General features: G+C 42.7%; 1 protein-coding gene across 1 annotated transcript; it reads right to left on the bottom strand.

The window, feature by feature from the left end:
- Positions 1-81398: 81398 nt before the first annotated feature.
- Positions 81399-133777, bottom strand: LOC308512420 (centriole and centriolar satellite protein OFD1-like; the record flags this gene model as incomplete). Its single annotated transcript, XM_081082178.1, is given in 17 exon segments — positions 81399-81556; positions 89048-89161; positions 90158-90270; positions 91734-91858; positions 96770-96865; positions 97393-97523; positions 98949-99138; positions 100039-100133; positions 101710-101783; positions 103784-103848; positions 103850-103879; positions 107379-107477; positions 122653-122743; positions 122745-122815; positions 123441-123577; positions 124818-124925; positions 133774-133777. Coding segments are annotated over 17 exon segments (1701 nt in total).
- Between the last annotated feature and the right edge of the window lie 10402 nt (positions 133778-144179).

Genomic DNA, 144179 nt, shown 5'->3' with positions numbered 1-144179 from the left:
CTAAGTGTGCCACTTTGTTAATCAGGAGGGAGATTGCCTCTGCAGAGGCCACCTGAAGGAGCAAGAGGTCCCAGCCCCATATCAGACACCCAGCCCAGGGTTCCAGAGCTGGGGAAAGAGGTCCCTACAGGAAGTAAGAAATATGGGCTGTAAAAACCAGTGTGGATTGGGGCTGAGTAACATACAGGTTGCTGGAGACATAGCTGCTCCTCTTAAAAGGCTGACACCACAAACTGAATTTATAAGCTCTGAGCTCCTCTGCTGGATGAGGCTCTCGGGGTCCCAGACATATACAGAGAGAAATGGGACTGTTTAGCAGCAGGGCAGGAACTTGGAGGTGGCTTTCTTCCAGATGGAGGAGCTCTCAGTGGTCATTGTTCCCAAGCTGAGACCTCCCTGGTGCAGAGCTGACCGGCAGCCATTTCTCTTTGCTCCACCAAGGTGCATACCTAAGACCCCACCCCACCCAATTTATAACACCACCCAAGCTCTCTGCAGCAGCTTTTGCATATGAATGGCCTGTTCTTTCTCAGGCTAAAACCTGTCAAACAAGCTGCAGCTGGGTCAGGGAGTCCGAAATTTATAAATAAAAGGCATCAAAACTGGCATCAGAACCAGCCTGCCTTGCTTCACAGCTGGGCCTCCTCTGGACACTTCCAAACCTGATTCAAAGAGGAGGAATCTGCAGATGTCTCTGTAGCTCCTGCTGGATGGCTCCAGGCAGAGGCTGTCTTTGCACCGCCCTGGAGACCCAAGAACCAGTGTACCCAGTAGTCAGTGTGAGACCATACCAGATTACAACGTTGCACATCCATAAGAGATACACTCAAGGGGCAGAGTCAGTGAGCACCAAAGTCCCACTAAAGCAAGTCCTGCTCCATAAGGGTGTCTCCTGCACACCAGCTCTCCCACTCTAGTCACAGCTGGTCCCTACAGCCAATTGGCCTGGAGGTCAATTCCTCTAAATAACACCAACAGCAATTAAGGCTTAACTGCAACAAAACTGTGCACACAGCCTACAAAGGGTGTCCATATCAGGTGATTGGGGAGGCTGAGCCACTGGGCCCTATAGGACACCTACTACACAAGGCCCACTCTACTAACTCAAGGAGACTTAGCAGCAACCTAATACATAGAAACAAACACAGGAAAGCAGCCAAAATGCGGAGACAAGGAAACATGTCACACATGAAAGAAATGGAAGAAAACAAACTACTAGATATAGAGTTCAAAACCACAGTTACAAGATGACTCAAGAATCTTCTAGAAACCTCTGAGGAACTTTGCCAGAAGCCGGTCCATCCTTGCTGCTTCACACAGTCGCTGCAGGATAGAAACATCTGCACAGCATATGTTTCAAGGGACCTGGCGTACATAGCATCCTGTTCTTAATATGTTTGCTCCCCTTAGCGCTGTGTGTTTTAACCAAGGTCACCTCTCCGAGAAAGGTTGTTTCCCCAGGTAGGGATTTTTCCCTGAAGTTAGGGAGGGGATGAAAATCCTTAACTAAGTGCCAGGCGGGTAGTTAATCACTTTAACTACAAACAATCATGCTTAAGCTACATAATCTTTACTCCCTGGAATGGAGATAAGAAACACCCTATCCTTTGTAATAGAAATTGACAGGATTAAAATCAACTGGGATAAATACGGATGTAACAAGACAATAAACAGCAGAACCTCTCTGGAGATCCAGACCAGAAGTTGGCTGGAGATCCTGGCTGGAGATCCTGGCTGGAGATCATGGCTAGGCTGCTGATCAACTGAACACCGTCGCTGTGTCCTTCCGTCTTCGCCGACTCCGTCTTCGCCGACTCCGTCTATGCCTTAGGGAACCCCTGGACCTGCTGGGGTTGGACCGCGGCATCCTGCGCCCCCGAACAGGAACCCTTAGGTAATTCCCCCTGTACTTGGGACGGATAGGACTGCACCTTAGGGTGCTGCAGACCCCCCTTGCCCCCCAGAGGATAAGTAGGGTAAGTGGGTAGTTAGTACAGAACTTAGATTGACAGGATGGGTCATACTGAGTCTAAAGAAAAAAGACTCTGTATTAATCTTATAACGCATATGCTTGCTAGCAGAGGAGTTAAGGTTACTCCCAGTCAGACAGAAAGTTTTATAGAAGACCTATGTCAATGGCTTCCTGAGGATGGAACTGTTAATTTAGAAACTTGGACTAAAGTAGGAAAGCAATTAAAGAACTATTACAGCTACCATGGATCTGAGAAAGTCCTGCCAAATGTCTTTTCCCTCTGGAATTCAATCTGTGACACCTTGGCACCAGAGGCAAAAACGGTTGAACTTTCTCAAATTTTAAATAGTCCCTCGGCTCCACCCAGAGAGGATACATCATTATTGTCTTCAGCTCAATCTAAAAGCAATTTAGCTATGCCTACTGATCGGGAGGAGAATAAACATCATAAACATGACCATTGGTCCTTTCCAGTCAGTAGAGAGGAGAGAGGCCCTCCCATTCAAAACAGGCTCCCCAAATTAGAAAGGAAGACTGTGGCTCCTAGGAGCTCCATGTCTAAATTTCAAAGGGCGATAAGAGAAGCTGAAGCTAATGGAGATCTTGAATTCTCACTCTGCTTCCCAGTTGCATATGAGAATGAGTCTGGTGGGAACGGAAACCCCACCTGGGAGCCTATACCTTACAAAGTACTTAAAGAATTAAAATTGGCCTGCTCTGAATATGGACCTCTAGCTCCTTACACACAAACCTTGGTAGAAACCCTAGCCAGTAAATGGATGACTCCTTATGATTGGTCACAGGTTTGTAAAGCCTGTCTCTCAGGAGGTGAATACTTATTATGGAAAACTGAATATGATGACCTTTCTAAGAAAGCTGTAGCCACTAGGAAAAAAAAACCAGAAAAAGAATAACCCTAGACATGATATTAGGAGAAGGTGATTTTAACATGGCTCAGGAGCGAATGAATATGCCCACAGGGGCACTTACCAAAGTAACCAGTTGTGCAGGAAATGCCTGGAAATCCCTACCTTATACAGTAGGAAAAACAACCACCCTTACAGAGGTTAAACAGAAGGTCGAGGAACCATATCAGGATTTCCTTTCTCACCTCATACAGGCAGTTAAGAGAGTAATCAATAACAAAGAGGCAGCCGATATCCTAATCAAACAACTGGCTTTTGAAAATGCTAATAATACCTGTCAGGCTTTATTAAGGCCGATTCGCAGAACAGGAACTATAAATGATTTTATAAAACAGTGTGCTGATGTAAGTCCAGCATTTATACAGGGTGTAGCTATAGCTGCAGCTCTCAAAGGGGAGACATACCCTCAATATGTACAGGGTATAGGACAAGCCAGCAATACTACAGGTAATAAAAGAAATATGAACTGCTACTCTTGTGGCTTATCTGGGCACTTTAGCAGAGAATGCCCAAATAAAAATAATAATACTCAGGCCAGATGGCAAGCTCCTCGACAGCCTGGAAATACATTAGGGAATAATATTAACCCTCCAAAAACCGTTTGTCCCCGATGTCAGAAAGGATTCCATTGGGCAAAGGAATGTAGATCAAAATACCATAAAAATGGTCGGCCAGCAGAAACCGGTTTGGCTCAGTGGATAGAGCGTCGGCCTGCGGACTGAAAGGTCCCAGGTTCGATTCCGGTCAAGGGCATGTACCTGGGTTGCGAGCACATCCCCAGTGGGAGATGTGCAGGAGGCAGCTGATCGATGTTTCTCTCTCATCGATGTTTCTAACTCTTTATCTCTTTCCCTTCCTCTCTGTAAAAAAATCAATAAAATATATTTTTTTGAAAAAAATGGTCGGCCTTTAAACTCTACAAATAGCTCCCAAGGAGGTTATATCCCATCACCTCAATTGGGAAACTTGAGAAGGGGCCAGCCCCAGGCCCCTGCAATAAAAGGGGGATCAACCTTCAACCCCTCTGCAAATTTCGATCAGTCAGTGACCTCTTCAGGGCAACCCCACGCAGTGCAGGATTGGACCTCCACTCAACCACCCATGCAATACTAACCCCAGACTCACCAGTAGCAGCCATTCCTACAGGAGTGTCTGGGCCACTGCCTGAGGGAACTGTAGGTTTAATATTAGGACGGAGCTCCACCTCGTTATAGGGGAATCTTAGTCATCCCAGGAGTTGTTGATGCAGACTACACAGGAGAAATACAGATTTTACTTTCCCCACCCACCACAGCTATACAGATTCAGCCCAACCAGAGAATTGCCCAATTACTCCTGTTACCAATACATAAAATAGGGACAGCTGTTACCCAGAAAGCTAGAGGGGCCAGAGGCTTTGGATCTAGTGATGCAGCATTTTGGATACAAGAAATCCATGCTACTAGACCTACAAAAATTTTACAAATTCAGGGAAAACCAATTGAAGGTCTACTGGATACAGGAGAAGATGTTTCCTGCATAGCAGGGAAGGATTGGCCCTCTTCATGGCCCACGCACACCACCTCCACTTCCCTAGTAGGCCTAGGCAAGGCATCTAATGTAAAAAAGAGTTCTCAGATTTTAACTTGGGCTGATGAAGATCAACATTCAGGAACATTCTCTCCCTATGTAATTACGACTATCCCGTTTACATTATGGGGAAGAGATATCTTATCTCAAATGGGAGTTCTATTATATAGCCCCAGCGGTGTTTGATTTACTCCTGTTACAAAATATTACAAGAAAATGAGTTTAAATATTCCTCTCCTCATCATGTTCTACAACATACTCTATTTGTAATTAATATACTAAATGTAGATTCTGAGGGAAATTCCCCGATGTACAGGCATTGGAACCCTGATTTAACTAAACCTAAAGCCCTCGTCAAATGGAGAGACTTGCTTACAGGAACCTGGAAGGGACCTGATGTACTTTTAACCTGGGGGAGAGGATATGCTTATATATTTCCACAGGATGCAGACTCACCTGTGTGGATTCCAGACCGTCTAGTCCAACCTTATGTCTCACCGCCCTCCATCTCTACCTCACCATAGCACACCTGACCAGTGCCCGTCTGCAGCAGATGTGCAGCCCTGAGCTGGAACAATCTGTCCGTTGGGAGGATCACATGTGCCTCCTTTTTGTCTTTCCACATGTCCCAGCTTTGCCCCACATCTCCTTTCCTTTTTTCCTTTTTTTAAAATCTAACTACTTGTTTGCTGCTTCTTTGGCCTTTCTCCTTCTTTCCTGAACACAGCCTTTTCTAGAATCTCCCTACCCTACTGTTCCAGGAAGGGCACCTCTCTTTTACGCCGTGACGAGGGGTGTTTGGTATATGTCCCATACATGGAGTTGTCTTGTGCCAAGAGCCTGACATCCTGGGCTGAGAAAGCCCTGTTCCGGGACTCTCCTTTGTCCTGTATTGGCCTCTCTTACCCTTGTGCCAAGAGGGACCCTCTTCTTACAATCCAATTGCCCATAGCTATTGCCTGAGCTCTCTGTTCATGCTGAGGTTGAAGCCTCATGGTGGCTGGTACCGTGGATCTGTCTCTCACCCAATAGCGTGAGCTGGGCCCTCCCTGGAGAAGAAACCCGGGTTCCCCAAGATATGTGATCAATGTCGGGGCCCCGCCAGCAGGCAAGGGGATCCCAAGGCAGTTGCTGGGCATGGAGGCCAGAGGGACATAGGCTACCAAGGAGACAGAACTGAACCTCACATCACCCTACTTGGCCCAGAGATGGCTGGTAGTCAAAGACGGGTAAGACCCCAAGGGGTGGGGCAACCTAAGACAGGCACAGTTCGGAGGGCCAGTAGGAGAGAACTTGGGGTTCAACAGAGGTGGGGCACAGATCCTCACCCCCCCCCCCCAATGGTTCAGGGGCTTGAACACTCGCCCCTTCTGAGGAAGGTCTCCTGTCGCCATGGCTGCTTCCTGCTTCCCACACCCAGCTCAGATCGGGACCCAGGTAAAGACAGAGACTGGCTGACAGCAGCTGCCCTCTCACTGCAACAGGACTTGTTTCCCATTTCTACCTTGGACCACGGGGAAAGGGTCAGCTGAAGGTAAGGGCTGTGTCAGGATGCTGCCTTCTTCCCTGTCTTCTCCCTCTTTTTTCTAAACACTTCCATGCCTTGTAGTTCTTTTGCTTTCTCTTCTTTTTCTCTCTATTGCCCTCCATCTTCCATATCAGCTGACCCAGAGGGCACAGCTTACTCCTCCTCGGACACCGACACCACCATCAACCACGGCCCTGATGGACGCTTTGATGCAGCCCTTCAACTCGCTGATGCTTCGGGAAGCCCGTCGCCAGTGACGCCGCCCGCTAGCCAGACCAACAAAGACAATCAAAACAACAACTTGAAGACAGCTGAAATCCCTTGACTGAAGAGGCCAGCAACCTTCTACAGGAATGGGGCTCCTTGTGCACTCCATCCACTATGTTTATAGTTATGCTCACTGTCATTGCTTGCCAGTCTTCTTCCGAGTTTTAAACGGCCCAATCTGAGAGGTGGACACTGATTTGCATGTGCTGTCATTTAAAAAATAAAAAAAATGGGGGAATTTGCCAGAAGCTGGTCCATCCTTGCTGCTTCACACAGTCGCTGCAGGATAGAAACATCTGCACAGCATATGTTTCAAGGGACCTGGCGTACATAGCATCCTGTTCTTAATATGTTTGCTCCCCTTAGCGCTGTGTGTTTTAACCAAGGTCACCTCTCCGAGAAAGGTTGTTTCCCCAGGTAGGGATTTTTCCCTGAAGTTAGGGAGGGGATGAAAATCCTTAACTAAGTGCCAGGCGGGTAGTTAATCACTTTAACTACAAACAATCATGCTTAAGCTACATAATCTTTACTCCCTGGAATGGAGATAAGAAACACCCTAACCTTTGTAATAGAAATTGACAGGATTAAAATCAACTGGGATAAATACGGATGTAACAAGACAATAAACAGCAGAACCTCTCTGGAGATCCAGACCAGAAGTTGGCTGGAGATCCTGGCTGGAGATCATGGCTAGGCTGCTGATCAACTGAACACTGTCTCTGTGTCCTTCCTTCTTCGCCGACTTCGTCTATGCCTTTGAGAACCCCTGGACCTGCTCGGGTTGGATCCCAGCAGAACTTAGTGAAACTTACAGGGATCTTAGGGAGAATGCCAAGAAAATTGAAAAGGACCATACACTGAAATAAAAAATAATATACAGGAATTCAACAGTAGACTAGTAAATCCTAAGAATCAAATCAATGATTTGAAACATGAGGAAACAAAAAACACCCAACCAGAAGAGCAAAAAAAAAAAAAAAAAAAAAAAAGAATTATTTATTTATTTATTTATTTATTTATTAAATCTTTATTGTTCAGATTATTACATTTGTTCCTCTTTTTTCCCCCCATAACCCACCTCCTCCCAGTTCCCGCCCCACCCTCTTCCCTCACTCCCCACCCACTGTCCTCATCCATAGGTGCACGATTTTTGTCCAGTCTCTTCCCGCATCTCCCACACCCCTTTCCCCCCCAAGAATGGTCAGTCCATTCCCTTTCTATGTCCCTGATTCTATTATAATCACCAGTTCATTCTGTTCATCAGATTATTTATTCACTTGATTCTTAGATTCACTTGTTGATAGATGCATATTTGTTGTTCATAATTTGTATCTTTACCTTTTTCTTCCTCTTCCTCTTCTTAAAGGATACCTTTCAGCATTTCATGTAATCCTGGTTTGGTGGTGATGAACTCCTTTAGCTTTTCCTTATCTGTGAAGCTCTTTATCTGACCTTCAGTTCTGAATGATAGCTTTGCTGGATAAAGTATCTTGGTTGTAGGTTCTTGGTATTCATCACTTTGAATATTTCTTGCCACTCCCTTCTGGCCTGCAAAGTTTCTGTTGAGAAATGAGCTGACAGTCGTATGGGTATTCCCTTGTAGGTAACTGAGTTTCTTTCTCTTGCTGCTTTTAAGATTCTCTCTTTGTCTTTTGCTCTTGGCATTTTAATTATGATGTGTCTTGGTGTGGTCCTGTTTGGATTCCTTTTGTTTGGGGTTGTCCGCGCTTCTTGGACCTGTAAGTCCATTTCTTTCACCAGGTGGGGGTGTTTTCTGTCATTATTTCTTCAAATAGGTTTTCAATATCTTGGTCTTTCTGATCTTCTGGCACCCCTATAATTCTGATATTGGTACGCTTGAAGCTGTCCCAGTGGCTCCTTACACTATCCTCGCATTTTTGGATTCTTTTTTCATTCCGCCCCTCCGGTTGGGTGTTTTTTGCTTCCTCGCGTTTCAAATCATTGACGTGATTCTTGCGCTCCTCTGGTCTGCTGTCGGGAGTCTGTATAATATTCGTTATTTCAGTCCGTGTATGCTTAATTTCTAGTTGGTTCCCCATCATAACATCGAGGGTCTCATTAGTCTTCTTGTAGATCTCATTGTTTATCGGCGGCATCTAAACAGTTCTTGAGAGACCTTAAAAGTGTGGTTCTGAACTCTATATCTTCCATTGACAATTTTGTCCTGTTTCTTTGTCTCCGCATTTTGTTATGCTTTCTTGGTGCACCCCCTAGTGGTCTTTGTGCGCAGTCTTGTAGTTAAGCCTTGATTGTTGTAGCTAATACCAGGGAGGGTTTGACCTCCAGGCCAAGTGGCTGTAGAAAAAAGAATTAAAAAATATGAAGATAGAGTAAGGAGCCTCTGGGACAACTTTAAGTGCACCAATATCCAAATTATGGGCGTGCCAGAAGATGAAAGAGAGAGCAAGATATTGAAAACTTATTTGAAGAAATGATGGCAGAAAACTTCCACTACCTGGTGAAAGAAGCAGACTTTCAAGTCCAGGAAGCTCAGAGAACCCAAAAGAAGAGGAATCCAAAGAAGACCACATCAAGATACATGATAATTAAAATGCCAAGGCTATAGATAAAGAGATAATCTTAAAAGCAGCAAGTTAGTTACCTACAAGGGGTGCCCATATGACTCAGCTGATTTCTCAACAGAAGCTATGCAGGCCAGAGGGAGAAGCAAGAAATATTTAAAGTGATGAATAGCAAGAACCTATGACCAAGTTTACCCAGCAAAGTTATCATTTCGAATTGAAGGTCAGATAAAGAGCTTCAGTCAAGAATAAGCTAAAAGAGTTTATCACCACCAAACTAGTATTATATGAATTGCTGAAGGGTATTCTTTAAGAAGAGGAAGAAGAAGGAAAGGGTAAAGATAAAAAATATGAGCATCAAAGTGACAACAAAGATATATCTATCAACAATTAAATCTAAAAATCAAATGAATAAAAAATATGCTGAACAAATTAAACTGGTGAATGGCATAGAATTAGAGGCATGGAAATGGGACAGACTGACAATTCTTATAGGCAAGGGGATTTGGAGGGATGGTGGGAAGAGATTAGACAAAGATCTTATATGCATTACCTATGGACACAGACAATAGGATGGCAAGGGCCTGGAGTAGGGTGGGAACTGGGTGGAGGGAAACTATGGGGGGAAAAAAGATGGGCATCTGTAATAATCTCAACAATAAGTATTAATAAATGAAATAAATAAAAAATAAATCCTCAGCAAAATATTAGCATATCAGATCCAGCAATATTTTGAAAAGGCTAGAGACCCAAGCACAAAATTTGTGCAAGGGGCTTGGCCCTTGCAGCTGCCTTGGCTTGCCTAGGCCTCACAGTCCTGGCTTCGTCCACAAGGCCATCTAGAAGGATGCGAGGAAGGTTGTTCAGCTGTCCAGTCCAATTAGCACATTATGCTTTTATTATTAGAGATCATATACCATGATAAAGTGGGATTTATTCCAAGGTTATAAGGCTGGTACAATATTTGCAAATCAATAAGTGTGATACATCACATAAATAAATTGAAAAATAAATACCACATGATCATATCAATAGATGCAGAAAAAGGATTTGATAAAATCAATTGATAAAAACTCTCAAAAGAGTGGAAATAGAGAGATCCTATCTCAACATAATATAGGCCATATATAACAAAACAACATAATACTGAATGGACAAAAACTAAAAGTGTTTCCCTTAACAAGAGGAATAAGAAAAGGATGTCCACTTTCACCACGCTTACTCAACACTGCATGAATCCATGCATGGTTGGGGTCCCTCTGCCTGTCCAATGATTGGGGCTGATCAGGGCTATCTCACCCACTTCTGATTGGGGCCAGTAGCTGGAGAGAGACCAAGGGAGGGCTCCAGGGCCTGTCTGGCCTAATCTCGCCCAGTCCTAATTGGCGGGACTCAAGCTGCAAATTAACCTAGTGGTCCAAGCATCTGCCCCCTGGTGGTCAGCACATGTCATAGTGACTAGTCGGTCAACTGCACAGTCCGACACACAGCATATTAGGCTTTATATATATACTAGAGGCCCTGTGCACAAAAATTTGTGCTCTTGGGGGGAGGGGGGTCCCTCAGCCCGGCCTGTGCCCTCTCGCAATCTGGGACCCCTTGGGAGATAACAACCTGCTGGCTTAGGCCTGCTCCCAGGTGGCAGAGGGCAGGCCCAATCCCTAGGTGCAGCCCCTGGTCAGGCTCAGAGCAGGGCTGATTAGGGAGTTGGGTTGCTGTCCCCTGTCATGCACAGAGCAGGGCGAATCAGGAGATTGCAATGCCACCCTCAGTCACGCTCAGGGTAGGTATGATTGGGGGGTTGGGGCACCGCCCCCTGTCACACTCAAGGCAGGGTCAATGGGGAGGTTGCGGCGCCACCCCCAGTCATGCACAGAGCAGGCCCATCAGGGGGTTGGGGCTCTGTAACCTGTCACGCACAGAGCAGGGTCGATCAGGGGTTTGGAGAGCTCTCTTCTGTCACACACAGAGTAGGGCTGATAGGGGAGTTGGGGCGCCACACTCTGTTACACTCAGGGCAGGACCGATCAGGGGGTTGGGGCGCCACACCCTGTCACACACAGAGCAGGGCGGATCAGAGGGTTGGGGTGCCGCACCCTGTCACACACAGAGCTGCAGGGCGATCAGGGGTTTGGGGAGCTCCCCCAATCAGGCACAGAGCAGGGTTGATCAGGGGGTTGGGGCGCCTTCCCCTGTCACAAACAGAGCAGGGCGGATAGGGAGGTTGTGGTCCTGCCTCCTGTCACACACAGAGCCACACAGCAATCAGGGGGTTTGGGCGCTGCCCCCTGTCACGCTGATCCAGGTGCCAGGAGGCCTCGCGGCTCCGCTGATCCCAGTGCTGGGAGGCATATTACCCTTTTACTATATAGGATAGAGGCCTGGTACATGGGTGGGGGCCAGCTGGTTTGTCCTGAAGGGTGTCCTGGATCAGGGTGAGGGTCCTGCTTGGGTGCCTGGTCAGCCTGGATGAGCAGATGATGGCTGTTTTCAGCTGGTCACACCCTGTTCAGGGTGGGGGTCCCCAATGGGGTGCCTGGCCAGTCTGGGTGAGGGGCTGAGGGCCATTTTCAGACTGGCAGGTGACTGAAGCTCCAAACCTCTCCTTTTTTTCTTTTTTTTTATTAATTCTGGGATTTATTTACCTGCTATGGCTGTCACTGGAGCTGAGAGCCGGCTTTAGCTCGGAGGCTTGGCTCCAGCTCTGAGACCTTGGCTGCTGAAAGCATTTATCTGGGTTTGTTTGGGTTCTATAATTGTAACACTTTTGCGGTCCTGCTCGCTCCAGCTCTGACACCTGAAATCAGGTTTCTGGGGATTTTTTAGCTTCTATAATTGCAACATTGTTTCTTAGAGTGCAAGCTCAGAGGCTGGCAGCAGCAGGCGGGGAACGTTGGCTTCCTCCTTCACTGAAGCAAGCCTCCTGTTTGCTTCAGCTGTCCGGCTGCCGGCTGCCATATTGGTTGGCAGTTAATTTGCATATCTTGCTGATTAGCCAATGGGAAGGGTAGCGAAGTTACTGTTAATTACCATGTTTCTCTATTATTAGATAAGACTAGAATCCCAGTGCACAAAATTCATGCAAGGGAGGGGGGTCCCCTCAGCCCAGCCTGCACCCTCTCCAATCTGGGATCCCTTTCACAATCTTGGACCTCTGGCTCCTAATCGCTCATATGCCTGGTTGCCCCTAAGTGCCTCCTACTGCCGGCCTGGCCGCCCCCAACTGCCCCCATGCTGGCCTGGTTGCCCCCAACTGTGCCCCCTGCCAGCCTGGTCACCACTGATGCCTCCTCCCCCACTGGCCTTGTCGCCCAACGCAGCCTGCTGTTTATTTATTTGGTCATCCCTCACTAACCCCCCTGCCGACCTGGTCACACCATGCGACTGCTTGTTCAGTTGTTTGGTTGTCCCTCACTATCCCCCCTGCTGGCCTGGTCTTGTGAGGGTGTGAGGGTTAATTTGCATATTACATCTTCATTATATAGGAATAGATAGTAACTCATGGTGCGGAATGCCCCGCATGCACTTTCTCCTGCCCCTGGTCTTGGAGACCGCATGTCTTTCCAAGGCTCTGCTCACCATCATCAGCTGCCACATGAAGTAAATTGAATTGTGTGTGTGTAAACCCTTTGCAGGCTCCATGAATGTGTCTTAACTTAGCTGCAGTTCCAATTACTCCAACATAAGGAGAGACACCCTCATTATCAGGTAACACCATCATGGTAAGACTCCTCCTCAGCCTACTTCAGTGGTTTTAAATAGGCCATGAGTTGCCCTAGATGGTTTGCCTCAGCGAATAGAACCACATCCTGTGGACTGAAGGGTCCTGGGTTTGATTCCAGTCAAGGGCACATTCCTGGGTTGCAGGCTTAATCCCCAGGAGGTGGTGTGTGGGAGGCAGATCGATTCTCTCTCATCATTGATGTTTCTATCTCTCTCTCTCTCTCTCTCTCTCTCTCTCTCTCTCTCTCTCTCTCTCTGCCTTCCTCTCTGAAATCAAAAAAATATATTAACAAAAATAATAAATAGGCCATTAATCAAATGTTGCTGCTCTCCATCCAGTCCCCTCAAACCCTCTTTTGTCTTTGACCCTCCCCACACACACACTCTGCTAGGGTCTGTAAAATGGGGTCAGGATTTCTACTTCAACCAAGGGCAAAGCTTCCACATGGCCCTCCTTCCCCGCCTGTCTCTGCCCCCAGTCCTGTGGGGTTTCTCTCCTTCCCCTCCATCTAACTTGGTGGGCCCTGCTCTGACCCCTCCTCATGTGACCTCCTGTCTACAGCCTCCCACTTTCTCCTCTGGGAGTGGAGCTCTCCAAAGGCTGTGTGGGAATTGAGGGGGGTTGTGTAGAGTGGGGTGGGGCAGGCAAAGCAGTGTGGGGTGTGCAGTGGTGGAGAGCTGTGTGGGCAAGCCCAAGCTTTGGAGAAGAGCTGGGGTGACAAGTCACCGGGAGGAGGAGGGAGAGATGTGGTGCTTGTCCCATGAGAGAGGCATTGAGCTCCTCAGCTGCCCCCACCCATTAGCTTTTCTAGACCCCTGCACAACTATCACCCTCCACCCCTTGATGCCTCCACTTCAAGTTTTGGACTCAGTTTCTCTGACAGCCCCACCCCTCTCTCTGTTGCATTCCAGGGGCCCGAAGCTGCACCTTGGCTTTGGGCAGGTATGCCTGGCCTGCCCCCTGTAATGGTGCTACCCACTCTCCTGGAGTAGTTAGTGAAACTTAACAAATAAAAATAAGCATCTCTGAATATTATAAATCGTGCACTGAGAATGCCACAGGCTGCAGAGGGCTCTTGAATCAAGTGTAGCAGCCTCCCCTCCCACTCCATCCCTCCTGGCTCCCACTGCCATCCTCATCCATCCAGCGGCCAAACCCTGGGAGCTTCCTGACAGCTCTCTCCTCACACCTCACTTTCCAGTCCAACCCACCAGCGCCTGCAGCAAGCTAAGTTACTGGTCCGAGCGTCTGCCCATTGGTGGTCAGTGCATGTCATAGAGACTGGTTAAGCTGTCAAACTCCCAGCCAAACTCTAGTCGAGGAAACAATTTGTATATTAGGCTTATATTATATAGGACCAGAGGCCTAGTGCACAAAAATTCATGTATTTGGGTGGGAGGGTTACCTCAGCCCGGCAAATCCTGACCTTTACTTGTGGTAAATAAATAATAAAAAACATAAAGCACATATGTACATACATCGAAATGACGAAACATTTTTTTATAAATAAATGGGAGATGAAGACTAACCACAAAACGGTAAGTCGAGACCTACATAACCCAAGGATTGACTGTATTTAGGTCCGTTCCCCATTTTTTGATTGGATTGTTTATCTTCCTTTTGTTAAGTTGTATGACTTCCTGTAAACTTTGGAGATTAAACCCTTATCTGAAATAACATTGGCAACTATATTCTCCCATGCAGTGGGCATTTTTATTGTTTTGTTGATGGTTTCATTTGATGTGCAGAAGGTTTTTATATTGATGTAGTCCCATTTGTTTATTCCCTTATTAGTTTCCATTGCCCTAGGATCTGTATTGGTGAAGACACTGCTTTGATTATGTTGAGCTATGATTCCTCTATTCCCACTTTGCTGATGGTTTTTATCAAAAATCACGGCATATGTCTGAGATCTTGCTGCCTGTAGATTCCTCTAAGATTTTTATGGTTTCCCATCTTACATTTCAGTCCTTTATCCATTTTCAGTTTATTTTTGGGTACGGTGTACGTTGGTGGTCTAGTTTCATTTTTTTACATGTATCAGTTCAATTTTCCCAACACCATTTATTGAAGAGACTGTATTGATTCCATTGTATGCTCTTGCATCTTTTGTCAAATATTAATTGAGCATACTGGCTTGGGTAGAATTCTGGGTTCTCTATTCTATTCCATTGTTCTATATGTCTGTTCTTGTGCCAGTACTGGGCAGCTCTGAGAACAGTGGCTTTGTAATGTAGCTTGATATCTGGTATTGAGATCCCACCCACTTTGCTCTTCTTTCTCAGGATTGCTGTGGCTATTTGGAGTTTTCTTAATTCTATATGAATTGTTGTTTTCTCTAGGTTGCAAAATATGCTGTTGGTATTTTAATGGGGATTGCATTGAATCTATAGATTGCTTTGAATAGTATGGACATTTTAATGGTGTTGATTCTACCAATCCATGAACAAAGTGTGTTCTTCTATCTATTTATGTCTTTATCTATTTTTTCAATGTTCTATAGTTTTCTGAGTACAGGTCAATTTCCTCCTTAGTTATCAGCCTGTTGAGATTTTTTGATTCTTCTTGGTTGAGTTTTGGAAGGTCTTATTTTTCTAGAAATATGTCCATTTCCTCTAGGTTGTCTAGTTTTTCATAGTATTTTTTTTTAACAATCCTTTGTATTTCTGTGGGGTCTGTTGTTATTTTGCCTCTTTCATTTCTGATTTTGTTTATCTAGGTCCTATGTCTTTGTTCCTTGGTGAGCCGCCTAGATTTTCATCAATTTTGTTTATTCTTTCAAAGAACCAGCTCTTGGTTTCATTGACCATATATATTTGGTCTCTAAGTCATTTATTTTTGTTTTGGTCTTTATTATCTGCTTCCTTCTGTTCACTCTGGGCTTTCCTTGCTACTCTCTAATTCTTTATGTTGTAGAGTTAGATAATTTATTAACATTTTTCCTTGTTTATTTTGAGGTAGGCCTGTAGAGCTATAAACTTCCCTCTCAGAACTGCTTTCACTGTGTCCCATAGATTTTGGATTGTTGTGTTTTCACAACAATGGATTGTCATTTGTTTCAAGGATGTTTTTAACTTCTCTTTGATCTCTTTGGCAACCCAATCATTATTTAATAGCATGCTATTCAGCTTCCAAGTGTTTGAATTTTTTTGATTGTTTTTATTGTAGTTGATTTCTTTTTTTAAAAAATTCTTTATTACTTAAGGTATTACAAATGTGTCTTCGTCCCCCCCATTAAACCCCTTTTCTCCTCCCCCTCCCCCCACTCATGCTCTCATCCCCCTGTTGTCCGTGTCCATTGGTCTGGCTTATATGCATGCATACAAGTCTTGCCCCCTCCCTTGCCTACTTTCCCTCTGGGGATTAATAGCCTGATCGCTGTTTCTCAGTCTTTGGATCTGTCCCTGTTCATCAGTCTCTGTTGTTCTCTATATTCCACAAATGAGTGAAATCATGAGGTATTTATCTTTCTCTGACCGGCTTATTTCACTTAGCATACTGCTCTCCAGTTCCATCCATTCTGTTACAAAAGGCAAGAGTTCCTTCTTTTTTGCCGCAGCATAGTATTCCATTCTGTAAATCGACCACAGTTTTTTGATCCACTCATCTGTTGATGGGCACTTACACTGTTTCCAAATCTTAGCTATAGTAAAATGTGCTGCTATGAAGATAGGAGTGCATATATCCTTTCTGATTGGTGTTTCTGGCTTCTTGGGATATATTCCTAGAAGTGGGATCACGGGGTCAAATGGGAGTTTCATTTTAATTTTTTGGGGAAGCTCCATACTGCTCTCCACAGTGGCTCACCAATCTGCATTCCCACCAGCAGTGCACGAGAGTTCCTTTTTCTCCACATCCTCTCCAGCACTTGTTGTTTGTTGATTTGTTGATGATAGCCATTCTGACAGGTGTGAGATGGTACCACATTGTCGTTTTGATTTGCATCTCTCATATAATTAGCGACTTTGAGCATGTTTTCATATGTCTTTGGCCTTTTGTATGTCCTCTTTCGAAAAGTGTCTCTTTAGGTCTGTTGTCCATTTTTTGATTGGATTGTTTATCTTCCTATTGTTAAGTTTCATGAGTTCTCTGTAAATGTTGGAGATTAAACACTTATCCGTGATATCATTGCCAAATATCTTCTCCCATGCAGTGGGTCTTGTTGTTTCTTTTATTTCTCTGCTTTTCTTTTTTTATTTTTTTAAGTTGTTTTATCGCTTAAAGTATTACAAAGAGTATTACATATGTCTCCTTTTTTCCTGCCCTTAACAATCCCCTGGCCTCCTGTACCCCCCACTGTCTTATGTCCATTGGTTATACTTATATTCAAGTCCTTCGGTTGATCTCTTACTCCAACCCCTTCTGCCCCACAACCCTCCCCGGTCTTCCCACTGTAGTTTGACAATCTGTTCGAGGCTGCTCTGCCTCCATATCTATTTTTGTTCATAAGTTTATAATGGTCTTAATTATCCATAAATGAGTGAGATCATGTGGTATTTTTCCTTCATTGACCGGCTTATTTCACTTAGCATAATATTCTCCAGTTCCATCCATGCTGTTGCAAATGGTAAGAGTTCCTTCTTTTTTACACCAGCATAGTATTCCATCGTGTAGATGTACCACAGTTTTCTAATCCATTTTTCTACTTATGGGCACTTAGGCTGTTTCCAGATCTTAGCTATGGTGAATTGCACTGCTAAGAACATATGGGTGCATATATCCTTTCTGATTGTTGTTTCTGTTTTCTTGGGATATATGCCTAGAAGTGGCATCATGGGGTCAAACGGGAGTTCCACTTTTAGTTTTTTGAGGAAACTCCATACTGTCTTCCATAGTGGCTGCACCAGTCTGCATTCTCACCAGTAGTGCACGAGAGTTCCTTCTTCTCCACATCCTCTACAGCACTTGTCATTTTTTGATTTGTTGATGATAGCCATTCTGACAGGTGTGAGATGGTACATCATTACTGTTTTGATTTGCATTTTTCTAATGATTAGTGACTTAAATAACTTCACAGCTACCTCTTTATCCGAGAATAAAGGCCAATATGTATATAATGGTCTATAAAATATTTGACCCACTTACTTTTAAAATCTCATCTTCTATAAGTATTCCTGTGCTTTTTGTCCACACTAATTCAGTGTTATTCTTGGAACACCCAGTTATCTTCCTCTCACAGGGACCATGCTTTTTATGTTCTTACTAGAGGCCTAGTTCATGGATTGATACACCACTGGGGTCCCTCAGCCTGTCTCTCAGGTATCAGAGGACTTCCATGCTTCTACTGCCTGGTCTTATCTGCCAGCTCATCAGGCCCTAGCCTGCTGTCTGCATCAATCCTGCAAAACATGAAGTAGTGTGTGAAGCAGCAGGTGGCTGGGGAGGAGCCCAAGCCCAGGCTGGGTGCCATGCTATTCCTGCTCATCCCAGCCCCACTTCACCGGCCACCGCCAATTGGGCGCACATGGGGAGTGTCGGCAGGAGAGGCTTGCACTGCTGCAGATGTGCTCATCAGCTGTGAGCTTGGCATCTGGCTGAGCAGTGCTACCCATCTGGAGTGCACTGACGACCAAGGGGAAGCTCCTGTGTTTAGCATCTGACCCTGGTGGTCAGTGCATGTCATAGTGACCAGATGACCAATCATTCAGTCGTTTGGTCACTTAGGCTTCTACACTAAGAATAGACAAATATGTAAATTGACCATACCTTCATGATGTCCCACAATCAAGCAGGTGTTAGTCTGTAAACCCAACAAAGATGGTGGGCCTGTGAGCAGCACTCACATGTGTAGGCACCAATTGGCCAGGGGGTGGGGCAGGACCCACCTGTTCAAAAAGCACATGCGTCATCACCATGGCATTCTGCACCATCTCAGCTGCTCCGGGCCTCTGGGCAGTGTGGGAAGGTAGAAAGGTGGCTCTGGGCTGGAGCAAAGATGGAAAGGTGGTTCCAGGCTGAAGCGAAGGCAGAAAGGTGGTTCGGCTGGAGCGAAGACGGTGCCGGCATCCAGGGGAAGGAAGTCCCATTCTTGTACGAATGTTCATGCATTGGGCTTATAGTTTATGTGCATACTAGAGGCCCAGTGCACAAAAGTCTGTGCTCTTTGGGGGGTCCCTCAGCCCTGCCTGTGCCCTTTCACAGTCTGGGAATCCTTGGGGGATGACTACCTGCTGGCTTAGGCCCACTGCCTGGGGGATTGGGCCTAAACTGGCAGTCAGACATCCCTCTGGCAGGCTGGGCGCCCTCAGGGGATGTCCACTTGCCAGCAGGGAGCAGGCCTAAGCTGCAATCAGACATCCTTAGTGCCACTGAGGAGGCAAGAGAGGCTCCCTCCACCACCGCTGTACTGGTAGCCATCAGACTGGCTTGTGGCTGAGCAGAGCTCCTCCTGTGGGAGCGCACTGACCACCCGGGGGCAGCTCCTGCATTGAGCATCTGCCCCCCTGGTGGTCAGTGTGTGTCATAGTGACCAGTCATTTCCAGTCATTCTGCTGCTAGGGTCAATTTGCATATTACCCTTTTATTATATAGGAGTGCCTGGCCAGCCTGTGTGAGGGGCTGATGGCTGTTTTCAAACTGGCCACAGCCCATTCAGTGTGGGGGTCCCCACTGGGGTGCCTGGCCAGCCTGAGTAAGGGGCTGAGGGCCATTTTCAAGTTGGTCACACCTCCTTCAGGGTGGGGGGGTCCTGCTGGGGTGCCTGGCCAGTCTGGGTGAGGGGCTTATGGCTGTTTGCAGGATGGCCACTACCCCCAGCTACCCAAACTACCAGTGGAGGCTGGCTGGAAGCAGGTGTCTGGGATTTATTTGTCTTCTATAATTGAAGCTTTGTTGCCATGAGCGGAGGCCGCAACCAGCTCAGGGCCTGTGGGAAGCTTGACTTCCTCCATCACCCGGGCAACCAAGCCTCCTGCTTGCTACAGCTCCATGGCTTCCAGCCACCATCTTGGTTGGGTTAATTTGCATATAGTTGCTCTGATTGGCTGGTGGGCATAGCTTAGGGCATAGCGAAGGTACAGTTAATTAGCATCTTTGTCTTTTATTAGTGTAGATAGATTTTTTTAAGTCAATATTGAGGCAATAGCAATGGTCTCCTAATTAGTGTCTCACTCTTACAATTCTGTTACAGATCTCTTGATTCACCTATGCCAGTGTTATGGTAGATAGTTCTGAGAGTGCACATGAAGTTGTACAGGAAGAATACAATTTTACACATATTCAAGGAGCTTCTTACTTTTTCACAGTGTTCTTATAAAAAGATAGCTCATAAGGTGAAAGTTTACAATTACAAGAACAAGTTTCAACCAATAGGGACAAAGGCCTGTGAAAAAAGCTTTAGCTATCCTTTCTAAGGGCCAATTCTAAAATGCATTATTTCACTGTGCAAGAACCTGAGTAATTTGAACCCGCATTGACTTTGACAATGACTATGATAATGTACTCTTTTTAAAATTTATTTTCATGTTTACACTATGTCCTCATTTCCTCCCCTTCACCCCCTTTACACAGCCCCACCTCCCTTTCCTTTGGCTTTCACCATACTGTTTGTTGTATGTGTCTATGGGTATGCATGTATGTTCTTTGTCTAATCCCTTCTTCTTTCATGTGGTATCTTCTCCCCAAAATCCTTCCTCTTTGACAGCTGTCAGTTGTTCTATGTTTTTATGCCTCTGTGTTGTGAGAGTGAACCAGTGATCTTTTCTGTCAAAGAAAGGAGCTTACTGCCATATTAGATCCCACTATTTTGATCTGTCCTTCAGGCTATCAGAGTGCCACCATCTTAGCTCCGCCTTACCCCTCCTCTTCCTCTGAATTAGCCGATCATGAAATAATGTGAACCTGAGCTCTGAGCCCTGACCAATCAGGTCAGAGTTCAGAGTGAGGCACAGGGCAGACCCACATCAAGAAACAAAAGCCAAATGGACTTCACATTCATTGTTTTCTGCCCCTGATTTCCAGCTGGCAAAATCACCCTTTGGCACAGGAGGGTGCAATGAAGTTTTGAGTGTCTGTCTCATTCCAGTGATATTGTTGAGTGCATTTCTAACAGTGTCCATTTTATTAATCAGTTCATTTTGATCATTAGATTAACACATACAACTGAGATTATATGGCATTGACTCGGCATAATAATCTCCTCTGATATTGGCTTTTCCCCTTCCCTGTCTTATTTTCTAAGCTCTCTCACTTCTGTTTCCTTAAATTATGTCACAAATAAACTTTCCAGTTTTTTTTTCTTTAATTAGTTCCATGTAAACTAATGGCACTCAAATTCTTATTTTCATATTTTATCTAGAGAACGAGAGGCCTGGTGCATGAATTCATGCATGTGTGAGGTCCAGCTGGCTCGGGGGGAGGGACTGGGACAGCAGGGGCAGAGGGACCAAGAGAGTTAGAAGTGGGTGCTGATCGGGCCCCAATCAGGCTGGTTGGCTGTTGCAGTGTACATCATAGGGACTAGTCATAGTGGTTGTTCCGTCATTCCAGTCACTTGGCTATATATGTGTAGATAATCCATGGCAACAGAAGCTAAAATACATATTTATAGATATTCACATTGAAGTCAAGGATATATTTCTAAAATAGATATCTCCAGTCATTCCCTAACCAAATAATTTTTTTAATTCTCTCTCACCTAGCCTAAAATCTACCATATTAAGGACGTCTATAAGACTCGAATAAGAGGCTTGTGTAGCCTGCACCCATCCAAGGAAGAGCAGCCTCGTGATCAGCACACCCTAAGTCTGAGAAACAGCAGCTGTGTGTGAAGCCTCCCCCCACCAGCCAGAGGAGCCACCACAACTGTGAACAGCACACACCAGAGGAGCTGCTGCCAACTGAGGAGCAGCTGCTACCACAACTGCCAGAGGAGCAACCTCAGTCTGAGGAGCCACTGCCACCCAAGGAGCAGCCACTGAATGACTCAACATCTAGATATGTCCGTGAGATCAAACATGGGTAGACAAAGAAACCCCCAAAGGAAAGAGAAGGAGGACTCTCCAGAAAAGCAGCTAAGTGAAAAAGGCATTCAGCATGACAGAAAAAGAATTCAGATTAAGGGTCCTAGAATGCATAAACCAGATGGAGAAAAAACTCAACAACTTATGCAAGAAGCAAGAGGAAATGGATGAAAGAATAAACAAATTATGTAAGAACTAAGAAGAAATGAAGACTGATATAGCTGCAATAAAAAACACCATTGAAAGTTTCAACAGTAGACTAGGAGAAGCGGAGGACCGAACTAGCGAATTAGAAGACAGGGAAGCAAAACACACCCAAATTGAACTGAAATTGGAGAAAAAAATTAAAAGACAAGAGGAGAGACTAAGGGAGCTATGGGACAACATGAAACAATACAACATATGAACAATAGGGGTGCCAAAACAATAGAAAGAGGCACAAGGGTTAGAAAACCTATTTGAAGAAATAATATAAAACTTCGCTGAGGTGGGGAAGAAAAAAATCACACAAGCACAGAGAGTTCCAAACAAGGTGAATCGGAGAAGATTCACACCAAATCACATCATAATTACCATGGCAAATGCTCAGGACAAAGAGAGAATCTTAATGGCCACAAGAGAGAGACAGAAAGTTATATTCAAGGGATCTCCCATAAGATTTTCAAATGATTTCTCATCAGAAACACATCAGGCCAGAAAAGAATGAACAGAAATTTACAAAGTGATGCAAAGCAAAGGACTGAATCCAAGAATACTCTATCCAGTAAGCCTATCAATCAAAATTGAAGGAGAAATAAGAAGCTTCATACACAAAAATAGGCTAAGGGAGTTTATAACCACCAGGCCAGCAATGCAAGAAATGCTAAAGGGACCAGTGTAAAATGAAGAAATAAAAAGCTCAGAAAGAAAACAGACCCCCCCAAAAAGAAATGGCTACAAACAAGTACCTTTCAAGAATAACTTTAAAGGTAAACGGACTAAATGCTCCAATCAAAAGACATCGAGTTGCTGAATGGATAAAAAAACATCATCCATACGGTTGCTGTCTACAAGAAACCCATCTCAGAAGAAGGGACTCACACAGACTGAAAGTGAAGGGATGGAAAAATATCTTTCAGGCATATGGAAATGAAAAGAAACACACACACACACAAAAAAAAACAAAACAAAACAAAAACAAACAAACAACAACAAAAAAACTATGGGTAGCAATACTTATATGGGAAAAAATAGACCTCAAAGTGAAGGCCATAACAAGAGATAAGGAAGGCCACTTCATAATACTAAAGGGATCAATACAACAAGAGGAAATAACCCTGATAAACATATATGCACCCAATACAGGAGCACCCAAGTACATAAAAAAACTCCTAGAAGACATCAAAGGGGAGATTGACAACAATACAATCATAGTAGGGGACTTTAATACACCACTGTCATCACTGGATAAATCCTCTAGACAAACAATCAGCTAAGAAACAGCAATCCAAGATGACTAACTAGATCAGATGGACTTCATTGACATCTTTAGAACACTTCACCCCAAAGCCACGGAATATACATTCTTCTCAAGGGCTCATGGGACATATTCAAAAATAGACCACATATAGGGTCACAAACAAAATCTCCCCAATTTCAAGAAGATTGAAATCATACCAAGCCTCTTAAAACAGGATGGCATAATATTAGAAAAAACTACCAAATACTCAAACATTTGGAGGCTGAATAGCATGTTATAACATATTGATTGGGTTACCAATGAGATCAAAGAAGAAATAAAAACATCCTAGAAACTAATGACAAAGAAAACACAACAATCCATAACCTATGGGACGCAATGAAAGCAGTCCTGAGAGGGAAGTTTATAACACTACAGGCCTATTTCAAAAAACAAGAAAAAATGATAGTAAATCATCTAACTCTACAACTCAAATAATTAGAAAGAGAGCAACAAGAAAAGCCCAGAGAGAGCACAAGGAAGGAGATAATAAAGATTAGAGCAGAAATAAATGACATAGAGAGCAAAAAAACAATACAGAAAATCAATGAAACCAAGAGCTGGTTCTTTGAAAGGATAAACAAGATTGATACACCTCCTGCCAGGCTCACCCGGAAGCAAAGAGAGAGGACCCAAATAAACAAAAGCAGAAATGATAGAGGCAAAATAACAAGAGACCCCACAGAAATACAAATGATTGTTAAAAAATACTATACTATCCTCCTCAGATTATTCCAAAAAAATTCAAGAGGAAGGAACACTTCCAAGCTCATTCTATGAAGCCAGCATCACGCTAATACCAAAACCAGATAAAGACAACACAATGAAAGATAATCATAAGCCAATATCCCTCATGAACATTGATGCCACAATACTCAACAAAATTCTAGCAAATTGAATCCAGCAATACATCAGAATGACCGTACACCATGACCAAGTAGGATTTATCCTGACGATTTAAGGGTGGTACAATATTTGCAAATCAATAAATGTGATACATCACATAAAGAAATTAAGAGATAAAAATCATATAGTCATATCAATTAACTCAGAAAAAGCATTTGACAAAATCCTACACGCTTTCTTGATAAAAGCTCTAAGCAAGTTAGGAATAAAAGTATCATAACTCAAGATAATAAAAGCCATATATGAGAAACCCACAGCTAACATCATACTCAATGGTCAAAAACTAAAACCATTTCCTCTAAGAACAGGCACAAGACAGGGATGCCCACTCTCACCACTCCTGTTCGACATAGTACTGTGAGTACTAGCCATTGCAATCAGACAAGAAGAAGATATAAAAGACATCCATATTGGAAAAGAAGAAGTAAAAGTGTCCTTATTTGCAGATGACGTGATACTGTACATGAAAAACCCTAAAGACTCCATCAATAAAATTATTAGACGTAATAAATGAATTCGGTAATGTAGCAGGATACAAAATTAATGCCAAGAAATCTTTGGCATTCCTTTACACCAATAGTGAACTTACAGAAAGAGAAACTAAAAAAGCAATACCATTTACCATCATGCCAAAAATATTAAAATACCTAGGAATAAACTTAACTAAGGAAGTAAAAGGTCCATATGCTAAAAACTACAGAACACTGAAAAAAGTGAAAGAGGAAGACATAAAGAGATGGAAGAACATATCGTGTTCATGGATTTGTAGAATCAACATCATTAAAATGTCCATACTACTCAAAGCAATCTGTAGATTCAATGCAATCCCCATTAAATACCAATGGCATATTTCACATATCTAGAACGAATGTTCCAAAAATTCATCTGGAATAAAAAAACCTTGAATAGCTACAGCAATCCTGAGAAAGAACAAAGTAGGTGGGATCTCAATACCAGATATCAACCTGTATTACAAAGCCACTGTTCTTAAAATATCTTCGTACTGGCACAAGAACAGACATATAGATCAATGGAATAGGATAGAAAACCCAGAAATCGACCCAAATCAATATGCCCAATATTTGAAAAAGGAGGCAAGAGCATAAAATGGAGTCAAGACAGTCTCTTCAATAAATGGTGTTGGGATAATTGGATTGATACATGCAAAAAGATGAAATTAGACCACCAACTTACACCATACACAGAAAAAGAACTCAAGAGAAACCAAGATGGTGGCATAGGTAAACACCAGCAATTGATGCCTTGCACAACCACTTCAAAAATACAACTAAAAGACAAAACGGACATCATCCAGAACCACAGGAAGGCTGGCTGAGTGGAAATTCTACAACTAGATGGAAAGAGAAAAGCACACTGAGACTCAGAGGAGGTGCAGAAGTAAAGTGCAGAGGTACAGAGGCACCCACTGAAAGGGCTGGCAACTGAGGACGCAGCACTGGTGGAAAGGGCTCGCAGCTGAGGATGCAGCACATGTGGAAACGGCGCAGCTGAGGACGCAGTTGTCTTTTTCAATTGGGAGGGAGTCTCAAGTTCCCGACTGCTCTGAACTCCAGTTCCAGGTGAGTCTTTGGGGACCCAGACTCATAGGGGGAGATACTGAACTGCCTGGCATCAGGCAGAATTCGAGGGCGACTTTTTTTCAGAGGAGCTTTCAGTGATTACCACGAAACACTGAGACCTAGGGCCTCTTGGGGTACGACTGGGGACCAGCCATAGCTGCTTGCTCTTCCCTGTTGATCCCTTGAGACCCTGCCCCACCCAAGCTGTGCTCAGAGGCTTTTGCATATGAAAGGCCTAGCCCTTTGCAATTTAAAAATTACCTAACAAATTGCAGCTGGGTCAGAGAGACCCAGAACTTCCAAAAGGCCCAAGGCCCCACTGCAGCTTGCATTGATTCACAGCTGGGCCTCATTTGAACACATCCAAACCCCAAACAAAGAAGAGGAATCTCTCCATAGCTCCTTCTGTGTAGCCTCAGGCAGAGGCTAAATTCTCACCTCCTTAGAGATCCAAGAGCCAGTGTACCCAGTGGTCAGAGTGGAACCATCCAGATTACAACTCCTCAGATCCATAAGGGACACACTCAGGGGGCAGACTCAGTTGCCAGAAGCCGGTCCATCCTTGCTGCTTGACACAGTCGCTGCAGGAAAGAAACATCTGCACAGCATATGTTTCAAGGGACCTGGCGTATATAGCATACTGTTCTTAATATTTTTGCTCCCTTTAGCGCTATGTGTTTTTCCCAAGGTCACCTCTCCGAGAAAGGTTGTTTCCCCAGCTAGGGATTTTTCCCTGAAGTTAGGGAGGGGATAAGACCCCTTAACTACGTGCCAAGTGGGTAGTTAATCACTTTAACTACAAATAATCACACTTAAGCCACATAATCTTTACTCCCTGGAATGGAGATAAGAAACGCCCTAACCTTTGCAATAGAAATTGACAGGATTAAAATCAACTGGTATAAATACAGAGGTAACAAGACAATAAACACCAGAACTTGGCTGGAGATCCTAACCAGAACTTGGCTAGAGATTCTGGCTAGGCTCCTGATCAACTGAATGCTGTCTCCATGTCATTCCTTCTTTGCTGACTCTTTTCACACTTTCGGGGACCCCTGGACCTGCTGGGGTTGTACCCCAGCACTCAGTGAGCACCAAAGCCCCACTGAAGCAAGTCTTGCACCATAAGGGTGTCTCCGACACAGAAGTTCTCCTACTGCAGACACAGCTGATTCTCACAACCAATTGGTCTGGAGATCAATTCCTCCCAGTGATACCTACAACAATCAAGGCTTAACTACAAAACTGTGCACAAAGCCCACAAAGGGGTGCACCACGAGTGTCCACCTCAGGTAATTGGGGAAGCTCAGCCACTGGGCCCTGTTGGACACCTAGCACAGAAAGCCACTCTATCAACACAGGGAAGCATAAAAAATGTGGAGACAAAGAAACAGGTCATAAACAACAGAAATGGAGAAAAGCAAACTACTGGATATAGAGTTCAAAACCAAACTTTTAAGGTTTTTCAAGAATTTTCTAGAAACTGCCAATAAATTTAGTGAGACCCTCAAGAAATCTAGTGAGTCCCTCAAGGTTATGAAAATGGACCAACTAGAAATTAAACATACACTGACTGAAATAAAGGATATTATACTGAGTTCCAACAGCAGACTAGAGGATCCCAAGAATCAAGACAAAGATTTGAAATACAAAGAAGCAAAAAACAACCAACTGGAAAAACAAAAAGAAAAAAGAATCCAAAAATACAAAGATAGCGTAAGGAGCCTCTGGGACAGCTTCAAACGTACCAACATCCAAATTATGGGGGTGCCAGAAGAAGAGAGAGAGCAAGATTTTGGAAACCTATTCGAAAAATGACAGAAAACTTCCCCTACCTGGTGAAAGAAATAGACTTACAAGTCCAGGAAGCGCAGAGAACCCCAAACAAAAGGAATCCAAAGAGGACCACACCAAGACACATCATAATTAAAATGCCAAGAGCAAAAGACAAAGAGAGAATCTTAAAAGCAGCAAGAGAAAAACAGTCAGTTACTTACAAGGGAGTACCCACAAGATTGTCAGCTGATTTCTCAACAGAAACTATGCAGGTGAGAAGGGAGTGGCAAGAAATATTCAAAATGATGAATAGCAAGAACGTACAATCAAGATTACTTTACCCAGCAAAGCTATCATTCAGAATTGAAGGTCAGATAATGAGCTTCACAGATAAGAAAAAGCTAAAGGAGTTCATTACCAACAAACCAGTATTATCTGAGAGGCTGAAAGGTATCCTTTGAGTAGAGGAAGAAGAAGAAAAAGGTAAAGATACAATTATGAACAACAAATACACATCTATCAACAGTGAATCTAAAAATCAAGTGAATTAATAACCTGATGAACAGAATAAACTGGTGAATATAATAGAATCAAGGGCATACAAAGGTAGTGGACTGACTATTCTTGGGGAGAAAGGAGTATGGGAGCTGCGGGAAGAGACTGGACAAATTGTACACCTATGGATGAGGACATTGGGGGTGGAAGGGCAGAGGGTGGGGTGGGAACCAAGTGGAGGGGAGCTATGGGGGGAAAAAAGAGGAACAACTATAATAATCTGAACAATAAAGATTTAATTTAAAAAAAAAGAACTCAAAATTGATAAAGGACTTAAACATAAGATGGGAAACCATAAAAATACTAGGCGAATCCACAGCCAACGAAATTGCAGACATATGCTGAAGTAATTTCTTCATTGATACTGCTCCTAGGGCAATGAAAACTAAAGAGAAAATAAACAAATGGGACTACATCAAAATAAAAAACTTCTGCACAGCAAAGGGAAACCATCAACAAAACAACAAAGAAAGCCCACTGTATGGGAGAACATATTGGCTAATATTATCACTGATAAGGGTTTAATCTCCAGCATTTACAGGGAACTCATATAACTTAACAAAAGGAAGATAAACAATCCAATCAAAAAATGGGCAATGGACCTAAATAGACACTTCTCGAAAGAGGACATACAGAAGGCCAAACGACATATGAAAAAATACTCAAAGTCACTAATTATATGAGAGATGCAAATCAAAACGACAATACAGTATCATTTCACACCTGTCAGAATGGCTATCATCAACAAATCAACAGACAAGTGTTGGAGAGGATGTGGAGAAAAATGAACCCTTTTGCACTGCTGGTGGAAATAAAAACTGGTACAGCCACTGTGGAGGACAGTATGGGGTTTCCTCAAAAAACTAAAAATGGAACTCCCATTTGACCCAGTGATATCACTTCTAGATATATACCAAGAAGCTAGAAACACCAATCAGAAAGGATTTATGCATCCCTATGATCATAGCAGCACAATTCACCATAGCTAAGATTTGGAAACAGCCTAAGTGCCCATCATCAGATGAGTGGATTAAAAAATTGTGGTACATATATACCAATGGAATATTACACTTCAGTAAAAAAGAAGGAGCCCTTACCATTTGCAACAGCATGGATGGAATTGGAGAGCATTATGCTAAGTGAAATAAGCCAATCAGAGAAAGATAAATATCACATGATCTCACTTAGTTGTGGAATATAGTGAACAACATAGGCTGATGAACAGGGTCAGATCCAGAGAGAGAGAAGCAGCGATCAGACTGTCAAACCTCAGAGGGAAAGTAGGGGAGAGTGGGGGTGAGGGGGGAGATCAACCAAAGGACTTGTATGCATGCATGTAAGCCCATCTAATGGATACAGACAACAGGGGGGTGAGGGCATGAGTGTGTGTGTGTGTGTGTGGGGGGGTGTTATGGGGCAATGAAGTTACATATGTAATACCTTAATCAATGAAGAAATTAAAGATTGAAAAAAATTAGAATAAAAAAATATATTGAAAATGTTTAAAAAGTCATATAATCATATCAATTAGGCAGAAATGGCATTTGACAAAATCCAGTACCATTTTGTGATGAAAGCTCTCAGGAAAGTGAAAGTAGAGGGATGATACCTCAACATAATAAAAGCCTTGTGTGACAAACCTGCAGTACATCATACTTAATGGTAAAAACTAAAACCATTCCCCCTAAGAACAGGAGCAAGACAGGGATGCCCACTTTCACCACTTCTGTTTTACATAGTACTGGAAGTGCTCGCCATTTCAATCAGACAAGAAAAAGAAATAAGGGCATCCCAATTGTAAAAGAAGAAGTAAAATTGTCATTATTTGCAGACGACATGATATTGTACATAGAAAACACTAAAGACTCCATCAAAAATAACTACTAGAACTAATGAATTTGGCAGTGTAGTAGTATACAAAATTAACACCCAGAAATCTATTGCTTTTTTATACACCAACAATGAACTCACAGAAAGAGAAACTAATAAAAACAATTCCATTTACCATTGCAACCAACACATTATGATACCTAGGAATTTGACCAATGAGATAAAGCACCTGTGCTCAGAAAATTACAGGACGCTGGAAAAAAAAAAAGAGAGAGAGAGAGAGAGATACAGGGAGACATAAACAAATGGAAGAATACACCATGTTCATAGGTTGGTAGAATCAACATCATTAAAATGTCCATACTACCCAGAGTAATCTATAGATTCAATGCAATCCCCTCTAAAATGCCAACGACATACTTCAAATACCTAGAACAAACTCTCCAAAATTTCATCTGGAATAAAAAAAAAAAGACCCCAAATAGCTGCAGCAATTATGAGAACAAACAATGTTGGAGGGATCACAATACCAAAAATACTACAAAGCACGAGAACAGACATATAGACCAATGAACATAACAGAGAACTCAGAGATTGATCCAAGACATTATGCTCAATTAATATTTGACAAAGGAGGCAAGAGCATACAATGGAGTGAAAAACGTCTCTTCAATAAATGGTGTTGAGAAAATTATACAGATTAGAAGCAAAAAAATGAAACTAGACCACTAACTTAGACTATACACAAAAATAAACTCAAAATGGGTAAAGGACTTAAAAGTACAACCAGAAACCATAAAAATACTAGAGGACTCTAAAGGCAACAAAATCTCAGACATAACTCATAGCAATATGTTTACTGATAAAACTCCTAGGACAAGGAAAACTAAGGAGAAAATAAACAAATGAGACTACATCAAAATGAAAAGTTTCTGCACAGCAAAAGAAACCATCAACAAAACAACGAGAAAGACCACTGCATGGGAGAACCTACGTATTTGCCAATGTTACCTCTGATAAGGGTTTAATCTCCAACATTTACAGGGAATTTATACAATTTATCAAAGGAAAGATAAATAATCCAATTTAAAAAATGGGCAAAGAGCCGAAACTGGTTTGGCTCAGTGGATGGAGCGTTGGCCTGCGGACTGAAAGGTCCCAGGTTCGATTCCGGTCAAGGGCATGTACCTGGGTTGCGGGCACGTCCCCAGTGGGGGATGTGCAGGAGGCAGCTGGTCGATGTTTCTCTCTCATCGATATTTCTAACTCTCTATCTCTCTCCCTTCCTCTCTGTGGAAAATCAATAAAATATATTAAAAAAAAATGGGCAAAGGACCAAAATAGACACTTTTCAAAAGAAGACGTACAGAAGGCCAAGAGACATATGAAAACATGCTCAAAGTTACTAATCATCTGAGAGATACAAATCAAAACAATACTGAGGTACAACCTCACACAAGTCAGAATGGCTATCATCAACAAATCAATAAGTGACAAGTGCTGGAGAGGATACGGAGAAAAAGGAACCCACTTGCACTGCTGCTGGGAATGCAGATTGATGCAACCAGTCGAAACCAGTATGGCATTTTCTCAAAAAATTAAAAATGGAACTCCCATTTGACCCAGTAATCCCACTTCTAGGAACATATCCCAATAAATCTGAAACACCAATTAGAAAGGATATATACACCCCTGTGTTCATAGCCACACAATTTACAATAGCTAAGTTTTGGAAACAGACTAAGTGCCCAGATGAGTGTATTAGAAAACTGTAGTACATCTACACAATGGAATACTACACTGCTGTAAAAAAAAAAAAAAAAAAAGGAATTCTTACCATTTGCAACAGCATGAATGGAACTAGAGAGCATTATGCTAAATGAAATAAGCCAGTCAGAGAAAGATAAATATCACATGACCTCACTCATGTGTGGAATATAATGAACAACATATACTAATGAACAAAAATAGAGCCAGAGTCATAGAAGCATCGAACAGACTGTCCAACCTATAAGGGAATGCAGAAGGTGAGGAGGTAAGAGATCAACCAAAGGACTTGTATACATGTATATGAACATAACCAATGGACACAGACGGGGTGGCGTTGAGGGCAGCTAAGGAGAGGTCAATGGGGGAAAAGGGAGACTTATGTAATAGTTTAAACAATAAAGAATTTAAATGAAAAAAAGAAGAGTTATTGCTGGACATGGACTGGCCCAGAGCAGGTTTGCATCAGACCAGCCATGCAGGAAAGATTTCACAAAATAAGTTCAGGTGATTTTGAGATTACATTTATTAAAGCTGTAAATATTGAAATGAAGGAAGGACTCTGGGTAAAAGAAGCAACAGGAGAGAGCCCAGGCAATTCTTTTCTTAGCTCTCTAGAAATGTTATAGGAAAGAAGTGAGCCAAGGCGGGGCTGCTTTTATCCCACTGAGAAGTCAGAAAAGAAGGGGCCTTGGAGACACGATCAGTGGCTAAGCCAAGGATGAGCTGCCACTGCCCACTGATCTCTCCATTGCAGGTCTCATGAGGACACTTAGAGTTTAGGAGGAAGGAAAAAGTTTTTGGCAGACAACAGCATGGGCTTTTTCTAGTCTAGAGCGAACCCACACATATCATTGGATTGATTGTTTAATTTTCCTTTGGGGGTGAGAATCTTAGGGGGGATTTCATCAAAATATTCATTAGCTTTTCAGGTGCTTTACAAATATGCTAGTGCATTAAAATGACCCTATATGGATTATTCTTTCGTCTGCTTTACTATTTTACTTTTATCTTGGGTCTACCTGGATCTAATTGGGATTTTGTTATTGTCCCCATGACTTTATTTGTCCTTAAGTTTAGATAGAACAAAGTCATTAATTGACTTTCTATTCTCTATTTTCCTGACCAGAGTGATTTAAGCTATGTATTACCTATTTTTAGGAGAGGTATAAACCACTGGTTCTCAAGTGTCCTTGGTTGGGGAAAATATGGTCTTAGGATTTACTAGCTGGCTTTAAGTTGTTCAAAGTGTTTGGCCCATTTAATCTTCTTATCTCAGTTTTTCTATTCCACCTGCCTGGGGATTTTCCTGCCTCTGTATGAGCAAATATGCGCTGACAAACTGGGTAACTTAGGTAAAATGGACAAATTCCTATAATCAGAAAAATTACCAAGATTATACCACAAAGAAATAGAAGATCTGAATAGACCTATAAATAGTAAGACTTTTCAATCAGTAATAAGAATATATCTCCCAATAAATCAAAGCTCTGAATCTGATGGCTTCACCAGAGAATTCTACAAAGTCTAACACCAATTTCAAAAACTAACACCAGTCCTTCTTAAATGTTTTTAAAACTTGATTAGGAAAATCACTTCCTAACACTTCCTAATTCATTCTATGAATCTTACATCACCCTGACACCAAAGGCAGACAAAACCACAACAAGTAAAATCACAGACCAATAGCCAATATTTACAATGATACAAAATTCTTAACAAAATTCTAGCAAACTGAATTCAGCAACATATTTTAATGTTTTTCACCATGATCAAGTGGGATTGATTCCTTGAATGAAAATAAGGTTCAATGTAAGAAAATCTACCAATGTAGTCTACCACATTGACATAATAAAGAGGAAATATAATCATTAAAAGGACATGATACAAGGAAAGGATTTTTAAAAAGTCAACACTGATGACATAAGAATTATAAAAGTAGGAATAGAAGATAACTATTTCAACATCATAAAGGCTACGTATGACAAACCTTTATGTAATATCATACTCCATGGTGAAAGTTGAAGTGTAAGACAAGGATTCCCTCTCTCACCACTTATATTCAACATAGTATTTGAGCAATTAGGCAGTAAAGGGAAATAAAAGGCATCCAAATTGGAAAGTATGAAGGAAAGTAATCTCTCTTCATATATTATGCAAATAGACCAAATGGCGAAGGACTGGCAGAATGACTGGTTGCTATGACATGCATTGACCACCAGGGTGCAGATACTCAATACAGGAGCTGCCACCAGCCCATAGGCCTCAGGCCAGCCAAGGTGGGTGCCATCAGGCCCCGCGACCCCCGATTGCCCTGCTGGTCGCTCCATTGATAGGCCTGATCACCAGTCAGGCATGGATTTCATGCACCAGGCCTCTAGTAAAAATATAAATGACAACAAAAAAGTACCTATCAATAATAACCTTAAATGTAAGTGCTCCAAACAAAAGACATAGGGTAGATTAATGGATAAGAAAACATGACCCATATATATGCTCTCTATAAGGACCCACCTCAGAACAAGGACTCACACAGGATGAAAGTGAAGAGATAGAAAAAATATTTTCCAAACAAATCAAATTGGGGGGAAAAAAGATGGGGAGCAATATCCATGTCTGACAAAATAGACTTCAAAATAAAGGCCATAAAAAGAGACAATGAAGGCCACTTCCTAATACTAAAAGGAATGATTCAACAAGAGGATATAACCCTGGAAAACATATAAGCACCCATTATAGGAGCAGCCAATTTATGAAAAAAAAAAGAAAAGAAAACTTGTGAAGGATTTAAAAGGAGAGTGTCAACAGCAATACAATCATAGTAGGGGACTTTAATTCTCCACTGACAACACTAGATAGATCTTCTAGACCAGTGGTTCTCAACCTTTGGGTCACGACCACTTTGGGGGTCAAATGACCCTTTTACAGGGGTCGCCTAAGACCATCAGAAAACACATAACATAATTACATATTGTTTTTGTGATTAATCACTATGCTTTAATTATGTTCAATTTGTAACAATGAAAATACATCCTGCATATCAGATATTTACATTAAGATTCATAACAGTAGCAAAATTACAGTTATGAAGTAGCAAAGAAAATAATTTTATGGGGAGAAGAAAATGGCAGAGGTATAGACGGACATGTCCTGTGTCTTGTCCCGGAGCAGATAAGGGTGAGCAGCTGAAACGGGTAACATACAGCCCTAATAAGCAGAAGATATTCAGCTGAGAGACAGTTTGCGGCTGGGAAAGGCGGAGGACTCCCGGAGAAAGGGGAAAGTTGGAGACTGCGGCTGAAATCTCTCCCGGAGCACTGGCTCAGCTGCTGGAGACCATGCCATCTTGAGTGGCTGTTATTGGAAGCATATCCATCAAAAGACCAGGCATCCACAGCATCCAGATATCGGCTACTAACCCAGAAACAACGGATCCCAAGCATCGAGACTACATGAACTTAGAGGATCCCTGCTTCTCTCTATGGAAAGGTCAAATTTCCCCTAAAGGTGTGGTTTGCAATTCAGGTTGGAGAGAGGAACATGCATACACGCAGGGGAAATCTGAGCCCCACAAAGTCCACGGCCGTTGGGGCCAGCGTGATCTGTGAGTGTGGGAGGGCTCCCGCAGGGCTGCTGGCAGAAGGGAAAGCCAAAAATAAGTCCATAGCTGGACTGGATGCAAAAAAGCAGCCTTGGATTTTGCCAGTGTGCCGGCTACTTTGCACTGGGGAAGAGAGGGTGCACGGAAGGGACTGCGCACAGAGCTGAAAGGTGGGGGGTTGTGAATTCGCGCAACTTCTCAGGCTCTTGTTCTCTCTCTTCCCCTTAAATCTTTGCGTTTGATTATTAAACCCAGTACATGGGATTGCCCAGTCAGGGTCACTCACACAGACTGCAGGGGAAAGTTGTTTTTGTGGAACCTGGGAAACAGAGTGGGAGTAACAATTAAAGAACAGGATCTAGGACAGTCGACGCTCCCAAACCAGTTTTAAGTGTGATCGGGAAAATAAACCCTAACTGCTGGACAGAGAGGACTTATAGCCTCGGAGGTCTATCCAGAAACACTGCCACCCAGGTGCTGATCCAGAACTGACTCTTCTGTAAATACAAATAAAGGCAATCTGGGAAACAAATACAGCCTGCCTTAAAATCAGGACTGTGGTTTACAACACAGAGGAACAGTGTATCGCAGGGAAATTCAGCACCCTCCTGAAAACCTGGCAGGACTAAAGCATGCCAGAAAGAAGAGTAGAGGACCTGAAGCACCTTCACTACTGTACATTTTTATTTTTAATTCTTTTTTCACCTTTTAATTAAGAAACTATTTTTTTTCTTTTTTCATCACCTGATTTTACCTCTTTAATTACTACATTTTTATTTTAAACCAGTATTATTACTACTACCACTTTACCATTTTTTAAAGTGTCATTTTATTTTCTCTTTATTTTATTTTCATCGTTCTTTTAGCATCATTTTTCTCTACCTCAACTTTACCGTTATGCCAAAACTCTTTTCCTCACTTTTCCCCTTTGTTGTCCTGTTACTCTTACCCTATTCCTGCTTTAGATTTTCCCTATTCATTTTTTACCCCCTGTCTAAATTTCACCCTACTTATATATCTAATTTCCAATCCCCTGCTCTAAATCCATATATACCTCTCTCTTATCTTTCTTCACTATCCAAATTTTTTTCTTCTCTCTGTTGTTTAGTTTTGTTTGCTTGATTGTTGAGTATATTGGGGTTTTTTATGCTTGTTTGTGAGATTGTTTTGCTTTTGCTTTTTCTTTTCCTGTTGGTATTTTTTTCTCCGGTTATTTTTTTGCTTATGTTTTTCCTTGCCTCCCTTGATATTAGTGGTTGTTTTTAGTTTGCATTCATCTCCAGGGATCTGTTGCTGGAATTGGTTGGGATGAGTGGTGGTTCTATTGGAGTTTTATCTCTATATAAATAGTCTCTTCCCCTCTTCTATTTCATTCTCTGTCTTTTCTCTCTTACTTTTTTTTCTCCCTTTTCCCAATTCCATTTTTGCACTCCTTTTTTTCCCTTTTCTCTTTTATCTTTTCCTCTTCTTTCTTCCTTATCCCTTAATTCTCTTTGCTCAGTGACCACCTTTATTAGGGGTTATTAATATTGTAAATACATTTGTGTTCAGTTCCTTGTATGTTGTGCCTTGTTGTGTTGTATTTTGTGTCTTTAATTCAACACAACAGAGAGAGAACTACATAACCAAACATCTGGAGAAGAGGGATCATGGTGAAACAAAGAAGCAGCCCACATATGAAAGAAAAACAGGCATCACCAGAAAAGGAAGTAAACGAAATGGAGGCAATGGAGGCAAGCAACCTGTCAGAGAAAGAATTCAGAGAAATGGCCATACGGTGGATGAAAGAATGGAAGACAAATTCAACAATATGTGTAATAATAAAGAGGAAATGAATGAAAACCAAGAAGAATTGAAAAATGACATCACTGCTATAAGGAACTCAATAGAAAGCATCAAAAGTAGACTAGAAGAAGCAGAGTACCGCATCAGTGAGCTAGAAGAAAAGGTAGAAAAAAATACCCAAGCAGAGTAGCTTCTAGAAAAAAAAATAAAAAAAAGGAAGAGAGCCTAAGAGAACCCTGGGAACACACAAAACGAAAGAACATCCGAATAGTAAGGGTGCCAGAGGGAGGGGAAACTGAGCAAGGAGTAGAAAACCTGTTTGAAAAAATAATGACAGAAAACTTCCCTGACATAGGGAAGAAAAAACTCACAAATCCAAGAAGCTCACAGAGTCTGAAACAAAATGAACCCCAAAAGACCGACTCCTAGGCACATTATAATTAAATTGGCAAACACCAATGACAAAGCAAGAATCTTAAAAGCAGCCAGAGACAGAAAGTTAACTACAAAGGACCCTCCATCAGACTAGTGACTGATTTCTCACCAGAAACACATCAGGCAAGAAGGGAATGGAATGAAATATACAAAGTCATGCAAAGGAAGGGTCTGAATCCAAGAATACTGTACCCAGCAAGGCTATCAATAAAAATTGAGAGTCAAATCAGGAGCTTCACAGACATAAAAGGTCTACGGGAGCTTATCACCACCAAACCAGCAATGCAAGAAATGCTAAAGGGTCTGCTGTAAAAAGAAAAAATAGGAAACAAAGAAGGAACACAGGTGTAAAGAACAAAAGGTGACAAACAAGTGTCTATCAATAATAACTTTAAATGTAAATGGATTAAATGCCCCGATCAAAAGACATAGGGTAACTGAGTGGATAAGAAAACATGACCCATATATCTGCTGTCTACAGGAAACCCACCTCAGAAAAAAAAGATGAACACAGACTGAGGGTAAAGGGATGGAAAAGTTTTCTCAGGTGAATGGAAATGAAAATAAAACCAAAAGCTGGGGTAGCAATACTTATATCTGACAAATTAGATCTCAAAGTGAAGGACATAAAAAGAGATAAGGAAGGCCACTTCATAATACTAAAGGGAGCAATCCAACAAGAAGAAATAGCTCTGGTAAACACATACACACCCAATATAGGAGCACCCAAAAATGTAAGAAAACTTCTGGAGGAGATCAAGGGAGAGATTGATCATAGTAGGGGACTTTAACACCCCACTATCACCATTTGACAAATCCTCTAAACATAAAATCAGCAAAGAAATATCAATCCTAAATGACTCACTAGATCAGATGGAATTAATTGACATCTTCAAAACATTTCACCCAAAGCCACAGAATATACATTCTTCTCAAGTGCTCATTAGTCATTTGCAAAGATAGACCATATATTGGGTAACAGGCAAAGTCTCCTCAAATTCAAGAAGATTGAAATAATATCAAGCATCTTCTCAGACCACACTGGCATAAAACTAGAAATCAACTACAACAAAAACAATCCAAAAAAAATCAACACATGGAGAATAAATAGCACCCTATTAAACAAGGACTGGGTTACCTGTGAGATCAAAGAAGAAATAGAAAACATCATGGCAACAAATGACAATGAAAACACAACAATCCAAAATGTATGGGACACAGCGAAAGCAGTCTTCAGAGGGAAGTTCGTAGCTCTACAAGCCTACTGCAAGAAACAAGAAACAATGAGAATAAATTACTTAACCCCACAACTAAAAGATTTAGAAAGAGAGCAAGAAGAATATCCCAGTGTAAGCAGAAGGAAGAAAATAATAAAGATCAGAGCGGAGATAAAAGACAAAAAAAACCAAAAAAAAAACAATACAAAAGATCAACAAAACCAAGAGCTGGTTCTTTGAAAGAATAAACAAGATTGATACACCTCTATCCAGGCTACCAAGAAACAAAGAGAGAGAACCCAAATAAACAAAATCATAACTGAAAGAGGAGAAATAACTACAGACCTCACAGAAATACAAAGGATTGTTAGAAAATACTATGAACAACTCTACTCCAACAAACTAGACAACCTGGAGAAAATGGACATATTCCTAGAAAAATACAACATTCCAAAACTCAATCAGGAAGAATCTAAAAATCTCAACAGGCCAATTACTATGGAAGAAATTGAAGCAGTCATCAAAAAGCTCCCAGCAAGCAAAAGCCCAGGGCCAGACGGCTTCACAGAGGAGTTTTACCAAATATTCAAGAAAGAAATAAAAGCTATCCTCCTCACACTATTCAAAAAAATTCAAGAGGAAGAAACACTTCCATGCTCGTTCTATGAAGCCAGCATCACCCTAATACCAAAACCAGATAAAGACAACACAATGAAAGAGAATTGCAGGCCAATATCCCTCATGAACATAGATGCCAAAATCCTCAACAAAAATCTTAGCAAATCGTGTCCAGCAATACATAAGAAAGATTATACACCATGACCAAGTAGGTTTTATCCCAGGGATGCAAGGAAGGTATAATCTCCGCAAATCAATAAACGTAATACATCACATAAACAAATTGAGAGAAAAAAACCACAGTCATATCAATTGATGCAGAAAAAGCATTTGACAAAATCCAATACCCTTTCTTGATAAAAACTCTCAGCAAGGTAAGAATAGAAAAATCACACCCCAACATAATAAAAGCCATATACGACAAACCGAAAGCCAACATCATAATCAATGGACAAAAACTAAAACCATTCCACCTAAGAACAGGAACGAGACAGGGATGCCCCTCTCACCACTTCTGCTCAACATAGTAATGGAAGTACTAGCATTTGCGATCAGACAAGAAGAAGAAATAAAAGGTATCCAAATTGGAAAAGAAGTAAGACTGTCATTTTAGCAGATGACATGATACTGTACATAGAGAACTCTAAAGACTCCATCAAAAATTTATTAGACTTAATAAATTAATTGGCAATGTAGCAGGATACAAAATTAATACCAAGAAATCTATGGCATTTCTATACACCAATAGTGAACTTATAGAAAGTGAGATTAAAAAAGCAATACCATTTACCATCGCACCAAAAAAATTAAGATACCAAGGAATAAACTTAACTAAGGAGGTAAAAAACCTATGTGCGAAAATACGGGGCACTGAAAATAGAGATAGAGAAAAACATAAACAGAAGGAAGAACATACCATCTTTATGGATTGGTAGAATCAACATCATCAGAATGTCCATACTACCCAAGGCAATCTATACATTCAATGCAATCCCCATTAAATTACCAATGGCATATTTCACAAACTAGAGCAAATGTTTCAAAAATTCATCTGGAATAAAAAAAGACCTCGAATAGCTGCAGCAATCCTGAGAAAGAAGAACAAAGTAGGTGGGATCTCAATACCAGATAATAACTTGTATTACAAAGTCACCATTCTTAAACAGCTTGGTACTGGCACAAGAACAGACATCTAGATCAATGGAATAGATTAGAGAACCCAGAAATCGACCCAAACTACTATGCCCAATTAATATTGGACAAAGGAGGCAGGAGAATACAATGGAGTCAAGACGGTGTTGGGGAAATTGGACAGATACATGCAAAAAGATGAAACTAGACCACCAAATCACATCATAGACAAAAATAAACTTAAAATGGATAAAAGACTTAAACGTAAGATGGGAAACCATAAAAATACTAGAGGAATCCACAGGCAGCAAAATCGCAAACATATGCTGAAGGAATTTCATCTCTAATAATGCTCCTAGGGCAATGGAAACTAAAGAGAAAATAAACAAATGGAACTACATCAAAATAAAAAGCTTTTGCATGGCACAGGAAACCATCAACAAAACAACAAGAAGAATCAATGGAATAGAATATAGAGCCCAGAAATTGACCCGAACCAATATGCACAATTAATATTTGATAAAGGAGGCAAGAACATACAATGAAGTCAAGATAGTCTCCTCAATAAATGGTGTTGGGAAAATTGGACAGATACAGGCAAAACAATGAAACTAGACGACCAACTTACACCATGCACATAAATAAACTCAAAATGGATAAAGGACTTAAATGTACGAAGGGAAACCATAAAAATACTAGAAGAATTCAAAGGCAACAAAATCTCAGACATATGCTGAAACAATTTCTTCACTGATACAGCTCCTAGGGCATTGGAAACTAAAGAGAAAATAAACTAATGGGACTAGATCAAAATAAAAAGCTTTTGCACAGCAGAGAAAACCATCAATAAAACTACAAGAAAGCCCACCATATTGGAGAACATTTTTGTCAATGTTATCTCCGATAAGGGTTTAATCTCCAACATTTACAGGGAACTCCTACAAATTAACAAAAGGAAGATAAACAATTCAATCAAAAATGGGCAAATGATCAAAATAGACACCTTTCAAAAGAGTACATTCAGAAAGCCAAGAGACATATGAAAACATGCTCAAAGTCACTAATCATCAGAGAAATGCAAATCAAAACAGTAATGATGTACCATCTCACACCTGTCAGAATGGCTATCATCAACAAATCAAAAAATGACAAGTGCTGTAGAGGATGTGGAGAAGAAGGAACTCTCGTGCACTACTGGTGAGAATGCAGACTGGTGCAGCCACTATGGAAGACAGTATGGAGTTTCCTCAAAAAACTAAAAGTGGAACTCCCGTTTGACCCCATGATGCCACTTCTAGGCATATATCCCAAGAAAACAGAAACAACAATCAGAAAGGATATATGCACCCATATGTTCTTAGCAGTGCAATTCACCATAGCTAAGATCTGGAAACAGCCTAAGTGCCCATAAGTAGAAAAATGGATTAGAAAACTGTGGTACATCTACACGATGGAATACTATGCTGGTGTAAAAAAGAAGGAACTCTTACCATTTGCAACAGCATGGATGGAACTGGAGAATATTATGCTAAGTGAAATAAGCCGGTCAATGAAGGAAAAATACCACATGATCTCACTCATTTATGGATAATTAAGACCATTATAAACTTATGAACAAAAATAGATATGGAGGCAGAGCAGCCTCGAACAGATTGTCAAACTACAGTGGGAAGACCGGGGAGGGTTGTGGGGCAGAAGGGGTTGGAGTAAGAGATCAACCGAAGGACTTGAATATAAGTATAACCAATGGACATAAGACAGTGGGGGGTACAGGAGGCCAGGGGATTGTTAAGGGCAGGAAAAAAGGAGACATATGTAATACTCTTTGTAATACTTTAAGCGATAAAACAACTTAAAAAAATAAAAAAAGAAAAGCAGAGAAATAAAAGAAACAACAAGACCCACTGCATGGGAGAAGATATTTGGCAATGATATCACGGATAAGTGTTTAATCTCCAACATTTACAGAGAACTCATGAAACTTAACAATAGGAAGATAAACAATCCAATCAAAAAATGGACAACAGACCTAAAGAGACACTTTTCGAAAGAGGACATACAAAAGGCCAAAGACATATGAAAACATGCTCAAAGTCGCTAATTATATGAGAGATGCAAATCAAAACGACAATGTGGTACCATCTCACACCTGTCAGAATGGCTATCATCAACAAATCAACAAACAACAAGTGCTGGAGAGGATGTGGAGAAAAAGGAACTCTCGTGCACTGCTGGTGGGAATGCAGATTGGTGAGCCACTGTGGAGAGCAGTATGGAGCTTCCCCAAAAAATTAAAATGAAACTCCCATTTGACCCCGTGATCCCACTTCTAGGAATATATCCCAAGAAGCCAGAAACACCAATCAGAAAGGATATATGCACTCCGATCTTCATAGCAGCACATTTTACTATAGCTAAGATTTGGAAACAGTGTAAGTGCCCATCAACAGATGAGTGGATCAAAAAACTGTGGTCGATTTACAGAATGGAATACTATGCTGCGGCAAAAAAGAAGGAACTCTTGCCTTTTGTAACAGAATGGATGGAACTGGAGAGCAGTATGCTAAGTGAAATAAGCCAGTCAGAGAAAGATAAATACCTCATGATTTCACTCATTTGTGGAATATAGAGAACAACAGAGACTGATGAACAGGGACAGATCCAAAGACTGAGAAACAGCGATCAGGCTATTAATCCCCAGAGGGAAAGTAGGCAAGGGAGGGGGCAAGACTTGTATGCATGCATATAAGCCAGACCAATGGACACGGACAACAGGGGGATGAGAGCATGAGTGGGGGGAGGGGGAGGAGAAAAGGGGTTTAATGGGGGGGACGAAGACACATTTGTAATACCTTAAGTAATAAAGAATTTTTTAAAAAAAGAAATCAACTACAATAAAAACAATCAAAAAAATTCAAACACTTGGAAGCTGAATAGCATGCTATTAAATAATGATTGGGTTGCCAAAGAGATCAAAGAGAAGTTAAAAACATCCTTGAAACAAATGACAATCCATTGTTGTGAAAACACAACAATCCAAAATCTATGGGACACAGTGAAAGCAGTTCTGAGAGGGAAGTTTATAGCTCTACAGGCCTACCTCAAAATAAACAAGGAAAAATGTTAATAAATTATCTAACTCTACAACATAAAGAATTAGAGAGTAGCAAGGAAAGCCCAGAGTGAACAGAAGGAAGCAGATAATAAAGACCAAAACAAAAATAAATGACTTAGAGACCAAATATATATGGTCAATGAAACCAAGAGCTGGTTCTTTGAAAGAATAAACAAAATTGATGAAAATCTAGGCGGCTCACCAAGGAACAAAGACATAGGACCTAGATAAACAAAATCAGAAATGAAAGAGGCAAAATAACAACAGACCCCACAGAAATACAAAGGATTGTTAAAAAAAAATACTATGAAAAACTAGACAACCTAGAGGAAATGGACATATTTCTAGAAAAATAAGACCTTCCAAAACTCAACCAAGAAGAATCAAAAAATCTCAACAGGCTGATAACTAAGGAGGAAATTGACCTGTACTCAGAAAACTATAGAACATTGAAAAAATAGATAAAGACATAAATAGATAGAAGAACACACTTTGTTCATGGATTGGTAGAATCAACACCATTAAAATGTCCATACTATTCAAAGCAATCTATAGATTCAATGCAATCCCCATTAAAATACCAACAGCATATTTTGCAACCTAGAGAAAACAACAATTCATATAGAATTAAGAAAACTCCAAATAGCCACAGCAATCCTGAGAAAGAAGAGCAAAGTGGGTGGGATCTCAATACCAGATATCAAGCTACATTACAAAGCCACTGTTCTCAGAGCTGCCCAGTACTGGCACAAGAACAGACATATAGAACAATGGAATAGAATAGAGAACCCAGAATTCTACCCAAGCCAGTATGCTCAATTAATATTTGACAAAAGATGCAAGAGCATACAATGGAATCAATACAGTCTCTTCAATAAATGGTGTTGGGAAAATTGAACTGATACATGTAAAAAAATGAAACTAGACCACCAACGTACACCGTACCCAAAAATAAACTGAAAATGGATAAAGGACTGAAATGTAAGATGGGAAACCATAAAAATCTTAGAGGAATCTACAGGCAGCAAGATCTCAGACATATGCCGTGATTTTTGATAAAAACCATCAGCAAAGTGGGAATAGAGGAATCATAGCTCAACATAATCAAAGCAGTGTCTTCACCAATACAGATCCTAGGGCAATGGAAACTAATAAGGGAATAAACAAATGGGACTACATCAATATAAAAACCTTCTGCACATCAAATGAAACCATCAACAAAACAATAAAAATGCCCACTGCATGGGAGAATATAGTTGCCAATGTTATTTCAGATAAGGGTTTAATCTCCAAAGTTTACAGGAAGTCATACAACTTAACAAAAGGAAGATAAACAATCCAATCAAAAAATGGGGAACGGACCTAAATACAGTCAATCCTTGGGTTATGTAGGTCTCGACTTACCGTTTTGTGGTTAGTCTTCATCTCCCATTTATTTATAAAAAAATGTTTCGTCATTTCGATGTATGTACATATGTGCTTTATGTTTTTTATTATTTATTTACCACAAGTAAAGGTCAGGATTTGCCGGGCTGAGGTAACCCTCCCACCCAAATACATGAATTTTTGTGCACTAGGCCTCTGGTCCTATATAATATAAGCCTAATATACAAATTGTTTCCTCGACTAGAGTTTGGCTGGGAGTTTGACAGCTTAACCAGTCTCTATGACATGCACTGACCACCAATGGGCAGACGCTCGGACCAGTAACTTAGCTTGCTGCAGGCGCTGGTGGGTTGGACTGGAAAGTGAGGTGTGAGGAGAGAGCTGTCAGGAAGCTCCCAGGGTTTGGCCGCTGGATGGATGAGGATGGCAGTGGGAGCCAGGAGGGATGGAGTGGGAGGGGAGGCTGCTACACTTGATTCAAGAGCCCTCTGCAGCCTGTGGCATTCTCAGTGCACGATTTATAATATTCAGAGATGCTTATTTTTATTTGTTAAGTTTCACTAACTACTCCAGGAGAGTGGGTAGCACCATTACAGGGGGCAGGCCAGGCATACCTGCCCAAAGCCAAGGTGCAGCTTCGGGCCCCTGGAATGCAACAGAGAGAGGGGTGGGGCTGTCAGAGAAACTGAGTCCAAAACTTGAAGTGGAGGCATCAAGGGGTGGAGGGTGATAGTTGTGCAGGGGTCTAGAAAAGCTAATGGGTGGGGGCAGCTGAGGAGCTCAATGCCTCTCTCATGGGACAAGCACCACATCTCTCCCTCCTCCTCCCGGTGACTTGTCACCCCAGCTCTTCTCCAAAGCTTGGGCTTGCCCACACAGCTCTCCACCACTGCACACCCCACACTGCTTTGCCTGCCCCACCCCACTCTACACAACCCCCCTCAATTCCCACACAGCCTTTGGAGAGCTCCACTCCCAGAGGAGAAAGTGGGAGGCTGTAGACAGGAGGTCACATGAGGAGGGGTCAGAGCAGGGCCCACCAAGTTAGATGGAGGGGAAGGAGAGAAACCCCACAGGACTGGGGGCAGAGACAGGCGGGGAAGGAGGGCCATGTGGAAGCTTTGCCCTTGGTTGAAGTAGAAATCCTGACCCCATTTTACAGACCCTAGCAGAGTGTGTGTGTGGGGAGGGTCAAAGACAAAAGAGGGTTTGAGGGGACTGGATGGAGAGCAGCAACATTTGATTAATGGCATATTTATTATTTTTGTTAATATATTTTTTTGATTTCAGAGAGGAAGGCAGAGAGAGAGAGAGAGAGAGAGAGAGAGAGAGAGAGAGATAGAAACATCAATGATGAGAGAGAATCGATCTGCCTCCCACACACCACCTCCTGGGGATTAAGCCTGCAACCCAGGAATGTGCCCTTGACTGGAATCAAACCCAGGACCCTTCAGTCCACAGGATGTGGTTCTATTCGCTGAGGCAAACCATCTAGGGCAACTCATGGCCTATTTAAAACCACTGAAGTAGGCTGAGGAGGAGTCTTACCATGATGGTGTTACCTGATAATGAGGGTGTCTCTCCTTATGTTGGAGTAATTGGAACTGCAGCTAAGTTAAGACACATTCATGGAGCCTGCAAAGGGTTTACACACACACAATTCAATTTACTTCATGTGGCAGCTGATGATGGTGAGCAGAGCCTTGGAAAGACATGCGGTCTCCAAGACCAGGGGCAGGAGAAAGTGCATGCGGGGCATTCCGCACCATGAGTTACTATCTATTCCTATATAATGAAGATGTAATATGCAAATTAACCCTCACACCCTCACAAGACCAGGCCAGCAGGGGGGATAGTGAGGGACAACCAAACAACTGAACAAGCAGTCGCATGGTGTGACCAGGTCGGCAGGGGGGTTAGTGAGGGATGACCAAATAAATAAACAGCAGGCTGCGTTGGGCGACAAGGCCAGTGGGGGAGGAGGCATCAGTGGTGACCAGGCTGGCAGGGGGCACAGTTGGGGGCAACCAGGCCAGCATGGGGGCAGTTGGGGGCGGCCAGGCCGGCAGTAGGAGGCACTTAGGGGCAACCAGGCATATGAGCGATTAGGAGCCAGAGGTCCAAGATTGTGAAAGGGATCCCAGATTGGAGAGGGTGCAGGCTGGGCTGAGGGGACCCCCCTCCCTTGCATGAATTTTGTGCACTGGGATTCTAGTCTTATCTAATAATAGAGAAACATGGTAATTAACAGTAACTTCGCTACCCTTCCCATTGGCTAATCAGCAAGATATGCAAATTAACTGCCAACCAATATGGCAGCCGGCAGCCGGACAGCTGAAGCAAACAGGAGGCTTGCTTCAGTGAAGGAGGAAGCCAACGTTCCCCGCCTGCTGCTGCCAGCCTCTGAGCTTGCACTCTAAGAAACAATGTTGCAATTATAGAAGCTAAAAAATCCCCAGAAACCTGATTTCAGGTGTCAGAGCTGGAGCGAGCAGGACCGCAAAAGTGTTACAATTATAGAACCCAAACAAACCCAGATAAATGCTTTCAGCAGCCAAGGTCTCAGAGCTGGAGCCAAGCCTCCGAGCTAAAGCCGGCTCTCAGCTCCAGTGACAGCCATAGCAGGTAAATAAATCCCAGAATTAATAAAAAAAAAGAAAAAAAGGAGAGGTTTGGAGCTTCAGTCACCTGCCAGTCTGAAAATGGCCCTCAGCCCCTCACCCAGACTGGCCAGGCACCCCATTGGGGACCCCCACCCTGAACAGGGTGTGACCAGCTGAAAACAGCCATCATCTGCTCATCCAGGCTGACCAGGCACCCAAGCAGGACCCTCACCCTGATCCAGGACACCCTTCAGGACAAACCAGCTGGCCCCCACCCATGTACCAGGCCTCTATCCTATATAGTAAAAGGGTAATATGCCTCCCAGCACTGGGATCAGCGGAGCCGCGAGGCCTCCTGGCACCTGGATCAGCGTGACAGGGGGCAGCGCCCAAACCCCCTGATTGCTGTGTGGCTCTGTGTGTGACAGGAGGCAGGACCACAACCTCCCTATCCGCCCTGCTCTGTTTGTGACAGGGGAAGGCGCCCCAACCCCCTGATCAACCCTGCTCTGTGCCTGATTGGGGGAGCTCCCCAAACCCCTGATCGCCCTGCAGCTCTGTGTGTGACAGGGTGCGGCACCCCAACCCTCTGATCCGCCCTGCTCTGTGTGTGACAGGGTGTGGCGCCCCAACCCCCTGATCGGTCCTGCCCTGAGTGTAACAGAGTGTGGCGCCCCAACTCCCCTATCAGCCCTACTCTGTGTGTGACAGAAGAGAGCTCTCCAAACCCCTGATCGACCCTGCTCTGTGCGTGACAGGTTACAGAGCCCCAACCCCCTGATGGGCCTGCTCTGTGCATGACTGGGGGTGGCGCCGCAACCTCCCCATTGACCCTGCCTTGAGTGTGACAGGGGGCGGTGCCCCAACCCCCCAATCATACCTACCCTGAGCGTGACTGAGGGTGGCATTGCAATCTCCTGATTCGCCCTGCTCTGTGCATGACAGGGGACAGCAACCCAACTCCCTAATCAGCCCTGCTCTGAGCCTGACCAGGGGCTGCACCTAGGGATTGGGCCTGCCCTCTGCCACCTGGGAGCAGGCCTAAGCCAGCAGGTTGTTATCTCCCAAGGGGTCCCAGATTGCGAGAGGGCACAGGCCGGGCTGAGGGACCCCCCTCCCCCCAAGAGCACAAATTTTTGTGCACAGGGCCTCTAGTATATATATAAAGCCTAATATGCTGTGTGTCGGACTGTGCAGTTGACCGACTAGTCACTATGACATGTGCTGACCACCAGGGGGCAGATGCTTGGACCACTAGGTTAATTTGCAGCTTGAGTCCCGCCAATTAGGACTGGGCGAGATTAGGCCAGACAGGCCCTGGAGCCCTCCCTTGGTCTCTCTCCAGCTACTGGCCCCAATCAGAAGTGGGTGAGATAGCCCTGATCAGCCCCAATCATTGGACAGGCAGAGGGACCCCAACCATGCATGGATTCATGCAGTGTTGAGTAAGCGTGGTGAAAGTGGACATCCTTTTCTTATTCCTCTTGTTAAGGGAAACACTTTTAGTTTTTGTCCATTCAGTATTATGTTGTTTTGTTATATATGGCCTATATTATGTTGAGATAGGATCTCTCTATTTCCACTCTTTTGAGAGTTTTTATCAATTGATTTTATCAAATCCTTTTTCTGCATCTATTGATATGATCATGTGGTATTTATTTTTCAATTTATTTATGTGATGTATCACACTTATTGATTTGCAAATATTGTACCAGCCTTATAACCTTGGAATAAATCCCACTTTATCATGGTATATGATCTCTAATAATAAAAGCATAATGTGCTAATTGGACTGGACAGCTGAACAACCTTCCTCGCATCCTTCTAGATGGCCTTGTGGACGAAGCCAGGACTGTGAGGCCTAGGCAAGCCAAGGCAGCTGCAAGGGCCAAGCCCCTTGCACAAATTTTGTGCTTGGGTCTCTAGCCTTTTCAAAATATTGCTGGATCTGATATGCTAATATTTTGCTGAGGATTTATTTTTTATTTATTTCATTTATTAATACTTATTGTTGAGATTATTACAGATGCCCATCTTTTTTCCCCCCATAGTTTCCCTCCACCCAGTTCCCACCCTACTCCAGGCCCTTGCCATCCTATTGTCTGTGTCCATAGGTAATGCATATAAGATCTTTGTCTAATCTCTTCCCACCATCCCTCCAAATCCCCTTGCCTATAAGAATTGTCAGTCTGTCCCATTTCCATGCCTCTAATTCTATGCCATTCACCAGTTTAATTTGTTCAGCATATTTTTTATTCATTTGATTTTTAGATTTAATTGTTGATAGATATATCTTTGTTGTCACTTTGATGCTCATATTTTTTATCTTTACCCTTTCCTTCTTCTTCCTCTTCTTAAAGAATACCCTTCAGCAATTCATATAATACTAGTTTGGTGGTGATAAACTCTTTTAGCTTATTCTTGACTGAAGCTCTTTATCTGACCTTCAATTCGAAATGATAACTTTGCTGGGTAAACTTGGTCATAGGTTCTTGCTATTCATCACTTTAAATATTTCTTGCTTCTCCCTCTGGCCTGCATAGCTTCTGTTGAGAAATCAGCTGAGTCATATGGGCACCCCTTGTAGGTAACTAACTTGCTGCTTTTAAGATTATCTCTTTATCTATAGCCTTGGCATTTTAATTATCATGTATCTTGATGTGGTCTTCTTTGGATTCCTCTTCTTTTGGGTTCTCTGAGCTTCCTGGACTTGAAAGTCTGCTTCTTTCACCAGGTAGTGGAAGTTTTCTGCCATCATTTCTTCAAATAAGTTTTCAATATCTTGCTCTCTCTTTCATCTTCTGGCACGCCCATAATTTGGATATTGGTGCACTTAAAGTTGTCCCAGAGGCTCCTTACTCTATCTTCATATTTTTTAATTCTTTTTTCTACAGCCACTTGGCCTGGAGGTCAAACCCTCCCTGGTATTAGCTACAACAATCAAGGCTTAACTACAAGACTGCGCACAAAGACCACTAGGGGGTGCACCAAGAAAGCATAACAAAATGCGGAGACAAAGAAACAGGACAAAATTGTCAATGGAAGATATAGAGTTCAGAACCACACTTTTAAGGTCTCTCAAGAACTGTTTAGATGCCGCCGATAAACAATGAGATCTACAAGAAGACTAATGAGACCCTCGATGTTATGATGGGGAACCAACTAGAAATTAAGCATACACGGACTGAAATAACGAATATTATACAGACTCCCGACAGCAGACCAGAGGAGCGCAAGAATCACGTCAATGATTTGAAATGCGAGGAAGCAAAAAACACCCAACCGGAGGGGCGGAATGAAAAAAGAATCCAAAAATGCGAGGATAGTGTAAGGAGCCACTGGGACAGCTTCAAGCGTACCAATATCAGAATTATAGGGGTGCCAGAAGATCAGAAAGACCAAGATATTGAAAACCTATTTGAAGAAATAATGACAGAAAACACCCCCACCTGGTGAAAGAAATGGACTTACAGGTCCAAGAAGCGCGGACAACCCCAAACAAAAGGAATCCAAACAGGACCACACCAAGACACATCATAATTAAAATGCCAAGAGCAAAAGACAAAGAGAGAATCTTAAAAGCAGCAAGAGAAAGAAACTCAGTTACCTACAAGGGAATACCCATACGACTGTCAGCTCATTTCTCAACAGAAACTTTGCAGGCCAGAAGGGAGTGGCAAGAAATATTCAAAGTGATGAATACCAAGAACCTACAACCAAGATACTTTATCCAGCAAAGCTATCATTCAGAACTGAAGGTCAGATAAAGAGCTTCACAGATAAGGAAAAGCTAAAGGAGTTCATCACCACCAAACCAGGATTACATGAAATGCTGAAAGGTATCCTTTAAGAAGAGGAAGAGGAAGAAAAAGGTAAAGATACAAATTATGAACAACAAATATGCATCTATCAACAAGTGAATCTAAGAATCAAGTGAATAAATAATCTGATGAACAGAATGAACTGGTGATTATAATAGAATCAGGGACATAGAAAGGGAATGGACTGACCATTCTTGGGGGGGAAAGGGGTGTGGGAGATGCGGGAAGAGACTGGACAAAAATCGTGCACCTATGGATGAGGACAGTGGGTGGGGAGTGAGGGAAGAGGGTGGGGCGGGAACTGGGAGGAGGTGGGTTATGGGGGGAAAAAAGAGGAACAAATGTAATAATCTGAACAATAAAGATTTAATAAATAAATAAATAAATAAATAAATAATTCTTTTTTTTTTTTTTTTTTTTTTTTGCTCTTCTGGTTGGGTGTTTTTTGTTTCCTCATGTTTCAAATCATTGATTTGATTCTTAGGATTTACTAGTCTACTGTTGAATTCCTGTATATTATTTTTTATTTCAGTGTATGGTCCTTTTCAATTTTCTTGGCATTCTCCCTAAGATCCCTGTAAGTTTCACTAAGTTCTGCTGGGATCCAACCCGAGCAGGTCCAGGGGTTCTCAAAGGCATAGACGAAGTCGGCGAAGAAGGAAGGACACAGAGACAGTGTTCAGTTGATCAGCAGCCTAGCCATGATCTCCAGCCAGGATCTCCAGCCAACTTCTGGTCTGGATCTCCAGAGAGGTTCTGCTGTTTATTGTCTTGTTACATCCGTATTTATCCCAGTTGATTTTAATCCTGTCAATTTCTATTACAAAGGTTAGGGTGTTTCTTATCTCCATTCCAGGGAGTAAAGATTATGTAGCTTAAGCATGATTGTTTGTAGTTAAAGTGATTAACTACCCGCCTGGCACTTAGTTAAGGATTTTCATCCCCTCCCTAACTTCAGGGAAAAATCCCTACCTGGGGAAACAACCTTTCTCGGAGAGGTGACCTTGGTTAAAACACACAGCGCTAAGGGGAGCAAACATATTAAGAACAGGATGCTATGTACGCCAGGTCCCTTGAAACATATGCTGTGCAGATGTTTCTATCCTGCAGCGACTGTGTGAAGCAGCAAGGATGGACCAGCTTCTGGCAAATTCCCCCATTTTTTTTTATTTTTTAAATGACAGCACATGCAAATCAGTGTCCACCTCTCAGATTGGGCCGTTTAAAACTCGGAAGAAGACTGGCAAGCAATGACAGTGAGCATAACTATAAACATAGTGGATGGAGTGCACAAGGAGCCCCATTCCTGTAGAAGGTTGCTGGCCTCTTCAGTCAAGGGATTTCAGCTGTCTTCAAGTTGTTGTTTTGATTGTCTTTGTTGGTCTGGCTAGCGGGCGGCGTCACTGGCGACGGGCTTCCCGAAGCATCAGCGAGTTGAAGGGCTGCATCAAAGCGTCCATCAGGGCCGTGGTTGATGGTGGTGTCGGTGTCCGAGGAGGAGTAAGCTGTGCCCTCTGGGTCAGCTGATATGGAAGATGGAGGGCAATAGAGAGAAAAAGAAGAGAAAGCAAAAGAACTACAAGGCATGGAAGTGTTTAGAAAAAAGAGGGAGAAGACAGGGAAGAAGGCAGCATCCTGACACAGCCCTTACCTTCAGCTGACCCTTTCCCCGTGGTCCAAGGTAGAAATGGGAAACAAGTCCTGTTGCAGTGAGAGGGCAGCTGCTGTCAGCCAGTCTCTGTCTTTACCTGGGTCCCGATCTGAGCTGGGTGTGGGAAGCAGGAAGCAGCCATGGCGACAGGAGACCTTCCTCAGAAGGGGCGAGTGTTCAAGCCCCTGAACCATTGGGGGGGGGGGTGAGGATCTGTGCCCCACCTCTGTTGAACCCCAAGTTCTCTCCTACTGGCCCTCCGAACTGTGCCTGTCTTAGGTTGCCCCACCCCTTGGGGTCTTACCCGTCTTTGACTACCAGCCATCTCTGGGCCAAGTAGGGTGATGTGAGGTTCAGTTCTGTCTCCTTGGTAGCCTATGTCCCTCTGGCCTCCATGCCCAGCAACTGCCTTGGGATCCCCTTGCCTGCTGGCGGGGCCCCGACATTGATCACATATCTTGGGGAACCCGGGTTTCTTCTCCAGGGAGGGCCCAGCTCACGCTATTGGGTGAGAGACAGATCCACGGTACCAGCCACCATGAGGCTTCAACCTCAGCATGAACAGAGAGCTCAGGCAATAGCTATGGGCAATTGGATTGTAAGAAGAGGGTCCCTCTTGGCACAAGGGTAAGAGAGGCCAATACAGGACAAAGGAGAGTCCCGGAACAGGGCTTTCTCAGCCCAGGATGTCAGGCTCTTGGCACAAGACAACTCCATGTATGGGACATATACCAAACACCCCTCGTCACGGCGTAAAAGAGAGGTGCCCTTCCTGGAACAGTAGGGTAGGGAGATTCTAGAAAAGGCTGTGTTCAGGAAAGAAGGAGAAAGGCCAAAGAAGCAGCAAACAAGTAGTTAGATTTTAAAAAAAGGAAAAAAGGAAAGGAGATGTGGGGCAAAGCTGGGACATGTGGAAAGACAAAAAGGAGGCACATGTGATCCTCCCAACGGACAGATTGTTCCAGCTCAGGGCTGCATATCTGCTGCAGACGGGCACTGGTCAGGTGTGCTATGGTGAGGTAGAGATGGAGGGCGGTGAGACATAAGGTTGGACTAGACGGTCTGGAATCCACACAGGTGAGTCTGCATCCTGTGGAAATATATAAGCATATCCTCTCCCCCAGGTTAAAAGTACATCAGGTCCCTTCCAGGTTCCTGTAAGCAAGTCTCTCCATTTGACGAGGGCTTTAGGTTTAGTTAAATCAGGGTTCCAATGCCTGTACATCGGGGAATTTCCCTCAGAATCTACATTTAGTATATTAATTACAAATAGAGTATGTTGTAGAACATGATGAGGAGAGGAATATTTAAACTCATTTTCTTGTAATATTTTGTAACAGGAGTAAATCAAACACCGCTGGGGCTATATAATAGAACTCCCATTTGAGATAAGATATCTCTTCCCCATAATGTAAACGGGATAGTCGTAATTACATAGGGAGAGAATGTTCCTGAATGTTGATCTTCATCAGCCCAAGTTAAAATCTGAGAACTCTTTTTTACATTAGATGCCTTGCCTAGGCCTACTAGGGAAGTGGAGGTGGTGTGCGTGGGCCATGAAGAGGGCCAATCCTTCCCTGCTATGCAGGAAACATCTTCTCCTGTATCCAGTAGACCTTCAATTGGTTTTCCCTGAATTTGTAAAATTTTTGTAGGTCTAGTAGCATGGATTTCTTGTATCCAAAATGCTGCATCACTAGATCCAAAGCCTCTGGCCCCTCTAGCTTTCTGGGTAACAGCTGTCCCTATTTTATGTATTGGTAACAGGAGTAATTGGGCAATTCTCTGGTTGGGCTGAATCTGTATAGCTGTGGTGGGTGGGGAAAGTAAAATCTGTATTTCTCCTGTGTAGTCTGCATCAACAACTCCTGGGATGACTAAGATTCCCCTATAACGAGGTGGAGCTCCGTCCTAATATTAAACCTACAGTTCCCTCAGGCAGTGGCCCAGACACTCCTGTAGGAATGGCTGCTACTGGTGAGTCTGGGGTTAGTATTGCATGGGTGGTTGAGTGGAGGTCCAATCCTGCACTGCGTGGGGTTGCCCTGAAGAGGTCACTGACTGATCGAAATTTGCAGAGGGGTTGAAGGTTGATCCCCCTTTTATTGCAGGGGCCTGGGGCTGGCCCCTTCTCAAGTTTCCCAATTGAGGTGATGGGATATAACCTCCTTGGGAGCTATTTGTAGAGTTTAAAGGCCGACCATTTTTTTCAAAAAAATATATTTTATTGATTTTTTTACAGAGAGGAAGGGAAAGAGATAAAGAGTTAGAAACATCGATGAGAGAGAAACATCGATCAGCTGCCTCCTGCACATCTCCCACTGGGGATGTGCTCGCAACCCAGGTACATGCCCTTGACCGGAATCGAACCTGGGACCTTTCAGTCCGCAGGCCGACGCTCTATCCACTGAGCCAAACCGGTTTCTGCTGGCCGACCATTTTTATGGTATTTTGATCTACATTCCTTTGCCCAATGGAATCCTTTCTGACATCGGGGACAAACGGTTTTTGGAGGGTTAATATTATTCCCTAATGTATTTCCAGGCTGTCGAGGAGCTTGCCATCTGGCCTGAGTATTATTATTTTTATTTGGGCATTCTCTGCTAAAGTGCCCAGATAAGCCACAAGAGTAGCAGTTCATATTTCTTTTATTACCTGTAGTATTGCTGGCTTGTCCTATACCCTGTACATATTGAGGGTATGTCTCCCCTTTGAGAGCTGCAGCTATAGCTACACCCTGTATAAATGCTGGACTTACATCAGCACACTGTTTTATAAAATCATTTATAGTTCCTGTTCTGCGAATCGGCCTTAATAAAGCCTGACAGGTATTATTAGCATTTTCAAAAGCCAGTTGTTTGATTAGGATATCGGCTGCCTCTTTGTTATTGATTACTCTCTTAACTGCCTGTATGAGGTGAGAAAGGAAATCCTGATATGGTTCCTCGACCTTCTGTTTAACCTCTGTAAGGGTGGTTGTTTTTCCTACTGTATAAGGTAGGGATTTCCAGGCATTTCCTGCACAACTGGTTACTTTGGTAAGTGCCCCTGTGGGCATATTCATTCGCTCCTGAGCCATGTTAAAATCACCTTCTCCTAATATCATGTCTAGGGTTATTCTTTTTCTGGTTTTTTTTTCCTAGTGGCTACAGCTTTCTTAGAAAGGTCATCATATTCAGTTTTCCATAATAAGTATTCACCTCCTGAGAGACAGGCTTTACAAACCTGTGACCAATCATAAGGAGTCATCCATTTACTGGCTAGGGTTTCTACCAAGGTTTGTGTGTAAGGAGCTAGAGGTCCATATTCAGAGCAGGCCAATTTTAATTCTTTAAGTACTTTGTAAGGTATAGGCTCCCAGGTGGGGTTTCCGTTCCCACCAGACTCATTCTCATATGCAACTGGGAAGCAGAGTGAGAATTCAAGATCTCCATTAGCTTCAGCTTCTCTTATCGCCCTTTGAAATTTAGACATGGAGCTCCTAGGAGCCACAGTCTTCCTTTCTAATTTGGGGAGCCTGTTTTGAATGGGAGGGCCTCTCTCCTCTCTACTGACTGGAAAGGACCAATGGTCATGTTTATGATGTTTATTCTCCTCCCGATCAGTAGGCATAGCTAAATTGCTTTTAGATTGAGCTGAAGACAATAATGATGTATCCTCTCTGGGTGGAGCCGAGGGACTATTTAAAATTTGAGAAAGTTCAACCGTTTTTGCCTCTGGTGCCAAGGTGTCACAGATTGAATTCCAGAGGGAAAAGACATTTGGCAGGACTTTCTCAGATCCATGGTAGCTGTAATAGTTCTTTAATTGCTTTCCTACTTTAGTCCAAGTTTCTAAATTAACAGTTCCATCCTCAGGAAGCCATTGACATAGGTCTTCTATAAAACTTTCTGTCTGACTGGGAGTAACCTTAACTCCTCTGCTAGCAAGCATATGCGTTATAAGATTAATACAGAGTCTTTTTTCTTTAGACTCAGTATGACCCATCCTGTCAATCTAAGTTCTGTACTAACTACCCACTTACCCTACTTATCCTCTGGGGGGCAAGGGGGGTCTGCAGCACCCTAAGGTGCAGTCCTATCCGTCCCAAGTACAGGGGGAATTACCTAAGGGTTCCTGTTCGGGGGCGCAGGATGCCGCGGTCCAACCCCAGCAGGTCCAGGGGTTCCCTAAGGCATAGACGGAGTCGGCGAAGACGGAGTCGGCGAAGACGGAAGGACACAGCGACGGTGTTCAGTTGATCAGCAGCCTAGCCATGATCTCCAGCCAGGATCTCCAGCCAGGATCTCCAGCCAACTTCTGGTCTGGATCTCCAGAGAGGTTCTGCTGTTTATTGTCTTGTTACATCCGTATTTATCCCAGTTGATTTTAATCCTGTCAATTTCTATTACAAAGGATAGGGTGTTTCTTATCTCCATTCCAGGGAGTAAAGATTATGTAGCTTAAGCATGATTGTTTGTAGTTAAAGTGATTAACTACCCGCCTGGCACTTAGTTAAGGATTTTCATCCCCTCCCTAACTTCAGGGAAAAATCCCTACCTGGGGAAACAACCTTTCTCGGAGAGGTGACCTTGGTTAAAACACACAGCGCTAAGGGGAGCAAACATATTAAGAACAGGATGCTATGTACGCCAGGTCCCTTGAAACATATGCTGTGCAGATGTTTCTATCCTGCAGCGACTGTGTGAAGCAGCAAGGATGGACCGGCTTCTGGCAAAGTTCCTCAGAGGTTTCTAGAAGATTCTTGAGTCATCTTGTAACTGTGGTTTTGAACTCTATATCTAGTAGTTTGTTTTCTTCCATTTCTTTCATGTGTGACATGTTTCCTTGTCTCCGCATTTTGGCTGCTTTCCTGTGTTTGTTTCTATGTATTAGGTTGCTGCTAAGTCTCCTTGAGTTAGTAGAGTGGGCCTTGTGTAGTAGGTGTCCTATAGGGCCCAGTGGCTCAGCCTCCCCAATCACCTGATATGGACACCCTTTGTAGGCTGTGTGCACAGTTTTGTTGCAGTTAAGCCTTAATTGCTGTTGGTGTTATTTAGAGGAATTGACCTCCAGGCCAATTGGCTGTAGGGACCAGCTGTGACTAGAGTGGGAGAGCTGGTGTGCAGGAGACACCCTTATGGAGCAGGACTTGCTTTAGTGGGACTTTGGTGCTCACTGACTCTGCCCCTTGAGTGTATCTCTTATGGATGTGCAACGTTGTAATCTGGTATGGTCTCACACTGACTACTGGGTACACTGGTTCTTGGGTCTCCAGGGCGGTGCAAAGACAGCCTCTGCCTGGAGCCATCCAGCAGGAGCTACAGAGACATCTGCAGATTCCTCCTCTTTGAATCAGGTTTGGAAGTGTCCAGAGGAGGCCCAGCTGTGAAGCAAGGCAGGCTGGTTCTGATGCCAGTTTTGATGCCTTTTATTTATAAATTTCGGACTCCCTGACCCAGCTGCAGCTTGTTTGACAGGTTTTAGCCTGAGAAAGAACAGGCCATTCATATGCAAAAGCTGCTGCAGAGAGCTTGGGTGGTGTTATAAATTGGGTGGGGTGGGGTCTTAGGTATGCACCTTGGTGGAGCAAAGAGAAATGGCTGCCGGTCAGCTCTGCACCAGGGAGGTCTCAGCTTGGGAACAATGACCACTGAGAGCTCCTCCATCTGGAAGAAAGCCACCTCCAAGTTCCTGCCCTGCTGCTAAACAGTCCCATTTCTCTCTGTATATGTCTGGGACCCCGAGAGCCTCATCCAGCAGAGGAGCTCAGAGCTTATAAATTCAGTTTGTGGTGTCAGCCTTTTAAGAGGAGCAGCTATGTCTCCAGCAACCTGTATGTTACTCAGCCCCAATCCACACTGGTTTTTACAGCCCATATTTCTTACTTCCTGTAGGGACCTCTTTCCCCAGCTCTGGAACCCTGGGCTGGGTGTCTGATATGGGGCTGGGACCTCTTGCTCCTTCAGGTGGCCTCTGCAGAGGCAATCTCCCTCCTGATTAACAAAGTGGCACACTTAGGTGCCTGACCAGCCCGTTCCATGCACTTTCTTCTTTACCTCTCTAGTTGTAGTATTTCCACTCAGCCAGTTTTCTCATGGTCTGGAGGATGGTTGTTCTGTATTTTAGCTGTAATTTTGATTTGGTTGTGGGAGGCAGCAAGTACAGGCATTTACCTAACCTGCCATCTTTATTCTCCTCTTGCTGAGGATATTAGCATCCGTGTTCATTAGGGTTATTGTCCTATAATTCTCTTTTTTTGTAGTTTCTGGTTTTGGAATTAATATAATGCTGGCTTTGTAAAAAGAGCTTAGAAGTGTTCCTTCTTCTTGAATTTTTTTGAATAGTTTGAGGAGGATATGTGTTTGTTCTTTGCACATTTGGGAAAATTCTTCTGTAAATCCATCTGGCCTAGGACTTTTGTTTGCTGGAAGTGTTTTTACTATTATTACTGCTTCTATTTCATCAATAGTTGTTGGCCTACTCAGCTTTTCTGGCTCTTCTTGATTGAATTTTATAAGACTGTATGTTTCTAGGGATTTGTCCATTTTGTTGGCATATAATTGTTCGTAGTATTTGTTTACCATTCATTGTATATCTGTGGTGTCTGTTATTATACCACCACTTTCATTTCTGATTTTATTTATTTGGATCCTCTCTCTTTGATTCTTGATGAGTTTGACTAAGGATTCATCAACTTTGTTTATCTTGTAAAAAAAAAAACCCAACCACCCAGCTCTTATATTCATTAATCTTTTGTACTGTTTTTTTTTATTCTCTACATAATTTAGTTCCATTCTGGTCTTTATTATTTCCTTCCTTCTACTTCCACTGGGCTTTTCTTTTTCAAACATATTTTATTGATATTTTACAGAGAGGAAGAGAGAGGGATAGAGAGTTAGAAACATTGTTGAGAGAGAAACATCAGTCAGCTGCCTCCTGCACACCTCAAAATGGGGATGTGCCTGCAACCAAAGTACATGCCCTTGACAGGATTCAAACCTGGAACCCTTCAGTCTGCAGGCCGACACTCTATCCACTGAGCCAAACCGGTCAGGGCACTGGGTTTTCTTGCTGTTCTCTTTCTAATTATGTATTGCGGGTTAAAGAGTTTATTAGTGTTTTTTCTTGTTTCTTGAGGTAGGCCTATAGCATCTATCTTTTTGTGTTTTTTAGTTTTCATGTTGTGATTAATGTCAAGTTTCATAGCATTACGGTCAGAGAAGATGCTTGATATGCTTCAATCTTCTTAAATTTATTGAGGCTTATTTTGTGTCCTAACATGTGTCTGACCTATAAAATATTTCAAGTGCACTTGAAAATAATGTATATTGTACTGCTTTGGGTGAAATTTTCTGAAGATATCAATTAAATCCATCTGATCTGGTGTGTCATTTAAAGCCACCATATCCTTACTGATTTTCTGATTGGAATATCTATCCATTGATATCTATGAGGTGTTTAAATCCCCTACTGTGACTGTATTGCTGGTAACCTCCTGCCTTATGTCCATCAAGATTTGCTTTACATATTTTAGTGCTCCTATGTTTGGTACATAAATATTTACAAGGATTATATCCTCTTGTTGGATTGTTATTGTTATCATTTTATAGTGTTTTAGTTGTATTAACTATAACTTTTGCTTTAAAATATATTTTATCAGATATAAGTTTTGCCACCCAGCAATTTTTTCTATTTGTGTGAAATACCTTAAATTTTTTTTTTTTTGCTTTTAGTGTATGTATCTTTTGTAGACAACATATGTATAATTTTTGTGTTCTTATCTATTCAGCTATCTTATGTCTTATGTTTGAAACATTTAAGCTATTTACATTTAAAGTAATTATTATGTTTCATATATATTGCCATTTTAGTCTTTTAACTATGCTCCTTTGTTTTTCTTCTTTACCTCTTCCTCTTCCCTTTCTCCCCTCCTTCTTAACGCAGCCCCTTTAACATTTCTTGTAATACTTAGTGGTAACAAACTCCTTTTGATTTTCCTTGCCTTGGAAGCTCTTTTTCCTTTAATCCTATCTAATAAAAGAGAAACATGCAAATTAACCATCACTCCATTCCACCCACAAGCCACGCCTAGCAGCCAATCAAGAGCAAGTATGCAAATTAACCCAACCAAGATGGTGGCAGCCATGGAGCTGGAATGAGCAGGAGGCTTGGGTTACCCCTGGTGATGGAGGAAGCCAAACTTCTGGCCTGCCCTGACAGTCCCTGGCCTCCCTCAAGGCTACAAAGTTTCAATTATAGAAGATAAATAAATCCCAGATACCTGCTTCCAGCCGGCAAGAAGGGGCTAGGAGTTTGGGTCACTGGGGCCATGGCCATCCTGCAAACAGCCATCAGGCCCTCACCCAGGCTGGCCAGGCACCCCAGTGAGGACGCCCACCCTGAAGGGGATGTGGCCAGCTTTAAAAAAGCCTTCAGCCCCTCACCCAGGCTGGCCACACTCCCCCAGCAGGGATCCTCACTCCATGAGGGCATGACCGGCCTGCAAACCACCACAGGCCACTTACCTAGGCTGCCCCATGCATGAAGAAAACCCCTACCCTGATCCAGGGCACCCTTCAGGGCAAACCAGAAGGCCCCCACCCATGCACCAGGGCTCTAGCTAATCTAATAAAAGAGAAACATGCAAATTGACTGTACCTCTGCTACACCCACAAGCCACGCCCATCAGCCAATCAGGAGCAAATATGCAAGTTAACCCGACTCAGATGGCAGCGGCCACGGAGCTGGGGCAAGCAGGTGACTTGGGTTGGCCCCGGCAATGGAGGAAGCCAAGCTTCCAGCCTGCCCTGCCGGCCCTGAGCTCTGCTCAAGCCTACAAAGTTTCCATTCTAGAAGATAAATAAATCCCAGATACCTGCTTCCAGCCATGGCCATGGCCAGCCTGGAAACAGCCATCAGTCCCTCACCCAGGCTGGCCAAACCCCCATGGGGTGAAGGTCCCCACTGGGGGGCTTGACTAGCCTGCAAACAGCCATCAGCCCCTCACCCAGGCTGCCCAGGCATCCCAGTGGGGACCCCCACCCTGAAGGGGGTGTGGCTAGCCTAAAAACAGCTCTCAGCCCCTGACCCAGGCTGGCAGGCATCCCATAGGGACCCCCACCCTGACCTAGGACACCCTTTAGAGCAAACCAGACAACCCCTACCCATGCACCAGGCCTCTATCCTATATAATAAAGGGGTAATATGCAAATTGACCCTAACAGCAGAATGACTGGGAATGACTGGTCACTATGAAACACACTGACCACCAGGAGGCAGATGCTCAATGCAGGAGCTGTCCCCTGGTGGTCAGTGCACTCCCACAGGGGGAGCTCTGTTCAGCCACAAGCCAGGCTGATGGCTGCCAGTACAGCGGTGGTGGTGGGAGCCTCTCCCACCTCTTCAACAGCGCTAAGGATGTCCAACTGCAGTTTAGGCCTGCTCCCCACTGGCAAATGGACATCCCCTTAGGGCTCCCGGGTTGCCAGCGGGATGTCTGACTGCCAGCTTAGGCCTGATTCTCTGGGGATCGGGCCTAAGCCAGCAGGTGGACATCCCCCAAGGGGTTCCAGACTACAAGAGGGCACAGGCCAGGCTGAGGGACCTCCCCCAACAAGGTCACAAATTTTTGTCACCGGGCCTCTAGTCTATACTAATAAAAGGGTACTATGCTAATTAGACTGGGAGACCTTCCAGGAGACCTCTGGACATTCTTCCGGACAAAGCCATGGTGGCAAGGCTGAGGTAGAGGTGGTTAGAGGCCAAGAGGGGAGGGCATTTGTGGGTGATCAGGCTGGTGGGGGGCAGGGCTATTGGGAGTAACAGACCAGCAGGGGGACCAGTTGTGGCAAGCAGGCCATCACTGGGGGTCAGTTGGAGGTGATCAGGACAGTGTGGGGGGGAGGGATGGCAGTTTTGTGTGAGCAGACCAGCAGGGGCACAGTTGGGGGCAAGCATGCTAGTGGGGAGGGAAGTTGGGGACAAGCAGGCCCGCAGAGGGGGAAGTTGAGAGTTAGCAGGCTGGCAGGGCAGGAAGTTGGGGGCAAGCACACTGGCACAGAGGGTAGTTGGGGGTGACTAGGCTGGCAGAGGGGGCAGTTGGGGGCAATCAGGCAGGCAGGCAGGTGAGCAGTTAGGGGTCAGCAGTCCTGGATTGTGAGAAGGATGTCCGACTGCCATTTTAGGCCCAATCCCTTCGAGCGGTCCCAGATTGGAGAGGGTGCAGCCTGGGATGAGGAACACCCCCTACTCATTGCATGAATTTCGTGCACCAGGCCACTAGTTTTAAATAATTGCATTTCTTGATAATGTAGCCTTGTTTGTAGGTCCTTTATCTTCATCTCTTTGACTATTTCATGCCAATCCCATCTGACCTGGTGTTTCAGCTGATAGTCCTACGGGACCCTCCTTTTAGGTAACTATCTTTATCTTGGAGCTTTTAAGATATTCTATTTGTCCTTAACCTTTGCAGTTTTAATTACTATATGTCTTGGTGTGGGCTTCTTTAGTTCCTCTTGTTTGGGACTGTGCTTCATGACGGTGCTGTTTTTCTTCACCAGGCTAGTATAGTTTTTGTTCATTATTTCTGAAAATAGGTTCTCATTTCCTTACTCAATCCCTTCTCTTTCTGGTTCCCCTGTGATGCAGATGTTGGTACATTTTATATTGTCCCTAAGTTCCCTTGAATTATCCTCTTCCTCCCTCCCTCTCTTCCTCCCTCCCTCCCTCCCTCCCTCCCTCCGTCCCTCCCTCCCTCCCTTTCTCTCTGTGTTAATCCTCACCTAATAGTATTCTTCCCATTGCTTTTCAGAGCATGGAAAAGAGAGAGATCAATGTCAGACATATCAACTGATTGCTCCTGCATGCATTCTAAACAGGGGCAGGGACAAACCCTCAACCGAGGCCCATGTCCTCAACCAGGAACATGGTGTGCAGGTTGATGCTCTAACCAATGAGATAACCAGCCAGGGCTAATTATCATTTTTTCTGTTCATCTGATTGTGTTTTTTTATACCCCATCTTCCAAATTGGTGAATCAAACCTATGCTTCATTTAACCTACCATTTATTCCTTTCAGTGTATTCCTCATTTCAAATATCATACTAGTATTCTTTTTTTTTAATGAGCAGTTAAAAGTGAGGTATTTTTAAATGTATTTTCAGGAGAGAGAAATGTCAGTGTGAAAGAAAAATAATTGATTTCCTTCAAATGTACCGACTGGAGATTGAACCCACTTTTAGTTTATGAGACAACATTCCAACTAATTTAGCCACTGGCCAGGTTCAGATATTGTATCCTTTATTTCTGACTGGTTATTTCTTATGGTTTCTATATTCTCTTTCATGTGGTTGTAGTTTTCATTAAGTACCTTGTGGTTCTAAGTTCTTTGAGCATCCTTATAACCTTTTCCTGAACTGTCAGATAAGTTGTTTGCCTCAATATTACTTAGCTCTTTGATTACATGGATCACTACCAAATAAATGCCCCTTGAATAAATCAGATAAAGATTTGAAGTAAAATAAAGACCACCCATTTATTTTCTGTGATAAAGGACTTTTATGGGCGGGCCTGTTTTTCCCCCAACACAGTCTTTCCTTGCAGAGCCCACAAAATTGGTAACTGTAAATTCTTTTTGAGTAGTAGCTGATTTATCAAAGCCAGTTCTCAAATTACATGTAAGATTTTTATGGGAAGAAAAACTGTTCCTGGATCTGAAAGTGTTAAATATGTTGAAATATAAGGAACTTGAAATGTAGATTTTGTAGGAAAGATGAGGGAAATAAATGTGAAAAAGTGTTGCCACATCAACTGTAAAAATTCCCAATCAGAATTTTTACTTTTTTGGAATGAAATAGTTATAAAATGAAAAATGTATTTTTACTACTAGAAATTAGTTAGCACAGACTGCATGCTTTGCTTGTAATTTTTAAGTTTGATTTTGAAATTCACTTAATTATTTTATGTTAATTATGTAGTTATTATTTACCCAAAATAAACATTGTTTACATTTTTTAGGTCTTTCGTGTAATTGATTTTTATTGTGTAAAAGACCTTTCATAGGAAAGATATTTGCTCTACAGTTACTTGAAAATAACCACAATGTTTCTTAATTTCTGCATTAGTTTATGAAATTACTCTATGGTAAAAGCACCCTCTTGTTTTATATTTGCCTTTTCTTAATAACTTTGGCCATTTTTCCAAGTGCATTATATCTGAATAACTTTTCTTCTGCCTTTTAATATTGACTCTACTAGAACATGCTTTCAGTATCTGATGCCTCTGATTGCAGAATGAGTATTGAACTTGGGTGGAGCAGCAGAGCCTAATCCCAGGTCCCTGCCACAGCCCACTTGGGCGGAGCCAAGACTGACAGGCAGAGCTGCTGGGACTCTGGGGCCCATCACAGGAGGAGATATATAGGTCAGAGCCTCCCCACTAGTTCAGTTCTGGCTTTGAATCTGGAATTCCTTGGACTAGCAGATCTGTGAAATAAAGGTTAAACTTTCCTCCCTCAGAGAGTTAACTGATTGTTCTCCCATGATTTCTGCCACATTTTTGCTGTACAGAAGCTTTTTGCTCTTAGGTAGTCTCATTTGTCTCTTTTTCCTTTGTTTCTCTTTCCTTGGAGACAAATAAGAAAATATATTGCTTCAAGAGATGTCTGAAATTTTACTACTTGTAATCTTTTAAGATTTTTATTATTTTACAACTTATATTTGTCTTTAATCCATTTTGAGTTTATTCTTGTGATTGGCTTAAGATGGTGGTCTATTTTCATTTTTTTTTTTTGCATGTATCTGTCCAGTTTTCCCAATATTTACTGAAGAGACTGTCTTTACTCCCTTCTATGCTCTTGCCCCCTTTGTCAAATATTTATTGGCTATAAAGGCGTGGATTGAATTCTGGGCTCTCTATTCTATTCCACTGATCTATGCCTGTTTTTGTGCCAATACCAGTTTGTTGAGACACAACAATGGCTATATATGACAAATCCACAACTAACATCATACTCAACAGTGAAAAGCCGGAAGCTTTTCCTCTAAAATCAGAAGGATGTGTACTCTTGTAACTTTTATGCAACACAGGATGAAAGACCCAGCCAAAACAATTAGGAAATAAATAACCCACCTATCCAAATCAGAAAGAAGTAAAAGTGTCTCTATTTGCAAATGACATGGTATCATATATAGAAATCCCTAAGTACCCTACTACTGTTGGAACCAATAAGAAAAATCTGTAAACGATGAAAAACCAATATATAAAAATCAAAGCACTAACAATGAAAAATCAGAAAGAAAAATTAAGAAAACTATCATTTACAACAGTATCTACACCAATAAAAGAGAAACATGCAAATTGGTGTCACTAAGCTACACCTACCAGCCAATCAAGGAGAGTATGCAAATTAACCCAACAAAGATGCCAGCAGCCATGGAGCAGGAGGCTTGAGTTGCCCCCGGTGATGGAGGAAGCCAAGCTTCCCCCCTACCCTGGCCACGCTCAAGGGAGGAAACAACACGCAGCCGCGGCCAGGAGCCTGAGAGATCAACACAGAAGGGTGCCTGCTCCAATCCTCAGCAGTGTGGCTGGGGGCAGGCCCCCAGTGGACACGGACACACACACACACACACACACACACACACACACACACGGGGTGCCTGCTCGCCAAGCCTCCGACGCGGCTGGGGGAAGGCCCCCAGCGTACACACACACACACACACACACACACAAACACACACACACACAGAGGGCCTGCTCTGAGCCTCTGCTGCCAGACTGTGGCTTAGGCCCACTCCCTGTCAGTAGGACATCCACTAGGGCTCCCGGACTATAAGAAGGGGCAGGCTGGGCTGTGGGACCCCCGACGCTCAGTGCAAGAATTTCGTGCACTGGGCCTCTAGTAAAAATAAGAAAATACTTAGGAGTATATTTAACAAAGATAAAACATCTATACATTGAAAACTGTAAGACACTGATAAAAGAAATTATAGACACAAATACATGGAAAATATTCCATGCTCAACTGGAAGAATGCTGGTAAGATGTTCATATTACCCAAAGAGATCTAAAAATTCAATGTAACACTTATCAAAATTACAAAGTCATTTTTTTTCATAGCAATAAAAAAAAATCCTAAAATTTGTATAAAATCACAAAACAACAAAAATCTGAATAGCTAAAATGATGTTAAGAACATAATTGGAAGCATCACACTTCTGATTTCAAAATATGTTACAAAGATATAGTAATCAATAGTATGGTATTGGCATAAAAATATACATAGATCAATGAAACAAAATGGAGATCCTAGAAATAAATCCACGCTTATATGGTCAATTAAGTTATGACAAAGCAGCCAACAATGTACAATAAGGAAAGAAGTCTCTTCAACAAATTTTATCGGGAAAGTTGGGTAGGCACATGCAAAAGAATAAAAATTGGACCCCTATCTTACACCCTATACAGAAATCAACTCCAAATGGAATACAGACTTGAATGTAAGACCTGAAACAGTAACATTCCTAGAACAAAACATAAGCAAGCTCCTTAACAGATTTGGCAATTATTTTGGGGCGGGGGGGGGGGGGGTTTAAGACCAAAAGCAAAGCTAACAAAGCCAAAACAGATAAGTGGGACTATATCAAAGTAAGCTTCTGCACAGCAAAGAAAATCATCAACAAAATAAAAAGGCAAACTAGATAGGATGGGAGGAAGTATTCACAATTCATCTACTATTATATGATAAGAGGTTAATATCCAAAGTATATATTCTGTCCCTTTCATACAACTCAACAGCAAAACACTTTAAAAACAATTAATCCAGGCACTAGGAGCTACAGCTGGCATGGACCCTGCAGGGCTGGATGGCGGTGGCGGTGGCGGCAGCCATGGTGAGGAGGACAGACCCCACTCCCAGTGGCCATTCAGGACCTTTACCTGACGGGCCCATCACTCGGGATCCAGCTGCCATTTTGCTCAAGACAGGAAGGCGTCCCAGGACTGCAGGTACTTCAGCGAGGATTCTGCTTCCATGGAGACTGCTGCAGCTATCAGCACCCGCAGCCCCCGGGCCACTTGCAGTGGGGGCCGCCGCCATTCCTAGCCGCTTGTCACCCAGCCAGGACCCCCGCTGGGGCTGACCCGCAGGGGCTCCGAGCCCACCTACTTGCCCACAGTGGCTGTGGGTTAGGGAGGGGCTGAGACCGAGGCTGAGGCCATCTGGGACACGGAGCCTGGCCTCGAGGGGCTGGCCAGCCGGAATGAGGAGCTTGGTGGCTGACATCACCTGATGGAGATCACGGCTACTCCCAGAAGTCTCGGCCTAAGTCAGACCCTGCCCAGGGGCTCTGGGCCCCACTTCAGAGCACGGACCTTGCGAGCGAGCAAGACAGCCGCGATGTCGTGTGTGGCATCTGCATGGACAAGGTGTGGGACAAGCCGGAGGGCAAGCGGATCTTCGGCATCCTGCCCAACTGCACACAAGCCCACTGCCTGGGCTGCCTGAGCACCTGGCGGATGAGCCGCCAGCACTTCCCGCTGAATGTCATCAAGGCCTGTCCCCAGTGCCGTGTCTATTCCAGCTACATCATCCCCCACAAATTCTGGGTGAGTGAGGGGGGCAGAGAAGGTGCAAATCATCAGGAACTTCAAGGCTCGGACCAGCCAGATCCGATGCTGGTACTTTGCGCGGGGGAATGACCGCTGCCCCTTCAAGTCTGACTGCATTTACCTGCACCAGCTCCCGGACACGGCCCCATCCTCGGCTTCTCCCTGCCCATCCTCGGCTTCTCCCTGGCCCAGATTGCACATAGCCGGCCTCCGGGAGTGAGATGGTGCTGGGCTCCGCAGTGCTGCTGGAGGACGGATGTTCCTGGATTATAACCTGGCCGTGGCCTTCTTGGGGTTAGAACTCCTGCTGGATGGCACCAGTTCTTAACGACAGGCTCCTGCAGCCAGGACCAACGTGTGAGGGGTGGGGTTGAGGGGCAGGGTGAGTTAGGGGGAAGGTCTTTCCCCTTTTGGGGTTTCTAACACGTCTGTGACAAATGTAAAACTTGTATGTTACCTATGACTTTAACGGAGCCCACTAAGTGGGATGGAATTAGCCCCCTCTCCACCTCCATGAACATGAGAAGGGTGGAGGGCTCTGGGTAAAGGGGAGGGTTCTCACTGCCTTACTAGGGACTTAGATTTTAACTTTGCCCTTTTGTAGAAGGATTCTGACAGAAAACCAATAAAATGCACCTAAGCCAAAACAAACAAAAAACAATTAATCCAAAAAATAGGCAGAACTGAAGACGTTTTTCCAATGAAAACATACAAATCGCTAACAGGTACATGAAAATGTGTTCAAAATCACTAATCAGGGAAATGCAAAATCAAAACCACAATGAGCTATAACCTCACACATTTAGGTTGGCTATCATAAAGAAGACAAATGTTGGTGATAATATGGAGAAAAGGGGAACCCTTGTGCACTCTTGGTAAGAATGTAAATTGGTCCAACCACTATGAAAAACAATATGGAGGTCCCTCAAAATATTTAAAATAGAACTACCATATGATCAGCAATTCCACCTCTGGGTATTATCAAAAGAAAATGAGAACAGAATACTGAAGACTCTGCACTCCAATGTTAGCAGATATAATGCAGCATTAATCACAATAGCCAAGATATAGAAACAACCTAAGTGCCTAGTGTCTATAAGGGATGAATGGAGAAAAATATGTGTGGGTGTGTGTAAGAGACTACTATGAACAATTACAGGCCAACAATTGAACATCCTGGATAAATTCCTAGAAACACAGCCATGAGAAGACATGGAAATCCTCGCATATGCAACAACATGGATGATTCGTATGCTAAGTGAATAAATTACAGAGACAAATGCTAAATCTCTATATGTGGAATCTTAAAAAGAACTCATATAAACAGAGACTAAAGTAAGGGTTTACCAGAGGCTGAGTAGTGGGCAAAAAGAGATGTTGGCCAAAAAGCATATACTCCCTGTTAGGGAATGAGTAAGATTGGGAAATCTATTATGTGTTATAGTAACTATAGTTATAATGCTATGTTGTATAATTGAATATTGATGAGAGCAGGTCTTAAATGTTCTCACCACAAATATTTGATAATTATATGACATGATGCAGGTGTCATTGAATTCCATGGTGGCAAACATTCTGCAGTAGTGTGCCAAATGAACACATTATATACCTTACCTTAAACTCACAATCTTCTGTCAATTTTATCTCAATAAAGCTGGAAGAAAAATAATGTTATCTAAGAGCTGTTGCAAGAGATGTCAAATTCTTGGTGGCAACATGAGTAAATGTTTTGCTTATGCTAATTGTGACAAAAAAATAGTGCTTAAATTCTTTCAATTACTTTCCAAAATATTCTTCAATAGCCCTGGCTGGTGTGGCTCACTTGGTTGGAGTGCACCAAAAGGTCACAGGTTTGATTTCTTGTCAGGGCACATACCCAGGTTGCAGATTTGATCCCTGGTCAGGCACGTAGGGGAGGCAACCAAATTGATGTCTCTCTCTGTCCCCGTCTCAAAAATTAAAAAAAACTAAGAAATGAAAAACATATTGTCAAGGATTAAAAATACTTCAAAGATAAATTTCTTAAAGCCTAAAGAATAACACTAAAAAGCCTTATCATTTTGTTGTAGAACTCAAGGGCTAGACAAGTATTAATGGCAAAAACAATTCAGCTTAGCTTGTATTTGTAAAGGAAGATGATCCACTCCAGGATTTTCATGGAAGGACTGACCAGATAAATCCTTCCTGTGTTAGGCTGGATTTGGGTGAAGTGCATTTTCTAAAGGCCATTCTGGAAGAGCTTCTAAGGGCTGAGACATTCCCAGTCCTGGGATGTATTCCATAGAAGCAGCTCCAGCACAGCCCAGGCTAGAGGCAGCGATGCTGGTCTAGACACCTGGGTCCTGGCTGCACAACTGGATGGTCACAAGACCTTGGTCAAGTCTCTAACCTCTGTGTCCCACGTTCCCTAATCTATAAAATGCAGGCAGTCACACTTCATATGGCTGATATGAGCATTAAGTGAGTTAATACAGGTACAAGTTTAAAGAATACCTGACACACAGTCAGTAAGTGCTCAGTAACTGTTACCTTTTCTTCTCAGGGTTTGGGTTCATTCTCAAGACAAAGATGTCAGAAATAAAGCCCAGTGTACTATGCTGTTTCTGGCACCTAGAATGAAAAACCTTTGTCTTTATTTTGAGGGACAAATCAGAAGGATGGTGCTGGGGAAGATGGCCTCTGGTTTGACAGGCAATAGCCCAACTCTGGAGAGCAAGGAACACAGAAGAAACGACCAAAATGCAGTCCGGAAATTTGACCAATAACATGATTTTCAAAGAAATATCTAACACAAAAATGAGGAAAAAAACACGTAACAGCTCATTCTAGTGTAATGAAAGGTCTAAGTATGAGGAATTCTGATTATTTTTAATTTTATACACTAGAGTACCAAATTAAATGATGAAAAAGAAACCACCCTGTATTAAACAAACATTTTTTATTGAGAATTGTATTTATTACATTGTGTTACATGAGAAAAAAGCTGGGCAACACAGGTGGTTACCAGAAGTCATCTGGTTCTTCATGAGACAGCCCTGTGAAACTAAATTAGAGAAAGACAAAAATTTTAAAAATTTGTTAAATTCTTGTCAGTTCATTAGGGGACCTTTCTAATGTTCTCATTCCTTTCCTAATCAGTAGCCATATCATAACTTCAAAATGTAAAAGATTCTTTTGGCAGTCAGTAATTTTGATTAATTCAATAGTTTCTTAGAGGCAGACCTCAACATATGAACAATGCTCTTGGGCTAACAAAGTCAGCAATGTGATGAATGATTTGCATAAGAACACAATGTTGGGGAAAGCATACCTTTAATCTTTATCACTAGGGAGCAGCTTGTCCACTTGTGAGTCTTCTCTGACACTCTTTATTGAGCTCTGAAAAGAGGAGAAAGAATAATTTTGAAATTAGAGGTGTATTAATGTATTAATTTTATTAAACAACTAGGGGCCCGGTGCACGAAATTCGTGCACCGGGTGTGTGTGTGGGGGTAGTGTCCCTCAGCCCAGCCTGCCCCCTCTCACATACTGGGAGCCCTCAGGCGTTGACCCCCATCACCCTCCAATCGCAGGATCGGCCCCTTGCCCAGGCCTGACGCCTCTGACAGAGGCGTCAGTCCTGGGCAAGGGACCCACATTTCCCCCCATCACTGGTTCTGCCCCCAGCCCAGGCCTGATGCCTCTGGCCCAGGCGTCAGGCCTGGGCAGGGGACCCCCAGACCCCTCCGATTGCTGGCTCTGCCCCTTGCCCAGGCCTGATGCCTCGGCCAGAGGTGTAGACTCCCATCACCCTCCGATCGCCTGATCAGCCCCTTGCCCAGGCCTGACGCCTCCGCCAGAGGTGTCAGGCTTGGACAAGGGACCCCCATCTCCCCCCGATCACTGGCTCTGACCCCCGCCCAGGCCTGAGGCCTCTGGCCCAGGAATCATGCCTGGGCAGGGGACCCCCATCTCCCTCTGATCGCTTGCTCCACCCCCCGCCCAAGCCTGACACCTCTAACCCAGGCTTCAGGCCTGGGCAAGGGGACCATCATATCCCCACAATCCCCGGCTCCGCCCCCCACCCAGGCCTGATGCCTCTGGCTGAGGCGTCCGGCCTGGGCAGCGGGGACCCGCAGTGGCAGCAGCGCCGTGATCCCCCGCTCTGCCCCTGCCCAGGCCTAACACCTCTGGCCGAAGCATTAGGCCTGGGCAGGGGACCCCCAGCTCCCAGTGGTTGCAGGCTCCGCCCCTGCCCAGGCCTAACGCCCCTGGCCTAGCCGTCCGGCCCGGGCAGCGGGGACCCGCAGTGGCAGCGGGGGGCGCCGCCATCGCACGGGCTCCGCCCCTGCCCCTGCAGGACGCCTCTGGCTGAGGCATCCGGCTCGGGTAGCGGGGACCCGCAGCTGCAGCGGCCCCGCCATCATGGGCTCCGCTTTAGGCACAGGCAAGGGACCCCTAGCTCTCGGGACTGCCAGTTTCGACTGTGCCCAGCTCCCATCGCTGGCTCCACCCCTACTTCCTGCTATCACTGGCCAGGGTGGCAAAGGCGCCTGATTCTCCGATCATGGCTGGGGGGCAGGCCAAAGGTGGCCCCAGGGCCGCCTTTGAACTGCCCCCCACCTCTTAGCTCCCCCCTGGGTTTCCCATCACTGTCAGTGGCAGGGAGCTTCTTCCTGCTTTCCCTTTCGCCTCCCTGCATGTGCCTACATATGCAAATTAGCCGCCATCTTGTTGGCAGTTAACTGCCATCTCAGTTGGCAGTTAATTTGCATATAGCCCTGATTACCCAATGAAAAGGGTAGTGCCGTACGCCAATTACCATTTTTCTCTTTTATTAGTGTAGATTTTGATTTCTCTGAAACTCTTAAAAAAATGATTTTGAAAATATCAGAAGATCACAGACATTCCAGAAAACTGGGATCTTAACCCAGCCAAAGGAATGACATTTCAATTTTTCAATTTTATTTATTATTTTGTTAGCTTTTGTTTTTCTTTTTTGTCGTCCCCCCCCCCCTTTTTTTTGTTTGTTGCTTTTATTCTTTCTTCTTTCTTTGTTCTTCTTTTTTTGTTGTTTGTTCCTTTATTTCCTACTTCTGTACACATTATTTTTTCAACCACGTGAGCAAAAGACATGTGAGCGGTGCACTCTTGTCCAGGGAGCATTAGCCCCGTGAGCAGCCTGCGTCGAGCCAAAGAGAGGCAGCCTCATGTGGCCTGCCCCTATCCAAGGAGCAGCAGCTGTGTGAGCAGCCCGCTTCCCCGTCCGAAGAGCAGCAACCACATGAGCAGTCTGACCTGTCCAAGGAGCAGCAGCTGAACAAGCATCTTGCCCTTGTCCAAGCAGCAGCAGCCGCACAAGCAGCCTGCCCAATCCAAGGAACAGCAGCTGTGTGCCCATCCGAGGAGCAGCAGTTCTGCAAGTGGCCTGGCCCCATTCGAGGAGCAGCGGCAGCCGAACCCGGTCCAAGAAACAGCAACCACATGAGCAGACCGGCCACATCTGGTGAGTGGCATCTCTACACAGCATGCACCGGAGGAGCAGAGCCACAACAGCCTGCACCTGTCTGATGAGCAGCAGCCGATACTAGGAGCAGTAGCCCCACAAGCAGCCCACCACAGAGGAACAACAGCAGCATGCAGCCAGCCCCCAATCAAGGTTCAGCGGCCACGTGAGCAGTCCGCCCCAGGTCAAGGAGTAGCAGCTGCGTGCGTAGCCAGCCCCAACCAAGGAACAGCAGCTTCGTGATCAGCACATCCTCTGTCTCAGGAACAGATTCTGTGTGTGAAGCCTCCCCCCACCAGCCAGAGGAGCCACCACAACTGTGAACAGCACCCACCAGAGGAGCTGCTGCCAACTGAGGAGCAGCTGCTACAATAACCGCCAGAGGAGCAACCACAGCCTGAGGAGCCACTGCCACCCAAGGAGCAGTCGCTGAATGACTCAACATCTAGATATGTCGGTGAGATCAAACATGGGTACACAAAGAAACCCCCGAAAGAAAGAGAAGGAGGACTCGCCAGAAAAGCAGCTAAGTGAAACCGAGGCATGCATGACAGAAAAAGAATTCAGATTAAGGGTCCTAGAGTGCATAAACCGGATGAAGGAAAAACTCAACAACTTATGCAAGAAGCAAGAAGAAACAGATAAAAAAAAATCAATAAATTATGTAAGAACCAAGAAGAAATGAAGAGTGATATAGCTGCAATAAAAAACACCATTGAAAGTTTCAACAGTAGACTAGGAGAAGCGGAGGACCAAATTAGCGAATTAGAAGACAGGGAAGCAAAACTCCCAAACTGAATTGCAATTGGCGAAAGAAAAATTAAAAGACAGGAGGAGAGCCTAAGGGAGCTATGGAACAACATGAAACGAAACAACATGCGAATAATAGGGGTGCCAGAACAACAGAAAGAGGAACAAGACTTAGAAAACCTATTTGAAGAACTAATATCAGAAAACTTCCCTGAGGTGGGGAAGAAAAAAGTCACACAAGCACAGAGAGTCCCAAACAAGGTGACCTTAAAAGACCCACATCAACACACATCATAATTACCATGGCAAATGTTCAGGACAAAGAGAGAATCTTAAAGGCTGCAAGAGAGAGACGGAAAATTACATACAAGGGATCTCCCATTAGATTATCATATGATTTCTCAACTAAACACATCAGGACAGAAAAGAATGGACGGAAATTTACACAGTGATGCAAAGCAAAGCAATGAATCCAAGAATACACTATCCAGCAAGACTATCATTCAAAATTGAAGGGGAAATAAGAAGCTTCACAGACAAAATAAGGCTAAGGGAGTTTATCAATACCAAGCCAGCAATGCAAGAAATGCTAAAGGGATCAGTGTAAAAAGAAGAAATAAAAAGCTCAGAAAGAAAACACACAGAAAAAATAGAAATGGCTACAAACAAGTACCTTTCAATAATAACTTCAAAGGTAAATGGACTAAATGCTCCAACCAAAAGACATCGAGTGGCTGAATGGATAAAAAAAACAAACAAACAAAAAAACAAAACAAAAAACAAAAAACATGACCCATACATTTGCTGTCCACAAGAGACTGACCTCAGAATCAGGGACTCACACAGACTGAAAGTGAAGGGATGGAAAAATATCTTTCAGGCAACTGGAAATGAAAATATAGCTGGGGTAGCAATACTTATATCTGACAAAATAGACCTCAAAGTGAAGGCCATAATAAGAGATAAGGGAGGCCACTTCATAATACTAAAGGATTGAATATACAGAGGATTTAACCCTGAAAAACATATATGCACTCAATACAGAAGCACCCAAATACATAAAAAAAAAACTCCTGGAAGATATCAAGGGAGAGACTGACAACAATACAATCATAGTAGGGGACTTTAATACACCACTGACATCACTGGATAAATCCTCTAGACAAAAAAAAAAAATGGTAAAGAAACAGCAATCCTAAATGACTCACTAGATCAGATGGACTTAATTGACATCTTCAGAACATTTCACCCCAAAGCCACGGAATATACGTTCTTCTCAAGTGCTCATCGGACATATTCAAAAACAGACCACATACTGGGTCACAAACAAAGTCTCCCCAAATTCAAGAAGATTAAAATCATACCAAGCATTTCCTCAGACCACAAGGGCATAATACTAGAAATAAACTAGAATAAAAACAACTCAACATTTTCAAACACTTAGAAATAAAAACACTTAGGAGCTGAATAGCATGTTATTAAATATTGATTGGGTTACCAATGAGATCAAAGAAGAAATTAAAAACATCCTGGAAACTACTGACAATGAAAACACAACAATCCAAAACCTATGGCACACAATGAAAGCAGTCCTGAGAGGGAAGTCTATAGCTCTACAGGTCTATCTCAACAAACAAGAAAAAATGGTAGTAAATCATCTAAAACTACCTCTCAAAGAATAAGAAAGAGAGCAACAAGGAAAGCCCAGAAGGAGCAAAAGGAAGGAGATAATAAAGATTAGAGCAGAAATACATGACATAGAGACAAAAAAAACAATACAGAAAATCAATGAAACCAAGAGCTTGTTCTTTGAAAGGATAAACAAGATTGTTGAACCTCTAGTCAGGCTCACCAAGAATTAAAGAGAGAGGACCCAAATAAACAAAATCAGAAATGATAATGGCGAAATAACAACAGACCCCAGAGAAATACAAATGATTGTTAAAAAATACTATGGACAACTCCACTCCAACAAACTAGACAACCTGGAGGAAAAGGACATATTCCTAGAAACATACAACATTCCAAAACTCAATCAGGAAGAATCTAAAAATCTCAACAGGCCAATAGCTATGGAAGAAATTGAAGAGTCATCAAAAAGCTTCCAGCAAACAAAAGCCCAGGACCACACGGCTTCACAGGGGAGTTTTACCAAACATTCAAGGAAGAACTAAAACCTATCCTCCTCAGACTACTACAAAAAATCCAAGAGGAAGGAACACTTCCAAGCTCATTTTATGAAGCCAGGATCACCCTAATTCCAAAACCAGGTAAAGACAACACAATGAAAGAGAATTACAGGCCAATATCCCTCATGAACATAGATGCCAAAATCCTCAACAAAATCTTGGCAAATCAGATCCAGCAGTACATAAGAGAGATCATACACCATGAACAAGTAGGATTTATCCCAGGGATGCAAGGATGGTACAATATCCGCAAATCAATAAACATGATATACCACATAAACAAATTGAAAGAAAAAAAACACACAGTCATATCAACTGATACAGAAAAAGCATTTGACAAAATTCAACACCCATTTTTGATAAAACCTCTCAGCAAGGTAGGAATAGAAGGATCATACCTCAACATAATAGAAGCCATATATGACAAACCCACAGCCAACAGCATACTCAATGGGCAAAAACTAAAACCATTTCCCCTAAGAACAGGAACAAGACCGGGATGCCCACTCTCACCACTCCTGTTTGACAGTGTACTGGAAGTATTAGCCACTGCAATTAGACAAGAAGAAGAAGAAATAAAAGGCATCCAAATTGGAAAAGAAGAAGTAAAACTGTCTTTATTTGCAGATGATATGATATTATACATAAAAAAACCTAAATACTCCATCAAAAAACTATTAGACTTAATAAATGAATCTGGCAATGTAGCAGGATACAAAATTACTGCCAAGAAGTCTATGGCATTTCTATGCACCAATAGTGAACTTACCGAAAGAGAGACTTAAAAAGCAATCCCATTTACCATCGCACCAAAAAATACTAAGCTACCTAGAAATAAACTTAACTAAAGAGGTAAAAGACCTCTATTCAGAAAATATTCATGTTCTTGGATTGGTAGAATCAACATCATTAAAATGTCCATAATACCCAAAGAAATGTATAAATTCAAGGCACTTTCCATTAAAATACCAATGGCATATTTCACAGACCTAGAACGAACTCTCAAAAAATTCATCTGGAATAAAAAAAGACCCCAAATAGCTGCAGCGATCCTGAGAAAGAACAATGTAGGTGGGATCTCAATACCAGGTATCAAGTTGTATTACAAAGCCACTGTTCTCAAAACTGCCTGGTACTGGCACAAGAACAGACATATAGATCAATGGAATAGAACAGACAGCCCAGAAACGGGCCCGAACCAATATTCTCAATTAATATTTGACAAAGGAGGCAAGAACATACAATGGAGTCAAGATAGTCCCTTCAATAAATGGTGTTGGGACAATTGGACAGATACATGCAAGAAAATGAAACTAGACCGCCAACTTACACCACACACAAAAATAAACTCAACATGGATAAAGGACTTAAATATACGACCAGAAACCATTAGAATATTAGAAGAATCCAAAGGCAACAAAATCTCAGACATATGCCAAAGCAATTTCTTCACCGATACAGTTCCTATGGCATTGGAAACTAAACAGAAAATAAACAAATGGGACTACATCAAAATAAAAAGCTTCTGCACAGCAAAGAAACTATCAACAAAACAACAAGAAAACCCACTGCATGGGAGAACATATTTGCCAATGTTATCACCGATAAGTTTTTAATCTCCAACTAGGGAACTCATACAACTTAATAAAAGGGAGATAATCCAATCAAAAAATTGGCAAAGGACCTAAATAGACACCTTTCAAAAGAGGACATTCAGAAAGCCAAGAGACATATGAAAACATGCTCAAAGTCACTGAAATCATCCGAGTGATGCCAATCAAAACAACAATGAGGTACCACCTCACACCTGTCAGAATGGCTATCATCAACAAATCCACAAAACACAAGTGCTGGAGTGGATGTGGAGAAAAAGGAACACTCGTGCACTGCTGGTGAGAATGCAGACTGGGGCAGCCACTATGGAAGACAGTATGGAGTTTCTCAAAAAACTACAAATGGAACTCCCATTTGACCCTGTGATCCCACTTCTAGGAATATATCCCAAGAAACCAGAAACACCAATCAGAAAGGATATATGCACTCCTATGTTCATAGCAGCACAATTCACCATAGGTAAGATCTGGAAACAGCCTAAGTGCCCATCAGTAGATGAATGGGTTAAAAAACTGTGGTACATCTACACGATGGAATACTATGCTGCTGTAAAAAAGAAGGAACTCTTACCATTTGCAACAGAATGGATGGAACTGGAGAGCATTATGCTAAGTGAAATAAGCCGGTCAATGAAGGAAAAATACCACATGATCTCACTCATTTATGGATAATAAAGACCATTATAAACTTATGATCAAAAATAGATACAGAGGCAGAGCTGCCTCAAACAAACTGTCAAACTACAGCGGGAAAGCCGGGGAGGGCTGGGTGGCTGGAGAGGGGTGACAAGAGATCAGCTGAAGGATTTGTATGCATGCATATAAGCATAACCAATGGACATAAGACACTGGGGGTAAGCGAGGCCAGGGGATTGTCAAGGGCGGGAAAAAAAGGAGACATATGTAATACTCTTTATAATACTTTAAGCAATAAAACAATAAAAAATACTAAAATAAAAAATAAAATAAAATAAAATATCAGAGAGGAATGGAGAGGGAGAGATAGAAACATCAACAATGAGAATCATTGATTGGCTGCCTCCTGTACGTCCCTCACTGGGGATCGAGCCAGCAACCTGGGTTATGTGTCCAGACCAGGAATCAAACTGTGACCTTCTGACTCATAGGTCAACACTCAATCACTGAGCCATGCTGGTTGGGCTGAAAACTTTTTGAAATATACAGTAGGTCCTCGGGTTATATCGCGACATAATGCGATTTTCCCCGTTAAGTCGGAACCCACCTATAGAATCACCTACATCACTCACATGGAGCACATACACAGCAGTAATGAAGTGAAAGAGTAAAAAAAAAAAATTAAAGCAAGATAACAATTCCTGACCTTTACTTGTGGCAGATAATAAAAAACAAAGCACATATGTACATATGTCGAAATGACGGAACTTTTTTTTATTAACACTGTAAATGGGAGATAGTGATGTAACCGCAAAACAACATACATCAAGTTCAACGTAACCCGAGGACTGCCTAAATATAATTTGAGTCCAAAACGTTGACTTTTAGATGTGAAATTTAGCAAGCACTCTAACTGTCCTGTGCGCATTCTCAATAGCCATAGTATTCTAGACTTATGTAATATATTAGAGGCCCAGTGCATGAAATTCGTGCACTCAGGGGGTCCCTCAGCCCGGCCAGAACCCTCTCACATTCTGGGAGCCCTCGGGGGATGTCCCACTGATCGCTTCGCGATGCTACAGAGGTGGGAGAGGCTCCCACCACCACGGCTGCGCTCGCCAGCCATGAGCCCTATGGGAGCGCACTGATCACCAGGATGCAGCTTCTGTATTGAGCATCTGTCCCTGGTGGTCAGTGCCCATCATAATGACTGGTCATTCTGCGGTTCAACCATTTGCATATTAGGATTTTATTATATAGAATTCATGTCTCAGATAGTACCAATCCATTTGTTTTTCATTGATAGCACTTTCATTCTTGTTCTGAAAATAATGAGATAGCTCCAATTTTACAAACCTTACCAATCAAGATCTGTTCACTCTTTGGCCCAAGCAAAGGAGATAACATTTTGTCAGAAGTGTAATATACATACGACTTGAGGCTCCATTTGAATTTTGGATTTCCTCTGCTGTTACCTTTTGTCTCCAACTCCTGTCCCAAGGTTTTCTAACAAACCACAGAAGCCCTCACATCCTCACATACAGACCACTGGTCCATAGCATCAGTACCTTATCCACCTTCTTCAGGTCTTGGTCCTTTTGGGTGTTATGCATGTATTTCTTTAAAGCATATTCACCACAAACAGATTTGTCTTTCATTTCCTGAGCACTCACTTCTAATTCTTTCTCCATTTACGTCTTGAAAGACTCTTCAATAATCCGCTGTAAATAGATGACCAGCAAAATAGGAGATACACATATACATTTGAAAAACACATAGTACTATAACTCTGTTTCTTTATGTGACATGTGCATGACAGAAAACTGTTTCATTCGTTGCTACTATCAAAGTGGCACAAATATATCATGTAATGAAGAATAGGAATTACTGTGCCTAAAGTGTCTGTGTTCCAGATCAAATGAGCCAGGAATTCAAGGAACATGATACAGAAGATTAATCTACGTAAGGTCCAGCAGGCATGAGAAGTAGCAGGGTAATCCATCTGCCTGGGACCAGAATCAGGACATAGAAAGTCAAAGACAATGAGGAGGGAGGAGGGCAGGGCAGCCTGAGGAAGCCACCAGATTGGCAGCCACCTCCCCCAGTTTCTTCTGGTCCTAGCCAGCTGACCTTGAAACCCCTTACACAGGGAAGTTCTACAGCAAAGCAGAGTCCATCTCCTTTCCGAGTGTGTTTTCAGGAACATGAGAATGCATGCTCACAGACTTGCAAAGCTCCCTTTTCCTATGAGACTCCTATTATGCCCATGTACAGCCCTTTTCAGTGGGCTTAAGCACAGGAGAGGATTGGGATGCCTGCAGCAAGCTTTTTAAAAGTTACCTACTAGCATGGAGAACTGAGCTATGCTTATTATACCTTTTCTCGATCCAGTTTTTCTAGTTTTCTCCGTTCTCTTTCCAAAGCTTTCTGTTCATTCTGCCTTCTTTCTTCTCTCAGCTTCTGTTCTTTCAGCAGGGTCCATATTCTTTCTTCTTCACTCTCTTCTCTAACTTCTTTCTCATCTGCACCTAAAGAGACAGAAAATAAAGAGCAGAGGCCCAGGGAGACTGCTCAACTCTCAGTTGATTGTGTTGGCCTGCTGATCCATCTTCATGGTCTCGCAGCCTCCAGCCCCACACCTGGCACAGCATCTGCCTTTTACTTTACTTCGATGAAAACAAGTCACCCTTGCCATGAACAACTTCAACTGTCCTCCTGCCACAACACATTTCCTTATCTTCCTCACCCCTTCTTCTGTACTCTGCCCTTCGCAAGCCTTGCATTTCTGCCTCTATCCTCAGTTGTAACTCTCTATTTAGGATTCTAACTTAAACATTAGTCTGTATTTATACAGCAGTTGTATAACTCTTCCCCTAATTCCCACAAAAGCAATCGAGCCTCTCCCGCCCAGAACAGTACAAAATTAGTACAAAACCAGCACCCCGCCCCTGAACCCCCCTAGTCATCTTACCAACATTTCCCACTTGCCCTGGGCCGATCCCTTCCTGGAGTTTTAGCTATTACCTCTGCCCTGATCATTCTCACATCTTTTTCTCTAGCACAGATCTCTCCCCGAGTCTCATCCGCATTTCTGGCCAGTTCCCTACCATCAACACTTGGAAATCCCACAGCATCAGCTTCAGACCTGAAGTTATCATTCCTGTCCCTTTTTATCATGCCTTTCTACACTACATTCACTCATCCACCAGGGCTTACAGGCTCTAACTCCCCCAGATACTGCAATGAGACTACCTCTCACCTTTTACCTGGACAGCTGAGCTGAAATAACCTAATCAATGTGCTCACCCTGACATCAGTCTCTCTGCCTTCAAGCAACCACCATCAGCAGCACCCTTCATTTCCTGAAAAGAAGACCTGGATTTCTGTTGCTGTCTCTGCTCTGGTGGTGTCCACACCTTCTTTCCGGACTGACCTGAAATAGTACACTACTTCTGCACTGGGAACACTGCACCTCCAGCAGCAGACTCATGCTACCTGGGTATATTTGTGCCTCCCTTGCTCTGTGCTTTGCTTTCAATCTCTCCCTAACCTAATACTCACTTCCTCCCACCTCTCCCACACAACCCCACCACTGAGCAAGCGCCCAGGACCCTGAAAAAAGAGATAAACGAACAGAAGAATATACCATGTTCATGGACTGGTAGAATTAATATCATTAAAATGTGCCTACTATCCAAAGCAATCCTTAGATTCAATGCAATCACTATTAAAATGCCAAGTGCATATTTCACAGATCTAGAAATATGCAAAAAATTTATATTTGCATATAAATTTGAATGTTCTGAACATTCAAATGAGATACAGAACACTGAAAAAGACCCCAAAATAGCCACAACATTCGTTTTTGTTTTTGTTTTTGTTTTTGTTTTTGTTTTTTGTTTTTCGGTATAGCAAAGGCGGAGATTTGTTAAAGAACAAGTACAGACTCCAAAGTAGGGAGGGGGAAAGAGTACCACAGAACAGACTCCCACATAGGGAGGGGGGTAGGGTCCCCTAGCCTCAACATTCTTGAGAAACAGGAACAAATGAGACTACATTGAACTAAAAAAACTTCTGCAAAGCAAAAAAAAATCAGCATCAAAATGAAAAGGGAATCCACTGTATTGGAGCACATATTTGCCAATAATACATATGGTAAGGGGTTAATTTCCAAAACACATAAAGTACTCCTATAATCCACCAAAAGAAAAACAACCCCATTAAATGTGGACAGAAAATCTAAATAGATACTTCTCCAAAGACAACATACAAATGGCAAGAGACATGAAGATAGGCTCAATGTCACTAATTATTAGAGAGATGCAAATTAAAATGACAATGAGGTGCCACTGCAAACCAGCCAGAATAGCAACCATTAATAAGTCATACAATAAGTGCTGGTGAGGTTGTGGATAAGAAGGAACCTTAGCACACTTCTGGCTAAGGAATACAAGATACAGCCACTAAGAAAAACAGTATTCCTAAAGTGACACCTCTCCACCACCACATTTACACAGTATTTTGTACCTGCCTTCTCACAACCACATGAATCTGTTTGTTCTACATCTATTGTTCCAGGCTTTATTTGCCTATTCCCTGTAGCTCAAAGCAAAAGTCCTCACCTGTCACAGGTTTAACTCAATGTCAATCCCACAGATGGCTATGCTTGCCTTTCTCCTCTGGCTCTGGAAGAGCCTAAACTTTTGTAGGCTACACTTTCCCCCCAGCAATGCTAAGAGACAAATTCATAGGTTCACCAAAGGATTTTGAAGGTTTTTGCTAACAGGACAGAAACAACACAGTCATTTCGGACTCATACTCCTGGTCATGAAATTCAAATACCAGAGGAGGCAGTTGATCATTTTCACAGGCAGAAATGCAATCTTCTTCTTGCTTGCAGACCTAAATGCCATCACTTTATCACATGGAATAGCAATCTCAAAAGAGAAATGCTGTTTGGTTGCTGACTTTAAACAATAAAGAAGAAAAAAGGACTATATCTTTGCTGTGCATTGCATAACAACATTTCGTTCAACAGACCACATATATGACAGTGGTCCCATCTTCTCTCTATATAAAAGTCCAAGCAACGGTTAAGACTGGCCGGTAGCTATGATGTGCACTGACCACCAGAGGGCAGATGCTCAAGGCAGAATCTGCTCCCTGGTGGTCAGTGTGCTCCCATAGCCAAGCTCCCATGACCAGACAACTTCCCATGGTTGCTCCCGCGACCCCACCCCTGCCAGTAGGCCCCGATCAGGAGTGGACAAGATGGCCCTGTTCACCAGCCAGGCCAAGGGACCCCCCAAAATCATGCACCAGGCCTCTGGTAAGATTATAATGGAGCTGAAAAATCACTACTGTCTAACTGGTGTGGCTATCACCACATGGTAATGTAATACAATGCATTACTCCCGTGTCTATGGAGATGCTAATGTAAACCAACCCACTGTGCTGCCAGTCATATAAAAGTACAGCACATACAACTACGTCTAGTACCTAATACTTAATAAATATAATAAAGGACCATGTCACTGGTTTATGTATTTACTACACTACCCTTTTAATCACTGTTTTATAGTGGTTTTTTTTTTTTTCTAATGATAAAGAAAAGTGTGCTGTGAAACAGCATCCCATGTTATATGGGCAGCAACTTCATATACCTCATGTTTATTACATCTCTCGATGGCGTCATTTTCTCCTGTGCTTGATTTAATCTTGTTTTGTACAGTAACATGCTGTATGTGCTTGTACCGGAGGGGCAATAGGCTACCTGGATGTACAGGAGGCTGTACCACCTAGATTTACAAAAGTGCACTCTGATGTTCACACAACAATGAATTCCCCAAGGACACATTTCTTAGAATACATACCTGCTATTAAATGGTGCATGACTGTACTTTGTAGCTACCTAATTAGTATTTCCACTGGACATCTCAAAGATATCAAGTTTTGGATTTTTTCACTTCCCTTTGTATCCAAACGAAGAGGGGAAATGATGATTATAAGAGAATTTTTCAATGATCAATGTAAACATTACTTAAGAATAATTTTAAAAGCCATTGTTATAATTTTCATTCTATCTCTGAGATAGAACACCTATGAACTCAGTTGGTTTCCTTTATTGTATTATTTTTATTTCCTACTCACCCAGGTCTCTGCGAAACAACCTATCACAGCCACTCTTGGGTGGCCACTGCCCCTACTCAGTATCTATCCCATCAGAGGTCTTGGGTTGTCCCACTGCAGTATGCCCAGCACCCAGCACACAGGAGGTGTTTGTTTTTCTTTTTTCACAATTAAATCAATGAGGTGATATTGGGTGATAGAGTTTTCATATATGAAGTGAAGGTTCTCAATGAAGTCTCGCTGAATGAGTGCTTTACAGGATGGTGTACCCTGGAATCAGTGAGAACAATCCTTTCAAAGTCTTGTTTCCTTTGGCAATTCCTCATCTCCCTGAGTATGCTGACTTGAACCAAGAAACTACTTACAAGAGGCGTTGAACATGATAGTCCCATCCAAACACTGGAAAAACAAGAGGTGGTTTTACTTAAGAAATCTCCTTTCAAGCTTGAGGCTTAAACTCTTTATTTTAAGGAGAAAAAGATCTGGCTGGAGTATGAGACAAAGCTCTAATCTCCCCCTAGAGCTTTCCTCCCTGATTCCACACAGGGGAGGGAAGTGTGTAAATTAGAGACAGTAAGAAGAAAGAGAAAGTGGGCCAGACAAGTTTGATGACGAGTTTTCCTCCAATGTCATCAGCTCTTCTGAAAACTGAAATATAAAGGTTCTTCTGTCCTTATTTTTTTTTTTTTAAAGACATGAAGGAAACAAAGAATTATTAACATACTACAATCACATTGAAGATGTATATGGGTATTAACCGCCATTTCAATTTTATACTATGATTTCCCAAAATGGAATGGTTTCTGAAGAACTGTCTTAAGCAAAAAGGTAACTGCTTTGTCAGACTATGGACAAATAAGAAAAATACAATCTTCCAAAACTCAATCAGGAAAAATCAGAAAACCTGAATAAGCCAGTAAGTACTGATGGAATTGAAGCAGTAATTAGATAACTTCCAGCAAACAGAAGTCCTGGTCCAGATGGCTTCATAGGGAAGTTTTATCAAACATTCAAAGAAAAACTAATACCTAATCTCCTCAACTATTCCAAATATCCAAGGGAAAGGAACACTTTCTATGAGGACAGCATTACCCTAATCCCAAATGCAGATAAAGCCACTACAAAGAAAGAGAATTATCCCCGATGAATACAGACCCTAAAATCTTCAACATAATTTTAGCAAATGAGATCCAGCAATACATTAAAAAGACCATACATCATGACCAAATGGCATTTATTCTAGGAATGCAAGGCTGGTACAATATCCACAAATCAATAAATGTGATATATCACATTAACAGACTGCAACACTCAAAAATCACATGATCATTTCAATCAATGCAGAAAAAGCATGACAAAATCCAACACCCTTTTTTGATAAAAACTTTCAGTAAAGTAGAAATAGATCATATCTCAACATATTAAAAAGCCATATATTACAAACCTACAGCCAATATCATACTCAATGGCTAAAAACTAAAACCATTTTCCCTAAGAATAGGAAGACAGGGATGCAACATAACAGGATATAAAATTAACACCCAGTAAACTATGGCATTTTTATATACCAATATTGAACGCTCAGAAAGAGAAATAAAAGAACAATCCCAATTAGCACTGCAACAACAACAAAAAATTGAGACTTATGAATAAACTTAACCAAAGTGGTAAAATACCTATACTCAGAAAACCATAGCACATTGAAAAAAGAGGTAGAAGAAGATATAAACTAGAGGAAGAATATACCATGTTCATAGATTGGCAGAAATAAATACCATCAAAATGTCCATACTACCCAAAGCAATCTTTAGGTTCAATGCATACCTATTAAAATACCAATGGCATATTTCACAGACTTAGAAAAATACTCTAAAAATTATACCAATAAAGACCTCAAAAGCTGCAGCAAGCTTGAGAAAGAGAAAAGTTGGAGGAATAACAATACTAGATATCAAGTTATACTAGAAAGCCACTGTAATCAAAATAGCCTGGTACTGGTACAAGTATCGCATACAGAGCAATGGAACAGAACTAAGAACCCAGAAATTGACCCACACCACTATACTAAACTAGTATTTGACAAAGGAGGCAAGAGCATACAATGGAGCAGAGGCAGTCTCTTCAAGAAATGGTGTTGGGGTAATTAGACAGATATATGCAAAAACATGAAATAAGACCAACTTATACCATACACAAAATAAACTCAAAATGGATAAAAGACTTAAATTTAAGTTGGGAAACCATAAAAATCCTAGAAGAAATCACGGGCACCAAAATCTCAGCCATCTTACACAGCAACATGTTTATGGATACAATGCCTAGGGCAAAGGAAACTAAGAAGGAAATAGACAAATGGGGCTACATCAAAATAAAAAGCAGCTGCACAGCAAAAGAAACCATCAAGAAAATAACAAGAGCCCTGACTGGTTTGGCTCAGTGGATAGAGCGTTGACATGTGGACTGAAGGGTCCTAGGTTCGATTCTGGTCAAGGGCATGTACCTTGGTTACAGGCACATCCCCAGTGGGGGGTGTGCAGGAGGCAGCTGATTGGTGTTTCTCTCTCATCGATGTTTCTAACTCTCTATCCCTCTCCCTTCCTCTCTGTAAAAAATCAATAAAAGTATTTTTTTAAAAAGAAAATAACAAGAGAGTCTACTGCATGGGAGAACATATTTGCCAATGATACATCCAATAAGGAGTCAGTTTCCAAAATATATAGAGAACTCATACAATTTAACAAAAACAAGGTAAACAGTCCAATTAAAAAATGGGCAAAGGACATAAATAGACACTTCTCCAAAGAGGACATACAGAAAGCCAAGAGACATATGAAAAAATTCTCAGAGTAACTAATCATCTGGGAAATGCAAATCAAAACAACAATAAGGTACCAGCTCACACCTGTCAGAGTGGCTATCATCAAGAAATCAAATGACAGCTGTTGGCGAGGATGTGGAGAAAAGTACACTGCTGGTGGGAATGCAGACTGGTGTAGCTACTGTGGAAAACAGTATAGTTTCCTCAAAAAATTCAAAATGGAACTCCCATTTGACCCAGTGATCCCACTTCTAGAAATATATTCTAAGAAACCCAATGCACTCATTAGAAAGAATAAATGCACCCCTATGTTCATAGCAGCACAATTTACAGTAGCTGAGATTTGGAATGAGCCTTAAGTGCTCATCAGCAGATGAGTAGATAAAAAAAACTATAGTACACTTACACAATGGAATACTGTGTGGCAGTAAAAAAGAAAGAACCCTTACCATTTGCAACAGCATGGATGGACCTGGAGAACATTATGCTAAGTGAAGTAAGCCAGTCAAAGAAAGATAAGTATCACATGATCTCCCTCATGTGTAGAATCTAATGAACAAAATAAACTGATGAACAAAAATAGACCCAGAGACATAAAAGCATGGAACAGACTGTGAAACCTCAGAGGGAAGTCAGGGGAGGGGAGGTGGGTAGGAAGAGCTCAATCATTGAACTTGTATGCATATATGCATAATGAGTGAACACAAATAATGGGATGGTGAGGGCCTGTGTGTGTGTGGGGGGGGGGGGGGGCGGGCGTGTGCCAGGAGCAGGCTGGAAGAGGTCAATGGGGGAAAGAAGGGGACTTCTGTAATAGTTTCAACAATAAAGATTTTTTTTTAAAAAGCCACTGTTGGGGAAGATTAATGAGAAGCAACTCCTTTAATTTTCTCCTCTTTACATGTTCAAATTTATTTCAGAAATGTATTAACAATGGCAATACTCAACTCTAAGACTTTGAATAATTTATGCTTATAAAGGTCCTCCCTCAATAAATGAAATAACTCACTAGGAACAGGCTGGCATTTAGTAGCTATCATACTATCTGTAGTTACAACCAAGGAAAACTTACTTGGGTAATGAGAGGAGATAGGTCTGGCAGGAGGAGCACCCAAGGCAGTTCCCAAGAGAGGCATGTCACCAGCAGGATGGAGGCCATTCACTTCAAACTGTATCGGCATGTCTGCTGCATCTATAATAGGTACAAATGAGTGTCCCAGGAGTCCTTAACAACAGCAAAAGAAGGCAGGGCAGTATGGGGGTAACTTTGGCTGCGCTCAAGTCTCAGCCAAAGCAACCAAGCCAGATCTTTTCCTACAGAATTAATCCTAAGACTTTCAGCATACCACTTGACAATCTATTTGCTTCTCAAAGTGTTATTACACTTAAAAGAATTAGATTTGTTTCCAAAACTAGATTTATAACCCAACAGGAAAGTGACAGAATTCACCTGACTTGCTGATAATTATATGAACTCCATTTAGATAGTAAAGCCTTAACAAAATTGTTAAAAAGTTAGTTGCAAAGAATTTACCAATTTTATTAAGCTCTTTCATTTAACTGTTCAAAGTAGAGTACTTTCAGATTTGACAATGAAGCTCACAATGCAAAACTACAGATTATATACAAATATAAAGATTTCCTAGGCTAGAGAGAACCTTAGAGCTGACTGACTTCTATATCCTAATTTTATACTTAAGCAGTATGCTCCCAGAGAACAATCTAAGGCAGAGCCAGAGCCAGGCCTCCAGTTTTCAGATAAGGAAGCTAATATACTTCCACCTCCATTCATTCACTAAGAATGAGGTTTCTACATCTGATGCAGTCATCAGAATCTGTATAACTTAAATAACTTAGCATCTTCATATTCCATAAAAAGAAAAAAAAATTAAGAATCAGGTATTTTAATCTGAGGCAATCCCAAACTTGGTAAATTAAGTTAAGGGTTCACTTGTGAGCTTAGCTCCAACTTTGAAATTATTGGTTATCTTGAAAATTAAAAAAAAGTAACACTCAAATAGACCCATCAAAATCTGTGATATAAAAAAGGTAATACATCTGTATCCATGTTTTTATCACAAAATACAAATGTTGTAATTTTTAAGGCCTTTGATTTAACAATGGATATATTTCACCAAGACTTAGCTTTCTACATTTTCAACTGTTAAAAACTGGTACTTACATTTAAACTTACGTTCAAAAGATGATCCAAATTCCTCATTATCCTCAAAAGATAGTTCATCCACATTTGAAAATTTATGTCTGTCTTGAACTTCAGTTTGTCTTTGATAAAGACTGGGTTGAAAGAATAAAATTCATGAGTGTGAAGTTGTAATAAGGTAAAACCAAGAGCACAGGGCTATGAAAAGCCTTTGTGACTCTGGAAAAGGCTCTAGAGCGGTGGTTCTCAACCTTCCTAATGCCGCGACCCTTTAATACAGTTCCTCATGTTGTGGTGACCCCCAACCATAAAATTATTTTCGTTGCTACTTCATAACTGTAATTTTGCTACTGTTGAGAATCGTCATGTAAATATCTGATATGCAGGATGTATTTTCATTGTTACAAATTGAACATAATTAAAGCATAGTGATTAATCACAAAAACAATATGTAATTATATATATGTTTTCCGATGGTCTTAGGCGACCCCTGTGAAAGGGTCATTTGACCCCCAAGGGGTCTCGACCCACAGGTTGAGAACCGCTGCTCTAGAGAATGAACTGTGCTCTGTGAAAATGAAAGCTGTCCTGCACTGGGCACGCTCCATGCAACTGGCATCATTCCAAGTAATCAAGACATTAGCTTGGGCACTCTGCAGAACCACCTTACACTGTGAGGCAGGTATTATATTGCTGACAAGAAATAATGTGGCACTCTCAATGCTTTTATATTTTCAAGAACCACAAAACGTTTTTGAAAAGAACAAATTCTGCACAGCATCAGTATGAGTCAGCTGAAGATGCAAAACTACAAGCCCCATGTGCATCCAAGTGCCCTAACTCCCACATGGGTGTGCTGTTTCTCCTCTTGGCTTTATCATGAGAAAGCAATATAAATAAATGCACATTACACGCATTAGGACCATGATGGACACATGTGGCAGTTTTCAACTCTGTACACTGGGAGTGAATCAAAATATGCAGACAGATGTCCAGCCTGGAGCCCAGAACTAAGGAGTCAGAGTGCCGTCCATATGGATCAAGCACAGACAGGAGTCTCCTTTGCGCCTCAATCCCAGCCTGGGTGACCCGCCACCCAACTTCTACATACGCCATTCTACTTCAGCAATCAGACCCTACAACCCACTACCAATTCAGTATTTATCTCAATAGACAAATTAGACTTTTGTTTGGACTAAATGCCCAAATATTTTTTAACTGACTTATTTTTTTTGAAGGACTTTAAAATTAAAATGTGTGAAACTACTTCAAGTTTAAAAATAAACTGAATTTGCTTCTGTAGATTTTGTATGTTGCTTTTTTATTTCTATAAACCAAGTCTATTCATAGAACTATGAAAATGCTTACTGCTACCATAGTGCACTGTGTACACATCAGGTTTAGCAAACAAGGAAAAATTAATTATTTGCTAAAAGGAATTTTCCCCAAATAATTCAGATGATTCTTGAAGATTACACATCATCTTACAATCTGATTCTACACTCCACATGGTCTTGAGCGTCACTTTAAAACAACGCAAAGTCAGGGCCATTCAGCTAACCAGACTTGGCTGGGCCAATCAGAATGTGGAACTTACTTGGCTTTCTGCTCCAGAAGGCTTGAGAGTGAATGGATGGAAAGGCTGTGCCTAGATTCAGTTGCTGAAGGCGGGAGCATTCTTTCAGGACAAGGACTGGGAAAAGCAAAGGACTGGGATTGGTCCAGACCTAAAGGGCAAAAGGTATCAGGACAAGAGTATTACAAATTACACAGTGAAAACAGCAACATGGTTCCCAAGGAGTTTAATTTGAAAAGAAATTCTATTATCCTTGCAAATAGTTGAGTATGATGTATAACTGACCCACATTATTAAGGATTCAGCATTAATAATAAAACTAATCAGCAGTAAGGGAAAAGCCATTGATTACCATTCTCTGAACACGTCTGCATGTCAAGCAAAATGCTGAACTTGCTCTAACCCGTTGCCTCCCACAATGTTATGTCACAGGGGAGAAGTCTCTGGTAAGCAGGCAACCATAGGTGCAGTGAGGATGAAGCTACTCAGGCTAAAGATTTCCCAGGTACAGCAAGCATAGACTTCTCCTCCTTCTTGCTCTCTACAGCTCACTCACTCGTACTCAGATAAAAGGACCATGAAAGTCCTGAAACCCTTTCTGCAGAAGCTTACCTACATGAGTGGAGGCAGACTCTTAGATGCTAGTGGGCTTCTAGCAACAGAATACCGAAGAAAGCTTTTTCTAAGCAATCAATCTCTTGCTCTAGCTCTTTCATTCTTGCCTTGGTGTGATTACAAACTAAAGATCAGAAATGTGGGAGCAAACAACTGTGCTTGTATTTGGATGATTTATGATCCTTGGTGTAACTGTCTCTCCCATCAGCTTTTCCTGTTTGAGATGATTTTTTTCAAGAAATCCCTGCTTGTTTCACCAGTAGGAGACACCATAAATCTGCTGGCAGAATGATGAAACAGAGATGGCTTTGGCTGGGGGCTAAATGAAAATAATGTGACCAATGAGCAGGAAAAAAAATTCAAATATGCTTGATATTTTTTTTTAAATGAAGAGAGAGGTATTAATAAGAACAAATATGCACACTAAACAATTTCTGAAGCCAATTCTTATTTATTAGCATTTTTTTGAGAGCTTTATGTACCAGTTATAACTTCACAGACCTTGTTTTTAGGCCTTTTTTTAGTCCTCATTTAAAGATGTATTTTCCATTGAAGAGTGAAAGGGAAGAGTAGAGGAATAGGGAGAGAGAAGAGAAACACTGATGTGAGAGACACCTCAACTTGGCCTCCCACATGCACCCCCAACCAAAGATGGTGAGAAAACCCACAACTGAGGTATATGTGGTTGACAGAAATGGAACCCACCATCTTTTGGTCTGCAAGCCATCGCTCTAACCACTGAACAAAATTAGCCAGAGCTAGGCCTTCCTTCTTAATGCATGATATTATTTCACAACCCACGATCCACAATCATATTCATAAATTTGGTAACAAAGCCTAAGCAGACCTGAATTCACTGTTGATAAACTTTACCTGAACTGATGCAAATCCATTCATTACCTTTATTTATTCTACCCAGCATGGATAGTCACATATTTGACTGCAAACATGGTTCACTAAAGGATGCTGCCCCAGAACTCCCAGGGCTGTGGCAAAACCACTATAGGGCCCAATCTATCTATGCTAATATAAGTTTATGTGGTTGTTAAGCCCTCACGCCGCAATGCCCTCATGCCCATCACATCCATCATCAGGAGGCTGCGTGCACAGGTGGGCGCAGACTTGATGCTGTGTGCACGGAGGTGGGGCCTGGCAGCTAGCTCCACATGGCGTGGCCTGGGGTGCCGCAGTCTTTTTGCATCAAGGGTTCAGGAATTTGGAGAAGGGGCTGACACATAAATGGATACACTGGACAAGAAGTATAAATTTGGAAGGCATGGGGGAAAGCCAGGCGGAAACCAGCTCTCTAGTGGAGTGGCTTGCCGAATTTCTGGACCCATGGCTTTTTATTTACACATTTTGCCCTTTAGCAAAATAAACACACATATCAAAGGTCAGGTTTGATAAACAGGAAAAAATTATCAGGTTAGAGGAACTGCTTTTGGCCTTTCCTCTAGCAGCAGGTAATAATTTGCAGATTTTCAGCCCTGCTGAATATCGAAGCCCATCAGCCTTCTGGTGAACTTCTCGCATTTATTATGACCTGCTGGTCTTAGCTTCTAGCACTGGGGGTCCCGAGGCTTTACATGCCTGCAGGCAGGGACCCTACTCCAGCCTACCTCTTTGGGGCAATTCATCCAGGAGCCTACATCTTTGGGGCGATCTATCGTGGGGCTCCAGAACTGAGAGGGCACAGGCCAGGCTGGGGGGCCCCTTCCGCCTGACTGCAGGAATTTTGTGCACCAGGCCTCTAGTCGATAATAAAAGCATAATGTGCTAATTAGACCGGACAGCCGAATGACCTTCCAGACATCCTTCTGGACAACCTTCCAGACAAAGCCACAGCTGCGAGGTCTGAGGCGAGCCACCGAAGGTGAGTGCACAAATTTCATGCATCAGGCCTCTAGTTTTCAGATAAGGGTATGAGGACCTGCAGCCACAACAAGACTAACAACTCTGCTCCTCCCACATTACACCTGGGGAGCTAAGGCTAGGTCATACAGGTAGGGAGGTGTACAGATGCTGGGACTCCCTAAGCAAAACCTGGACATGCATAGCCAGTCTTGTGGCCGCTACTCTCTAGCAATGCCTCCAGGGCAATGCATGTGTTTGAAAAGGTTCCATCCTCAAACTATTCATCTTTCGAGATCACTGTGATTTCAGCTGTGGGCAGTTTAGCAAATAGGCGTGAGAGAAAATAAGGAACAGGGAAGGAGTCAAGAGATAAAAATGAAACTAGCGTGGAAGATGGGAAAAGGAACTGAGGAGGAGTGAGTACAAATAGGAACTGAGGAAGGCTCCAGGCCAGGAAATGTGGAAACCAGTTCAACTGCTAACACACAGAAACTTTCTTTTTGAGCTTTGTATCTCAGCTTCAGTACACCTGTTATGAAGAAGAGGCAGGCAGTATGCATCCTCAGGGCAAACATGCAGTAACATGATAGCAGTAATCCTTCTGAGTATCTGATGTGTTGCAGGCACTCAACTGAGAGCCATCTCATTTTGCCTTCTTCACCATGGCAAAGTAGATATTCATATCCCCATTGCAAATGAGGAAACTGAGGTCCAACTGTAGCTGGAGAAATCACTGGGTCAAATTTTTCCGACTTTAGTGGTAGTGGGTGGCTCTTGCAGTATCTTTAGAAAAAGACTTTTCTAAGACTCCCATGGGAGAATGAATGTATTTTATTGGTGTGTAATTATATTTTCTGGTCTGCAGGGTTCAATGTCCCTTAGCCTAGTCCTGAAAAGAGTGCAGACGGGGCTCCAGCAGAATCAAAGAGTAGGGCCAGTATCCAGAGTGTCCATTCCATGGTGGAGCAGGGCATGATTTAGTGTCAGGCTACATTTAGTACATCAGTACACTGTGTGAAGTCTACATGGCTGTGGGTCACAGGGTGAGTAGAGGGAGGTAAGAAGACCATAAGCTGGGAATCTGAGGTGAGCAGCGAGAGAGAGGGGCTTCTTTGTTCAGGAGCTTAAAAATTAAATATTCCTGTACTTGCGGTGGCATGCCTATTTCTGGCTACTGACTTATTCCCTGGTGTGACTGACTAACAGATAAGCAACATCCCACGTCATGCAGACCTCACTGGGCATGGGTCCATTGTCTAGTGCCTTCCCACAGTGATCTTTAGGTAATAAACTTGGAGACTATTAACTGCAATTCCCTGGCAAAGCTGTATAAATGGCATGTCTCTATTACCTAATCTTCCTTTTACTCCTTCCCTGTTAATAACCAGGTTATTATAATGGTTATCACAAAGAAGTTAAATGTGTCCAACCAAGGTTAATCAGTAACTTCAAAATTGAGGTGCAAAAACATAAACACTGTATATAATCAATGTGATATATACTAACCTCTATCTAAAGCAACTGAATGACAGGTCCACCAGTCACTCTGACATGTACTGATACCAGGGGGCAGACACTCAACGCAGGAGCTGCCCCCTGGTGGTGAGTGCGCTCCCACAGGGGGAGTGCCGCTCTGCTGACTGACCTGTTCCTGGAGGCCCACCAGCCAGCAGCAGTAGCCACTCACTCCCTCAGTAGTCCTGCAGGTCCAATCTCTAGAGAACAGGCCAGGCACCAACAGACCAGTACCACTAGCACAGGGCCACTAGCCTCCTGAAAGTTGGCCTCAGGCACCGCAGCTGCTTCCCCTCCCTAGACACTCTGCAAGGAAGAAATCTTGACAATCCCTGGGAACGTCAGGGACAGATCTGGATCCTGGGCAGGCAAGGGCATCCCACCACCTGCCCAAAGGGCAGATTGCGTTCTCCCCCTACCGCCCCTCCATCCCATACCCTTTGGGACAGGCGCCAGATGCAGGCAAGCGCCACTGCAGCAGACCAGCTTCTCCTGATCAGGACTGACTGGGCGTGAGCCTGCGGCAGGTGCAGCAGGATCAGGATGAGCGAGAGTGGTAGGCAGTAGCAGCAGGTGGCGCTGGACTGCCAGTTTCAGCACAATCCCCACAGGCCACACTGAGGGACCCCACCCATGCACAAATTCATGCACCAGGCCTCTAGAGTGACATAAGTCACCCTGCTTCTCACATATTTTACTCATCTCTCAAGGAACACGTAAAAACCCTGAAGGGTCAGATTGATCTTATTATCAAGGTAACAAATATAAAAGAAAAACCAAGGTCCATGAATTTGGGAACCTCTGTGCCATTACACCTTTCTTATTTGGGGTACAAGGCTCTTCCAAGCCAAAGGAACCTATAAAAGCAAGTCACGTTAGCTGATGACTGACTGGTTGGTATTCCTGAAATGGACAGAGTTTTTACTTCTAAGATGACATATTTCTATGGCTTTTCCCCTACTATGAGAATTACTGAAACTTCAGTAATGATCCTTACATTTCCATATATACTGGAAGTTTTACACATACACATTTGTAAGTTAAAAATCTCTCTAACCTGTCTCAATCTGCTTCAGTTGCAATTTTAAATCAGCCACCTGCATAGTTAACCTCCTTACAGAAGCATCATAATTTAATATCTGGGCCTTCAGCTTTGCAGAATGCTCAACCTGAAAAGATTTAAAGAAGGGAAGAAATCAATGTAAAAGAAATCCCAGTTCACTTCAAAAGGAACAAGTCTTTTATAGGGCTTATTCTCTTTTCCATTTTGCCCATTCTGAGCAGCTTCATGCCTGTGGTCCACAGGTCCCTAGAAAACAATAGAGCACACAAACAAGTTTGCCACCTCCATTTGCACTCATCTCTAAGAACAGTTCTATAAGGTAGGAGGCAGACACCAGAGTGTCAACAATTCTAAGTCACAGGGCAAGAATCAAGAGACATTACTAGAGGGCACAACCGAGACTGGGACAATTTCTGTTTATGAGTGCGCTTTCCTTGGGATTTTATTACTGTTATAAATATAGTTATATCATCACCCAAGAATTTCTCAGGTGAGAAGGTTACCTTAGAATAGTGGGGGGATAATTTTTGATGTTAAAACCAATCTGATTTACACTGGTGTGACACACACCATGCTTACATGTGTACACAGTGGATCAGACTAACACCCGACCAAATAAAGATCAGTACTCACTTCACTTTGCAGCTGTCTCTGCAGAGCCTCCTTGTGAGTTTCAAACTTCTTATGCCCTAACACGAAAGCAGCTCCTGCTTCCTTCAACTGTTTCTGCAAATTTACCAGTTCAGGAGGTGGTTGAGCTATAACTAAGAAGGTAAAAAAGCCTGGTGATTATCAACAGTAAGTTTTCCCATCTCACTTAGCAAAAGCAGCTAAAGATATTTTAAATTGTTCTTTCTTTTCTTTGTACACATGTAGTTAATACCATATTAATTCTATGGAATGGACTAAGAGCACAAATTTCAGAAGAGTTGAATGCATGCAGAGGCAAAGTTCACTACTCTTTTCTAATGCAAATGAAAGAAATTCTTTCAAATCCTTTAACTAACCTGAAAGCCCACCTCTTTCCTCTATCACACACAGGAGGCATAAAAGGAGTTCTCCATCAAAACCTGTTAAGTACCCCTAGGTCTAATCTGATCTGTGCACCAGTCAGCAACACTCAGGGTTCAAGCAGACATCAGATGGAGTTCCACCATTTCAGTCACTGAAGAACCACTAAAGGGTGATTCATGTAGGTTAGCCACTAAGGGTGGTATTGTTCTCTGGCCTAGTAATCGGGCCATGCTGTTAACTCCGTGGGCCCAAAGTAGGAGTGGGGAAACTTTCTTCTGCCAAGGGCCATTGGGATATTTATTTTTAGTTAGTTATTTATTTTTAAATATATTTTATTGATTTTTTACAGAGGGGAAGGGAGAGAGATAGAGAGCCAGAAACATCGATGAGAGAGAAACATCGATCAGCTGCCTCCTGCACATCCCCCATTGGGGATGTGCCCGCAACCCAGGCACATGCCCTTGACCGGAATCGAACCTGGGACCCTTCAGTCTGCAGGCCGACGCTCCATCCACTGAGCCAAACCGGTTTTGACATGGATATTTATAACATCATTTGCAGGTCATACAAAATTATCAACTTAATTAGCCTCCTATATTTGGTCAAACATTTAATTAACTCACCCCTAATGCCTTGGCAGGGCCAGATCAAAAGATTTTATGGGTCTTCTATAGCCTGTGGGCAGGACAGTCTCCACACTTGGCCTAAACCATCAGGGAGGGAAGAATTCCCAGAATTGGGAGAGAAAGATCTGGCACAGGCACAGAGCAATGGTGAGAGGTCATCCTGTAAGCACTGGATCTTGCCTTGCTGAGAGGCACAGGGCCAGCCCACAGCCAATATATACAGTGGGGGTGAGGATGCAATGGTGGAGAGGGAATAATAACCTCAACCTCACTCTCATTCCTCCTTCTCAATGGCCAAATCTGAGCAGCAGAAAGTGAGGGGAGATTTGTACAACCCAGAAGGCAGATTTGTAGTTTAAAGATACTTCTTAGTGACACTAATAATATACTATAGTAATAGCAAGCAAAAAAGGAAGTAACTTCAAATTGAGAATCTTAATTTTACAAAAATTTTCCTGATTGAAGCCTTCCTTACAGATACAAAGCATAGTGTCATAATATTAAGCTAATATGAATTACAAAGACATGCAAATCAGGAAAAAGACATACGGTTAAAAAGATGCAAGTTTTCATTTCTGCTCTCTTCCAGTTGTTGTTTAAGTAATTTATTTTGAGCCTGAAGCTCTAATTTCTCTTCTTTTAGAAGCAAATAGCCACTCATCTCTTTCATCTCTTCATTCAGCAGGTGGTTTTGCTTGGTTATTGCCAAGAACTGGGCCTTGAGAGATTCGAGTTCAAGCTGGAATTGAAAAAAAAACTTGCATTTGAACAGTTACTGCAGTACTTCTTATGCAAAAACTGGCAGGCTGCTATAAACTGGGTGTAATAGTAAGTAAGGTCACTGGACAGAGGACTCATTCTCTGCAGTAAGAAGAACCTGATTCCAACATGGAAGCTTATCTTTGCCCTAGAAGGGGCGGGGGAAGTTCATCCAACCTTATACTTATGCAGAACCCTGGCCTACAAAGCAAGTGCTTCAGATTAAGTTTGTTGCCCATTTTCCAGATACAACTAAGGTCCCAATAGCAATCACAGACTGCAGCAATGTTTATAAAAATGAAAAGCTGAGCTATCACAAACATGCTGTGGTGCTTTCCTTTTTTTATACATTTCATGTTTACATACAAAAGTCTACAATGTTCTCAAATAAATAGATCATTACAGCTGCAAAAATACATTTTATGTGCAGGATATATCCAGGTACATCAAGTTCCAGCTCTGTCCTTCAGAGAGCACACGTGATGAACAGCAAGAAAATAAATGGCATGTGAAAAACACATCTCATTCTGTTTTATCCTGTAAGATCCCAATGTAATGACAGGAATGTTCACCTTCTGCTGATGGGAAGGAAGGAGAGGCTAAGGCAGAAACTAAAAGCACTGGCCACCTGCTATGGGCTAGGCACATAGGTCAGCTCACCACGGAACCTCAACCACCCCAATGATTAAGGAACTTGTTCGAGGCAACAAGCAGGAAGGACTAAAAGGAAGAACTACTAAATTAACTTAAGTTGGGCCTTCTTAGTCATAAAATAAACAGTCTAAACACATCAAGCTAAATAATGTATGGCTGAAACTAAAATTTCATCTACTGCCTTGAAGTTTTATCGACTTCAAAAAACAATAGGCTTAGCAATTACCTCAAGTTCTTTCACACGAGTTGCAGAATGATTGCATTCTTCTTCCTGTTTTGAATTGGTAGCCATGGACTGCTCTTGCAAAAGAATAGGTTTTTCTGAAAGAGAAAGCCAACCAATTTAAGATGTTTTTCTAGTGAATAAAAACTCATTTAAGAATTTATGTACAATGTCAGACCTAATGACGATTATTTCATCATCTAAAATAGCAGGTGTCAGAGTCAAAAATCAGTAGGGAAAGTAAGAAATAAGTCCTATTACCCAACAGGTGATGGGAAGTCTTAATGGTCACATATATTGTGAACTTTCTTCCACTACACATACCAACCAGTTGCACCAGCTGCTCAGAGCCCTCATACCCAAAGATCTGAATTTCCTTAAATACAAAGATTTGTCTTATGATTTTAGTGTCTATTTCATCATTTTCACTTCATTCAATATGAGTCTTTGCAGATATATCATTAAAAAAAAATTAGCTGACTACATGATGGTACTAATTCCTAAGAAGTATTAGTCTAGTTTTCACAAGATAGTCACAGAGGAGCAGTCACACACTGGGTGACCTTATGGGTCTTTATCAAGTACCCAGCTCTGGTTCCTTTGAAATTTCTACTTAAGTTCACTTCTTTTCATAGACAAGTTTCTACAAATATACTGAGACATAAAATATCAAGAGATTGAAAAATTATTCAACTTTCCTACTCCTGGGTTAGTTATAAAACAGTTTAGGAAGTTATATGTCAGGTAAAAATATCATGAGGCATAAACATATGTTACAAGTAAAAGAAATAAGGAAACAGGTCACAGGGAATGGAGAAGTTAAAATTTTCCATAAGTAAAAAATGAAGTCTCTCATGCTTAAAACCACAATGAGATATCACCTCCCACCTGTTAGAACAGCTATCATCAATAAATGGATAAATAACAAGTGCTGGCCAAGATGTGGAAAAAAGAGAACCCTCATACACTGTTGGTGGGAATGCAGATTGGTGCAGCCACTATGGAAAAACAGTGTGAAGTCACTCTCCCCACCCCCACCCCCCCAAAAAAAATAATAATAAGAGCGGCCATATGTTCTAATAATTCTACTTCTCAGTATATGTAAAAAACAACATGCCAATTTGAAAAGACATACATGTGCACCCACATGTTCACTGCACCATTACTAGTAACAGACAAGATTTGGAAGCAACCTAGACTACCATCAATAAATGAATGTGTGGATACAGAAGATGTGATATATTACTCAGCCAGTGAAATGAATAAAATCTTGCCACCTGTGACAACATGGATGAATCTAAAGGATATTATGATGAAATAAGTTACAGAGAAAAACAAATACCTTATGATTTAACTTACATGTGGAATCTTAAGAAATAAAAATAAACAAAACAAAACAGACAGGCCCATAAATATAGATAACAAGCAAGTGGTGGTCAAAGGGGAGGGAAGAAAGTAGATGGGGGAAGAAAAACCTCCTGAATACCCTACCTCTCTCAGGTTAAGGTCATTTTTGATACGTAAAATTAAAAGAACAAAATAATGATTAATTTTGTAGTAAGAGTAAAATGTAAGCTACACACACACATATAAATTTAGAACAGGCCCAATTTAGGAAGCTAATAACCTATACCAGAAATTTACAAATGCAGCTTTCTTCTCCACAAGAATCACCTTTATTCTTCCTATCCTCTTCACCCAGTCTGTTAGATCTATCGATGTAGTCATCCTTTAGCTCAAGTTGATACCTGAGAATTAGAATGACCAAAATGATTTTCTTGTCACTTTCCTGAACAGATTCCTATCAATGTATGGGTTTCTGTGGCACCCGGGCACCTAAGGGCATGAACATGGCCATGCATAACTTCAAGGACTATCAGTACCAAAGCCCAGAGATGCAAATTCTGAATATAAAACCTGCTACAATCCTTTAATTTGGTCCCCAAAACTCGTTATTGTGAGGTTATTGAGAACAATTATTCCATGGTGGTCTGGATTGGCACACAAAAGTAAATTAAGTTCAATTTACACTGGTACAACTGACTCTAAATCCCAAGAACAAGAAGTCAGTCACATCCACCTGCCTTGCCTTGCACCCCATCCCCACCCCAAAGAACTTTTGCCCTCAAGGGCTGGGCATAGGGTTCGGGGCCAACTTCGACCACCCTCATATCTGGGTTAGCAATACCAAAAGCACACTTTCAAGTTTTACTTATCTCCACCAACTGCCACTAGCAGACGTTTCAGTTGAGAGAGATGGTGAGTATCCTGTGAATTCCCACCCTTGCTCAAGTCATAGAGGATACCCAAACCAGACAACATCAAACAGTACATGATCTGCGAAGCAGTGGGAAAATTAACATACACATTTACTCATTCATTTATTCCTAAGGGTTTAACAACTACAGACATGTCAGCACTTGCTATTACACTCGAGAAGCTGACATACTATATGTATGTCATCATTTCAAAATCTATACATGGAAAGGTACTATATTTTAATTAGAATTCTTTTAAAGAATAAGCTCAGTACTATGTAATGTAAGTACTATGTAATGTAATCTCATGACAAATTACGGGCAAGGCAGTAAAAAGAGACCACTTATTAAGACATACCAAAAGTTAGTTGAGTCATCTCTTCACCACAAATTCATTTACTCAATGAATATTATATGAACACCTGTGTGCTAGACACTACACTGAGCACTGTAGAGAAAAGTTACCATATGGGCTTGATGTCTGCACTGAGTAGTTAATCACTGCAACACATTAAAACTCAGATTATAGGGAAGTCATAGTAACCATAGTTAATCATATTTTCCTTTTCCTGTATAATTTTTTTGCTCCATTGTTAATTTCCATTTATTTCTTTTGATTCTGGCTTTGCAGAATCTTGAAGGAATACAGGGCACATGTTACCTGATAAGCACTAAAACCACTAGGCAGAATAATTTATAAATTGATAGATACCTCCATCGTAGTGGCAAGTATGAGGCGGGAGAGGAAAAGAGAACTAAAAGGCATTATAATTCCAGCCCTGGTCAGCCTGATTCAGATGGTTGAAGCACTGTCCAGTGCATTGGAAGGTCATGGGATCAATTCCTGATCAGGGCACATACAGGAGGCAACAGATCAATATTTCTCTCTCATGCTGATTTTTATCTGTCTCTCTCCTTTCCTCCCTAAAATTATTTTTTTTTTTAAAAGTGAATTTTTAAAAAGTTGATCAACCTGTGGGTCGCGACCCCTTTGGTGGTTGAACGACCCTTTCACAGGGGTCGCCTAAGACCATCCTGCATAACAGCTATTTACATTACGATTCATAACAGTAGCAACATTACAGTTATGCAGTAGCAACGAACATAATTTTATGGTTGGGTCACAACATGAGAAACCGTATTTAAAAGGTCAGAAGGTTGAGAACAACTGCCTTAGATCAACCACTTTTATAGTTTATCTACAATGTGAGCTGAGCAACTCACAATGTGCCATAAAATGAAAGCAAATCACAGACCCTCAATACATGTTAGAAAAGCTATGAGTAAGAAAGAGCAGAGGATGCTATTCCCTATACTGTAACTCTGTAAAATTATCTTAAATATTCATGGGAAAGGCTTGACTGTCAATAAAAAACACGTATTTTTTTAAACACTATCACCATAAAATGTTAAGTCTTATCTACTTCACTAGTATTGCTGTGTTTCCATCAACTTATTCCAAATCTATTACTTGTTTAAGAACACCAAACAATTTCTTTAGAATTTCATTCTTGAGCTTTTGGTCACAGGTCTCCTCCATGCTCTTTATATTCAGGATCCTGTCTCCTAAGTGCATCAGCCACACTTTTATGATTTTCTTCTGTAGCCTCTGATATTAGCAAAAATATAAAAAGCAAAAAAAATAAAACTGTAATTGCTGAAGTAAAGACTTTAGGAGAAAAAAATAACATAATTTTAGCTCCACAAGCTAAAACTGTTATGTGACTGTCACTGCTGGGAAGTAACTGGAAAGAGCTGGAGTTCTCCATCTATTTTATGAACTGACCAAGTTATGTGGGATCTGAAGTAGCAGATGGAGCAGCATGGTGCACCAGGCTGCAGGGAGTGTGCAAGTTTCAAGAACAAAGTGCTTTTCATAGAAGATGATGAATACTTAAAAAATGATTGCAGGTAATAAATGGCCATAATAAATTCAGAGAAAAGCTACATACCAAACTTAAGTTAGTGTACTTTTGCTTTAGTACTTATTTCTTCAGTAAGATTATTTCTGTGAGGTTTAACTGATCAGCCCATAGGTATGAAAGACAAAAGATTTGTTTCTGATATTTAATAATCTAGTGATTGAATACTGAAGAGTGCTGAACAATAGAAAAAGATAGATAGGTCAATCAGAACTTCCAAATACTGAAGAATGGAATGGTCTTCCCTTTGATCGAGCCAGGTAAGTGCTAGGGAATGCTGACCATTCCAAGCAAAGGATAAAAGCTCTATGTGTTAGCACCCTCTGCTGACTAACATGTAAAGCAAAGGAGCAGTAAACTATACTTATTAGCTTACTAGATGCCTGGTGCACAAATTCATGAATGGCAGGGGTCCCTCCACCTGGCTGATCACGGTGGTCTCACACAGTCCTGATCTTCTCACCCAGTCCCAATTGGGGCTGGGGTGGGATCACAGGAGGGCTCCAGGGCAAGTCTGGTCCTGTCTTGCCTGGTCCTGATGGGCCCCACCCCAGCAGCAAGCAACTTACTGGTTGGAACATCTGCCCCCGGGTGGTCAGTGCAAGTCGTAGCGACCAGTCAGTTGACCACTCGGTCAGACACTTAGCATATCATGCCTTTATATATATAGGTTGTAACTCACAGCACAGAATGTTCAGCATGAACTTTCCCCTGCCCCTGGTCTTGGAGACCGCATGTTCTTCTAAGGCTCTGCTCACCAAATTCAGCTGCCACATGAAGTAAATTGCATTGTGTGCGTGGAAACCCTTTGTAGGCTCCATTGCTGTGTCTTTACTTCGTTGCAGTTCCAATTACTCCAACATAAAGACAGACACCCTCATTATCAGGTAACACCATCATGGTAAGACCCCTGCTCAGCCTACTGCAGTGGTTTTTAAATAGGCCATGGGTCGCCCCAGATGGTTTGGTAGAGTAGGTACAGCCGCAGCCTGCGAACTAAAGGGACCTAGGTTTGATTCCGGTCAAAGACACATTCCTGGATTGCGGGCTTAATCCCCAGTATGGAGCACATGCAGGAGGCGATGGATTCTCTCTCATCATTGATGTTTCTCTCTCTCTCTCTCACTCTGCCTTCCTCTCTGAAATCAATAAAAATAGTAAGTAGGCCATTAATCAAACGTTGCTGCTCTCCATCCAGTCCCCTCAAACCCTCTTTTGTCTTTGACCCTCCCCACACACACACTCTGCTGCGGTCTGTAAAATGGGGTCAGGATTTCTACTTCAACCAAGGGCAAAGCTTCCACATGGACCTCCTTCCCCGACTGTCTTTGCCCCCAGTCCTGTGGGGTTTCTCCCTCCTTCCCCTCCATCTAACTTGGTGGGCCCTGCTCTGCCCCCTCCTCATGTGACCTCCTGTCCGCAGCCTCCCACTTTCTCCTCTGGGGGCAGAGCTCTCCAAAGGCTGTGTGGGAATGGAGTGGGCTGTGCAGAGTGGGGTGGGGCAGACAAGGCAGTACAGGGTGTGCAGTGGTGGAGAGCTCTGTGGGCCAAGTCCAACCTTTGGAGAAGAGCTGGGGTGACAGGTCACCGGGAGGAGGAGGGAGGGATGTAGACCTTGTCCTGTGGGAGAGGCACTGGGTTCCTGGGCTATCCCCACACAGCAGCTTTTCTAGGCCCCTGCACAGCTATCATCCTCCACCTCTTGCTGCCTCCGCCTCAAGTTTTGGACTCAGTTTCTTTGACTCAGCCCCACCCCCCTCTCAGCTGCGTTCCAGGAGCCTGAGGCTGCACGTTGGCTTTGGGCAGCTATGCCTGGCCTGCCCCCTATAATGGTGTTACCCACTCTCCTGGAGTAGTTAGTGAAACTTAAATAAATATAAGCAGCTCTGAAGATTATAAATTGAGCACTGAGAAGGCCACAGGCTGCGGAGGGCTGCATAGTCCAGGCTCTCAGCATAGAAGCCTCCCCAGCCACCCGGTCCCTGCTGGCTCCCGCCCCCACCTGCCTCTGCCCAGGGCTCAAGACAAACCCCAGGAACTTCCTGACAGCTCTCACCTCACATCTCACTTTCCAGTCCAGCCCACCAGTGCCCACAGCAAGCTAACCTACTGGTCCGAGCATCTGCCCCCTGGTGGTCAGTGCACGTCATAGTGACTGATCGACTGATCCAGTGGTCAAACTCACAGTGGAACTCCAGTAGAGGGAATAATTTGCATATTAGGCTTTTATTATGTAAGATATCAGCGATTTTCAACCTTATTTATCTCTGACACACATAAACTACTAAAATTCTGCAGCATGCCAAAAATATATTTGCCCATTTATAAAAAACACAACAGGTATATTTTTGAATCGTTCACAATGAACCGCTATTTTGTGTTGACTGTTGTCTTTTTTTTTTTTATTTGAAAATCTAAGGAAAAAGAGGTTAATGCCCTTGACTACAGTCAGGTATGTCATGTTTTATATATTCTTGCAGCACACCAGTTGAAAATCGATGGCTTATTTGTCACTTTCCTTTTCTGTCATGATCAATTTACCACTTCAGTACTGCTTAGAACAGAGTAATGTAGCAGAGATGAAAAATAAAATGAATTAAAGCCTATATAAATGATCTAACCACATTAATGAAGACCAGGACAAATCCACTAAGGAAGTAAGAGTCAACTAATAGTAGAACCTAATGGAAATGAAACCTGTTTCATAAACTAGACTGGTGAGCTTGCCATTAATGGCAGGTACAATGTGAAGAATGAAATAGTGGTGAGCACTTAGTACACACACATCCATCACCCAGTACAAATCAAGTCAGAGCCACTGCATTGAGTTACTACATGCACATGGAACCGTTAGATCTCAATGACTAAACATAAGTGTGTGACTGAACATAATTTGTTAACAGTTGTTAGCTTCTTCAAAGTACTGGTCTGGTTTTAATGTAGCCTGATGATGGTGTCTCACTGCTTTTCATCCCAATAACTAATATTTCAAAAGCAAAATCCTAGTCTTTGTTTCTCTCAACTTATGCCTTTTAAAACTAGCCGAATGTACCTTTACAAGCAAGAACTCTACTTGGCAATTAGCATTAGAATAATTAGTAGTATTTGTTTTAAACTCACAGTCTCTCAATAGTCAAAATGAAAACATTACTTACAAATCAAAAGCTTCAATTCTTTGCTTCAGTTCTGCTTCTCTGCCTCTTAGGAAATCGGTATCTTTCAGTAGAAGCTGTATTTGAGCATAAAGTTCTTTTGTTTCCATCTGTAGAGGAAAGCATTAATTGTAGCAAGCAAGCTGAGGAAAATAAGACAGGTTTGAACTAATGGACTGCTTCCTACATTCCAGAGAACAAAGTACAGACATTTAGAGGAACAATTTCACTTTTAAAACATTCCATCTCAAGGTATGCATTTTGCCTATTCTAGTTACACAAGAACTTACCTCCTAGTCCAGGGGTGGGCAAACTTTTGGACGCGAGGGCCACAATGGGTTCTTAAACTGGTCCGGAGGGCCGGAACAAAAGCATGGATGGAGTGTGTGTGTGAACTAATATAAATTCAAAGTAAACATTATTACATAAAAGCGTACGGTCTTTTTTTCTTTTAGTTTTATTCATTTCAAACGGGCCGGATCCGGCCCGCGGGCCGTAGTTTGCCCATGGCTTCCCTAGCCCAATGACTGTTACGCTATATTACCCTAATATCCCTTGTGCAGAATATCCTGACACTTCCTTAACATTTTTGTAAGTTCTCCAGAAAAAAAAACACAAAAAACAAAATGGGGGAACTTAACAAAGTAGAATCCCCATGGTTCAATAGTCGTCTGAAAGTTTCAATTCATGGGCGGTTCTGACTCAGAATGAACAAGCTGGAATGAAACTGTGAAAAATAGATCACACTTACATTTGTGTGTTCACTGAGCAAGGATTTACTGAATATCATGTCAAAAAGCACAGTGAGCTGGATATGAAAAGATGAACAGCTACAGTCCCCATCTTTTAAAAAATTCACAATTTACTGAGGGAGAGAGAAATAATACTACAATGTGATAATTTCACAACCAGAGTCCAGTCTCCACGGCAGGAATGATGCCTAAATGAGTCTATCAATGGGATTCAGGGAAGGCGTCACCAGGAAGCATCATTGAAGCTAAAGTTTGAAGGACAGGACAGTTTTATCAGGGAGAGAAGGGGGTGAACAGTCGGGTGGCAGAGTAAAAGTATGGTGCCTTTTATGAGGATGCCAAGCTTCTCCAGTGCCTTCAGAGAATCTGACTGAATGGAGACAGGCTGTCAACTGGTTGATCTGATCTAGTCAGTCACTCATTTTAAGGTTCAAAGTGTTAGTCTGAACACAACCCATCATCTCAAAGACCAGTGCTTCCATTTATTTTTATAGCTAAAATTAACCCAATTCCCAGAAATGCCAGAAAAAATTGGAGAGGGGGTGTGGTCACCATTAATAACTGGGTTTTACTGAGAAGCTCCAAGAAAGGTTGACACTGGAAGCCTTTTAACTTCAACCATCTCCTGGTATCAGTAGTCCTGGCTGAGGAAACCATGACCCCAACCTAGTTAGGTCTGACAACCCTTGGGAAAGGAACTGTTTTTCCAAAAGAAACAATCCAATCTCTTTTGCTGGCATGCACTCCCCACCATTCCTCAACCTCTTCATGTCCTGTCCAGTCATTTTCTGGGTGACAAGATCAAATGGCCACTGGATGACACTTATAAGCCCCAGACCCTTCTACTGCAGGGACCTTTGCCTTTGCTCAGATGGAAGCACATTGCATTTGGTTTCCAACTTCACCTAGAACCCCAACCTGCAACTCTGTCCTGTTGGTCCACCCTTATTCTTCCATCTGTCTGTATCCCCAGACTTACTCCTTGATGTCTGAGACTGCCACGTAGCTCTCCCTTCTCTCCTGGATTATTAGTCATCCACACTCTGCTCTGGTTCCGCTCACCATCATGCTGAACCCCAATGTCTTCAACTAAACAGGCTGCCTTTCTCAAATGAAATAAATTCAGCTCTATAAAGCTACACTCCTCAACTACGACCATTTTTCTGCCCTCATTGACCTTCCAAATCCTCCCAAGAGCTGCAACAGAACAATCACCTACAACAAGCATGTCAAACGCATGGCCCACAGGCCGCACGTGGCCCACAATGAATATTTTTGTGGCTCAGCGAATATAACAGTATGTAGCGTTTTAATAAAAATTTCATAACCTGATTTTTACAATAACCTGTTTTACATAATTATTAATTACTAACTACATTTGCTAATGACTGATTATAATTGTGTTGCATTCATTTCCCTTATGTGCCTTATGCGCAGGCGTGCCATTTCTCTCCATTAATACTAGCAGACAATATTTTAGCACCCGATGGCCACATCATTAGTCTTGTACTGACTTGTTTGGTATGTGCAACAGGAAATACTTTGCTTTTGGAGAATGAGAAAAGTAGGTTTATTTGCATTGTGCTTATTAATCTGTCCAGTTATTCAGTGTCTGGGAAGTTAATGTTCAATGCACAATACTGATTTTTATTAAAACGTTCTATTATTTTTGGTTAACGATTACTCATTTATTTCAGCCCTTTGTATTCAACATGTCTTTATCGAAATAAACCTTTCTATGAAAATTGAAGCTTTTGTTTTGCAGCCCACATAAACTTGGTTCGTGTTAGTGTTTGAAATTCTTGACCTACATGCACTTGGTCTGGTCTACTTCAATTCCAGGTTGCCCACTTCAGCAGTACCCTCAAAACAGCTCGAGAATCCTGTCAGCTTCAGAGAGCTGCTCTGCTCCTTCTGCAACCCCCCGCCACCCAGTGGCCATTCCTTACCTCTGGTCCTCTCCTCAAAGGTCACTTACCACTTAATTCTCACATCTGCTGCAATTTTAGTGAGGTTGTCTCATGCCCCTGACTCAGACATTCACTTCCACTCTTCCTTCCAGTAATCTCGAAAAAAGAAGTCTTAGTATCCTTTTCAAAGCTGATTCTTCCAGGTGTATTCTTGACCGCAGTCCCTACTAGTCCTCTAGGCCAGTGATGGCGAACCTATGACACGCGTACCATTTTGGGTGACACGCATCGACAGAGACAAAAAATTGCGTATTCATATATTTGTCTCTCGCAATGGCCAGAGCTGGGCATCACTCGAGTAATATTATTACTCATGTTACTCATGATCAATTACACAATTCTAAAACCAGATGTAAGCATGTACATCAGTGTTGCGTAGCAAAGATACATTGTGAAAACATCCAAGATACACTGTTCCAATATTGGCATTAATATAAAAAGGTTAAGAATTGCACTATAAAGAGATTAATCTTTACTCAAGACACTTTATTTTTACTCGAGTGACAAAACGCCCAATTCTGGAAACGGCCTCATTATTGTCAACATGTGCCTCGGGTAAGCTTCCTGTGCGTTCGGGTGCATTCGGCAAACGGACGCACTTGATCGCCATGTTCATTAGGGGACAGGAGTGGGAGGGTTAGAAGAAAAAGATATAAGGGGAGAAAAATGGCGGAGGTATAAACGGACGTGTCCTGTGCCTTGTCCTGGAGCAGATAAGGGTGAGCAGCTGAAACGGGTAACATACAGCCCGAATAGGCAGAGGATATTCAGCTGAGAGACAGTCTGCAGCTGGGAAAGACAGAGAACTCCCAGAAAAAAAAGGACGGTTGGAGACTGCAGCTGAAACATCTCCCTGTGTGCCGGCTCAGCAGCGGAGACTGTGCCATCTTGAGTGGCTGTTACAGACAACCAGAGATCAGCTACTAACCTGGAAACAAGGGATCTCAAGCAGCGTGACTGCGTGAACTCAGACGAGCACTGCTTCTTCTCACAGAAAGGTTAGACTTCCCCTAAAGGTGCGGTTTGCAATTCAGGTTGGAGAGAGAACCGCGAGGGGCGAAATCTGCGCCCCACAGAGTCCGTGGCCCTTGGGACCAGCGTGACCCTCAAGTGGCGAAGGGGCCCCACAGGGCAGCTGGCAGAAGGGAACGATAAAAATAAGCACATAGCTAGACTGGATGCAAAAAAGCAGCCTCGGATTCTCCCAGTCTGCCGGGTGCTTGGTGCCAGGGGCGAGTGGGTGTGTGGAGACAGTGCGCAGACCTGGAAGGTGGAGGCTTGCAAATTCACACAACTTCTCAGGCTCTTGTTGTTACAGTTCCCCTTAGATCCGTGTGTTTGATTATTAAACCCAGTGGATGGGATTCCCCAGGTGGGGTCATTCACAGAGCCTGTAGGGGAAAGACATTTTGGGGAGCCTGGGAAACAGAGCGGGGAGTAATGATTAAAGAACCAGCTCTGGGCAGTGGACTTTCCCAAACCAGTTTCAAGTAACATAGAGAAAATAAACCCTAACTACTGGATAGAGAGGACTTATAGCCTCGGAGGTCAATCCAGACACACTGCCACCCAGAGGCAGAGCCACGAACTGTCTCTTCTGTAAATACAAATAAAGGCAGTCTGGTAAACAAATACAACCTGCCTTAAAATCAGGACTGTGGTTTACAGCACAGAGGAACAGTGTATCGCAGGGAAATTCAACACTCTCCTAAATGCCTGGCAGGACTAAGGCGTGACAAAAAGAAGAGTAGAAGATCTGAAGCACCTTCACTACTGTACATTTTTAACTTTTTTTCTTTTTAATTCTTTTTTCACCATTTCATAAAGAACCTATTATTATTTTTTTTTCATCACCTGATTTTACCTTTGTAATTACATTTTTTAACCAGTATTATTGCTATCATTTTACCATTTTTTCAAGTGTCATTTTATTTTTTTTTCATTATTTTATTTTGGAATTAGTGTTCTACACTCTATTTTCATCGTTCCTTTAGCATCATTTCTCTCTCTCTCACCTTTACCCTTAAGCCATAACTCTTCCTCACTTTTCCCCTTTTGTTGTCCTGTTTCTCTTACCCTATTCCTGCTTTAGATTTTCCCTATTCATTCTTTTTACCCACTGTCTAAATTTCACCGTACTGATATACCTAATTTCCAATCCCTTGCTCTAAATCCATATACACCTCTCTCTTATCGTTCTTCACTATCCAATTTTTTTTCTCTGTCGTTTTGCTAGTGTTTGCTTGATTTTGAGTATATATATATTTTTTTATGCTTGTTTGGGAGATTGTTTTGTTTTACATTTTTATTTTTCTGTTTTGCTTTTTCTTTCTCTGGTTATTTTTGTGCTTCTGTTTTCCCTTGCCTCGCTTGATATTAGTGGTTGATTGTAGTTTGCATTAATCTCCAGGGGTCTGCTGCTGGAATTCATTGGGATTAGTTGTGGTTCTATTAGAGTTTTCTCCCAATACAAATAGCCTCTTCCCCACCTCTAATTCATTCTCTCACTTTTTTTTCTTCTTTCTTCTCTCCCTTTTCCCAATCTCATTTCGGCATTCCTTTTTCTTTTTTTCTTTTTCTCTTTAATCTTTTTCTCTTTTTTCTTCTTTATCCCCTAATTCTCTTCACTCAGTGGTCACCTTTATTTGGGGTTATTAATATCGTAAATACATTTGTTTTCAGTGCCTTGTATGTTGTGCCTTTTTGTGTTGTATTTTGTGCCTTTAAATCAACGCATCAGAAAGAGAACTACATAACCAAACACCTGGAGAAGAGAGATCATGGTGAAAAAAGAACCAACCCACATATGAAAGAAAAACAGGCATCATCAGAAAAGGAAGTAAACGAAATGGAGGCAATGGAGGCAAGCAACCTGTCAAAGAAAGAATTCAGAGAAATGGCCATAAGGTGGATGAAAAGAATGGAAGACAAATTCACCAATATGTGTAGGAACCAAGAGGAAATGAAGAAAAACCAAGAAGAAATGAAAAATGACATCACTGCTATAAAGAACTCAATAGAAAGCATCAACAGTAGACTAGAAGAAGCAGAGGACCACATCAGTGAGCTAGAAGACAAGGTAGGAAAAAATACCCAAACAGAACAGCTTCTAGAAAAAATAATTAAAAAGCATGAGGAGAGCCTAAGAGAACTCTGGGACAACACTAAACGAAACAACATCCGAATAACATGGGTCCCAGAAGGAGAGAAAACTGAGCAAGGAATAGAAAACCTGTTTGAAAAAATAATAAGGGAAAATTTCCCTGAGATAGGGAAGGAAAAAACTCACACAAATCCAAGAAGCTCACAGAGTCCCAAACAAAATGAACCCAAAAAGACCGACACCAAGGCACATAATAATTAAATTGGCAAACACCGACAAAGCAAGAATATTAAAAGCAGCCAGAGAGAGACAGAAAGTTACCTACAAAGGATCCTCCATCAGACTAGAGACCGATTTCTCAACAGAAACACATCAGGCAAGAAAGGAATGGAATGAAATATACAAAGTCATGCAAAGGAAGGGTCTGAATCCAAGAATACTGTACCCAGCGAGGCTATCAATCAAAATTGAGGGTCAAATCAGGAGCTTCACAGACAAAAACGGTCTACGGGAGTTTATTACAACCGAACCAGCAATGCAAGAAATGCTAAAGGGTCTGCTGAAAAAAGAAAAAATAGGAAACAAAGAAGGAATGCAGCGGTAAAGATAAAAAATGGTGACTAACAAGTTTCTATAAATAATAACTTTAAATGTAAATGGATTAAATGCCCCAGTAAAAATGCATAGGGTAAATGAGTGGATAAGAAAACATGACCCATATATCTGCTGTCTACAGGAAACCCACCTCAGAAAAAAAGACGCCCACAGACTGATGGTGAAGTAATGGAAAAAGGTTTTTTAGGCCAATGGAAGTGAAAAAAAAACCGGGGTAGCAATACTTATATCTAACAAATTAGATCTCAAAGTGAAGGACATAAAAAGAGATAAAGAAGGCCACTTCATAATACTAAACGGAGGAGTCCAACAAGAAGAAATAACTCTGGTAAATATATATGCACCCAATATAGGAATACCCAAATATGTAAGAAAACTTCTGGAGGAGATCAAGGGAGAGATTGACAGCAATACAATCATAGTAGGGGACCTTAACACCCCATTATCACCATTGGACAAATCCTCTAAACAAAAACTCAGCAAAGAAACATCAAACCTAAATGACTCACTAGATCAGATGGAATTAATTGACATCTTCAGAACATTTCACCCCAAAGCCACAGAATATACATTCTCCTCAACTGCACATTTGTCATCTTCAAAGATAGAGCATGTACTGGGTCACAGATAAAGTCTCTTCAAATTCAAGAAAATTGAAATCATATCCAGCATCTTCTCAGACCACAAACGCATAAAACTGGAAATCAACTACAACAAAAACAATCCAAGAAAATCAAACACATGGAGACTAAATAGCATGCTATTAAGCAACGACTGGGTTACCAGAGAGATCAAAGAAGAAATAAAAAACATCATGGCAACAAACAAAAATGAAAACACAACAATCCAAAACCTATGGGACACAGTGAAAGCACTCTTGAGAGGGAAGTTCACAGCTCTACAAGCCTACTGCAAGAAACAAGAAACAATGAGAATAAATGACCTAACTCTACAACGCAAAGAGTTAGAAAGAGAGCAACAAAAAAAGCCCACTCTAAGCAGAAGGAAGGAAATAACAAAGATCAGAGCGGAGATAAACAACACAGAGACCAAAAAAAACAATACAAAAGATCAACAAAAACAAGATCTGGTTCTTTGAAAGGATAAACAAGATTGATACACCTCTAGCCAGGCTCACCAAGAAACAAAGAGAGAGGACCCAAGTAAACAAAATCAGGAATGAAATAGGAGAAATAACAACAGACCCCATAGAAATACAAAGGATTGTTAGAAAATACTATGAACTCTACTCCAACACACTAGACAACCTGGAGAAAATGGACATATTCCTAGAAAAATACAACATTCCAAAACTTAATCAGGAAGAATCTAAAAATTTCAATAGGCCAATAACTATGGAGGAAATCGAAGCAGTAATCAAAAAGCTTCCAGCAAACAAAAGCCCGGGGACAGACGGCTTCACAGGGGAGTTTTACCAAGCATTCAAGGAAGACCTAAAACCTATCCTCCTCAGACTATGTCAAAAGATCCAAGAGGAAGGAACACTTCCCATCTCATTCTATGAAGCCAGCATCACCCTAACACCAAAACCAGATAAAGACAACACAATGAAAGAGAATTATAGGCCAATATCCCTCATGAACATAGATGCCAAGATCCTCAACAAAATCCTAGCAAATCGGATCCAGCAGTACATCAAAAAGATCATACACCATGACTAAGTAGGATTTATCCCAGGGATGCAAGGATGGTACAATATCCGCAAATCAATAAATGTGATACATCACGTAAACAAATTGAGAGAAAAAAAACGTATAATCATATCAATTGATGCGGAAAAAGCATTTGACTAAATCCAACACTCTTTCTTGATAAAAACTCTCAGCAAGATAGGAATTGAGGGATCATACCTCAACATAATAAAAGCCATATATGACAAACCAATAGCCAACATCATAATCAATGGGCAAGAACTAAAATCATTCCCCTTAAAATCAGGAACAAGACAGGGATGCCCCCTCTCACCACTCCAGTTCAATACAGTACTGGAAGTACTAGCCATTGCGATCAGACAAGATGAAATAAGAGGCATCCAGATTGGAAAAGAAGAAGTAAAACTGTCCTTATTTGCAGATGACATGATACTGTACATACAGAACCCAAAAGACTCCATCAAAAAATTATTAGACTTAATAAATGAATTCAGCAATGTAGCAGGATACAAAATTAATGCTAAGAAATCCATGGCATTTCTTTACACCAAAAGTGAACTTACTGAGAGTGAAACTACAAAAGCAATCCCATTTACCATTGAACCAAAAAAATTAAAATTCCTAGGAATAAACTTAACTAAGGAGGTAAAAGACTTATATGCAAAAAAACTACAGGACACTGAAAACAGAGGTAGAGGAAGACAGAAACAGATGGAAGAACATACCGTGTTCATGGATTGGTAGAATCAACATCATCAAAATGTCCATACTACCCAAAGAAATCTATATATTCAATGCAATCCCCATTAAATTACCAATGGCATATTTCACAAATCTAGAACGAACGTTCCAAAAATTCATCTGGAATAAAAAAAAAAAAAAAAGATCCCTAATAGGTGCAGCAATCCCGATAAAGAAGAACAAAGTAGCCAAAACCGGTATGGCTCAGTGGACAGAGCGTCGGCCTGCGGACTGAAAGGTCCCAGGTTCGATTCCGGTCAAGGGCATGTACCTGGGTTGCGGGCATATCCCCAGTAGGAGATGTGCAGGAGGCAGCTGATCGATGTTTCTCTCTCATGGATGTTTCTAACTCTCTATCTCTCTCCCTTACTCTCTGTAAAAAAATCAATAAAATATATTTTTTAAAAAAAGGAGAACAAAGTAGGTGGGATCTCAATACCAGATATCAAACTGTATTACAAAGCCACTGTTCTTTTTTTTTTTTTAAATATATTTTATTGATTTTTTACAGAGAGGAAGGGAGAGAGATAGAGAGTTAGAAACATCAATGAGAGAGAAACATCGATCAGCTGCCTCCTGCACATTTCCCACTGGGGATGTGCCCGCAACCCAGGTACATGCCCTTGACCGGAATCGAACCTGGGACCCTTCAGTCCGCAGGCCGCCGCTCTATCCACTGAGCCAAACCGGTTTCGGCTAAAGCCACTGTTCTTAAAACAGCTTGGTACTGGCACAAGAACAGACATATAGGTCAATGGAATAGAATAGAGACCCCAGAAATCGACACAAACCACTATGCCCAATTAATATTCGACAAAGGAGGCAAGAGCATACAATGGGGTCAAGACAGTCTCTTCAATAAATGCTGTTGGGAAAATTAGACAGATACATGCAAAAAGATGAAACTAGACCACCAACTCACACCATACACAAAATTAAACTCAAAATGGATAAAAACTTCAATGTAAGATGGGAAACCATAAAAATACTAGAGGAATCCACAGGCAGCGAAATTGCAAACATATGCCCAAGGAATTTCCTCTCTGATAATGCTCCTAGGGCAATGGAAACTAAAGAGGAAATAAACAAATGGGACTACATCAAAATAAAAAGCTTTTGCACAGCAACGGAAACCATCAACAAAACAACAAGAAGACCCACTGTATGGGAGAACATATTTGCCAATGATACCACCGACAGGGGTTTAATTTCCAACATTTACAGGGGTCTCATGAAACTTAACAAAAGGAAGATAAACAATCCAATCAAAAAATGGGCAACGGACCTAGATAGACACTTTTCGAAAGAGGACATACAGAAGGCCGAAAGACATATGAAAACATGCTCAAAGTCACTAATTATAGGAGAGATACAAATCAAAACGACAACGCATTATCATCTCACACCTGTCAGAATGGCTATCATCAAAAAATCAACAAACAAGTGTTGGAGAGGATGTGGAGAAAAAGGAACCCTTCTGCACTGCTGGTGGGAATACAGACTGGTGCAGCCACTGTGGAGAACAGTATGTAGCCACCTCAAAAAACTAAAAATGGAACTCCCATTTGACCCAGTGATCCCACTAGTAGGAATATATCCCAAGAAACCAGAAACACCAATCAGAAAGGATATATGCACCCCTATGTTCATAGCAGCACAATTCACCATAGCTAAGATTTGGAAACAGCCTAAGAGCCCATCAGCAGATGAGTGGATTAGAAAACTGTGGTACATATACACAATGGAAAACTATGCTGCGGTAAAAAAGAAGGAACTCTTGCTTTTTGCAACAGCATGGGTGGAACTGGAGAGCATTATGCTAAGTGAAATAAGTCAGTCAGAGAAAGATAAATACCACATGATCTCACTCATTTGTGGATTATAGAGAACAACATAGACTGATGAAAAGGGACAGATCCAAAGACTGAGAAACAGCAATCAGGCTATCAATCCCCAGAAGGAAAGTAGGGGAGGGCGGGGGTAAGGTGAAGAGATCAACCGAAGGACTTGTATACATATATATAAGCCAAACCAATGGACATGGACAACAGGGGGATGGGAGCACGAGTGTGCGGGGAGGTTGGGGAGGTTGGGGGTTAATGGGGGGGAAGAGGACACATTTGTAATACCTTAACTAATAAAAAAAAGAAAAAGAAAAGAAAAAGATATACAGTGCAACAGTGCTCGACGAGACATTCGGCGTGTCAGATAATTGATTACAGCACCATATATTTGTTGGTTATACATACTATTTTTGAATTGTTTTGCACCAGGAGTCAGTGCAACAACACTGCAAAAAGTTAATAGGTAAGAAAACTATCAACCTTTTGTAAAAAATGCCGTCATTTATATTCATTTTTGCAGCCTTGTGATGGAGAATCAAAAAAATAAAAAAGCAAGATTGAATGATAAGGGAAGTGGAAGTAGCAGTAGCCGACCCTTTCAAGACATATGCACCGAGATGTACGGGATTGTCAACAGAAACAACAATTCATTGTGCATACTGTTTAATGAAACAGTAGTAAGCAGAACGTGGAATGTAAAGAGACATTTTGAAACTAATCATTGTCAGTTCTTGAAAAAAAGTATTGATGAGAGGAAGGAATGCATTTCTAGGCAGCTACACCTCTATAAAAGTCAATCAAATTCCATCATTAAATTTGTAAGATGCTCTACAAATTTAATATCAGCAAGTTACTATATTGCTCTCTCCATAGCTCAGCATTGAAAAAGCCCTCAGTGACGGAGAATTTAGTAAGGAAACATTTCTAAGAGGTGCACCAGCTCTATTTCACGATATGAAAAAAAAGATGATGTTATTAAAAGAATTTCTAAGTTACCACTCAGTAGAAATACTATCAAAGGCAGAATAGCTCTCATAGCCAGTTAGCCTGGAGGCCAAATCACCCCCAGTATTGCCGACAACAATCAAGGCGTAACTACAACAAGACTGCACACAAAGACCACTAGGGGATGCACCAAGAAAAGATAAAAAAATGCGGAGACAAAGAAATAGGACGCAAATGTCAGAAATGGAAGATATAGAGCTCAAAACCACACTTTTAAGGTCTCTCAAGAACTGTCTAGAAGCTGCCGATAAACTTAGTAAGGCCCTCGAAAAGACTGGTGAGACCGCCGATAAATGTAGTGAGATCCTCAAGAAATCTAATGAGACCCTCGATGTTGTGATAAAGAACCAACTAGAAATTAAGCATACACTGACTGAAATAAAGAATACTATACAGACACCCAACAGCAGACCAGAGGAGCGCAAGAATCAAGTCAAAGATTCGAAATGCAAAGAAGCAAAGAACACCCAACTGGAAAAGCAAAAAGAAAAAAGAATCCGAAAATATGAAGATAGTGTAAGGAGCCTCTGGGACAGCTTCAAGCGTACCAACATCAGAATTATAGGGGTGCCAGAAGATGAGAGAGCGCAAGATATTGAAAACCTATTTGAAGAAATAATGACAGAAAACTTCCCCCACCTGGTGAAAGAAATAGTCTTACAGGTCCAGGAAGCGCAGAGAACCCCAAACAAAAGGAATCCAAAGGGGACCACACCAAGACACATCATAATTAAAATGCCAAGAGCAAAAGACAAAGAGAGAATCTTAAAAGCAGCAAGAGAAAGAAACTCAGTTACCTAGAAGGGAATACCCATACGACTGTCAGCTCATTTCTCAACAGAAACTTTGCAGGCCAGAAGGGAGTGGCAAGAAATACTCAAAGTGATGAATACCAAGAACCTACAACCAAGATTACTTTATCCAGCAAAGCTATCATTCAGAACTGAAGGTCAGATAAAGAGCTTCACAGATAAGGAAAAGCTAAAGGAGTTCATCACCACCAAACCAGGATTATATGAAATGCTGAAAGGTATCCTTTAAGAAGAGGAAGAAGAAGAAAAAGGTAAAGATACAAATTATGAACAACAAACATGCATCTATCAACAAGTGAATCTAAGAATCAAGTGAATAAATAATCTGGTGATCATAATAGAATCAGGGACATAGAAAAAAAAATCATACACCTATGGGTGAGGACAGTAGGGGGTGGGGGTAAGGGCAGAGGGTGGGGTGGGAACTGGGTGGCAGGGAGCTATGGGGGGAAAATAGAGGAACAACTGTAATAATCTGAACAATAAAGATTTAATTTAAAAAAAAAGGTAGAATAACAGATCTTGACAAAAACGTACAAAGTCAATTAAAAAAAGACTTAAATAGATGTAAATATTTTTTGATTTCTCTTGATGAAACTACTGATGTCACATCATATGCTCGGTTAGCCATTATTGCTAGATATTCTGATGGTCTCACTATGAGAGAAGAGTTGATAAAGTTAGAATAAGAGCCAATGAGTACATCAGGAAACCAAATATGTAAAGTTGTTATAAAAACATTCAGTGTCCTAAACCTTGATATCTCTAAAATTGTGTCAGTCACGACAGACGGGGCACCAAAGATGGTGGGAAAAAAGTGGGATTCCTGAAATTGTTTATGGAAGCTATTAGACATCCACTTGCACCTTTTCATTGCATTATCCATCAGGAGGTGTTGTGTGCCAAATCGGGATTCTCTGAATTGAATGATTTAATGTCAGCTGTAACAAAAATTGTGAATTTTATAGCTTCTCGACCCCTTCACAAGCGAGAATTTTCTGTACTTTTACAGGAAGTTGATTCAACCTACAGTGGACTACTGATGTTCAATCGTGTGAGATGGCTAAGTCGAGGAAAACTACTTGAGCGATTTGTGGAGTGCTTTGAAGAAATTATGGTATTTATTGAGAATAAGGATCTGGCAAACTTTCCTCAGATCAATGATCATAAGTGGGTCGGCAATTTGATGTTTTTTACAGATCTCTCTGTTCATATGAATGAACTGAACTTAAAATTACAAGGTTTTGGCAAAAATATTGACGTTATGTTTGGATACATCAAATCTTTTGAAAGTAAACTTAAAATTTTCAAGCGAGATATTGAAACTAAAACTCGTATTTTCCTCAGATGAAAAAGTATTTCGAGAAGGCTACTACAAGTGTAATGGAGTCTATACTTATGTACCAGAATATAGTAAACACGTTCTTTGAACAGTTCAGTGAAAGATTCAACCAATTTAGAAGCCTAGAACAGACCATTAAAATAATTAAGTATCTGGATGTAGTTTACAGTACTTTGGAATTGAATAATTTCCAATGGATGCAAATTGATGATTTAGAGATGCAACTTGCAGATTTTCAAGGTAGCATTTGGACTCGTGTTTGTCGACTTAAGGTCGAAACTTGAAAATCTGGAACGAAATCCTTTGAAACATGAAGAGTGCAACTATGAAGAAGAAATTTTCAGTGCTTGGAACAGAGTTCCTGACACTTTTAGCAATATAAAAAATCTAGCGATGGCTTTGCTAACAATTTTTTCATCAACATATTTTTGTGAGACTTTGTTCTCAGCATTAAATAATATTAAAATGAACAAAAGGAACCGGCTAACATGATGTTAGTGGCGCTTGCTTGGCTTTGAAGTGCACCAAGTATGAACCTGCAATCGAAGAAATAGCAGACAAACTTCAGCACCAAAAAAGTCACTAATTTCTAGTTTTCGTACCATTTGATTATCATTGGTTTTTTTTTTAATATTTTATTTATTTATTTATTTATTTTAATTTATTTATTTTAATTTATTGCTTCAAGTATTACAAAGGGTATTACATATGTGTCCACTTTATTCCCCCGCCCTAGACAGTCCCCTAGCCTCCCCTATCCCCCAATGTCTTATGTCCACTGGTTATGCTTATATGCATGCATACAAGTCCTTTAGTTGATCTCTTACCCCCCTACCTCCTGCCCCCCAACCCTCCCCGGCCTTCCCGCTGCAGTTTGACAATCTGTTTGAGGCAGGCCTGCCTCTGTATCTATTATTGTTCAAAAGTTTATAATGGTCTCTATTATCCATGAATGAGTGAGATCATGTGGTATTTTTCCTTCATTGACTGGCTTATTTCACTTAGCATAATGCTCTCCAGTTCCATCCATGACGTTGCAAATGGTAATGATTATCATTGTTTTTATTATTATTTTTTCTTAAATGTACATTGTTTTTCTGTTTTTGTTCATTTTATACATATTTTTTGGTTGATTTTTCTTTGTTAAATGGCATTTAAATATATAAAATAAATATCAAAAATATAAATCTTTTTTTATTATGGTTGCAAATATCAAAAAAAATATATGAATATTTCTATATGTGACATGGCACCAGAGTTAAGTTAGGGTTTTTCAAAATTTTTGACACGCCAAGCTCAAAACGTTCACCATCACTGCTCTAGGTCCTCAAGTGTTCCAGCAAATGTCTCATCTCACCCCTGGACTTTTAGCAAATCTACAAGCAGCTGCAGGAAGGAGCCATCCAGTAAATGATTTTAAAATATTGCCTTCTGGTGCTTTTGAATTCTCTCAAGGAACATCTTTTCCCAAGAAGGCTTTCGATCTTGCTTGACAAGCTCTCCAACATCATTCCCAAACCGCTAACTCCTCAGACTTTCCTTTCTCTTCCATTTTAATTTGTACTACTTCAGTATTTTTAAAATGCTTCAACTGCAAATTGACTACAAATCATTGTAAATAATAATACTAAACAATTAGTAACAAATTCTCCATGTTTAAGTTCAATATTCATTAATTATACAGGGTATCCCCCCCAAAATGTATACACACTCTAACAGCCGATAGCTCAATTGTGAAAATGTTGTTTAATATACACTGCCTTTATAATTATTCAAGGTGTGTTTATATATTTTTGGGACACCCTATATTTATAGTTTAATTCATCTTTGGTCTCATTAACTGTTCCTGTAAAACTCATTCAAAAGGCAAAAAGAAACAACAGCAAGTGGAAAGAAAAATAATAACATGCACAAGAGTATATATCATATTAACTATATAATAAAAGCCATATATGCAAATTGTCCCCTTCACCGGGAGTTCAAGCAGGGGCGGGGCTGGCCAACCACCTGCAGCCCGTCCCCTGAGACCAGCCCCACCTGGCAGCAGGTGGCCAGGGAAAGGGAGGCCCCACCAGCAGGTAGCTACTAGGGAACCTACACATGCACTGGGCCTCTAGTTTATTAAAGATTCTAGATATTTTCCTATATACCTAAGATTAAGAATGAAAAGATAAGCAAAAATACCACTTTTGTTAACATCAACAAGATAAACTTACCCTTTCAAGCATTTCTGCCTGAAGCTGCTGTTCTAGTTCTCTCTTATATTCATTTAACTTTATTTCTAAAGTTCCTAATGTTGGATGCTGAGGGTAAGCACCTGAAAACTGATCATCAATATGTTGAAGCTTCTCAGCTATTAAAAAAACACAAACAGGGCAGAGGACTCAGGGTAGGTGAGCAAGAAGTCTGTTCAAAAGCAAAGAGTACAGGGATACGGACAGGGGGCATCTGCAATTTACTCTGAAACAATTCAAAAAATTGAGATAGATTACTGGATGAACAGAAAGTGATCAAGCAAACATAATACAAACTTACTGGTGAACTGTAAAACTTTCAACTTTTTTGAATGCTGGAAAATTTCCATCATAAAAGTCAGGGGAAAAGAAAGCAAAAGGTAGGTCAGAAAACAATGGCATCTTTTTCCAGTCTCCAAGTGCCAAAGAGTTCTTTTATGGTCTTTGGTGAAAGCTGAGTCACATGTTCAAAACACTGATCTTAAAATGAATCAGAGATTCTTAGTTTTAAGTCTTCCATTTTACAGAGGACACAGGTGCCCACACAGTGTAGGTGACTCCCAGAGGGCTTAGCAACTACACAATGGCATAACTGGGACAAAAGCCAGGTCTGCTATTTCTCTCATTCCAGTGCTCTCTGCAGCAGACCCGAAGCCCTCAAACCAAATGTGGATTAGAATCAAACATTAACAGAGTGCAAAACCCACACGAGAGTGCAATCTCAATCATGTAAACACCAGTGCCCACTAAAAAGTATGCACAGGAAAAAAAGACTGGCAGAATCAGATTAAGATATTTGAATTTATTGTCTAACAAGTTATTGCTTTTAATGAGTAAGGAGGAGCCAGGATTAATCACAGCATTTTAGCCACCTGTTTCCCTTCTGAGCATACGCCTAAAGGCAGGATGGTACTGTATGTAGAAAGGCTGTCCCATGGAAAAGGATCTGGATCATGGACCAGAAAACTTGGACTCCAGTATCACTTTTCCTTCATCTGGTGACCTTGGTTTCCTCAACTATAACATGAAGTGACGGGCCACTGACTTCTCTAGTTTTCCGCAATGCAAATAGTCTAGGATCTTCTCACGTTAATGGCTATACGATAAAGTTAGATGAGTCACAGGGAAGAGCCTCCCAGTTGAGGGGTTGACCCAACAAACAAGAACATGGGCCTTTGCATCCACCTGGTGATCACAGAGGGAGGGGCAGCACTGAAGATAGGACTGTGCTGACACAATGGGAAATGAGCACTCCACCTGCACACAGTTTAGGAACACACACAACATAGGAAAGCAGATCTTTTTCTTCATTCAAAAAGAAAATAGAAACCTGGAATCAGGAAAAAAGCCTGAAATTACCAAGAGAGTCTTTGCTAGGCAAAATTGCACTTGTCTGAGGGTCCATGTCACAAGTCTCTTTAGCTTGATGATATTCTGCCATTTCTTTTAAAAACTCCACGAGAAAACCTAAAAAACACAATGTACAGTTTTGTCTCACAACTTTCATTCAACCATTACTCAGTCACTTTATAAATTTTGGATTTATGACATTATCCTGTTGTACGTTATGTATCTCTTAAGAATAATTTCTGAAGGAAGTCCTTCCCAAGCATGATACAAAAATCTAGAAGTGATAAAGAGAAATATTTAATAACATAAAAATTAAGAACTTATATATGGCATGAAATAAAGTCAAAAGACAAATGACACACTGGAAGAAAATATTTGCTATAATGAGGAGAAAGCACACTAACTTTCATAATATTAAAGAGATCTAATAAATCAGTAAGACAATTTAATGTCGATAAACAAAATCCTAAGAAAATGCAAATTAATACTAAAACAAAGAGGTCCTATTTTCCCAATAAGACTGCTAAGATTAAAACTCTCATCATACTTGAAGTGCTGGCAAGAAAGCAGGGAAGTCGGCAGGTTCAATCACTCAGGAGGGAAATTTGTTAGTGTTTGTGTATTCAAAAAGACATGTGTTCTTTAACCTAGTCTTTTCACCTCTAGGAATTCACACAGCTACACTTCCACAGGGAAACAAAGAGTGTACACTGCACACCGCTTCTAATGGCAAAACCCAAACAATAAAACAACAAAATCTCAATCAACAGGTGCTTAATTAACTATGTTCTTCACGATTAATTCCTTTAAATATATAATACTAGAGGCCCGGTGCACAAAATTCATGCACGGGGTAGGGGGAAAGAGTGGGGTAAGGGAGTGGGGAGGGAGGATCCCTCAGCCTGGCCTGCACCCTCTCCAAATCAGGACCCCTCGGGGAATGTCCAACTGCCAGGAATGGGTCTAAACCGGCAGTCCAATATCCATCTCCCAATCTGGAACCGCTGGCTCCTATCCGCTCACCTGCCTGCCTGATTGCCCCAACTGCTCTCCCCTGCTTGCCTGATTGCCCCTAATTGCCTCTGCCTCGGCCCTCACCAACATGGCTTTGTCCAGAAGGATGTCTGGAAGACATCCAGTCTGATTAGCATATTACCCTTATATTAGTACTAGAGGCCCGGTGCACAAAAATTTCTGCACTCGGGGGAGGGAGGGGAAGAGGGGATGCCTCAGCCCGGCCTGTGCCGTCTCGCAGTCTGGGACCCCTCGGGAAATAACAACCTGCTGGCTTAGGCCTGCTCCCGGGTGGCAGAGGGCAGGCCCAATCCCTAGGTGCAGTCCCTGGTCCTGCTCAGAGCAGGGCCGATTGGGGGGTTGGGGCACCGCCCCCCGTCACACTCAAGGCAGGTCTGATGGGGAAGTTGCGGCGCCACCCCGTCACACACAGAGCCGGGACAATCAGGGGGTTTGGGCGCTGCCCACTATCACGCACAGAGCAGGGCCCTAATCTGTGTGTGGCAGGGTAGAGCCATAACCTCCCCATTGGCCCTGCCCTGAGTGTGACAGTTACAGCGCCCCAACCCCCACATGGGCCCTGCTCTGCGTGTGACGGGGTGGAGCCGCAACCTCTCCATCAGCCCTGCCCTGAGTGTGACAGGGGGCAGCACCCCAACCCCCCAATCGGCCCTACCCTGAGCGTTACTGAGGGTGGCATCACAACCCCCTGATCGGCCCTGCTCTGTGTATGATGGGGGGAGCTCCCCAACCCCCCGATCGGCCCTGCTCTGTGCATGACAGGGGGGAGCTCCCTAACCCCCTGATGGGCCCTGCTCTGTGTGTTGACAGGGTACGGAGCCCCAACCCCCCTGATGGGCCCTGCTCTGAGCGTGACAGGGGGCAGTGCCCCAACCCCCCAATCGGCCCTACCCTGAGCGTGACTGGAGGTGGCATCACAACTTTCTGATCTGCCCTGCTCTGTGCATGACAGGGGGCGGCACCCCAACTCCCCTGTCTGCCCTGCTCTGAGCCCGACCAGGAGCTGCGGTGAAGGCATCTAGGGATTGGGCCTGCCCTCTGCCACCTGGGAGTGGGCCTAAGCCAGCAGGTCGTAATCTCCCGAGGGGTCCCAGACTGTGAGAGGACACAAGTGGGGCTGAGGGGCACCCCCCACCCCCGCCAGTGCACAAATTTTTGTGCATCCGGCCTCTAGTAACTATGTAATTGACTATTGCTCAGGCAAACTTAAATACAGCATATTTAAGTTTCAAGTTTTTCAAATACTAACACTGTTCAAGATTTCTTAAAACTTCTGAATAAGAAACTTTTGGACAACTACAGCTAATAGAAAGAGAATTAAAACATAGGGACAACATAAAGAGTGCACCCTAATGTTAATTATGGATTTTAGGTGACAATGATGCCACCATGTAGGCTCATTGACTGTAAAAATGTTGATCATGGGGAAGGCTGTGCATGAAGGAGGAGGAGACATACAGAAACTCTCCGTTCTGTTCAATTTTGCTATGAAGCTGCTCTAAAATGTTAAGTCAATTTAAAAAATATATGGAAAGTTTGCTATATCTGCCTTTAAGATAAAATGTAACTAATATGTTCAAAGGCAATGGTGTAGGAATATAGTTAAAATAATTAAGAAGTGGTAAACATGTTTTAATACTTGAGGATTAAAACAGGTTTCAAAAAAATTAATGTATTCTTTATTTCTCTTATCTAAAGAGCACATTTTAGAGATCTAGATTTACTGCCCTGTGTTGCCATCTTGAAATCCTGTGACATTAAGCAAATTACCCACTTCTGCAGACTCTGGTTTCTCATGTGGGACACAGGTATACCTGCCTATTAAGAGGGCGCTCCTGCCCTGGCTGGCTTGGCTCAGTGAATAGAGCGTTGGCCTGGGGACTGACGGGTCCGGGTTCGATTCCAGTCAAGGGCACATGCCCAAGTTGTGGGCTCAATCCACAGTGGGGGGGCATGCGGGAAGCAGCCAATCAACGATTCTCTCTCATCATTGATATTTCTCTCTCTCTCTCCCTCTCCCTTCCTCTCTGAAATCAATAAAAATATGTTTTAAAAAGAAGAGGGCACTCCCTTCCACTGAAATGGTGGAGGACTTCCACTCAATACAGGGTGCATCAATTCGTGAATGACCTGCTTTCTCAGTTGCGTCTAGCTCAATGACAAAAAAGAAAAAAAAAAACAACAAATGGGAACAAACTTTCAGGTTTGCTGCACTAGGAATACACAGATTTGCCACACAAATTAGAATTGTTTTATTTAGGCCTGCTCCCCGGTGGCAGAGGGCAGGCCCAATCCCTAGGTGCAGTCCCTGGTCCAGCTAAGAGCAGGGCTGATTTGGGAGTTGGGGTGCCGCCCCCTGTCATGCACAAAGCAGGGTGGATTGGGAGGTTGTGATGCCACCCTCAGTCACGCTCAGGGTAGGGCTGATTGGGGGGTTGGGGCACCGCCCCCCGTCACACTCAAGGCAGGTCTGATGGGGGAGTTGTTTTAGATCCATGGCCAAAAGTTAGTACTACTCTGCTGCACACTTTGTCTTACTCTATGAGATAAGCAGCCCATGGATTCTGGCCAGAGAAGCTGTTTTCACCTGCTTCCAAGTGAATTGCTGGTTAGTCAGAACACATGAAGACTCTAACTATCTTCCCTATGAGTCCATTTCAGCAGTCTTTGATTCAGATAGCATGTGTAAGAGAAAATTCTGTTGCTTCCTCAACTCTCTGTGGATTGATGAAGAATATGAAAATAATATTGGAAGAAATATTGGGTGCTGGTTTCGATTCTGGTCAAGGGCACATGTCCAGGTTGCAGGACTCCACCTCCAGTTGAGGGTGTGCAGGAGGCAGCTGATCAATGATTCTCTCTCATCATTCATTTTTCTATCTCTCTCTCCCTCTCCCTTCCTCTCTGAAATCAATAAAAATATATTTTTAAAAATGCACTTCCATATATATTATTTACATCTCAAGACACTGTGAAATACAGTAATTTTCCCACATTTTACAAATATGAAAACTTAGGTTCAAAGTGGGTAATTTTCTTCAAGGTTATAATGTGTTAGTTTTCCTTTGAGTTTTAAGAAAACCTCTAAATTAACTGAACTACTGAATATTGTCCTAATCTACTTTGCATATAATCTGGAAACATATTAATTGAGCAGAGCTCAAGACTATGTTGCCTATATCCACGCAACGTATTCATATCAATACTATACAAGCAGGAAACAAATAGAGTTGCTATACCTCTATCTTCTATCCTACACCTGAAAAGAACAAGAGTATATAACTACAAGTTCAGAACAGTACTTACACATCAAAAATCCTATAGTACAAAAGACATTTATACTGAGAAGAATACACATGCTCTGCCAAAGAGCCTTAAAAAAAATGCTTTGCCCTAACCCAGTGGTCAGCAAACTCATTAGTCAACAGAGCCAAATATCAACAGTACAACGATTGAAGTTTCTTTTGAGAGCCAAACTTTTTAAACTTAAACTATATAGGTAGGTACATTGTTAGTAATGTAACTAGGGGCCCGGTGCACGAAATTCGTGCTCTGGGTGTGTGTGTGTGGGGAGAGTGTCCCTCAGCCCAGCCAGCTCTCTCTCACATACTGGGAGCCCTCAGGCGTTGACCCCTATTGCCCCCCGATCACTGGCTCTGGCCCCCGCCCAGGCCTGAGGCCTCTGGCCCAGGAATCATGCCTGGACAGGGGACCCCCATCTCCCTCTGATCGCTTGCTCCACCCCCCGCCCAGGCCTGACGCCTCAGCCAGAGGAGTTGACCCTCATCACCCTCCGATCACAAATCACCGGATCGGCCCCTTGACCAGGCCTGAGGCCTCCGGCAGAGGTGTCAGGCCTCGGAAGGGGAACCCCAGCACCCCACGGTTGCAGGCTCCGCCCCTGCCCAGGCCTAATGCCTCTGGCCTAGGTGTCTGTCCCGGGCAGCGGGGACCTGCAGTGGCAGCGGGGGGGCGCCGCGATCATGGGCTTCGCTTTAGGCCCAAGCAAGGGACCCCTAGCTCCCGGGACTACCAGCTTTGACCGTGCCCAGCTCCCATCGCTGGCTCCACCCCTACTTCCTGCTATCACTGGCCAGGGCGGCAAAGGCGCCTGATTCTCCGATCATGGCTGGGAGGCAGGGCAAAGGGCTGCCCCCCAGCTCTTAGCTCCCCCGTGGGTTTCCGATCACTGTCAGTGGCAGGGGGCTTCTTCCTGCTTTCCCTTTCGCCTCCCTGCATTGTGCCTACATATGCAAGTTAGCCGCCATCTTGTTGACAGTTAATTTGCATATGGCCCTGATTAGCCAATAAAAACGGTATCGCCATATGCCAATTACCATTGTTCTCTTTTATTAGTGTAGATTAGGATACTCCTAAGGCTTAGGAAGAGCCACACTCAAGGGGCCAAAGAGCCGCATGTGGCTCGCGAGCCACAGTTTGGCGACCACGGCCCTAACCGGTTTGGCTCAGTGGATAGAGCATCAGCCTGAGAACTGAAAGGTCCCAGGTTCGATTCTGGTCAAGGGCATGTACCTGGGTAGGGGGTGTGCAGAAGGCAGCTGGTCGATGTTTCTCTCTTATCGATGTTTCTGACTCTCTACCCTTCTTCCTTCCTCTCTTTAAAAAATCAATAAAATGTATTTTTAAAAAAATGCTTATGGCCTTTTATTTTCCAGGACTAAAGGCCTGATGCAAGAAATTAGTGCATAGGTAGGGTCCCTAGGCCTGGCTGGCAATCACGGCTGATCAGGTTCCCTGCTTTCCTGCTCCCTCATGCACCACCACCACGCGGTTCCCCCCTCCCCTGTTCCTGCTTCCCCCTTTCCTTGCTCCCTCAGTACCCCGCCAACACCAGCTCGCTGCCTGCAATTTTCTGTGCGACCCCCCGATGGTCAGCCCACATCATAGTGAGCAATCGAATTCCCGGTCTCCCAGGCTAACCTCCAAGGAAACACTTTGCATATTAGCCTTTTCTATATAGATAAAGTCATACCAGAATGTAAGAATGCCACGTAACCTAGGCAAAAATGAGAAATGCAACTGAAGGATGCACAGACCTGGTTATTACCTATTCAGCATTTATATTTCAGATATACTTCTGAAATATATGTAGTAATGAAAACACATTTAAACCAATTCTATTCCTGATGTTACTTTACATGTAAAGTGTATTAGTAAATTATTCTCTGCCAAGATTAAACATTCACCAGGGACTGCTACATAAATTACACATACATCCAATCATGGGACACTTAAATGGAGGGTTTCAAGGAACTTTTCGGGTCACAGGAAAATGCTCACTATACAACAGTGAACTAAGAATACACACACACACCACTGTGCCAATAATAGCTGAATCAGAAAAGACTCTCTTCCTCTATGTTTTTATGGGTTTTTCAGATAGGTATAAAGTGTTCTGTTTTGTTTTTTAAGTTACGAAAACAATGGGGGGAGAAGGAAAAACTCAGTATTTCCCCTGATAAGTGTAAAATACACGTCTAACTGTATATAGTAATGAAAACACATTTGAGGTAACCCTACTCCTTGCTGTTAATTCATACTAATACGTATGTGCTGCCCAAGTGAAACCTTCAGAGCTTTCATTATATTTTAAAGAAAAAAGCTGTCATTCTCCAGACTATTGTACTGTAAGCAGCACACAATGCTTATTATATTGTCTCAATATCCTTCATCCAAACATGACTATTACAAAACCACGTATTAATTCAAGAACCTACAAACCAGTTTCACAAAACTTGCCTTGTTGCTAAAATGTTTTCATTTTATACAGCTACTCGCTCCTACCTGAATGTCAGTCAATAAATCTATTTGAATATGAAGACCGGGCAAACTCTCAACCGTTTGAGAATGCTTTCCAGGATAACGAGTTCTACAAAACATAAAAGCGTCACTCCCCAATACCACCTGCATATCATATTATTTTTAAAACCAAGACCCAGTGGGTTTAAATGCGGACTCCCTGTCACCGCTTCCACTTGTAAAAGTTACAGAACAGATATGCCTCAAGCCGACACCTTGAGGGAGTCCAGGATACCTCGGCGCTTGAAGGTCTGGGACAGCTTTGTGCGTAGTTCGTCTTGACTCAACACGTCATATTTGGGGGGCACGGTGAGCTGGAAGAGAAGATGCCAACGGTTACCAGGCAGGCAGAGGGCACGGGAATTTCTGAAGACGGAACAGTGGCTGACCTGCGGGAAAGCGGGAAAGCACGAAAGCCCAGCGGGGACGGCGCTTGCAGGACAACAAGCAAGAAGGTTCGCCTCCTCACCCGCGCACCGGGTTGGTGCTTTAACGGAAACAAACAAGATGCTACATCTCCTCACGTGTGCTCCCGGTACTTTTTCCTCACCTGTCCTCAGAGCCCAACCGCGGGCCGGGAATCAAGAGGAACGGGTATACCTCAAGGCTCTCCCGCCCACTCGAACTAGGAAATGGCGGATAAACACATTTCCTCCCCTCGGATTGCCACGGTGAGCGGGTTGTGTACCGGGCGCGACTCTCACCAGCGGCTGGAGAGTAGAGATACGGAGCGAGGCTGTGAAACCCGCGGCCCTGGAAGTGGAGGCACCTCGCGGCGGGTGGGGGCCTCACAGCCGATCCCGCCCTCTCCCCGAGACCCAGCCAGCCCAGCACGGGAATCCAGGAATCCCGGAACCCAGAGCTTTACAGCCAAGTCAATGCCAACAACCGCCGGAAGCTCCGCCCACTTCTCGCGAGAGCTTGGCCTCCGAGTCCCGCGAGGACCTCTGGGCTAGAGCTGGGATTGGAGGAGAAGCCATGTGCTCTGCACCACATCCGGGGCCTGCGGGATCTGGGTGTTAACCCTGTGTCTTCCTCCTGTTGGGCCTAGGGCGCTGGACCCAACCTGGCTATCCCCTGGCCAGCTGGTCCCATCACAGCCCAGGCATTGCACCCAGCGAGCTCCGCCAGCTCGGGCTTTGCTTATTTTGCCTTTCATTAAGTCACGCAGTAACCGCGGCACTGTTGCCTTTTGGGACCCGAAAACCCTTTGTAGGGAGCTCCGTCTTGTGCACCGCCGGGTGATTAGCAGCATCCCTGGCCTCTCTGCCCACTAAATGCAGCGCCTCTTACCAGTTCTGACGTTATTGAATGTCTCAGACATTGCCTGATGTTCTTGGAGAGGCAAAAGTCACTGGTTGAAAATCAGTGAGCTAAACTTTAAGTATCTACCTTTTTATCGTTTTTTGGTTTTTGGTTTTCTTTGTACCTCTCCCAAGGAGTAAGGACATATTTTCCATTGATTTTAGAGACTGGAAGGAAGGGGGGTGGCAGGGGGGGGGGGAGTCAGAAAAACACCAATGTAAAAGAGACATCTATAGGTTGCCTCCTGCAGCACCCCCATTCCACCCCACTGTGGGCTTGGGCTTGCAACCCAGGTATGTGCCCTTGGCCAGGAATCCAATAGGTGACTCTGCTGCTCAGGTTGATGCTCTAACCACCGAGCAACACAGGCCATGGCAAGTACCCACTCTTGTGCATACCGAGGAAGATAAAGGTAAGCTGGCTTACCAAGATGCTGTGGGTGAAAGGGGCCACATGGTAACCTGACAAGCTCAGGGAAGGCCTGTATGATGGTCTTGCAAACTCAAAGACCTGAAGTAACCACAAAGGACGATCGGAAATTAAACTTTAACCAAAAGCAGTAATAGTGGGTAGTTACATTCTAGGACAGTATCTTCACTGAGCCTATCTGTCTTTTTGCATCTATAATAACACTAGAGGCCTGGTGCATGAATTTGTGCACATTGAAAGGAAATTAATTAGAAGAAATATTTTAATATCCCTGTTCACCCTTTCTCAATAATAGAAGTGTCAACCAAATTCATGATCGACAATGACAGATTGAAATGCATGTGATTGCTGCCAATGAGAGCTTTATATGTATCACCCATGTGCGAGTGAACTTACCCTTTTATAGATATAAAACAAACTTGTTAATTAGAGCTGCTTTCTGATTTAGCTAAACTTTTTCCAGCCCAGTGAAGCACTCCAACTTCTTTTTCAGGTAATTGTCAGCAACAGAGCAGTAAATATCAACACGAAGAAGCACATTATTATTGTAGATCACGCAGGGAGAACAAAGGGTAAAATATTTAATTTGCAGCAGTGTTTGACTATATTTTGTGCAGTGAAAAAACCTGAAGTCATTTTTAAGGTCCACCATTTCTTTTCTTTATTTCTTTTTGAGCGGGGGAAGGGGGGGGGGGTGGAGGGGGGTCGGTGAGGGCCCACCATTTCTCAATTCTTTTCAGTTGGGTCGAGTTTCTAAACTTTCTAAATCTTCATTTTCTGTTTAATGAAAAGAAAATAGGATTCTACCAAGTCTCCGATCTACCTACTCCATGACTTGTGTGAGGATCAAATGAGATGAGGCACAGGAAAATACTTCATAGACATTTGGTTAACTGTGAATGTTTCTACCTGGCTATAAAGCAACTTGTGTTCCTGGGCTGAAGAAACTTCTAGGAGGCTAGTTGCTAGGGAGAGGAAGCTGGGCATTGCGACATAACGTATTACCCTGACGGCAGGACACTTAGCATATTAGTCTTTTATATAGATAGACTAGTAGCCCGGTGCACAAAAATTTGTGCACTCGGGGGTGAGGGTGAGGGGTGGGGTCAGACCCCTCAGCCCGACCTGCGCCTTCTGTCATGTTCCTGGACCCCAGCCACTCCTGGCCTAGGCACAGGCCTACAGGCTTGGGGTGGCCTGGCTCCCGAGGCCCCATTGTATCAAGAGAACAAAGTCGGCATTAGTTACTGCTCTCACTGAACCCAGTACACTGCATCTGTGCGTACAACTGCCTTGTTCATGTGCCTGCTTCGCCCTACTGAATTACTAACATCTTGAGGACATTGCTCTGTCTTATCCTGCTTCAACTTCAGTGCCTGGCCTGGTGCCAGGGACCTGAGAGGGTTTGCTGAGTGAGTGAGTGAGTGAGTGAATAATGGGTGAGTGAATGAGTGAATGAATGAGCGAGTAAGTGAATGAGCAAGCAGCTACGAGGCGGGAACTTCTGCCGCATTGCCATGACAATGCGGCAGAAGTTCCCGCCCCGCTCCCAGCTGCCTGCTGCAAACCCAGGGAAGTTCCCGCCCTGCTCCCAGCCACCTGGTGCCCCTCTCCTGGCTGCATAGTTCTCGCCCCTCTCCCGGCTGCCTGATGCAAACCCTGGGAAGTTCCCGCCCTGCTCCCAGCGGCCGCAAACCCCTGTCCCAGCTGCATAGTTCATGCAGGGCAAAGGCGGCCCAGGTTCTCCACCTTTGCCCTGCCACCCGGCTCTTGCCTGCTGCCTGGGTTTCCGATCACTGTCAGCGTCAGGCAGCTTCCTCTGTCCTTCCCCTTTCGCCTCCCATCATTGTGCCTATGTATGCAAATTAACCGCCATCTTTGTTGGCAGTTAATTTGCATATCGCCCTGATTAGCCAATGGGAAGCATAGCGGAGGTACGGTTAATTACCCTTTTGTCTTTTATTAGCTAGGATACCCTTGAAATATCTGGGTAACTTGTAACTTCCCTTTTTCTGGGCCCCTTGTGGCACAACCTAATGTGCGTGGGCTCCCAGACAGTTACCACTAATTCCTTCATTGTTCTCATGTTAATTGTTGACTGTTGGCTATCCTACACCCTTCTAAGTATGTGTCTATCATTTTATTTTTTATCCAGTCCCACAGGTTCTCTCCCTCACCCCCAAGACCCCTTTGGTTTCTCCCGCCTCTCTAATCTATCACCAATGAATTTCTTGTAACCTACCTATGTCTCCTCCTTTGGTTGTAATGTATAAAAATAGAAGAAAACCCACCACTCTCCAGAGCACTTTCCCAATCCATTGAGGTACTGCTTCCAGGCACTTGTCGACAGTTTGCTCAAATAAACACAAAATTCTTTACAGGTTTGAATGTTTCTTATGTTAACACGGTAATAAAACCATAGCCAGAGAATGGTATAAGAACTAAGATGCACTGAAGCCTTGCGGGTGTTGTTCAGTGGTTAGAGAATTGCAGCATACCCAAGGGTCCTGGGTTCAATTCCCAGTCAGAGGTACCTACTTTGGTTGCAGTTTGCTCCTCTACTCCTCTAATCCCCAGATTGGGATAATGTGGGAGGCAACCAGTTGGTGTCTCTCTCTCTGCCCTCACTCCCTCCTTTCTACTCTCAGAATCTTTCTCAGCACCACGTCCTGGGAGTCACTACCAGTTGATTAGAACTGGCTCAGGAAAGGAAACCCATTTGCCATTCCTAGTCCACTCCCTTTTCCATTATGCAGCATATCCTCTTTACAGATGAGATGAAAAACAAAATAAAACAGTTTAAACATCCCCAGTTCCTTCACTAGCTTTTGTGCAGAATATTCCCTAGGCTAGATCCCACCCTTCTCCCAACACACAGTTCAGTTATTGATTCTTTTAAAATGTGATTCCCAGAACTGAGTATGGTCCCCAGGATGATATTATTTGTGAAGAGGACATTGTCTTCTCTTAATGCAACTTAGAATTGCATTAGCTTTTTGGGACCACTGTTTCAGACTGCTGCCTCTTGTTGAGCTTGCAATAAACGAAAATGTGTTTTTGTAGATGCACTGGTCTTAAACTAGGTTATCCTGTTGTGCAGGTTTTTTTTTTTTTTTAAAGCCCTAGTATGAGACTTTATTTTGCATCCTATTAAATTCTACTTTGTTAATTTCCCACCTAATTCTGCTAGTAGGGGAGATATTTTTGAATCTTGACTTTTGCCATATAATAAATTTGTGGTCTTTAGCATGTTATCTTTGTTTTTTTCTGTTTGTTTATATTTTTACTAGTGGCCCGGTGCATGAAATTCATGCACGGGGGACAGTGTGTTCCTCAGCCTGGCCTGCACCCTCTCCAATTTGGGACCCCTCGAAGGATGTCCTACTGCCAGTTTACAGCAGTCACACATCCCTCTCGCAATCTGGGACTGCTGGCTCCTAACCGCTCACCTGCCTGCCTGCCTGCCTCGTTGCCTCTAATCACTCTGCCTGCCGGCCTGCTCGACCCCAACTGACCTCCCCTCGCCCCCCGCTGCTGGCCTGCTTGCACCCACATGACCCCCATGAACCTGATCACCACAAACTTCCCCCCCTGCTGGCCTGCTTGTCCCTCCTTCCCTTCCCACTGGCCTGCTCATCCCCAACTGTCCCCTGCTGGCCTGCTCACTCCAAACTGCCCCCCACCCCCGCTGTCCTGATCACCTCCAACTGACCCCCACTGACGGCCTGCTTGCCCCCACATGGCCCCCCTGCTGATCTGCTTACCCCCAACAGCCCCTCCCCCCACCAGCCTGATCACCCACAACTGCCCTCCCCTCTTGGCCTCTAACCGCCTCTACCTTGGCCCCACCACCATGGCTTTGTCCAGAAGAACATCTGGAAGGTCTCCTGGAAGGTCTCCCAGTCTAATTAGCATATTGCTCTTTTCTTAGTATAGATATATTTGTCTGTAAATATGATTATGATTGCAGATATGAGTAGGATCAGGTAAGGTTTTATAGAATGGGCCTTTTATTACAGATGGTTTGCCAGGTATGCATTTTTTCTAAAGAAGTAAAAATTACTTTAGAAAATGTTTCAGGAAGACTTTGAGAATTTACAGTATCTGCTTTTCTTCCAAGAAAGTTGTCACTTTTATGCCAGAGTGAGAATTATTTGTATGCTTTGTATGTCAGCATTGGGCCACTGTGAGTGGGGGTTCACTTAGCTTGACTTGAGAGTAATTGTCTTGCTCACTGGCTGGGAGGGAGGGTGTGTGGCAGAGGAGATAAATACTGGGTTCTGGATTACTCATAGATTGCTGATTTCCTGATTGATTGTGCAAGCCCCTCCTTTTATTCATGTCCACCTTCTGTTGACAGACATCTACCCTGGGAGAGAAATTAGATGAAACTCTCTTTCTTGTCATTGTAAAAAGCATTTGATTTCCTAAGGTGTGATAAGGCCACCCAGCCATCCTCAGTCAAGGTACACATTTTCATGGAGGATGTTCCCACTCTTGAATAAAGTAAAACAATTATTTTTTCTTTTAATTTAAACTTTCTTCTATAACTGTTTTCTTGCTACTTAAAAGCTAGTTGTTGTTGTTTTTTTTAAACTGCTTTCAAAGCTTTTCAAGCTGTATATGTCCTTGGAATGAATTTATAAATAAGAATTGAGCCCGGCCAGTGTGACTCAGTGGGTTAACATCAACCTATGAACCAGGAAGTCACAGTTTGTTTCCAGGTCAGGCCACATGTCTAGGTTTTGGCCTGATCCCTTATACGGGGTGTGTAGGAGGCAGCCGACCAACGATTCTCTCTCATCATTGATGTTTTTATCTCCCTCCCTCTCCCTTCCTCTCTGAATCAGTAAGAATATATTTTAAAGAGAAAGAGAGAGAGAGAGAGAGAGAGGAGTATATATGTTTATAAATAAAAAAAATGTATTTGATGCTCTTAGAAAGTCTTATTTTCTTTCATTAAAACTGTGCAGTATAGGGAACTCCATAGATTCTCTTAATTTGAAGAAAGTTAGAGGGAAAGGTACTAATTCAGAGTTCCATGGGAAAATGTGTCACTTATATCCTGGGGAAGGCATCACTGGATGTGGAGGATGGGCCGTATTTCCAAGTGAGGTCCTAGGTCCTGCTTGCAACTCCCAGCCAGGTTAGAATGTGCCTTCTTTAATCAGGACAAAACAATCACAGTGAGCAGAACATGATTAATGTTTTTTATAATTAACTAGAGGTCTGGTGCACGAAATTTGGGCACTCAGGGGTGAGGGGTCCCTCAGCCTGGCCTGCACCCGCTCACAGTCCGGGAGCCCTTGGGGAGTGGACCTAAACCATCAGTCAGACATCCTTAGCACTGCCATGGAGTCAGGAGAGGCTCCCGCCACTGCCACTGCACTTGCCAGCCATGAGCCCGGCTTCTGGCCAAGCAGTGCTCCCTCTGTGGGAGTGCACTGACCCCCAGAGAGCAGCTCCTGCATTGAGTATTTGCTCCCTGGGGTCAGTGCATGTCATAGCAACTTGTTGTTCCACCTTTTCGTTGATTTGCATATTAACCTTTTATTATATAGGATAGCTAGTCTTGAATGTTCTATTTCTGCCCCTAACAAAGTCACCCTAGCTACTCGAGACAGATGCTATCTTCCCCACAGGAGCCAGTCAGGGCTCCCCTACCTTTAGGCAACAGGCCCTGTCCCTTGTAATGAGGATTGCTTTATGTAAGGACCTTAACAACTTCAGCCGGTTCTCAAAAAGGTGGTGATAATTGTTCAAACACAGACTTCAGCTCTCAGGCCTGAGACCACCCCTTTCCTCCATGCCCTCAAAGGTCCTCAACTGAGCTAGTCAATCCCACCCTGCCTTTCATGCCAGCATTACCTCTGCCCTAATCTCAGGGTCATCTTATACTGTCTAAATTACAGTCCCCTCCTTGCAGCTGCATTCTGCAAACATTGAGCACTTATTATATCCTGGTCTCAGTGTTAGGGAATCAGGCTGGAAAAAAACACAACGCTGTTCTTTTCCATACTCTTTCTCCATATTGCTGTAAGTAGCTCCACGTTGATGCAGCATTGTGCTCAGACCAACCTTTCTGACAAAGTTTTACAATCCATGTGCCATAGTAAATGAACTCCCTCTATCCTCACTTTCTTTTACCTTTTTGCTGACACTTCTTTAAATATTTTTTCCTCATGCCTGCAAGGCTTTTTTTAAGCTTTGACATGTGTGTTAGTTATCTACTGCTGCTGTAAAAAATTATCACAAATTTAGTGGCCTGAAACAATGCAAATGTGTTACAGTTATTAGCACAGAAGTCTGATGTGGGGCTCACCAGGCTGCAATCCAGGTATCAGGAGGCTGCATTCTCTTCTGGAGGCTCTTGGGGAGACTTTCTTTCCAGCTTCTGGAGACCACCCATATTCTGTGACTGGTGACCGCTTCCTTCATCATTAAAAGCCAGGAATATTGCATCTTGTGACTCTACTGAAGTCACATCTCCCCCTGATTTCCTCTCATACCTCCCTCTGCAACTTTGAAAGCCCCTTATACTTGAACTGGAGGCCCAGTGCACAAAAATTTGTGCACTGGGGGGTGGGGGGTGTTCCCTCAGCCTGGCTTGTGCCCTCTCACAGTCTGGGACCCCTTGGGAGATAATGACCTGCAGGCTTAGGCCTGCCCCCGGGTGGCAGAGGGCTGGCCCAATCCCTAGGTGCAGCCCCTGGTGGGGCTCAGAGCAAGGCTGATTGGGGAGTTGGGGCACCGCACCCTGTCATGCACAGAGCAGGGTGGATTGTGAGGTTGCGATACCACCCTCAGTCATGCTCAGGGTATGTCCGATTGGGGGGTTGGGGCACCGCCCCCTGTCACACTCAAGGCAGCGTCGATGGGGAGGTTGTGGAGCCACCCCATGTCACACACAGAGCAGGGCCCATCAGGGGGGTTGGGGCTCCATACCCTGTCACGCACAGAGCAGGGCCCATCAGGGGGTTGGAAAGCTTCCCCCTGTAATGCACAGAAAAGGCCCCTGAGGGGTTTGAGGAGCTCCCCCCTGTCACTCACAGAGTAGGGCAGATAGGGGAGTTGGGGCACCGCCCTCTGTCACACACAGAGCAGGGCGGATTAGGGGGTTGGGGCACCACATCCTGTCACACTCATGGCAGAGTCAATGGGGAAGTTATTGCTCTACCCCATCACACACAGAGAAGGGGGGTTGGAGTGCTGCATCCCACACAGAGGGGCTCCATATGGGGCTCCATACGCTGTCATGCACAGAGCAGGGCCCATCAGGGGGTTGGGGAGCTCCCCCCTGTCACACACAGAGCAGGGCCAATCAGGGGGTTGGGGAACTCCCCCCTATCAGACACAGAGCAGGGTTGATCAGGGGGTTGGGGCGCCTTCCACTGTCATGAACAGAGCAGGGCTGATAGGGAGGTTGTGGCCACGCCTCCTGTCACACAAAGAGCTGCGGGGCGATCAGGGGGTTTGGGCGCTCTGCCCTGTCACACTGATCCCAGTGCTGGGAGGCATATTACCCTTTTGCTATATAGGATAGAGGCCTGGTGCCCGGGTGGGGGCCGGCTGGTTTGCCCTGAAGGCTGTCCTGGATCAGGATGGGGATCCCCACTGGGGTGCCTGGCCAGCCTGGGTGAAGGGATGATGGCTGTTTGCAGCTGGTCACACACCCTTCAGGGTGGGGGTCCCCACTGGGGTTCCTGGCCAGTCTGGGTGAGGGGCTGAGGGTTGTGTTCAGGCTGGCGGGTGACTGAAGCTCCCAACCGCTCCTTTTTGTTTTATACTGGGCCAGCTTTTGCTCTGATGTAGCATACTATTCCACTATGTAGATATACCAGGGCTTTTTAACCCACTCATCTGCTGACCAGCACTTAGGCTGTTTCCAAACCTTAGCTATTGGAAATTGTGCTGCAGTGAACATAGAGGAGCATGCATCCTTTCAGATTGGTAATTCTAGGTTCCTGGGATATATTCCTAGAAGTGGGATCACTGGGTCAAATGGGAGTTCCGTTTTTAGTTTTTTGAGGAAACTCCATACTCTGCTCCATAGTGGCTGCACCAGTCTGCATTCCCACCACCAGTGAAGGAGGGTTCCTTTTTCTCGCCATCCTCACCAGCACTCGCCCTTTGTTGATGATAGCCATTCTGACAGCTGTTAGGTGGTATCTCATTGTCCTTTTGATTTGTATCTTTCAGATGATTAGTGACTCTCAGCATGTTTTCATGTGTCCCTTGGCCTTCCTTTTGTCCTCTCTGGAAAAGTATCTATTTAGGTCCGTTGCCCATTTTTGTGATTGGGTTGTTTATCTTCCTTTTGTTAAGTAGTATGTGTTCCCTATAAATGTTGAGGATGAAACCCTTATCAGAGAGAACATTGGCAAATATGTTCTCCCATGCAATGGGCTTTGTTGTTGCCTTGTTGATGGTGTCTTTTGCTATGAAGAAGCTTTTTATTTTGATGTCTTCCCATTTGTTCATTTTAACTTTATTTTCCATTGCCCCAGGAGCTGTGTCTGTGAAGATATTGCTTCCGCATATATCTGAGACTCTGCTGCCTATGGATTCCTCTACTATTTTTATGGTTTCCAGCTTTATGTTCAAGTTATTTATCCATTTTGAGCTTATTTTTATGCATGGTGTCAGCTGGTGGCCTAGTTTCATTTTTGCATTTGTCTGACCAAATTTCCCAGCACCATTTATTGAAGAGACTGTCTTATCCCCATTGTATGTTTTTGCTTCCTTTGTCAAATATTAATTGAGCTTGGTTGTTTGAATTGGTTTCTGGGTTCTCTATTCAATTCCATTGGCCTATGTGTCTATTCTTGTGCCAGTGTCAGGCAGTTTTGAACACAGTAGCTTTGTAATACAGCTTGATATCTGGTATTGAGATCCCTCCTACTTTGTTATTCTTACTCAAGATTGCTGCCACTATTCGTGATCTTTTTTTTTTATTCCAGATGGATTTTTGGAGAGTTGCTTCTAGGTCTGTGAAATATGCTGTTGGTATTTTAATGCGGAGTGCATTGAATGTATAGATTGCTTTGGGTAGTATAGCCATTTTAATGATGTTGTTTCTACCAATCCATGAACAAGGTATGTTCTTCCATCTGTTTATGTCTTCCTCTACCTCTTTTTTCAACATCTTCTAGTTTTCTCAGTGGAGGTCTTTTACCTCCTTAGCTAAGTTTATTCCTAGTTATCTTAATTTTTTGGTGGGATGATGAATGGGATTCTTTTTTTAATCTCCTTTTCTGTAAGTTCACTATTGGTATATAAAAATGCCATATATTTCTTGGCGTTAATTTTGTAGTCTGCTACATTGCCGAATTCATTTATTAAGTTTACTAAATTTTTGAAGGAGTATTTGTGGTTTTCTATGTACAGTATCATGTCATCTTCAAATAATGACAATTTACTTCTTCTTTTCCAATTTGGGAACCATTTCTTTCCTTTTCTTGTGTGATCACTGTGACTAGGACTTCCAGTACTGTGTTGAACAGGAGTGGTGAAAGTGGGTGTCCCTCTCTTTTTCCTGTTCTAGAGGGAAATGGTTTTAGTTTTTGCCCATTGAGTATGATGTTGGCTGTAGGTTTGTCATATAAGGCTTTTATTATGTGGAAGGATGATCCTTCTATTCCTACTTTGCTGAGTGTTTTTATCAGAAAAGGCTGTTGCACTTGGTCAAATGCTTTTTCTGCACCAGATGATATGATTGTGTGGTTTTTCTCTCTCAATTTGTTTATGTGATGTTTCATGTGCATTGATTTGTGGATATTGTACCATCCTTGAATCCCTGGAATAAATCCACTTGGTGATGGTGTATGATCTTTCTAATGTAATGTTGTATCCGGGTTGTAGAATTTAGGTGAGGATTGCAGCATCAATGTTCATCTGGAATATTGGCCTGTAAGTCACTTTCTTTGTGGTGTCTTTTTCTGGTTTTGGGATTATGGTAATGCTGGCTTCATGAAAAGAGCTGGAAGTATGCCGTCCTCTTGAATTATTTGAAATAGTGTGAAAAAGATTGCTTTTAGTTCTTCTTTGAATGTTTGGAAAAACTCCCTTGTGAAGCCATCTGGTCCAGGGATTTTGTTTTTCGGAAGCTTTTTGATTACTGTTTCAATTTTATCAGTAGTTATCGGCCTGTTCAGGTTTTTTGCTTCTTTCTGATTGAGTATTGGAAGCTTGTATTTGTCTAGAAATGTGTCCATTTTGTCCAGGTTTTCCATTTGTAGGAGTAGAGTTCTTATAGTTTTTACAATCCTTTGTATATCTGCCGGGTTATTTGTTACTTCAAGTCTTCCATTTCTGATTATGTTTATTTGGGTCCCCTTTCTTAGTTTCTTGGTGAGCCTCCCTAGAGGTTCATCAATTTTTTTTTTCTTTTTTTCAAAGAACCAGCTCTTGCTTTCATGATCTTTTGTATTATTTTTTTGGTCTCTATGGCTTTTATTTCTGCTCTGATCTTTATTATCTCTTTCTTTTTTGGTAATATGGGCTTTTATTGTTGCACTCTTTCTAATTATTTAAGTTGAAGATTACTTAATTTATTACCATTTTTTTCCTGTTTTCTAAGGTAGGCCTACAGAGTTGTGACCTTCCCTCGCAGGACTGCTTTCATTGTGTCCCATAGATTTTAGGATTGTGTGTTTTCATTGTCATTTGTTTCCAGGATGCTTTTCATTTCTTCTCTGATCTCTTTGGTAACCCAACTATAGTTTAATAGCATGCTATTTAGCCTCCAAGTGTTTGATTTTTTTCATTGTTTTTATTGCACTT

The sequence above is a fragment of the Myotis nattereri genome (genome assembly GCF_964212035.1).
Source record: "Myotis nattereri genome assembly, chromosome: Y".
NCBI lineage: Eukaryota > Metazoa > Chordata > Mammalia > Chiroptera > Vespertilionidae > Myotis > Myotis nattereri.
The sequence above is the reverse complement of the archived record's forward strand: the minus strand, read 5'-3'. Positions and strand labels throughout refer to the sequence as shown.